At 41.4% G+C, this 144,179-nt stretch overlaps 2 protein-coding genes and 1 pseudogene across 3 annotated transcripts; 1 reads left to right on the top strand and 2 right to left on the bottom strand.

Moving 5' to 3' along the window:
* Positions 1 to 4,666: 4,666 nt before the first annotated feature.
* LCA5L (lebercilin LCA5 like) lies at positions 4,667 to 41,991 on the bottom strand. 2 transcript variants are annotated; one of them, XM_027094216.1, is made up of 8 exons: positions 41,807 to 41,991; positions 24,068 to 24,396; positions 17,936 to 18,450; positions 15,155 to 15,292; positions 11,076 to 11,160; positions 9,587 to 9,693; positions 9,303 to 9,420; positions 4,667 to 5,418 (listed from the first exon to the last, which is right to left on the bottom strand). In XM_027094216.1, exons 2-8 carry the CDS (start codon positions 24,384 to 24,386, stop codon positions 4,688 to 4,690), a joined length of 2,013 nt encoding a protein of 670 aa, XP_026950017.1. In that variant the 5' UTR covers positions 24,387 to 24,396; positions 41,807 to 41,991; the 3' UTR covers positions 4,667 to 4,687. The 2 variants fall into 2 exon arrangements, with proteins under 2 accessions (XP_026950017.1, XP_026949944.1); XM_027094143.1 differs by lacking the exon at positions 41,807 to 41,991 and adding an exon at positions 39,770 to 39,956.
* Positions 41,992 to 52,584: 10,593 nt separating this feature from the next.
* SH3BGR (SH3 domain binding glutamate rich protein) lies at positions 52,585 to 116,983 on the top strand. Its single transcript, XM_027094439.1, has 8 exons — positions 52,585 to 52,888; positions 60,569 to 60,754; positions 75,588 to 75,668; positions 95,099 to 95,173; positions 95,672 to 95,764; positions 104,032 to 104,061; positions 112,331 to 112,501; positions 116,559 to 116,983. The coding sequence occupies exons 1-7, from the start codon at positions 52,844 to 52,846 to the stop codon at positions 112,466 to 112,468; spliced, it is 648 nt and encodes a 215-aa protein (XP_026950240.1). The 5' UTR covers positions 52,585 to 52,843; the 3' UTR covers positions 112,469 to 112,501; positions 116,559 to 116,983.
* Positions 107,275 to 108,684, bottom strand: LOC113613516 (dihydrolipoyllysine-residue succinyltransferase component of 2-oxoglutarate dehydrogenase complex, mitochondrial pseudogene; annotated as a pseudogene).
* Positions 116,984 to 144,179: the final 27,196 nt, after the last annotated feature.

Genomic DNA, 144,179 nt, shown 5'->3' with positions numbered 1-144,179 from the left:
AGCTGGGTGTCCAACAGTTTAACTCAGTTCTGATACTCTTTTACCTGGAGATGGCATCAGATCCCACAGGTTGAGGGCTCAGTCCCACAAGACTGCCCTCCTCCCCCTTCCCCTGCCCCCCCACTTCAGATGCCAGCCCCAAGTCCAGGTTGTCACCTGTGCTTCTGAACGACCAGCTAGAACTCAGAGGTTCCCATGACCCCCTCCTCAGCTTCGATTAATTTGCTAGAGCAGCTCACAGAACTCAGGAAAACCATTTACTTACTGTTTACCAGTTCATGATAAAGGATGGGATAAAGGACACAGATGCACATCCAGAGGAAGAGAAGCACAGGGCAAGGTATGTGGGGAGGGGCGGGAGATTCCGTGCCCTCTGGGCACACCGGTCTCCCCAGATCTTCATGGGGTCACCAACCCGGAAGCTCCCCAACCCTGTACTTTTGGGATTTTATGGAGGCTGCATTACGTAGGCATGTTCGATCATTAACTCCATTTTCAGCCTCTCCCCCTCTCTAGACAGTGGGGTGCGGAGCTACAGTCTAAGCTTCTAACCAAGACCAGCCCCCATCCAGGAGCCATTCAGGAGCCCGCCAAGAGTCGCGTTCTTAGGACAAAAGACACTCCTATCACCCAGGAAATGACAAGGGTTTTAGGAGCTCCGTGTCAGGAACTGGGGTCAAGGATGAAATACTAGAACCAAAGATGCACCTGGTGGTCTCATCACTCAGTTACCAGGTTTCAGGAGCCCTGTGCCGAGAACTGGGGGCAGAGACCAATACATACACTCTGTTATCTCACAATTACCTTTTGTTTTTCACGTCCCTCTCGCCCATACGTGTTGAAGTTATTTGACTTTTGCTATAGTGCTTATACTAGAAAATTTATCAGTGCTTAAAGTTAATATTCTTCTCTCCTCATCAGCAGTGTAAGACTCACGACAGTTTAGCTCCAGTCTTTCCCTCCCGACGTATTTGCTACTCTTGTCATAAACCTATGTGATAGATACCTGATACTCTGGCTATATCTTACTTTTTTGTAACGCCACGAGTTGTATAAAATGGTAGTGTTCTCTTAGAATTACCAGTCTCTTGCATACGAGACCTTTTATCTCAAATCACTTTCCTCCTGCTTGAAGTTTATCTGTTAGAACAGGGTTAACAAACCACTATTTGCAAAATCAGGGAGCAGCTGGACTTGGCCTATAGGCTCGAGTGTGTTGATTTTATTGGAACTCAGCCATATCCTGAGGTGTCCGGGCTTACTGAAATTATTCCTTTGATATGCATCTTTCCTGTCTAGGGCCTGTGTCCTGTTTTTCTCCATCATGAATCCCCTCAGCAGTCAGGGGCAGCTGCAGTGGCTGATGGTTTTCTGGCCACAGCATCCTTCGTTTAGTGAAATGGCAGGCGGCATTCTCTGTCCACAGTAATAACGCTGATATGTGAAGTTTTCGTAGATCTGACCCAGATATCTGTTGTTCCTGTTGGTTCTCATAGCACCTTGTTTTCTTGTGTCTTTCTCTGACCTCTCTAGGGGAATTTCTTGAGGCCTGGATTAAAGGTAGTTTCTTCCAGAGAGGGTTTGCATCTCCACTGCCCTGGGGGTACTACCAGCCTAAATCGCTTTAAACTTTAAATTACAGAGACCGGGTAACCCAATTTCAGGCTCTCCAATAGGATGAGGGCTGATTAATGTCAACAGAGTTTAAGTTTGGTAGCTCACTCAGGTTGGATGTCCCAGTTTGTGAGAGGGACCTCTTCCTAGGCCCCTACTTAGGCTGGTTTTGTCCCCTGGGTTTTGTCCTGGAGGCTTTTTGGGTGCTCAGCAAATGCCCTGTGAACTAAAAATGTCTCCTGCCGTATCAGTAAACAAAGAATGTTGCAGCCATCATAATACAGCCTCCCTGAAGGTGAGCCCTGAGGGAACTCAGGATGGAAACAGGATGCCCGCCATCAAGCTGTCAGCCACGGCAGCTACACACCCACCCCACCCCCACCCCCACCCCCAAGGGTGCACCCTGAGGAGACTCAGGATGGGAAAACACAGGCTCCTGGCCCCAGACAGAACAGGTGCACATCAAAGGAATGATTTCAGTGAGCCCAGACTTGCATCTTCCCATATACAGAAAAGCACTAAATTCCTTAACTTGAGATGTCTGGTTTTCTTTAATAGTAATCTTTTGATGTTCCTATTACCTGGTCTTTGCTGCAAAAACTCCTGTATATCCTGGCCCCCGCTTTGCCTCTTCAGAGCAGTCCCTCAGAGCCATCTGAGATGCTGTTGTCCTGGGCTTAGGTCTTCAATTTTGTCCGCCGAATAAAACACAACTCTCAATTTTTAGTTTGTTCATTTTTTTTTTTTTTTCAGTTGACAGCCCATTAGGTGAGCTGACTTCAGAGCTCTGTTTACCTGCCTCCCTGATGCCCACCACTTTCCTGAGTGTTTACCAGCTGAACAACTGATTAAAAAACATGTTTGTATAGTTAATATGGCATTTTTAGCTTTTTTACAGCAGGAGTGCCAGAGTACCTTCTCTACCAGACTACAGGAAATGGATCTCTTGTTTTTATTTTGAAACCTTTTTTCCTCCTGATTACAAGGTCATGTTCATTATAGAAAATCATAGTAAAAAAAAAATTACCAAGAATAAATTTAAAAATTGGCCACAATCTCATTCCTCAGATATAAAAAGTGAACATTTTAATTTATTACCCCGCAACTTCCTATGCATATAATTTTTTAAACAAGATGACCAGAAGGTAACAGGCTTAGATTATATTTCAATAGTTATTCTGTACAAAAGCACTTCTAATTTTTTATTTTAAGTTTTAATGTTTTTTGGCCGTGCCCCTCACGGCTTGTGGGATCTTAGTTCCCTGACCAGGGATTGAACCCCGGGCCTTCTGTCAGTGATAAGTGTGGAGTCATAACCACTATACTGCCAGGGAATTCCCCAGAAGCACTTTTAGACTGCGCTGATTTAATGTTATCATTTGTGCTTTTGTTGTGAGTAGGCATAAGAAAAGACCCCTTGAAAAATCCTCCATCTGCTATAAAGCAGGAGTAGGCATTGCAATATTATAATATTACTCTGTACACCATTTCTAAATCCTTTTAGTACATTTCTCTAGAATTTTGAGCTTGGTAGTTGTGTCATTTCATGTGTATTTGTGTATCTCCCCATGTTACGCCTCTGAGAATTCTAACTCTCCTCCCTCCCTCTCTCCCCTTCTTTCCTTCTCTCTCTTTTTTTTTTTCCACTGTGATTTTCATAAAGATCAAAGCTTATGCCAATTGTAGTATTTATCTCATCTTTGGTTTTAAATACAGTTTTTTTCCCACCATGACTTTCATTCCCTTTTGAAAGTTTACTATTCTCAATTTTCAAAAGTGTGTTGATATTAATGAAATAAAATTCACATTTTATGGCAAGACTTTAAACATAAAAATTTTCTCTGCCCATTTGGGCCTTCTCTCTCCACTTTAGTATGCGTTGTGCATCTGCATTAACCAGACCTCCTTGGGAGATAACATTCCTTCTTAATCTTAGGAAGGGTCACAACTGTTTAGGAGATAACCTTCCTTCTTAGTCTTATAAGGGGTCATGATGATGCACACTACTCGCTTCATACTGTAGATCTGGGTTGTGTAAACTGTCAATAATACATCACTTGATATATAGCCCTCTGCCTCAAAAACTTATATAACCGCACTTTGACTTCTAACGGGTGGAACAGTTCTCAGAACTTCCTGAAGGACTGCCAGGTTATAACCCTTAGGTTGGCTTGAATAAAATTTTCCATTTCTTTCTTAGATCAACTATTGATTAATTTTTTTCATTGCCAGTATTACACACCAACCCATAAACATGTTTGGAAATAGTATGGTCTACATTGCAAATAGGTTGCCCTTATAAATAAATGAAAGTAAGTTAATTGATTAACATTGGGAGTACAGCCTCCTTTGTATAGTCCTAATATAAAATAATCTAAGTATAATGAATATATTCATTAGGACTGAGCAGCTAACTTGCATGGACCCTGATTATACCAATGTGCTCTTTTTAAAGAGCAAGATTAACAGAAAAAGGGTTAGGGTACAGGGTATGCAACAGATAAAAAATACTGAATCTTGGGTGTATATGAGGAAAGTGTCACCCACAAGGGCAGGATATTAGATGCCCAGTTTAGCTGAATAAGAGAATGCTCAAAAGTAATTTTCATAAAACCAAGTTTGGTAATTGCTGTGCTTTTTTTTTTTTTTTTAAATAGAGGCTTCTTATATTGTTTCCTTTCAGAGCTGCTTCCGTGTTTTTAAGCTACAATGTAATTTGATTCCTGATAAGGTTCTTACATGCATGACATGTGTATGTCTTAGGTTGACTACCTTACACTTAACTAGCTATGGAATCCCATAGTATATTGAAGCCATGTAGTAAATCAGTCTTCCAAAAGATAATGGACATGTGTCAGTTGTAGAAGAAAAAAGATGTAATTTTGTGTTTGTTGTCATTGGCTAATATACAATGAACTTCTAAAAATTAGATTAGCAATAAAACAAAGCCTTAATTATTCAAAGTCAATTTAAGTACTGGAAACACACACACACACACATATTAAAACTACGAGATTAAAGGCACATAAGACCAGAATATCAAACCAGAGTGGATTAGGATATTGGAATATATTTAAATAATTATTTTTCTTTTTCCTTCTGTAGGTGAAGATGACTTAATAGAACTTACCACAGTTACTTTAGAGTCTCCGAAAGCATTGCTGGCAGAGGCCTGACTAGCGGGTAGATGGTGCATCTTCTTACTCTGCAAAGTCTCCTCAGGCCCCTTCATGACAGCAGTGCTTGTTTGGTTCTGTTTTAAGACACAGCCTGATCCAAAGAGTTCTTCCATTAGACTGCTTTTCTTCTCTCTGAAAGCTGTGTCATTTGCTTTTGTTCTGGAAGATGTACCAAAAGAGGGTTCATAGGTGACAGTAGGGTGCTCCAGCCTCACTTCTCCCCTGTGGCTGTGGTGCTTGCCTGTGCTATGAGTGCACCTCGTGCTGCCTGCATTGGCCAGCCCGCTGGAGGCAGGAAGCCCATGATGCAAGTTTTCGATCGCTTCTGTGAATGAATAATGCTTTCTTTGTCTGAAGGGTATTTTGATATTTGGAGCAGGATTTTTATCTGGCATTTCACCCATTTCACTTATTTCTGGACTTCTTTTAGACTTTTCATTTACTGTATCGTCTTCCTGACCACTTTCCCCTTCGGGATGGATTACTTGAATTCTTTCTGGTGGTAGTTCCTGTTCTTCTTTTACTAAAGTGGTTTTCTTTTCTTGATCTTCTGTTCTCTCTCTCTGTTGTCCAATATTCTCTAGAGATGGCTGTGCTTCTATATGTTCCTCTTCCTTTGATAAATCTGTAGTAGAAAAATAGTTAATTTACTGACGTTTAAAATGAATGGATTTCTATTTCAAGATGGCATGTTGAACACAGTTATTTACACCTACTGACAAGCACGTTACAATGACAAAAAGGAAAGCAAATACAGGGAAAGGTGGTATTAACAAGCTTGAAATGTTATACTTTCCTAGAACATACCAGATAAATGAGAATTATGAAACCAAAAGAAAATGATATTCATAAACTTTGCCAATATGTTATTAATAGGTGTTCAACACCACCAGCTAGAAGTAGTGCCCGTTAAAACAAGAGAATATTTTTTACTCATCCAATTGGCAGATAATTTCCAGAGTTGGCCAGAATATGGGGACATTGGAACTTTGGTTCCCCATTGGTGGCTTTGTAAGCTGGTGTGCAGTTTGGATGGCAGGTTGGTAGTATCTATCAAAACTTTAAGGGAACATGCTCTTAGACCCAACAACTTCACTCGTAGAACCAAACCCTACAAAGATACACAAAGATGCGTCTAAGGATGTTCACTGCAGCCTGTTTGTGTTTTTTTTTCCCGCAATAAATTTATTTATTTAATTTTTGACTGCATTGGGTCTTTGTTGCTGTGCATGGGCTTTCTCTAGTTGTGGCGAGCGTGGGCTACTCTTTGTTGGGGTGCGCGGGCTTCTCACTGCGGTGGCTTTTCTTGTTGTGGAGCATGGGTTCTAGGCATGCGGGCTTCAGTAGTTGCAGCACACAGGCTCAGTAGTTGTGGCTCGCAGGCTCAGTAGTGGTGGCACACCGGCTTAGTTGCTCCACAGCATGTGGGATCTTCCTGGACCAGGGCTCAAACCCGTGTCCCCCGCATTGGCAGGCAGATTCTTAACCACTGCACCACCAGGGAAGTCCTGTAGCCTGGTTTAGTAAGAGTGAAACATCCTGAACATCTGTTCAAGGATTCCTGGTTAAAAGAATTAGAGCGCGTGGGATTGTGGAAAATGAGTTACTGAATGAGGAGGTGAGCATGCACTGCCAGGAGGAGATGATCGCAGAATACTGTTGTATGGAAAGATGTCCCTTCCTCTGCAGATCCTTCCCCAGGCACCGAGGAAGCCCTGTGTGCAGCTCTCCCCTCCTCAGAGGACCAGACCCTCGCGGGTTCTGAGCAAACAGCATCGCTAACGGCGAACAGCTCAGTGAGGCCATCGTTTGTGAGGGAGGATGGGGACAATATCGGGTGTGCAAAGAGTTGGAACATTTCCTCATGTGACTACATTCTGGAATAAAATTATTCACTTATACTCTAGGAGAATGAAAATAATAACTAGCAGGAGAAAGAAGTATGTTTCAAGAATGGTGTACTCCAATATAAAATAAAAAGTTAAAAAAAAGTAGATTTAAAAAAAAAGAATTAATGCTGAGCCTGGAAGCCAGTCAAACGTACAATTAACTCTAAATAGCTGTTAATATTATGCCCTATGATACCTGATGAGAATGTTAACATTTGAGAACATGGGGAAAGTACTTATTTTCCACGATCTCCCCAGCCCCGCCTGGCCTCCCCGCTGCCGCCCAGTAGCGGGTCTGGTCCCTCCTCCGCACCAGCTCCTTCCCGGCTCCACGGTCCTCATCGTGGCCGAAGCGCCCTGCCCACCGCCCCCTCCGACACACCACCTCCTACTTCCTCGCCCCCTGTGCGACCCCTCCTCTGGGCCCAGCGTCCGTGGGACCATCTCTTCTCGGGGTTCCACGTGGATCACTTCCTTCTAGTCTCCTGAGCTGCCGTCAGCTCACCCTCAGCCCCTTCCCTGTCCCCTTCTCGGTGGGGACCTTCTTTCCAGCACCCACCGCCCTCTCGCAGCCCCACAGGTCTTCTCCAAGGGCACAGGCTCCGAGGGCAGGGCATCTTGTCCCCAGGGCCCGGAGCAGTGCCTGACACAGCATATGCGCAGAAAATATTTGTCAAGTGAATGAGGAAACTTTCTAGGACAGTAAGAATTACCAAAATGGGGCTTCCCTGGTGGCGCAGTGGTTAAGAATCCACCTGCCAATGCAGGGGACACGGGTTCGAGCCCTGGTCCGGGAAGATCCCACATGCCGCGGAGCAACTAAGCCCGTGCGCCACAACTACTGAGCCCGCGCACCTAGAGCCCATGAGCCACAACTACTGAAGCCGGTGCACCGAGAGCCGGTGCTCTGCCACGGCAATGAGAAGCCTGCGCACCACAACAATGAGTAGCCCCCACCCGCCGCAACTAGAGAAAGCCCGCGTGCAGCAATGAAGACCCAATGCAGCCAAAAATAAATAAGTTTATTTAAAAAAAAATTACGAAAATGGACTAAAATATAGGTGGAAAACGTAAACTGACCAGTGACCACAGAAGGAACCGCATGGGAGCCAGTGGCTTTCCAGGGGTTCTGCCCACCCTCGGTGTTATTTAAACCTCGTTCTAAAGCCAGTCTGGCCTCACTGCTAAGAGGTGGCCCCTCCCGGCACGGCCCTGGGCCCCTCGGGGGCTGTTCCCGCGGCTGCTCTTTCCAGGGAGGTTGTGCTTGCCCAGCCCGGTGGGGTGTCGCCCAGATGTCCCTTTAGCAATAACTTAACATGGAAACAATGGGGCAGTGTCATCAACGTTCTGAGGGAAGATGATCTCCAGCCTAGAATTTTCTTTCCAGTCAATTATTAATCAAGTCTAAGTAGAAACATGACATCTCCAGAGGAAATGCACACAGATTTGCCTTCCACGCAAGTGTTCTCAAGAAGCCAGTAGAGGTTGTACTCGTAGGACATGATGGCGTTTACCAGGAAAGGGAAGGACACAGGGTAGGAAAGAGATCTGGTGGCGAAGGGGTGACAGGAACCAGCAGGAAGGGTGAAGGGAGGCCCCAGGACCGCAGAGGGCACCAAGGCAAGGGCTTAAGCATTACGGGCTTGCACCACCAAGCCCCTGCCCTGCTAACCCCCCAGCCTCCAGTGTCCTTGGTCTGACCTGACCACGCGGGGCCTGGCCAAGCTGTCGCCCTCACTATGGTGCCTGCAGCCTGGGTGGGCTGAGGACCCTCATTTCACCACACAGAGCCCTCTGCTCTCTCTCGGGGGTCCAGCACACGGGGCCTCTCCCCACACCCCATGTGCAGAGCAGCCCTGCCGCTGCCTGTCTCCGATGGGTCCCCAGCTCCCAGGACCCGGCATGACGTTGGCCCTGGCTGGGCCCCAGTGCCTTCAGGGAAGCTGCGGCCAGCCTGCCTGCTGTGGAATCTTCTTTAGGGGCAGTGCTGCCCTTTACTCAGCTGGGTTTGAGATTGAGACTCAGTTTTTTAAAACTGAACATGTTGTCTAAGAATACACATGGGATCGGGAGTTGTGCGGAAAAGCTGGCATAAAATGGAAGATCGTGGTTGTTTGTGGTGGGCGGCGGGAGGGTTATGGTTATGAAGGGCCCGCAGGGTGTCCCAAGGGACAGTAATGTTCCACGTCTTAAGCAGGTAGTGGAGTTCGTTTTATAACAGTTCTTTAAATTGAATATATCTGTTTTATATATACTTTTATACACACACTGAGTAATTCACAAGTTAAAAAAAATAAAGTAAGAGTAAAGGAGAGGGGCTTCCCTGGTGGCGCAGTGGTTAGGAATCTGCCTGCCAACGCAGGGGACACGGGTTCGAGCCCTGGTCCAGGAAGATCCCACATGCCGTGGAGCAACTAAGCCCACAAGCCACAACTACTGAAGCCCCTGCGCCTAGACCCCGTGCTCCGCAACAAGAGACGCCACTGCTATGAGAAGACAGCGCACTGCAACGAAGAGTAACCCGCTTGCCGCAGCTAGAGAAAAGCCCGCATGCAGCAATGAAGACCCAACACAGCCAAAAAAAAAAGTAAAGGAGACTTTTGAAAGTTGTTAAAATTACCTTCATATTTTCTCTTGGAATCCTCTTGGTTTGGTAGTTTACTGATACAGTGAGAACTTGCATGGATTATTTCAATCGATTTTTCTTTATGACCAATGTTTCCTCTTGTCTTTTTACCCTATAATTTAGAAAAGTGGCAAAAACATATTTTTGGCAGTAGAGGTAATTTTAAATTGTGTTTTATTTAATGAATACAAATACTTTTTGTATAGAACAAGTGATTAAAGCTTATTTTTGTAAAGATATGTTTAATTAGACACTGCAAGAATTCAAATTTGCTGTACCTTAGTTGTCAAAGATGGAACATCTTCCGATATTTGGGTTTCCTGGTGTCGCATACTTGTAAGTGAAACACTTTTCCTTTCTGCTTGTACTGACTTGGTTGAAGAAACTACAGAACAGGTGTATTATATGTAAGAAACATATTTTACATTTGGAAGCAATACTGACTTTAAATGTAAAATAACAACTGAAGTTTGTAATGTAATTATAAAACAAAGTATAGTAGATGTTTTCTAAAGATTTTCAGTAAATGTATAACATTTGCCAGTTTCACTTTTTGCCCTAGCATCTCGCCTGTTTTGTCTTATTTTGGGCCCCAGAGGTTATGGCGATCACAGTGGTAAAGTACCAAAGAAGCAGGTGTTAGGATGGGTCGGCATTGCCATTGGAGGACACGGCTGTCCCTGCTGGCAGAAGGGATTCAGAACCGTAGCTGTGCAGAGAGGGTGCGCCATCGTGTCTCCTGTGTCAGAGCTCTTGGTTGTCGATGGTTGGATTGCCCACACTAAAGTGCACGAACGCTAAACCTAGTAGTCACTTTCCTTGAAGTGTTATCCCATTTAAATGACCCCACCTTTGATTTTATCATCTGCTCTGCCGGCTGTTGTTCTGGATTACAAACCAAAAGCAAACAAAGGCAGGCAAGGAAATCTGAGGTTGTTGCCTTGAAAAGTAAACATAGTTACTTGTAGCAAAATGAGAGGCAAGTGTTCCTATTGTGCCTCTTCTGAGCAGAATCTTACGCTGGGAGACCTTGAGGGGGAGGGAATAAGTACATCCTGTCTTGAAGGAAAAGATACTACTCAGCAATAAAAAGGTACAAACTAGTGATAGTAGCACAGCACAGATGCGTCTCAAAAACATGCTGGCCAAGAGAAGCCAGACAGCAAAGAGGACCTGCTGTACAATCCCACTCATGAAATTCTACAACAGGCAAACTGAGCTATTGTGACCGAGGAAATCCGAGGTTGTCTTGGGCTGGGGCTGGGGGACCCCTGACTGCCAGGGGCATGAGGGGGCACCTCCTGAGGAGATGGGTGGGTGTTCTAAATCTTGAGGGAGGTGGTGGTTACATGGGTATAAGCACTTGTCAAAACCCATGGAATTGCACGCTTAAGACGGGTGCATCGTATTGGGGTAAACTGTACCTAAATGAAGTTAACCTTAAGAATCCACACAGTGGCTAACAGATCTACCTAGAAAGTCCAGTATTTGGCAGACGTTTTGCATCACGTTGAAAGTTACCGTCTCATTCACCCGAGTAAGGACATAAAAGACTGAGTGGAGGATGGGAACACGGGAAAGGCTCTCTAGTCTCTTCTAGCTGTTTCAACCATGTCACAGTTTTGTTATTCTAGAATCACAAAATGTGTCTCAATGCTTAACAAAACGAGTTTTTAAAATGTCTGTTATCTTGGTGATATAAGTGAGAAAATCTGACTAGATACTTCAAAATAGATTTCGAGCAAAAATAATTAAAACATACTTTACCTTTTGGATAATCTTCTTTGTCACGTAAATTTCTAAGTATCTGGTTAGTATAGATGTTTCTAATTTCCAGCTCTCGACCCTTCTCCTAAAGAGAACCACAATACCAATATTTCTATAATTGTTTGCTTTTATCAACCTTGATTTCTTGTAAAAAAAACAATTTAAAGTGAGCTCAGTGTTCTTTGGATAAAATCTATAGGTTCCAGCAGAAACAGAAATGGGCCATATCATTATATATCATTCCCGACATCAAAAAGCACTAGCTTTAAAAAAAAAAACAAAAACAAAAACACTAGCTTTTTAGCAGAGTAACAAACCATTGTGAGTGGACAATATATATTTTTTAAATTAATTAATTAATTAATTTTTGGCTGCATTGGGTCTTCGTTGCTGCGCACGGGCTTTCTCTAGTTGCAGCGAGCGGAGGCTACTCTTTGTTGTGGTGCGCGGGCTTCTCACCGCGGTGGCTTCTCTTGTTGCGGAGTGTGGGCTCTAGGCACGTGGGCTTCAGTAGTTGTGGCTCGCGGGCTCTAGAGCGCAGGCTCAGTAGTTGTGGCACACGGGCTTAGCTGCTCTGCGGCATGTGGGATCTTCCCGAACCAGGGCTCGAACCCATGTCCCCTGCATTGGCAGGTGAATTCTTAACCACTGAGCCACCAGGGAAGCCCCATTTTTGAATTGGGTTATCTGTTTTTTGGTTGTTGAGTTTTTCCTCACAGTCTCTTTTATTCTATAAGTTCCCACCCTCATCTCTTTTATTTGTTTCACATTGATATTTATTTGTTGTGGAAACAGGGTAGTTTGTGCTGTAGAGTTTGCCACAGTCTGAGGTTGCTGATCGCATCCCTGAGGCGTTGCTTATCATGTTCCCCTGCTACCATATTTCTCTTAAATTGGTTGTTAGAGCTAAATGTTTAATCATATCTAGGTATGTTTTTTCTGGCAATAGTACTCCTTAGGTGGAGGTGTGTACGTCTGTCAGGAAGTGCATAGCATCGGATGGTTTCCCTTTGTGGCGATCATTGCTCAGATCCACTATTTCATTAGAAGTTCCAAAATAGTGATATTCTCATCCTTTCATTCCTTCTTCATTATTGATGGAAATGCCTTTACAAGGAAGGTCTTCCCTTCTCACAAGTTATTTGGTTACTCTGAGTATAGGAAAAGTAAAAGTAATTGTTTCTTTTCCTTTATTTACCAGTTTTTGAAATAGTGTGCTGGTTCCCTAGCATCCTCTAAAGGTGACTGAGTAATCACTGAGGTGTTTTGTTTTGTAAATATCCTTATGAACTTTCTGATTTCTGTATATTTGCTAAGTTTCAATCCACATAGTTATCTTTACTGATCCTAAATTGCCCCATCTTTGGCCAGTAAGAACCATCTTTGGCTCCTGAATCTCTTTGACATTACCCTAATGGTTCTTTGTAGTTTCCTTGCTTCTCTATATGTCCCAGGCTCACGTAGTATAGTTCATGCTCCAGACCTAGAATTTTTTTAAGGTGCCTTAGTTCTTTTTAGTGGGTTATGGATTTTGAAGATGATAGTATGTCATTAGGGGTATTCATTGTTAGTGAGTGGGTCACATTAGGAAATATGTATTTATTTTTAAAGATAAAAATGTATCATAAAATCATACCTTCACTTCAATTCACAATCAGGACTACAGGATTTTTATTTGACCTTATCTTACTTCTGTATTTTCTTTCTTCCATCTCCCAAATCCCAGTTCTCAATGACACCAACATAGTTCATTATGTGCTTTATCCCATAAGATACATACAACAGTCTCAAAATAACCGTACCAACTCTGTCATCAAGAGTGTATTTCACTAGGCATATGCAGTGAAATTGACGTGTTTTAAGTCTCTTGGAATGGTGTCTCTCTGTGACATTATGCCTACACCGGAATACACAGTGGGCTCTTTTTTTTTTTCATTTTACTCTGGATTTTTAGGGAACGTTTTTTGATTTTTTTTTTACATTTCATCCTGCTTCATAATTACACAAAATATTTACATATTTCCAAAGTCAAATCTACCAAAAAGATATTCAAGGAAATCTAGGTTCTATAGCTGTCCCTTCTACTCTATTTTTTCCCCATTTCCACTATTATCCTACTATGCTTTTTTCAAAATAGAAGCAAATTTGTAGATATATTTGTATTGTCTCCTTTCCTTACATGATGGCATACTACACACTTCCCTCTGCCTTCCTTTTTTCACTTATCAATATATCCTGGCAATTACTCCATATTACAACATAAAGAACCCTCATGCCATTTTACAGATGCACAGAAATCCATTGTGTATATTTACTTTTCTTTTTAAAATAAATTTGGATGTTACTGAATATAGAATTTTGTATCTTTCTTTTCATTAAGCATTTCATTAATTATTAAGCTTTTCTCCTGTCAAAATTGTTTTTTAATGACTGTACAGTATATATGTGCACATGGCTGCATATGAAAGCACAAATTTTATTTTAAAATTCCCTGATTGTGTCTCCATATGTGTGTATGTTTGCTTTGACCAGTGGATCTTGAAGCCTCTTCTGTTAGACTTCTAAGGTAGTTCCTATAGCCACGCCCATTTTCTGGCATATTCTTCTCTCTGAAGTTTCCTGAGGCTCCAGAGAAGAATGAAACAGAACTCTTTTCCCTGCTTTACAAAGGGAGAGTTTACATCCAACTTTCTTCCCTGTCTCTGAGTGCTCTCAAGGCTCCTGGGAAACCTGTATTTCCTATTTGACATAAAAGTTAAAGATTCTTGTCTTAAAGAATCATGCTTAAGATTTACTAACTGAGGCTTGAACGACCTATATTTCTTAAGTATTTTATCTAGCTTTTCCAACTTGTTGCACATTTTAGAAATCTTGAAGGCAGAAAGAACAAAAGTCTGAAAAGTACATTTTTTTAAATTTTTTTTTTTTTTCTTTTGGCTGCACTGCACAGCTTGTGGGATCTTAGTTCCCCAACCAGGGATGGAACCTGGGCCTCGGCAGTGAAAGTACTGAGTCTTAACCACTGGACCGCCAGGGAACTCCCCAAAGAAAATATTTTTAATTCTCACTTTTAGGGCAGATTTTTAAAAAATTGAAGTATAGTTGCTGTACAATATTATGTTACAGGTGTATGGTATAGTGATTCACAATTTTTAAGGGTTAAACTCCATTTATAGTTATTATAAAATATTGGCTATATTCCCTGTGTTGTACAATACATGCTTGTAGCTTATTTTATACCTAATAATTTGGACCTCTTACTCCTCTACCCCTATATTGCCCCTCCCCCTTCCCTCTCCCCACTGGTAACCACTAGTTTGTTCTATCTGTGAGTCTGCTTCTTTTTTGTTATATTCACTAGTTTGTTGTATTTTTTAGATTCCACAAATAAGTGATGTCATACAATATTTGTCTTTCTCTGTCTGACTTTTCACTTAGCATAATACTCTCCAAGTGAGGGCACATTTTAAAAGACAGTTTTGTAAGCATATTTGCAAGTGAGGCCTTAAAATGATTTATGTATATATAAAGTAGATAAGCAACAAGGATTTATTGTACAACACAGAGAACAATATTCAATATCTTGTAATAAACGATAACAGAAAATAACCTGAAAAAAATATAACTGCATCACTTTGCTGTACACCCGAAACTAACACAATATTGTAAATCAACTATACTTCAATAGAAAAAATGAAAAAATGAATTTATGGGCTACAAAAATTACTCTAAATATTTTAATGTTATAAGTGAATTTTTTAAATAGAAAAACTTATTTTGGGTTCCACTAAAATGTTAACGAAGTACAATATTACTTCATGTGATGAGATAAAAATGATAATAAGTCTTATGAATGAATAGACAAGAGTTTTAATTTTTCTAATTACATATTCACCAGGCTGTTAACTGATTCTCATAATTTCAGATCCTCTGTTCATATGGTTGTAGGGAAAAATGTTAATTTGAGAAAGCTGTACTTGAAGTTAAGTAATTCAAAGATATATTAGACATAAATAGCTCTGATAGTTTGGGAAGCAGCATTTCACAAATTTTGTTACATTTTGCTTTAAAAGAAGTACCTTAAGTTTTTGTTGAAGGTGTTTTATTTCCATTTGCAGAGTCTTTGTAGCTGCTTGAGCTGCTAAGGTCTTCTGGTTCTCAAAGGCCAACTGCCGAGTAAAGGCTTTATTGTTCAGCCTCAGTTGTTTCTCCAAGCTCTGAAAATAGTATATATTTCAACTCTCTGGAACCAGTGTAGTATTATAAAATACTTTGACTGTAATGGAACTAATTACATTTATGAAAAGTGCAAAATTTTAATACAATTTTAGTGGATGGTTTGTCTAGAGGACACATATTAGAACTAAATATTACCACACACACAAAAAGCCAAAAAATTCCAGATCCCAACTCTAGGGAATAAATATCATGTTTCCAGCCTAATGTTTTTTTACACTCTGGAATTTGGTAAAAAAATTTTTTGGAACAGATCCTGAAAAATCAATAAGTAAAATCAACGTTATACTTTACAACTAAACCTAAGCAGTTCTGTTGAAATGAAGTATACCACTAACTTAGCATGGTGCACTCCGTGAAAACCTTTCAAATCTCTCTTGCCAAAGGGTTGACCAGCGTCAGTGCAGACCATCACGCTCGGACTGTGATTCTCAGATAACTGAGACGGGAAGTTACGATGGGGTCTCACAGAGCCACACCACGTGGATGAATTATAAGCCAATGAAACGACTGACTTAGCACAGTAACCATCTATAAATATGAAGGGCTCACTGTTGCATATTTGCCTTCTCTGTGGAATGAGAACTGTTTTACTGGAGAACTGTTTGAGCGGGTCTTTGACAGGAACTTGGCCAAAAGGCCTTTTCTTTCCTTCTTTTCCATAAAGTGTGGTTTCCCTCGTTACAACATTAATACTTTCTCATTAAAGTGGAAAATATGGTAAGCTAATAGGGCGAAATAATCGCTAAAAATCCCATTTCCTAACATATTAACATTAAAAAAAATACCGACATGTTTTGGCCCACAAACTTTTTCTCCCACCAAATGCCCTACAACCAAATGAAATTTCCCATACAACCAAGTGCCTCCGATAAGAAAATAGCTAATTAGTTCTCAAATTCTTTTTGGTTTTGGTTGTAGTATAAAAACATGAGCTACTTGAACATGTTTGTGTAAAAAATATGTAGATGAGATACAAATACATTTACTTTCACATGACAGACAGATGCTAAGATGGATCCAATCCTACCCGAAAGGCCAAACTTTAGAAGTTTGGTACAGTATTTACATGAATGAAAAATGAGGTGGCTCATTATTTCCTGTATCTTCCATATCCATTTTATGTGAAAAAATTCTCTTTGAAAATAGAGGAGGGTTTCACCAAAAAAGAAATAACAGAAAAAACAGTGGCTGAAATGAACTTGATATCTTATTATTCAAGATCATTGAAAATACTTTTCTGTCACCTTTAGGGAATTAAACAGTAAATCACTTCCATTTGTGTTTATGTCCATAGAGACCAAAACTACCTAATGTAAAATAGGCAGAATTCTCAATATGATCAGAGTGTTCTCCCAAATCATCCCTTGTAATGTAATCCCCAGGCTTTTGACCACCATGTACCCTTGAGGATTATCTATCTATTCATTTCTAAAATTATTTAAATTCCCTTTCCCTATCTGTCCCCAGGAATATTACCTGGGGAAATTTTCTATTTCTAGGACATTAGAAATGTCTCGACAGACTGATGAGGGAGAGAACAAGGAGGGGGGTGGCGAGGAGATGCACTCAGGGTTTAGGGAAGTAGCCTTTTAAGAAGGCAGTTTGGAGTAGAGGCTTGCTTTCTAGGAGAGGTTTCCCACAACACAGCACAGCACAACCCCCTTCAGCGTGTGAACAAACTCCCTTGACCTCAGCAGCTGGACTGCCTGAGAGAATGGTCATTTCCAGATAAATGAGCCCAGCTGTAGCTGAGCAGAACTGCATGGGGCCTTCCCAGGACAGAACCCCTCACCCCATCCCCTGCAGTGTCCTCCACCTGCCTCTGGTCTGTAGAAAAGCTTTATCCTCTTAGGCCTTTCCTGAGTTCCAAAGAGTAAATTTAATCAGAGAAATGAGAAAATGAAGAAAGAAAGGAAAATAGTCAAGAAAGACAAAGTAATAACAGTTTAGCCATTAAACAAAGTAAAGGAACTTTAGTCCCTCCTCAGGGCCTACAGTTAATATTCTGAGCCATGTCCTGTGAGCTGTTCTGTAGATACTGAAACCCTATCAGGTAGAAGAAGTTAACTGCATGCTGCCCACCAGCATGGAGACTGCAGTCGGGTTGGAACCAGAAGGTCGATGATACTGACTCCCGATTACCTCACCACCAACCAATCAGAAGAATGTCCACGAGGTGATCACACAGCCCACGTCCCCCCTCCCTCACCCTGTCTTTAAAAACCTTTCCCTGAAAGCCATCAGGGAGTTTGGGCCTTTTGAGCACTAGCTGCCTGGACTCCTTGCTTGGTGCTCTGCAGTAAACACCTTCCTTCACTACAGCCCAGTGTCAGTAGATTGGCTTTACTGTGCACGGGCGAGCGGACCCGAGTTAGGTTGGGTAACATAGCCACAGGACCTCTCGCTCAGTGCACAACAGAAGGAGCTGTTTCTCTCTCTCCTGTGCCCCTCCCCTTCCCCTTCCCCTTCCCCACCCCCTCCCCATCAGACACCACCATCCGTGTGCTCTTGCTCAGCACAGCAGCTGGTAGTGCTTCATTCCACAGGCATATATGATGAACGCGCACCCTCTCTCTATGAACTTTGGAAACTTAACGTTTCTAGACCTCTGAAATACAGACCTGTATTTGTCTGTCATTCCCCTCCATTTTTGTTGCAAGAACAGACAGTCTTTGAGTAAGCTCATCCCTCTCTGCAAGATGTTTGTCTTCAGAAAGTTTCCGCAGTGCCTGCAAGGCATCTTTAGTCTTCAACAGCTCGCTGTCTGTTTCTCTAAGTTTCCCAGACACGGCTCTTTCCTTTCCCTGGGATTTCCTGAGTAGCTGCCTTAAAGTTTTTACTTCGTTCTGATGTTTAACCACAATTTGAGGTAGATTATTTTGTGAATTCTCATATTTTCCTATAGCTTTCAAGTGCTTAAGCTGGAGTTGTTTCAGAAATTGGTTTTCTGCGACGGTGGCCTCCAGCTTGCGGTGTAGATCAGCTAATTCATTTTTCAGTTCTTTAATTTTGTGAAGCCTTGCTGAGAGTATGCGGTGAGTTATGGCATCTCGTCTCTGGGCAGCCACATTGATCTGAGAATGTAAAAATGGTGCATTCCAGTTGTGCTTTTTCTCCACCGAGATCTCCTTCTGGCCTGTGTAAGCAGATAATCCAGTTTGTTACTAGTAATGTGTATATAGATATGGAGATATGGAAATATACAGGCATGTGTAATGCCCCCCGCCCCCTGCCCTCACACATATGCATACACACATGCCAACTAGAAGGGGAAGGAACTAACACTGAATGAACACCCATGCTTTAGGCTGGGTACTTTATGTTTAGGTATCCCATTTAATACAATCCTTTAACGTCAGTAGTAGTCTGTTTTAGAGATGGAGATTATAAGTCATTTTTCAAAGGTTACATAACCACAAAGTGACATAAAATGAACTGAAAACCAGGTCTTCTCTGACTCTAAAACCCGTACTTATTTCTATCATAAAAGGTATACTGAAAATCATAATACTCGATAACATTTACTAAGGGTTTACCATATGTGAAGCATTGAATTAAATGCTTTATGTAGATTATCTGACGTAATTCTTCCAACAAAACGTTACAAGGCAATCAGAGTGTAACATTAGAGCCTAATGTTATATATATGATGATCTCATATATTTAAAAAGAACCTTAAAAAGCCATTAAACTGCTTAGAGTATTCATATAAGGATTCCATCTCTCAATAAACCCAACACAACCAGTTTTTCCGGTTACTTTTGGGTGAGCACTAAATTAACCAGTTAGATGGTTTGCATTTGGGAGTCTATTTTGAATAAAAAGCATCTAAACGATATTACACGAAGCTTATGTAACCGAATTCGAGTATTTCAAAGGTATGTGTAACCTCATTGTATTATTATCCCATTTTAAAGATGAAAAAACTGTGCTGAGTGATGTCATTTATCAATGGGCACACAGCTGGTAAGTGGTGAGACAGACTCACGTCTATGTACCTTTGTCACTGCCCCATATGTATTGTATGTGCATCTGTATGATATTCATATGTGCATCTGTGTATGTAAATATATGTGTGTGTGCATGTGCACCTATTAGTATATCTATACTCTGAGAAAGAAAGAGATTGAAACTGGATTCTAGAATCTGAAAAAAATACTGTCCTCATTGTGGAGAGAGAAAGGCTCTTAGTGGCCAGTGTCATTGGAGTCCTAACCCTAAGCTATTGGCCAAGTGTGGACACATCATCTGAGACATGGCTTAGCATGTTTGGTCTAGGCGGTGGGAAAGGCAGTGCTGCCTGTGATGGAAACAATGAGTCAACAGAAACAGAAGATGCTTTCTGAGGATAAAGCATGTGAATCTTGAGCATGACAGACCACACAGATTTCACAATGATCACAGGATCAGTATCAAATCAATAACCAATGGACTGTCTTTACAACTATGCCTCCAGAGGTTTTTATTTTCCCACTGGGAACAATGTAGTAGGGGCTATGGTTGAATACTTGAGTATCTTGGAATAGACTTTTGAGCACACTGAAAACTGGGAAGCAGAGGTCAGACTCTTAAGACACCTACTAGAAGGCCAGAGAAGAGGTGTCTGTGGTTGTATCAGGCCGGATATTCTAATACCTTGGGCACTGGCTGGGGGAGTTCTAGACCCAGGCAGTGTGGATCAGGCTGGATGAAAACAGGGGTGGCTGAGGGCTCTCAGGCTCCACACCATGTCCAGCATGATTGAACTTGACCCCAACTTGTAATGCCTTCCAGCTCTTGGGTGGTGTGACCGTGGAGGAGAAAGAGATTCTCCTGAGCCTGGAGGGATGAGGGGTGGTGGGTTCCGTGGGCACTGGAGGCTTGTGTCCCCACCTCATGCTGGACTCGAGTGATGGGAAGGCAGAGTCAGCATGAGTGGGGACTAAACCCCACGGGCATGGGGCACTGGCCAAGGCCCCAGGTCGAGATGTGCACCGAGGGCCTGGGTGCTTCGAAAACAGGAGGTGTCAGCCTTTTGAAGATCACATGGGCCTGGACAAGAAACAGACGTGATGAAAATGGAAGGGCCAGAGACCCTTCCCCAAACGTCCTTGTCTGTGTAAGGCCCCCCATACGCCCTTCATTCCCCGAACATGACTGAGATTCAGTGTCTTATCTACCCTAGTGGGTGCGTGTGAGAGAATGAACCAGACTGTTTTGCTTCAGAAAGGTAAATATCCCACTTGCATTGGAGTGATGTAGATAAATTCCTACTATATATGTCATGCATACTTGTATAATAATAAAGGTTAGGAAACTTGAAATAGGGTGTAATCCTTAAAGATTTATATCTCATTATCCTAACCTATACATAAGAATGGTAAAGCTTACAATGTCTGTCCCATTTCACACAATAAGGCAGATTTAGCTGAATGATTTAGCTATTCTTAAGATAACTAATTGTTAAACCACTAAGCTAAAACACTTAATTCACCAAAAACATGTACATTTAAGTCCATGTTAGCCAAAAAGGGACTCTTCTCATTGCTTAAGAGTAGGCATGCTTCCCACTACAAAGAGTGAACTGTGCTCTTTTGAATAGACCTAAGGACAGCCGCGCACTCGCCTCTTCACCGGCTCCAGCCCGTCCATTTCCCCAGGTGCATATCCTCATCCTCAGCCCCGCCTTTTTTTTTTTTTTTTTGTGCGGTACGCGGGCCTCTCACTGCTGCGGCCTCTCCCGTTGCGGAGCACAGGCTCCGGACTCGCAGGCTCAGCGGCCATGGCTCATGGGCCCAGCCGCTCCGCGGCATGTGGGATCTTCCCGGACCGGGGCACGAACCCGTGTCCCCTGCATCGGCAGGCGGACTCTCAACCACTGCGCCACCAGGGAAGCCCCTGCCCCTCCTTTTAAAAGCACGATTGTCCTCCTGTCTCACTGCTGTACCCATGCTGTCTCTTCACCCGTCTTCCCTGGCCCCGTCGTAGCCCCGTCTCCTGGTCACTTTCCTCTTTGGTCTCTCGGTCCCATTCTGTTCGCGAAGTCGTCCACACCCTCAGTCTGGTTCTGGTCCTTAGCCTGAGCCACGTCCCTGCTGGCGCTGGCTCTGTCCTCTGCCGGGTTCTCTCTCTCTTCCAGGTCACCTTAAAAGACGTAGCTCACTTCCTTCAAGGACCAGGGTAAGAAGAGGTTCAAAGGCAGGCCTTTCCCTTTCCTGTGCTCCAGAGCCCTGGCATTAGTGTTGGAGAGGGCATCCCCTCAACCCCACCGCAGGGCTTCCACTTTCCCCCGACTAAAGACAACAGGGCAAAAGCTGTCCAGAGCAACTGAATGTAGTAGAATAACTGTTTTTTGTATACCAGTTTTGGAATGACTATCACATAGTTTAGCACTGTATTGGCAAAACACATCAAGGAGGGATATATAATTGAAGGAATTCTGAAAGTACATTTTTCTACAAAAGGAAGAAAAATCAAATTATAGGAATATATTGTTCGCTATTTACATTGATTTAAGTAAATCTCCAATATCTGACCAGAGCAAATATCCTATCATACTGAAGTCCTCTTTTTATCCCTATAATTTTTCTCTATGAAATGTTTTTCTGCTATAAAATTTGCTTTTCTAAGATGGGAATTGAAAATAATCTCTGATGTTACTATTCTTGAGTGAATTCTGGGTCTGTAGTGGTGGTTCCTGATCCAGTGTTACCAGCCCCTGAGGGTCAGAGGTCTACTTTTATATATAAGAAAGCTGAACAGAAATTGAACCTTCACTGGAGAATGGACTGCACCGGCTAAAACGTAACGCCTTTTTGCTTAGAATTACATTAACCCAGCATTAATTCATCAATTACTTGCTGATTAAATTTTTTTGGCAAACACTTGCAAAACATGAGCTGGGAGAGAATAAAAGAATAAACCAAGAGACACTTTTATCATTCTGTGACAAAGCTTGATGTTACAATGAGTGTTTTAAGGTCATCATACACCGGTACGAGGATCCTCAGGGACATATAATTTGGGTTAATGATGCAGCCAAGATTTGCTTAAAATAATTTCAGAGTATTTATACACGAAAGCGTACCCAAGGGAGAGCAAGCCCTCACTCGGATCATGGAATTTAGGTTCTAGTCCCCTGTGAAGTGACAGTTCATTTAGGCTGCTCCCAATTTATGAACAGGTATCTTGCATAAAGGACACAATAAATATTTGTGGAATAAATAAATGAGGAATCAGTTTTTAAAAGTCAAATTATAAGGTGCTTAGAACTCAAAATACAGTTCGTTTCTTGTAGAAATGGTTTTATAAATGCTAACTGCATTCTCACGCAGTCCCACAAAAGCCCAGACTCCATGTAAGATGTAGTATATCGTTTGAGGATTTCTTGTCATAAACCCCTGGGGCCAAACTGTTTCTGAATTTTGGGGGGTTTATTCTTCGTGATGCATATATAGTATTTTCCAAAGTACGCCCAGTAGGGCTGGGGACATCACACTTTGTTTTTGTAATGAGTATTTTTGTAGTGAAATTTATATGATTATATTTTGCACAAAGTGAAATAAATAAAGATGAATCTCATGTCAGTTCAAATCAGGTTTTTGTTGCCAAATCAGTGTTGGTGCCAAAGATATAAAAAACGTTTGGTTTTCAGAGTTCCGTAAATTTCAAATGTGGCTGAGGGAGTATGACTGTAGAGCCTGTCCATGATGTATGTGCTGTTGTGATTATATCTACAAATGCCCGAACAGACTTCCCATGACAGAGTCTTCTGCCCTGGGCCTTGCCATGATGTGCGGGACTCCCACCTCTCCAGAGAAAGGGCTGTAAACCTTCCGAGAATCTGGATGAAAACTATGGGTCCTTCTCCCTAGAAAGTTCACAAATGCAAATAAATACACAGAAAAATGCAAAGGATTCCCTGGGGTTTGCAGATGTGGGTCTTAGACGAAGAATCCCTGCTCTACAGCTGGGAAGAAGGGCAACTGAAGATTCTAGATCTTCACTGGGGGTCCTAGGCACAGCTGGTCATGGCAGGCTGGGGATGGGAGGCAGGTACTGGGTAAATGTGACACTACATGCGCTCCAGTTAGAGTAGGCTCTTAATTATTTTCCAGCTACTGACTGGGCAGTTCTGATGGTCACTGGAAAAAGAGTTCCAGCTATTTCTACATAGGGAATATTTATAAGCCTAGGATTGCCTGTCTGGGAATAATAACTGCCTGGGCAGGGGGCGGGGAGTGAAGAGGTCTAGGATGTTGCAAAGCTAATCCCAATTCGGATAGCTAGGAGCTGATGGAGTCCTTTTAAAATCCACAGGGAAATGATATTATTAACAGCCTCTTGAACCATCCTTGTTTTTAAAGAGCATCTTTGCCAATATGCCTCACCGGATGTGAAGACCATCTTCCTGGGGTGCTGAGACAGATATTTACATTTCATTGGTGATTGAAACCTTGATTCTTCAGCTGAGATGAAAGGCAAGAGGCCAGTGAATTCCAAGTACTGTGGTATTCTGTAACAAGTCCACCTGTTAACTAAAAACCGCAAGAGGGCTAGGCTTTATGTTTTAAGCCTAACTTTCTGTTATTTTGTAATTATCCTTAATTTCTCTATTTCCCATTCCTTCTATAAAAATTCACTTATAATGTGTATGATTTACAATCTGGAAAAACAATAAAACTGAATATGGACCACTTCAGATAGTAGTGCATTAAATAATAATGTCATTATAACCAGAAATTTGGTCTTGGTTGGGAAGTTTTGCTTCTTACCTTTAGGTTGGGAGATTTTAGAAACATTATACTTTTTCTTCTCCTTTTTTGCTTTCACTACAGGCTTCTCTAAATAATTCTTTTTAGCCGCGGTTTCTGAGTATTCAGAGAGAAAGTCTTCTGAATAATCGTAGTGAGAACTTGAACTTCTGCAGGAACACTGAGATCTGCTGTAATCAACACTCTTGTCGGAATCGTTGCTGTTCCTGGGAAAACCTGGGCGGCTGCTCTGGCATTTTGCAGACCTCCTGCCGTTTTCTAAGGCCACACTGGGGAAATGTCCATCTAGATTCCTTTCTGTTAGATCAGCCAATGACATAGTAAACAACCTAACAGAAGAAAAGTATTTTTAGATTTATAGCTATTGACATTGAAATGAACCTGTGCTTTAATATATTTAACTACAAATGAATAATTAGGAATACAAAACAACACATTATTTTGAAGTATTTTCTGGAAAAATTTTCAGTTTGGTTTTTATATTTTTTTCTACCTAAAATGTAAGACTCCTGAGACTGGACTTTGGGGAGATTATATTCACAGGAAATATAAAGTTCACATCAGGTGACAACAATGACAACAATTTAAAAGTTAGTGAATTACAGTCTCATTCTCTAAGGCTGGCTGTTTTGTTTTTTTTTTAATTGAAGTATAGTTGACTTACAATGTTGTGTTAGTTTCAGTTGTACAGAAAAGTGATTCAGTCATATGTATACATATATATATATATATATATATATATATATATATGTATATATATACATGCTAGAACAAAAAAAGAATGCTCTAAGTCCCCAAACCAGTTCTATTCCCGAATCTTTCTGTAAGAACCACTTTGAGCTTCCTTAGACTCAGTCTGAACTGTGTTTGGCTTTGGGAAAGGGTGATCAGGCACTGTCTGGAAGATACCAAGGCCTCTCCACTGGTTATCAAGAGGCAGAAGTAGCACCTCACTGTTGTCTACCGGATGCTGAGGGTCACCTAACTGCAGACATTCATTCAGCTGGGAAAACAACCGGGTGATTCCCCCATGTGTAGTCAGTCACTTTTCCTTCCGCAGAGAGTGATAAAGAAGGGAGTTACCACGTACCTTTCTGAGGCTGTCTTTGGAACGCACACAGCGTGGGGGGCAGCTTCTAAGGGCCTCCGCTGACTCCCACTTCCTGGTACAATCCCGTCCCCTCCAGTGTGACTCAGGTATCGCTTCCAAGGTAAGGTAACTAAAGGATTCTGACTTCCTTCTTAATCACCCTCGTTTTTTCTCTCATTTGCTCACATTGATGGAAGCCAATTGCCGTATTGTAAGCTGACCCACGGGGAAGCACACATGGCAGAAAACTGAAGCCTCAGGCCCACAGCCAGGGAGGACCTGAGGCCCTCCGTCGATCAGGCTGCAGGAGCGGAATCCTACCACCAGCCATTCGGGTGAGCTTGGAACTTCTCCCCGAGTCTGGAGGTAACTGCAGCCCCAGCCGACATGCTGAAGCAGCCTTGCGGGACATCCTGAGCCAAAGGACCCAGCTGTGCCCGGATTCCTGACCCACCAGATAAAAAACGTTCGTTGTTGTTTTTCCAGCCAGTAGGTGTTCATTTGAGAACGGGAGACAGACTTATAAAACAGCAAACTTCCGTGTGAATCGATCCCAGGAGGTTATGAAACCACAGTGATCTTGCAGAAAAATGGAAGAACGGGATTTTATGCTAAACAACTTAGTTTATTTAGGTTAATAGATGCTTTCTAGAATGTGTATTTACTTAATTTTGAAAAAATCTATATAATACCATATTTTCTCTATCTCTAATCCATTAATTTTAATAAAATCATGATCTTATCAAAGTAGTTTTTTGGAGTGGTGGCCGAACACACTGTTGTTTTCAGCTGTTAAGTTTTGGGGTGATTTGTTACACAGGTGTAGGTCACTCATACACTCAGATGTATCTTCCCAGGGTGGTTCAGTTTCCAAAAGAGTTACTTGGGCTTAACACAAATTATACCTACCAGAGAGAGAGAACATTTTTATTTATTTTTTAATTTATTTGGCTGTGTCAGATCTTAGTTGCGGCTCACAGGCTTAGTTGCCCTGAGGCATGTGGGATCTTAGTTCCCAGGCCAGGGATCAAACCTGCGTCCCATGCATTGAAAGGCGGATTCTTAACCACTGGACCACCAGGGAAGTCCCCCAAGAGAGAACATTTTTAGAATTCTGAAAATCCCAGGACCCAGAACTGTTCTAAAATTTCTACTTATATAATCGGAATATGGGTTTGTTTGGGTTCACCTGTGAGAATTCCATTCTAATTCATGAAACTGAATCTAAGAGTCATCAGCAAGGTAAAACCAAGTTTGATTTTTTTTGTTTTTTTGCGGTACGCGGGCTTCTCACTGCTGTGGCCTCTCCCGTTGCGGAGCACAGGCTCCGGACGCGCAGGCTCAGCGGCCATGGCTCACGGGTCCAGCCGCTCCGCGGCATGTGGGATCTTCCCAGACCGGGGCACGAACCTGCGTCCCCTGCATCGGCAGGTGGACTCTCAACCACTGCGCCACCAGGGAAGCCCCCCAATTTTGATTTTTGGCTATTCCTAGTCAGCATGTACCTTGAAAGCACATATTAAGCAGCTCTCTGGAATATTCAGTCTGTTAAATGGTAGTTTTCTCATTGATCTGTTAAAAATTGATAGAGGGCTAGTATCAGGCCTATAACTACCTTTAAGTTGATTAAATTGTTTTAGAGTATATTTGTATTAATGTAAGTAGGGCTACACCACATTGTTATCAATAAAAAAATGTAAGCAGTCTCCACATATATGGATTTCTGATTATGTGGTGTATTATTTAAAAATCTAGGCTTTAAGCAAACCATCTAATGTTCCTTTTTTTTTTTTGGAACTAAAGAGCCGGGAGAAAGATGACTATTTATTTACTTTTTTTTTTTTTTTACATCTTTATTGGAGTATAATTGCTTTACAATGGTGTGTTAGTTTCTGCTTTATAACAAAGTGAATCAGTTATACATGTACATATGTTCCCATATCTCTTCCCTCTTGAGTCTCCCTCCCTCCCACCCTCCATATCCCACCCCTCTAGGTGGTTACAAAGCACCGAACTGATCTCCCTGTGCTATGCGGCTGCTTCCCACTAGCTATCTTCTTTACGTTTGGTAGTGTATATATGTCCATGCCTCTCTCTCGCTTTGTCACAGCTTACCCTTCCCCCTCCCCATATCCTCAAGTCTATTCTCTAGTGGTCTGTGTCTTTATTCCCATCTTGCCCCTAGGTTCTTCATGACATTTTTTTCCCCTTAGATTCCATATATATGTGTTAGCTCTACGGTATTTGTCTTTCTCTTTCTGACTTACTTCACTCTGTATGACAGACTCTAGGTCCATCCACCTCACTACAAATAACTCAATTTCGTTTCTTTTTATGGCTGAGTAATATTCCATTGTATATACGTGCCACATCTTCTTTATCCATTCATTCGATGATGGACACTTAGGTTGCTTCCATCTCCTGGCTATTGTAAATAGAGCTGCAATGAACATTTTGGTACATGACTCTTTTTGAATTATGGTTTTCTCAGGGTATATGCCCATAGTGGGATTGCTGGGTCATATGGTAGTTCTATTTGTAGTTTTTTAAGGAACCTCCATACTGTTCTCCATAGTGGCTGTACCAATTCACATTCCCACCAGCAGGGCAAGAGTGTTCCCTTTTCTCCACACCCTCTCCAGCATTTATTGTTTCTAGATTTTTTGATGATGGCCATTTTGACTGGTGTGAGATGATATCTCACTGCAGTTTTGATTTGCATTTCTCTAATGATTAATGATGTTGAGCATTCTTTCATGTGTTCGTTGGCACTCTGTATATCTTTGGAGAAATGTCTATTTAGGTCTCCTGCCCATGTTTAATTTGGATTGTTTGTTTTTTTGATATTGAACTGCATGAGCTGCTTGTAAATTTTGGAGATTAATCCTTTGTCAGTTGCTTCATTTGCAAATATTTTCTCCCATTCTGAGGGTTGTCTTTTGGTCTTGTTTATGGTTTACTTTGCTGTGTAAAAGCTTTTAAATTTCATTAGGTCCCATTTGTTTATTTTTGTTTTTATTTCCATTTCTCTGGGAGGTGGGTCAAAAAGGATCTTCCTGTGATTTATGTCATAGAGTGTTTTGCTTATGTTTTCCTCTAAGAGTTTGATAGTTTCTGGCCTTACATTTAGGTCTTTAATCCATTTTGAGCTTATTTTTGTGTATGGTGTTAGGGAGTGTTCTAATCTCATACTTTTACATGTACCTGTCCAGTTTTCCCAGCACCACTTATTGAAGAGGCTGTCCTTTCTCCACTGTACATTCCTGCCTCCTTTATCAAAGATAAGGTGACCATATGTGCGTGGGTTTATCTCTGGGCTTTCTATCCTGTTCCATTGATCTATCTTTCTGTTTTTGTGCCAGTACCATACTGTCTTGATTACTGTAGCTTTGTAGTATAGTCTGAAGTCAGGGAGCCTGATTCCCCCAGCTCCGTTTTTCATTCTCAAGATTGCTTTGGCTATTCGGGGTCTTTTGTGTTTCCATACAAATTGTGAAATTTTTTGTTCTTGTTCTGTGAAAAATGCCAGTGGTAGTTTGATAGGGATTGCATTGAATCTGTAGATTTCTTTGGGTAGTAGAGTCATTTTCACAATGTTGATTCTTCCAATCCAAGAACATGGTATATCTCTCCATCTATATGTATCATCTTTAATTTCTTTCATCAGTGTCTTATAATTTTCTGCATACAAGTCTTTTTTCTCCTTAGGTAGGTTTATTCCTAGATATTTTATTCTTTTTGTTGCAGTGGTAAATGGGAGTATTTTCTTAATTTCACTTTCAGATTTTTCATCACTAGTGTATAGGAAGGCCAGAGATTTCTGTGCATTAATTTTGTATCCTGCTAGTTTACCAAATTCATTGATTAGCTCTAGTAGTTTTCTGGTAGCATCTTCAGGTTTCTCTATATATAGTATCATATCATCTGCAAACAGTGACAGCTTTACTTCTTCTTTTCCGATTTGGATTATTTTTATTTCCTTAATGTTCCTTTTAATTAATTGATTAATTAATTAATTTAAAATGTTCAGTCAAATGTCATTTATTTAGTGTCTGCCAGGCACTGGGGTTAGGAAAAAGGCAAACTCTGCCTTCAAGGATTTGAAAATAAAGTTAGTAATTATGTAATTAATGCTCACTATATAGTTAGCATACCAGTTTTTGATATCAAATTTATGATAGTGTATAGTTCAAATTTTTGGCACCATATTTTAAACAATTAGTGTTTACAGTATAACAGTGCCCATTTTATTGCACTTGAAACATAATTTCACTATATTGCTATCATTATAGAGTTTATAGTAGTTTCTTTGCTGTTGTGTATGACTCAGGAATACAACCCACAATTAAAAACCTAATGGAAAAATGTGACCCTGTTGATGATATGTTTTTTCTGGAATGCACAGTGGTGAAAGGGGGTGGCTGCTTATAAATACAGTAAGTTTGTATATCACATTCATTTAATTATAGAATGAGAAATGAGAATGTTCAAGATTGAGATATACATCTGAATAATTCTGAATACTACAGTCTTGTGTAGTTGCCTTCAATTCTACTTTTACAACAAGGCGGACCAAAAACTAAACACATGCAAAAATGTTTTAAAATGAATTAATGCGTATCTGCCGTTCTTTACCAAATGTTCCTAAGATGTATGAGAAATCAACTTTGTGTCCTGAGCGGAGGGTTCTTCACACTGTAATATTTATGAAGTTTCCAGGGTAGCGTTTTCTGACATTCTTTGGTCTATTTCTAAGAAAATAATATATTTCAGGGACGTCCCTGGTGGCTCAGTGGGTTAAGAATCCGCCTGCCAACGCAGGGGACTCGGGTTCAAGCCCTCATCTGGGAAGATCCCACATGCCTTGGAGCAACTAAGCCCAGTGTGCCACAACTACTGAGCCTGCGCTCTAGAGCCTGCGAGCCATAACTACTTAGCCTGCGAGCCACAGCTACCGAAGCCCACGTGCCTAGAGCCCGTGCTCCACAACAAGAGAAGCCACTGCAATGGGAAGCCCGCACACCGCAACGAAGAGTAGCCCCCGCTCGCCGCAACTAGAGAAAGCCCGCGTGCAGCAACAAAAACTCAATGCAGCCAAAATTAAACAGATAAATACATTTATATTAAAAAAAGAAACTAATACATTTCAAAAAACCTAGAATGATATTACAAAAGGCAAATGTTAAGAGCTCATCAATAAACATTTATATAATTGGAAATTAAAAGTTTTGAACCAGTATTAATTTATATATATTCATTTGCATATGGATTGCTTTATACTTCACACACTATAAGGCTTTCTCTCTATCAAAGTGAATCAGTTATTGGCAGTTGATTGGGAAATTCTTGGTTGTAGTTATCAAACAGTCCTGCTGAAATAAGATTTGAAGGGGCCACAGCAGAGCAGTGCATCTCAAAATTTGGGGCACAAAACAAAAGATCGTGTGGCCCACCTGCCTGTTCTTCCTTTCTAATAAAAATTTGAACATGAATAATGAAAGTTTTTGGATTATGTGTTACTTGCCTGAAAGCAGCAGGTACTACTGGTGGGCACTGGATCTTATCTTAGAAGCACTGATATTGATAGACTTTAGTATTATGTACTGAAATGTAACCTTCTGACTCAACAATCTATCTCACAAATTGTCAGATTCTTGGCTTTTATTACAACCAGAAAATCCTAATTCTTAAAGGTAAATATTCTGTAGTGAAGTTATAATTAATTTATAGGGACCATTTAGTTTTCAAAAAGTGGTTACGGCTATGTTTACCAACCCAAATTATTGTGTGGGTAGGTAACTGTATTCTTAACTGTATTCTCAGTCCTGCTTCGTGGGAAACGGTAGTTTGACTTACAAGTTTTCCCTTTTCTCACCCATTCTCAACACTTCCTATTCTCTTTCCCACTATATTTCCTCTTAGAACATATCACTAGTCTAATTTCATACATATTTTACTTATTCATCTGATTTGTTGCCCGACTTCTCAATTAAATTGTATGCTTCATAATGGCAGTATTTTTGACTGTTTTGTCTACTGCTGTATCCCCTGTGCCTAGAGGAGTTCCTGGGAAATAATGTGTTCAATAAAGATTGACTAAATAAATGAATGTTCAGGGTGCCTCTATGCTTCTTAAGTCCTTTCTCCATATCCATTACTCCTGAAAAACTTCTCACTAGTGCTGACCCAACTCAAGATGCCCTAAATGAATGCTTTCCCAATATGATAAAGAAATATTAATACATATCTCAAACTAAAAACTAATCTCATGCTTAACAGTGAACCATTAATTTACATTGCTGTAAGGATTTAGATAAAGATGTCAACGATCACTTCTGCTAATTAATAATGCTCTGGAGGTACTAGCCAATGAAATTAGACATGAGAAAGAAATAACATGTATAAATATTGGAAAAGAAACAGCAAATCATTTATTATGTGCAGGTAACATGATTTTAAACTTATAAAACCCCATACAACAGTATAAAATAAAGGGAATTCAATAAAACTATTGGCTATTAAATGGATATAAAAGTCAATCTTTTCTATATGTTAACTGAAATGACTTGGAAAATAGATAAAAAGATCCCACTTACTATATATCAGCTAAAAATTTAGAACATCTGATACAGGTTTAATACAAATAATATGAAAAAAACTTTTAAACTACTGAAAGAAATAAAAGAAGATTTATGTAATTGGAAAGACATATAGTGTTCTTATATAAGAAGGACCAAGGTGATAAAGATGTAAATTCTCCCTAATTTAATGTACATAATCACAGTATTCCTAGTAAAAATGTCAAGAGTAATTTTTTTTGGAAATGTGACAAGATCATACTAAATTCATATAATTATGAATATGAAAAATGCATAAGAACAAAAGGATTTTTAAAAAATGATGAGAAGGGACTACCTCTATCAGATATTGTGATATAAAGCTATAGTCATTAAAAGAGTCTGATAATAGTGCTTGAATAGACAGAGCAATATAATGTAATAAAGAGTTCAGAAACAGAAACAAATACATATGGAAACCTAGTATAAGATAAAGGTGGAGAAAAGCAGACTTCCAAGAAATGATGGTGTGGGGCAACAGGCTAGACATCTGTCTGGAAATCAGAACAAAAGTGAATTCTTATTACATTTCTTACACTTAAATATTAGATGAATTAAAAATGTAAATGTTGAAAGAAAACATGGAGTGTAAGAAATAAAGCTCACAAACCACAAAGGAAACAATTAGTAAAAATGGCTGCATAAAATTTTTTAAAAGCTTTTTTATTCAGATATACTTGATTTACAATATTATATGTTTCATGTGTACAACATAGTGATTCTCACAATTTTTAAAGGTTATACTCCATTTACAGTTATTATAAATTTTTGGCTATATTCCCTGTGCTGTACAATATAGCCTTGTAGGTTATTTATTTTATACATGATAATTTGTACTTATCACCTACCCTTCTCCACTCCCTATCCTCACTCATAACCACTAGTTTGTTCTCTATATCTGTGAGTCTATTTCTTTTTTGTTACATTTACTAGTTTATTTTATTTTTTAGATTCCACATATAAGTGATACCATACAATATTTGTCTTTCTCTATTTTTACTTAGCATAAAAACCTCCAAGTCCATCCATGTTGTTGCAAATGGCAATATTTCATTCTTTTTTATGACTAAGTAGTATTCCATGTATATGTATATGTATGTGTGTGTGTGTGTATACACACACATATATACCACATCTTCTTTATCCATTCATTTGGTAATGGACACTTAAGTTGCATCCAAATCTTGGCTATTGTACATAATGCTGCTATGAACATTGTGGTGCATATATGTTTTTGAATCGATGTTTTCATTCTCTTCAGATATATACCCAGGAGTAGAATTGCTGGGTCATGTGGTAGTTCTATTTTTTGTTTTTTGAGGAAATTCCATACTGCTTTCCACAGTGGCTGCACCAACCTGCATTTTTATCAGCCGTGCACAAGGGCTCCCTTTCCTCCACATCCTCCCCAACACTTGTTATTTATGGTCTTTTTGATCATAGTCATTCTAACAGGCTTCAGGTGATATCTCATTTTGGTTTCGATTTACATTTCTCAGATGATTAATGATGTTGAGCATCTTTCATGTGCCTTTTGGCCATTTGTATATCTCCTTTGAAGAAATGTCTATTCAGATCTTTTGCCCATTTTTTAATGGGGTTGTTTGTTTTTCTGACATTGAGTTGTATGAGCTGTTTATATATTTTTGGATATTAACCCCTTATAGGTTATATCATTTGCATACATTTTCTCCCAGTCCATAGGTTGTCTTCTTGTTTTGTCAGTGGCTTCCCTGGCTGTGCATAAGCTTTTAAGTTTAATTAGGTCCTGCTTGTTTATTCTTGTTTTTGTTTCCTTTGCCTTAGGAGACAGATCAAAAAAAATATTGCTACAATTTATGTCAGAGTGTCCCACCTGGACTTCTTGGTGGTCCAGTAGTTAAGACTCCGCACTTCCTACAGGGGGGCATAGATTCGATCCCTGGTCCAGGAACTAAGATCTCACATGCTGCATGGTGCGGTCAAAAAAAGAAAAGCATCCCACCTATGTTTTCTTCTAGGAGTTTTATGGTTTCCAGTCTTGCATTTAGGTCTTTAATCCATTTTGAGTTTATTTTTATTATTTATTAAAAGATTTATTTGTTATTTATTTATTTATTTGGCTGTGTTGGGTCTTAGTTTTGGCACATGGGATCTTTGTCGAGGCGTGCAGGATCTTTCGTTGCAGCATACAGGCTTCTCTCTAGGTGTGGCATGCGGGTTTTCTCTTCTATAGTTGTGGCATGCAGGCTCGAGAGCATGTGGGCTCTGTAGTTTGTGGCACGCAGTTTCTCTAGTTGAGTTGTGTGGGCTCAGTAGTTGTGGTGCCTGGGCTTAGTTGCCCCGTGGCATGTGGGATCTTAGTTCCCTAACCAGGGATCAAACCCACGTCTCCTGCATTGGAAGGCAGGTTCTTTACCACTGGACCACCAGGGAAGTTCCTTGAGTTTATTTATTTATTTTAAAAATTTTATTTATTTTTTTATACAGCAGGTTATTATTACTTATCTGTTTTATACATATTAGTGTATCCTTGAGTTTATTCTTGTATATGGTGTTAGAATATGCTCTAATTTCATTCTTCTACATGGAGCAGTCCAGTTTTCCCAGCACTACTTATTGAAGAGGCTGTCTTTTCTCCATGGTATGTTCTTGCCTCCTCTGTGTTAGATTAGTTGACCGTAAGTGCATGGTTTTGTTTCTGGGCTCTCTATTCTGTTTCATTGATCTATGTGGCTGTTTTTGTGCCAGTACCATACTGTTTTGATTAATGTAGCTTTGTAGTATAGTCTGAAGTCAGGGAGTGTGATACCACCAGCTCTGTTCTTTTTCAAGATTGTTTTGGGTATTTGGGGTCTTTTGTGCCTCCATACAAATTTTAAAATTATTTGTTCTAGTTCTGTGAAAAGTGTCCTTGGTATTTTGCTAGGGATTGCATTGAATCTGTAGATTGCCTTTGGTAGGATGGTTATTTTGACAATACTAATTCTTCCAATCCATGAACACAGTATATCTTTCCATCTGTTTGTGTCATCTTCAGTATATTTAATTGGTGTCTTATAGTTTTCCAAGTACAGGTCTTCTACATCCTTAGGTAGGTTTATTCCTAGGTATTTTATTCTTTTTAATGTGATGGTAAATGGGACTGTTTCCTTAATTTCTCTTTCTGATAGCTTGTTGTTAGTATATAGAAATGCAACAGATTTCTCTATATTAATTTTGTAACCTTCAACTTTATTGATTGATGAGTTCCAGGAGTTTTTTGGTGGCGTCTTAAGGATTTTCTATGTATAGTATCATGTCATCTGCAAACAGTGACAGTTTTACTGCTTCCTTTCCAATTTGGATTCCTTTTATTTCTTTTTCTTGTCCGATTGCTGTGGTTAGGACTTCCAACACTATGTTGAATAAAAGTGGTGAGAGTGGGCATCCTTGTCTGGTTCCTGATCTTAGGGGAAACGCTTTCAGCTTTTCATCACTGAGTATGATGTTAGCTGTGAACTGTATATATATATATATATATATATATATATATATATATATATATATATAATATATATATATAGCATTTATTATGCCGTATATAGCATTTATTATGTTGGGTCTCTATACTCTCTGGAGGGTTTTTTTTTTTTGTAATCATAAATTGATGTTAGCTTTTGTCAAAAGCTTTTTCTGCATCTACTGAGATGGTCATATGGTATTTATTCTTCAATTTGTTAATGTGGTGTATCACATTGATTGATTGATTTGCAGATATTGAATCATCCTTGCATCCCTGGGATAAATCCTGCTTGATAATGGTGTATGACTCTTTTAATGTATTGTTGGATTTGGTTTGCTAATATTTTGTTGAGCATTTTTGCATCTATGTTCATCAGTGATATTGGCCTATAATTTTTTTTTTTTTGGTGATATCTTTGTCTGGTTTTGGTATCAGGGTGATGCTGGCCTTGTAAAATGAGTTCAGAAACATTCCTTCCTCTGCAATTTTTTTGGAATAGTTTGAGAAGGATAGGTGTTAACTCTTCTCTAATGTTTGGTAGAATTCACCTGTGAAGCCATCTGGTCCTGGACTTTAGTTTGTTGAAACTTTTAAAAAAATTATTATTTCTGATTCAATTTCATTACTAATGAAATTGTAATTGGTCTGTTCATATTTTCTATTTCTTCCTGGTTCAGTCTTGGGAAACTGTACATTTCTAGGAATTTGTCCATTTCTTCTAGGTTGTACATTTTATTGGAATATAGTTGGTCGTAGTAATCTTTTATGATCCTTTGTTTTTCTGTGGTGTCAGTTGTAACTTCTTTTTCATTTCTGATTTTATTGATTCGGGCCTCTTTTTTTTTTTTTTTGATGAGTCTGGCTAAAGTTTTATCAATTTTGTGTATCTTTTCAGAGAACCAGCTCTTAGTTTCATTGATCTTTTCTATTGTTTCTTAGTCTCTATTTATTTCTGCTCTGATCTTAATGATTTCTTTCCTTCTACTAACTTTGGGTCTTGTTTGTTCTTCTTTCTCTAGTTCCTTTAGATGTAAGGTTAGGTTGTTTATATGAGATTTTTTGTTTCCTGAGGTAAGCTTGTACTGCTATAAGCTTCCCTCTTACAAATGCTTTTGCTGCATCCCATGGATTTTGGATCCTTGTGTTCTTGCTTTCATTTGTCTCCAGGTATTTTTTTAATATCTGATTTGATTTCTTCAGTGATCCATTGGTTGTTTAGTAGCATATTATTTAGCCTCCATGTGCTTGTTTTTTTTGCTGTCTTTTTTTTTCTCCTTGCAGTTGATTTCTAGTCTCATAGCATTGCAGTCAGAAAAGATGCTTGATATATTTCAATATTCTTAAATTTACCGAGACTTGTTTTGTAGCCTAGTATGTAATCTGTCCTGAAGAATGTCCCATGTGCACGTAAAAAGAATGTGTATTCTGCTGCTTTTGGATGGAAAAAGCACCCCCCCAAAAAAAATCTATCTATCTATATATATATGTGTTCTAATATGTCATTTAAAGCCAGAACTTCCTTATTGATTTTCTGTCTGGATGATCTGTCCATCAATGTAAGTGGAGTGTTAACGTCCCCTATTATTATTGTGCTGCTGTGAATTTCTCCCTTTTTTTCTGTTATGTATTTAAGTGCTCCTATTTTGGATGCATATATAAAAATTTAAAACTTCTCTATAACAAAAAAAAAATCATAATGTTAAAAGGCACTTCAGAAACTGAGAAAACTATTTTCAACACATATGACAAAGAGCTAACTCCTTAACTTACAAAGAACTCTTATGATACTCCATAAGTAAAATGGGCAAAGGGTATGAACACATTACAGAACAAGCACATTACAGCAACACAGACAACCAAAAATATATATAAAATGTTTTTCAAACTTGCTCTTAATTAATGAAATGCCAATCAAAAGAATTAGATTCCAGTTTCACCTATCAGAATGGCAAAAATTTAAAAATTGGATGAAACGTTGTTATTGTACCCATGATTAATAGTAATGCTGATACTGCATGGTTGTTAAAAAAATAAAAGACTGGGGCTTCCCTGGTGGTGCAGTGGTTGAGAGTCCGCCTGCCGATGCAGGGGACACGGGTTCGTGCCCTGGTCCGGGAAGATCCCACATGCTGCGGAGCGGCTGGGCCCGTGAGCCATGGCAGCTGAGCCTGCGCGTCCGGAGCCTGTGCTCCACAATGGGAGAGGCCACAGCAGTGAGAGGCCCGCGTACCGCAAAAAAAAAAAAATAAAATAAAAGACTGAAATATATCTTTGTATGTGTGGATATGCAAAGATCTCCAAGTCATGTTCCTAATCATTGTCTACATGTTGCTCATCACCTGCCATAAAGAAAGGAGTTAAAATCCTAGTTTTAAGATTTAGGCCACATTTGGTACTGTGTTAGGCTGAATACTGTCCCCTGCCCCGAAGGATGTCCACATCTTAATCCCTAGAAACTGTGAATCCCCAGGACCTGTGAACACAATGTGATAACTGCATAGAGCAAAAGGAACTTTGCAGATGACCACTTGAAGGATATTGATTGAGGTGGGGAGATTATCCTGAATTATCCTGGTTTATCCATGTGGGCCTGATACAATTACAAAAACCTTTATAAGAGGTACACAGGGGGAGTCAGTCAGAAGATAGCAGTGGGATGAGGGAGGAAGAGGCAGAGACAGATGTTTTCCTGCTGGCTTTGAGGGTGTTGGAAGGGGGTCACAGGCCAAATACTGGCTGTTCTAGAAGCTGTTAAGAGGCAAGGGAATGGATTCTCCCCTGGAATCCCTGGAAGGGACCAACCCTGCTGATATCTTAATTTTTAGCCTTATGAGACTCACTTCAGACTTCTGACCTCCAGAACTATAAGAGAATAAATCTGTGTTGTTTTAAGCAAGAGTTTATGGTATTTGTTAGAACAGCAACAGGAGACTAATAGAAGTTATCATGAAAAACATCATAAATCAAAATGAGACTAAAAGCAGGCTATTAAAATGTAAATGAAACATACTATTATCAACTTCAAGAAGTCAATGAAGAGGATGACTTCACGTGCTTTGGGGAAATAACTTAACGCTCTCAAAACCATCTTGCTATACCTTGTCTGGACTACACCTAGGAGAAAGATCACCAACTCTGGGGAGCTGGTGGGATGGTTTCAGAAAAACTAGCTGGGGAAATGAGCAAACTCCCTTATCAAGCACTCAGGACGGGGATTTTAAAGAGCAAGAAGGCTGGCCCTTGTGCAGGGGCTTCGGTGGAGGCATGCCCGGAGGCTGAGAGGGCTGGGTGGGGAGGAGAAGTGTGGGGGTGTGTGACAAAAGGTGACAGGTAGTGGCAAGATCAGGAAATTAATTACACAGAGCAAACAAGATAATTGAGGAAATAAATAAATATATTTAGAATCATAGAAGACAAGTTTATTTCTGCCTGAAAGGGTTTTACTTACATAGAAAGGGGGACGTCTAGAAATAACTCTGAGGTGTGCGATTAGAATAGGGAATATTGGGTTAATATATATATACACACATATTTTATATATATTATATATATATATATATATATACACACACACGAGGATAGCTAGTTACCAATCTATGTGCGTATATGTGCATATGTGCGTGCCTGTGTGTGTGTGTGTGCGCGCGTGTGTGTGGGGGGGTAATTTTCCTAACTCTGCTGAAGGCCTAGAAGCAATGACACCCCGGTAACAATAAGCACACTCAGCATCATTCTCCACTAAGTACCATTCTCTACTAAAGGGAATTAGGGTTCCTCAGAGAAATGGACGATTCCAGGCTTGGGGCAGGCAAAGTACAAGATAAGGCTGGTATGTGGAAAAGGACACAGAAGCCAACTTGAAGTTCTCACTGATCAAATCTAGGACAATTTGAGCATCAAAATAAATAAGGATGAAATAAGATGACAACCTATTAAATAAGATAGGAACCCATGAGTCCATACTAATACAAATGAATAAATAAACAGAGAAAGGAAGAGAAAGCTCTTCCTTATGGTAGAATGACAGCTAATAAACGTACAAGGAATGGCTGAAAGGGTCAATGACTGTTTGATGGCTATCAGAGAGGTAGTTGAAGCAGGCAGGACTTGTCAGTGGATGCTAAAGGCCAGTGAACAGAAGTCCGATAAAGAACGGGATCTGGGATAACACTAATCAAATACAAAAGGAAAGAGGGTGGCTTTGTGGAGAAACCTGGCAGACACCTTGACCATCACCAGGTCAGCAAGGCCCGCACCACCAGTGGGACAGGGGGACCTCATGTGCCTCCCGGAAACTGAGAAGAGCACAGGGTCATCCCTGTGGTCTCCCTGCCAGGATCAGGCCCGAGTCAGGTCGGGGGAGACACCGACCAGACCCAGGTTGAGGGTCTTCCTACAAAACAAAAGGCCTGAACTCTTTGACTTAAAGTTCAGCAGAATGTTAAATACTAGAAAAGCTCTTCCCTTAGCTTATAAAAATAGTTATAAAAATAGGCAAGATGATCACATACCTCAAGGCTTTCAAGAACACGATTTCTAACACTGTGTCCACTTTTAAGATGATGTGTCCCAATTTTTGGCTTCAGAAATGTGGTTGCTCTAATATTGAAGAAAGGAAGTTTAAGAATGAACACTGGCGGACATCCCTGGTGGCACAGCGGTTAAGAATCTGCCTGCCAATGCAGGGAACATGGGTTCGATCCCTGGTCTGGGAAGATCCCACATGCCATGGAGCAGCTAAGCCCGTGCACCATAACTACTGAGCCTGTGCTCTAGAGCCTGCGAGCCACAAGTACTGAAGCCCATGAGCCACAAGTACTGAAGCCCGCGTGCCTAAAGCACGTGCTCTGCAACGAGAGAAGCCACCGCAATGAGAAGCCCACGCACCGCAACAAAGAGTAGCCCCTGCTCTTCACAACTAGGGAAAACCCACGCACAGCAACAAAGACCCAACGCAGCCGAAAAAAGAAAGGAATGAACACTGGAATTAAGAAGAGAGGAAATATGCTACAGAAGGAAAAAGGCTTGTGTGGCGAGATGTCTGAGTCCTAGTTCCAGCTCTGCCACTACTAGCTAGCTGCCTGGCCTCAATGGTTTAATGTACGAAATTTGCTGTTTTCAATGACGTTTAAGGTTTAGTCCGGCATGAAAGTCCATCAATTAAATATACCTATATACATCAGAAATCTCAGGCTTTATTGGATTACATGGAATTGTGCCATTCAAGCTTTGGATGGTTATAGACAAGTTATGTAGGTTTTGGTTATTTAACAATTTTATATATTTAATTGATTTTTGACAAAGAGCTCAAATTCATCCCCAGACTCAGCTTCCCAAGGCAGCGCCTTCAGGGTTAGAAGCTGTGCCTCTCTGCTCCCACCGGGTGGCGGCAAATGCAGCTCCTGCATGGGCTACAGGAAGAGCCCACACTCTAGGGCTACATGCACAGACGCGTGAACTTTTAGCGCCCCCTCCCGGCCACTGCCACATTTCTTTTTAATTTACAGTGTTGACCTGATTCCTTTTTACTAGAATTTTCACTCTGTCTATTTTAATAAAATTCTACGAAAATATCCCACATTTGATGTTACACATTCGAATGTCCGTTTCATTCATTCTTTCAACACACATTTGAGTGTGTACCATGTGCCAGGAGCTGTGTGAGGTGTGGAGGGTATAATGAACACAGAAATGTGTCTGTTTTCATGGAGCTAACACGTCGGTAATAAAATAATCACAACAGTGACTGTTCTAAGTGTTTTAAAGGAAAGAGCTACAACTCTGTGAGGATATATGGCAAAGAAGCCTGATCTAGACAGTGACCTGGGAGTTTCCCTAGAGCGGTGCATTCTAAGTTGAGATATGCAGGGTCAGTGGGAATTGACTGGGCAAAGAGGAATGGAGGGTGGGAAGGAAGAACAGCACAGAGAAGGCAGTGCCAGGGCTGGCGCGTAGAGGAGGCCCCTGTGGCTGGGCCCCGTGACAAGGGCCAGCGGTTCCAGATGGGGCTCCAGAGGTCAGGGGGGTGAACAGCTGCAGGGTCACTGGAAGGCATGTTTATGGTCTGGATCTTTCATCCAAGAGGAACAGCCAGCTAGCAGTAAGCAAAAGAGAGAGAGGCTGGGGAAGGGATGATGTGCGCTGCCTCCCGAAGAGGTGACTCTGGCTGCAGCGGGGGAGAACAGAAGAGGGAAGAGTCAGAGAGCAGCGGATGCAGGAGGCGGGACGAAGGAAGGCGGGAGCTTGGACCAAGGCGCCCGTGATGATGTGAAAGATGCACAGGGGACAATGTCACCAGGGCTTGGTGACCCACTGGATGCTGGGGTGAGGGAAAAGGTCAAGGGGTCCCAGTGGGTGGGGTGGTGGGAGACTGCCAGGCCTCGCGCGTGTTGAGTTGCAGGGGTCTGAGAGGTATGAAGAGGCACTGCTGCCCAGCAGCTGGACCTATGGGAGCCGGAGGATCAGAAGGCTGGGCGTGGCTGAGGGTGCAGAAGCCCAGGGAAGACAGTGCTTCGCGAGTGGGAGGGGAGCAGCAGTGTCAAACTTACGTGCTGCTGAGAGACTGAACAAGACGTGGCCGGGAACGTCTGATGAGCGGTGTTAGTGCAGGGCAGACTGGAGTGGGTCGAGGAATGAGAGGCAGGGAATGCACACACTGAATATGGCAATTCTTTACCAAAGTTTGCCTGTCAAGGGGGATGAGAAATTGAGCAATAACTGGAAAATGAAAGAGAACTGAGGTCAAGGGAGTTTGTTTCTGTTTCTTTTGTGATGGGAGGTCTTGAGCATGTTTTTTTTTGCGGTACGCGGGCCTCTCACTGTTGTGGCCTCTCCCGTTGCGGGGCACAGGCTCCGGACGCGCAGGCTCAGCGGCCACGGCTCACGGGCCCAGCCGCTCCGCGGCATGTGGGATCCTCCTGGACTGAGGCACGAACCTGCGTCCCCTGCATCGGCAGGCGGACTCCCAACCACTGCGCCACCAGGGAAGCCCTTGAGCATGTTTAAAAGCCCAGGGAAAGCGCCAGTCAAGATGGAAGAGGTGATGACACAGGTGAGAGAATGGACAGCCGAGAGTGACAGCAAGTGGGAGTGGGTGAGATCCAAACCACAGGGGGGTTGCAGTTGTGGCAGCTGAAGATGGAGGAGATTCCCCTCAGGTGGCTTTAAGAGCCTCTATGAAGTGACAGGACAAGGGGAGGCTGGAGGGCGGAACATCCTATAGACCCTCTGCAAGTTGCAGCTGCCCTACCATTATACTTTGGTCCGTCAGGGTTTCACTAGATGGAAAAAGAGACAACGGAGGCTGGGGGTTTGCAACTGGCAAGGGGACAGGTGTCTGGGGCAATTAGCTCCCTGAGGGCAGGGACCTGTCATATCAATCACTGCCTCACTCTGTGCCTGACTGGAGTATCAGCGCCCAGGTACTTACTATCAAAGTGATCAGCGTAGGAATGCTCACTTGTCTTCATTTCAATTTGCCTCTTTTGGTGCTTCTCTAAAAAACCAAAGAAGAAAGAATACAGAACAGACAGAGCGTAAATTCCTACGTGACTTTTTTTCTCACTTGGAAGAATTCTTTCATTCTTCCGTAAAGTCAGTTTTAAAGTTCTTGCCATAGATCTATCCAGAGACACTGTCATATATCTCAGAAAGCTAAAGGGCATCTTTCAATTTTTAGCTTAATCGTAAGGTGCTTACGTAGCTTCGTCTACTTTGTTTAAAAGTCGCAAAAATGCATACTAAAAATGTTGTATTTTTATCTGTGGAAACTATAAAATTCATATACTTCAAAAAAAAACGTACATGAAATAACACAGAAAAAGAAAACAGCATAAGGCTGTCTATACTCAAGGCAGGGAGACCAATTAGGAGGCTACTGAAATAATCCAGGCCTGGACCAGGGTGCTGACAGTGGGCGTTGGATACGTTCTGAAGGATGTGTTGACAGACTGAATGTGGGGAGGGAGAGAAACAGGAGTCAAGGAGGACACTAATGCCCAGACAACTTGGGAGAATGGCTTCCAGTAACTGGGGTGGGTAAAAGCAAGGGAGGAGCAGGTTTGCGGGAATGTTCTCGACTTGCTGTGCTGGAGATGCCTTAGACATCTAAGCAGAGATATGGGCAGGCAGACATGCGTCTGAAGTTCAGAGGAGGGTCAGGACTGCAGATACACATGTGGGGTTCACTCGCATTTAGATGGGTTTTGAGCCTATGAGACTGGATGAATTCACCTAGGAAGTGAGGGTAGATTAAAAAAAAAAAAGTTCGAGGTCATGGGTGGCAGTGAAAAACTGGCCTGAAAACTTAACCGCTGGCACACGTGTGGCAAGGAAATGTTAAAGCACCACCGGGAAATTGTGGACAGAGGGCTCCAAGGCTGAGTTGAGCGGGTGAGGGACAAAAACACAGAAGACACTGCAAAGGATTCAGATTTCCCAGGGATGGGGATTAGCGAAATGTCAGCGCTAAGGTTAGAAGGAAAAAACAAAGCGAAAGCAAGCAGGCAAAATTTAAGGTAACAGATTCAGATATAAAAGAAAAATGTCGGCGAAAGCCTGCAAGTTGGTGAAGGGGTGAAATCGGCCCCAGCGTGGCGGGGCAGGAAGAAGGCGTGGCCGGGAGGAGGGGTAAGGTGACTGGCCGGGCCCCTCCCCCGGGCCATACCCGGGCCAGCTCGGCACCGCCCCCTGCCCGAAAGCCTTCAGCGGCCAGTCCACGTGCGGGCGGGTCCGCGGGTCCCCGTGCCAGCGTGGGCTTGTGAGTGTGTTGCGTGGGCGCAGTCACAGTGTCTGAACTGGGAAGAAGGACGCCGAGGGCCGCTCTTCACCAGGCTGCGCTTTGCAGGAGGAAGCGGCCTCACGGCCTGCCTACGTTACCAACTGCAGAGCCAAGCAGCGAGGCCCGAGCTGGGCAGGGGCCAGGACTGAGGAACCGGGCGACACCGGAAGACTCGGAAAGTTTAGCAGCAGGCTCGGCTGGGGCAGGGCGGAGACTTTCGGCTGTGGGGCGCGGCGGCAGCGGGTCTGTTACCTGCTCCGCGCGGCTGCCGCTGCAGCGCCAACCTCGCGGCCTCCTGGCTCTGACGCGTCGCCCTGGAAACCGGCGCGCGGGGCTTTCTGGGACTGGCCGAGCAGGAGGGGAGGAACGAGAGGCGGGGCCGCGAGGCCTGCGCGCACGCGCACCCGGGTCCGCGCCTCTGTCCCGGGCCAGGTGTCCAGGGTCGGGTTGTGAGGCCTGCCTCACCTGACTCTTCCGTGAGGGTGAACTTAGCTGGCTGCATAGACTTTCGCAAACAAGCCTCCAGCCACCCCTCCTCGGCGCCCAGGATCCCGCCTACGCCCTGGCCGCGCTCGGGCCGAGCGAGCTGACCCCGCGGTTCCTTCCCGCGCCCGGTAGCTCTCGCCCGCGCACCGGGTGTTTTGAATCTGAGTCCGATGCACATGTCCGGTTCCCAGCCTGGGAGGGCCGTGGACTAAGCGCAGAGCGCTTCTGTTAACCTTTATAAAGATGGATTTCTTGGTGGAAGAAAATCTGATCACAAAGCAATGCATGTTTGGTGTAGAGAAGTTACCATGTACAGGAAAGTACCAAGAAAAAGTAAAAATCACCTATAAAAATTATAGGTGATTTTGTAAAAAAAAAAAAATTATTTATGGCCGTGTTGCGTCTTCGTTTCTGTGCGAGGGCTTTCTCTAGTTGCGGCGAGCGGGGGCCACTCTTCATCGCGGTGCGCGGGCCTCTCAATACCGCGGCCTCTCGTTGCGGAGCACAGGCTCCGGACGCGCCATGGCTCACGGGCCCAGTTGCTCCGCGGCACGCGGGATCTTCCCAGATCAGGGCTTGAACCCGTCCCCTGCATCGGCAGTCAGACTCCCAACCACTGCGCCACCAGGGAAGCCCTATAGGTTATTCTTAGTGATTGCATAGGAGTTTTCAGTGATGCGTAGGCATAATTAACGAACAATAACATTATTTCTTTTTTTCCTCTTCCCTCCTCCTCACCCTCCCATTGTATCAATGCCCTGTTGAATGTCCTTGTAGATGAATCCTAGGGGTCACCCCGACTGTTTTTTTAGGATAAATTCCTACATGTGAAGTTGAAGGATCAAAGGATAGACCCACTTTGAGGCTTTCTGAAGGTATACGAAAGTTTGCCTTCCAGGCAAATGTCTCCAATCCTTAATCCACATTTGCGGATAATCTTATTTCTTTTAAAAATGGATGTCCATGTAGGGGCTTCCCTGGTGGCGCAGTGGTTGAGAGTCCGCCTGCCGATGCAGGGGACACGGATTTAAGCCCTGGTCCGGGAAGATCCCACATGCCACGTAGCACCTAAGCCCGTGTGCCACAACTACTGAGCCCATGTGCCACAGCTACACACACCTAGAGCCCATGCTCCACAACAAGAGAAGCCACCGCAATGAGAAGCCCACGCAGTGCAACAGAGTAGCCCCCGCTCGCCACAACTAGAGAAAGCCTGTGTGCAGCAATGAAGACCCAATGCAGCCAAAAATAAATAAATAAAATTTAAAAATTAAAAAAAAGTATGCCCATGTTATTGTCAAAAAGTGACACCTTACTTTGAGTTTTTCACAACTTCGATTACTAGGAAGGATAGGCATTTTTGTCGTACTTTCAGTGACCATTTGTACTTATTTTGTGATTTGCCTTTTGCCCACTTTTTCAGTTGGCGTTAATCTTTGTAAAAATTGATTTGTTAGAACTTTTGACATTCTGTAAAACTCGGACTATGGTATATGCTGCAGATATTTCCTTCAGTTTGTCAATTACCTTTGAATTTTGTTTATACTGTATCTTGTATTTGTGTAGCTCAAATTTATCACATTTCCCTTTATGGTTTTTTCATTTTGTTTTTATGTAATAGGGGGCAGTGGGCATCTCCAAGCAGACCCTGTTTTTTCTTTTTTTTTTTAAATTTTATTGAAGTATAGTTGATTTACAATGTTGTGTTAATTTCTTCTGTACAGCAAAATGACTCAGTTATATATATATATATATATATATATACACACACACACACACATATATATATATTCCTCTTCATATTCTTTTCCATTATGGCTTATCAAAGTATATTGAACATAGTTCCCTGTGCTATACAGTAAGACCTTGTTGTTTTTCCATTCTGTATATAATAGTTTGCATCTGCTAATCCCAAACTCCCATTCCTTCCTTCCCCTACACCCCTCCCACTTGGCAACCACAAGTCTGTTCTCTATATCTGTGAGTCTGTTTTTGTTTCCTAGGTATGTTGATTTGTATCTTATTTTAGATTCCACATATAAGTGATAGCATATGGTATTGGACTCCTCTGTCTGACTTACTTCACTTAGTATGGTAATCTCTAGGTCCATCCATGTTGCTGCAAATGACATTATTTCATTCTTTTTCATGGCTGAGTAATATTCCATTGTGTATATGTACCGCATCTTCTTTATCCATTCATCTGTCGATAGACATTTAGGTTGCTTCCATGTCTTGTAAACAGTGCTGCTATGAACGTAGGGGTGTATGTATCTTTTCCAATTATAGTTTTGTCTGGGCATATGCCCAGAAGTGGGATTCAAGCCAACCCCATTTAATTCTGGCTTTTTAGGGGTTGGTGCCAGACAAGGCTTTCCTGTCCCATCACCACCTGCTCCTCCCTATCCACTCTTTTTTTTTTTTTTTTTTTTGGGGTACGCAGGCCTCTCACTGTCGTGGCCTCTCTGTTGCAGAGCACAGGCTCTGGACGCGCAGGCTTAGCAGCCATGGCTCACGGGCCCAGCCGCTCCACGGCATGTGGGATCCTCCCTGACCGGGGCACAAACCCGTGTCCCCTGCATCGGCAGGTGGACTCTCAACCACTGCGCCACCAGGGAAGCCCTAGAGTGCCCACTCTTAATTTTGCTGCGTTATGTGTTTCTACAACCTTGGGTGGTGAGTTATTCATATAAGCTGGGTAGTGGTTTTTGTTGTGGGTGAGCTGGGCACCATCTCCAAGTAGACATACATTAGACAAGTGTTGCCCTAGACTTGTCATTCATGGAAAGATGGCTGGTTCATTGCTGCTGGTGCTCCCAAGACAGTAACAAAAGTGGCTGTTTATTATTATGATTATTTTTAACAAATTTATTATTTATTTTTGGCTGCGTTGGGTCTTCGTTGCATGCAGGCTTTCTCTAGTTGAAGCAAGCAGGGGCTACTCTTCGTTGCAGTGTGCGGGCTTCTCATAGCGGTGGCTTCTCTTGTTGCGGAGCACAGGCTCTAGGCGCGTGTGCTTCAGTAGTTGTAGCGTGAGGGCTCAGTAGTTGTGGCACATGGGCTTAGTTGCTCCGCGGCATGTGGGATCTTCCCGGACCAGGGCTTGAACCTGTGTCCCCTGCATCGGCAGGCGGATTCTTAACCACTGCACCACCAGGGAAGTCCAAAAGTGGCTGTTTATTATTAAGAGAACATCCCAACCCTGGTTCTCAGGACTGGAGGAACCTGAAAGATGGAGGCTCCTCAGAACGTCCTTTCCCATCTGAATGGTCTCTCCCTCTCTTTTTTTCTAGCTCTTTCCAGTCTATCACCTTTGTTTCTGCCTTGGAAAGAAGTACTTCTTTCCTGTCTGTGTGTTATGAAAGGGGGAGAGGCCCTTACTGTACGAAGCTGAAGAACTGCCTTTTAGTAATTATGGTGGTCACCTCCATCATGCTACATATTAACGTAGGCCTTTATAGCTCTGTATGAGTTTCCTAAGGCTGCTGTAACAAATTACCACAGAACTGATGGCTTAAGACAGCAGAAATTTATTCTTTCATGGGTCTGGAGACCGAAGTCCAAAATCAAGGTGTCAGCATGGCTGTGTTCCCTCTGAAGTCTCCTGGGGAGGATCCTTCCTGCCTCTTCCATCTCCGGTGGCTCCTGGTGTTCCTTGGCTTGTGGCCACATCACTCCAATCTCTGCCTCTGTCTTCACATAGTGTTTTTCTCTGTGTCTCTCTGTGTGTTTTCTCCCCTTCTTATGAGGATATCAGTTATTGGATTTAGGGCCCACCTGAAATCCAGGATGATTTCATTTCAAGATCCTTAATCGATTTCATCTGCAAAGACCCTGTTTCCAAATAAGATCACATTCTGAGGTTTGGGGGGAACATGAATTTTGGCGGGACAATATTCTACCCACTACTGCTACTATGGTGGTCACCACTGTTATAATAGTAAAAATATAAATAAATAATATAAATAAGGAAAATAAAAAATATAAATAAATAATAAAAATTAAAAAAAAATCAGCCTTTATTTCTCATTTTATTTTACCTGTAAAATTATATAAATAAACCAAACATAGCATCTGGTATCATTTATTATAAGATCCCTCGAGAATCTCTGCGAAGTTTGGAGCCAGTACCTCATACTTTTATCACTAAAATTATGTCAAATCGTCCTTTCACAATGTATACACATATCAAATCATCACAATGTACACTTTAAATATCTTACAATTTATTTGTGAACTGTACCTCAATAAAGTTTAAAAAAAAAGTAAATTCTGTTAAAAATTAGGTCAGATCTAAAAGTACTGTTATTTGACTTTAACATCAAGGATTAGAGATCTGAAATAATTAGCCTCTTGCATCTTCATTCGATTAGACAACTTATTTCTTTCTTTCTTTTTTTTTTTTTGCGGTACACGGGCCTCTCACTGTTGTGGCCTCTCCTGTTGCAGAGCACAGGCTCCGCACGTGCAGGCTTAGCGGCCATGGCTCACGGGCCCAGCCGCTCCGCGGCATGTGGGATCTTCCCGGACCGGGACATGAACCCGTGTCCTCTGCATTGGCAGGCGGACTCTCAACCACTGCACCACCATGGAAGCTGTAGACAACTTATTTCTGAATTGAATTTTCAAAGTCGGAGATTCATTGAGCTTTCTTTTAAGACTCATTTGGAATGTTTTGTATTCCTTTTAATTATCTTGAAGCTCACTGATGTCGCTGTAACAAAAGATGTGTCAGCTGGAGTTTTCAAATTTCTGATTTGTACATTTTCATGGTCATTATTAAAAGGATAAGCTTCTAAAAGTAATTCATAGTGAAATAAAGGAGCACTGGGAATTTGAGGGTAGGAAATCAGGAGTTTTTCTTGTGTGGTGTGGACATAAATGGGGTTGGGTTCAAATCCTGGATACACCGTTACCTTTCCTATCATCTCCCATTCTTCTTTTTTTTTTTTTTTGCCATACCTCGAGGCTTGTGGGATCTTAGTTCCCTGACCAGGGATCGAACCCGGGCCCTCGGCAGTGAAAGTGCCGAACCTTAACCACTGGACTGCCAGGGAATTCCCTCATCTCCCATTCTAAGTCCTCACCGATGAGGATGGATAGTAATAGGACCCAGTTTTAGGGCTGTTGTGTGGTTTAAGGGAGTGGTTTATGCAAAGCCCTTAGAGCAGGTCTGGCTTGCTCAAAATTGTTAGCTATTAGTTCAAGTAGGAAATTTGTTTCTCCCTAGGGCAGGCAGCTGGAGGGGGTGTCAAGATTGAGGTAGGTTTTGCCCTGTTGTAACCAATATTGGGTCCTCTGGCCTTGTGTGCGGTAAAGCCAATCTACTGACAATCTACTGGGTTGTGGTATGCAGGTGTGAAGGAATGTGCAGGACTTATTGTAGGCACCAAACAAGGAGTGTGGGCAACTGATGGTCAAAAACCCAGAACTTCCTGATGGGTTTCAGGAAAGTGTTTTGAAGGGTAAAGTGAGGGAGGGGGGTGCTGTAGGGTGGGTGGTCAGCTTGTGCACAAGTATCTGATTGGTTGATGGTGAGGGAACCAGTCATCAGGATGGTGTCATAGGAGTTAACATCATCAATCCTCAGGCTCCAGTTGCTCTGGGGGCTACGTGCTCACCATCATCATGCAGTTAGCTTCTTCCATTTGGGGGAGGCTTTAGTATCTGTAAAACAGCTCAGGAATGTGCATCAAATACTTTTATCTATGTCCTTCAGGGAGGAACTAAAGGTTCTGTGACTGCCACATGGCTGATTTACTGTTTAAATTGTTACCAGTTCTCCTGGCCCAACTGATACTTTTGTCACTACATGTTCACATCCTTTCAATCATTAATTCTTGAGCCAGGCTTTTGTGACTCAGGGGAGGCCTGAGATAACTATAGGTTTTCTACAGACCAGAGGCAGGCAGAGCATATGGGGGGAGGGGTCTGTCCAGGGAGGCCCCATAGGGTCTTCCTCAGTTATACTATATGATCAGCAGATGTATATTCTCTAGGGCACATGAGCCACAGTTTATGTCACTAACTTACAAAGGCATTAAGAAATACACAGAGCTTATTACTTTCTTAAATAATATTTGCAGCAAAATAGTATGCTCATGTGGTGGATTTAAGACTAAGGTGTTTGAAAAAATATTTCGTATGACAAAAATAGTATATACTCACTGTAGAAATTTTGGAAAATACAGCAAAGAAGAAAAGCAAAAATGATGGTGGGCTTTAAAATAAAATTTTGGTGGGCTTTAAAATAAAATTTACTGGGACGAAGTGAGAGAGTGGCATGGACATATACACACTACCAAATGTAAAATAGATAGCTAGTGGGAAGCAGCTGCATGGCATGGGGAGATCAGCTCCGTGCTTTGTGACCACTCAGAGGGGTTGGATAGGGAGGGTGGGAGGGAGAGGCAAGAGGGAGGGGATAGGGGGATATATGTATATATATAGCTGATTCACTTTGTTATAAAGCAGAAATTAACACACCATTGCAAAGCAATTATACTCCAATAAAGATGTTAAAAAATAAATAAAATTTATAATGCTTGTTACTTAAATTTGGGGAACCATGAGTCATCTTCACCTAATTTGGGGAGTAAACTTTGCATGCCCTAAGTTAAATTGTTGCGGGGTCATCTCAACCATTCATCCTGATCTAAATGAAGCTGAGCTATATTCTAGGGTCAGGGTGACCTTTCGTGGAGGGCACCTACCTGAGGGGAAGGGGAGCAGGCCTCCAGACCTTCTGGGCTCTGGTGAGGGGGCTGGAGGTCAAAACCCAAAAGATCCCTCCCCGGTCCCAGGATCTTACAGCCACGACCTTCATGAGCAGTCAGGGACTTAAACTAAGAGAGAGTCAGCCATCTTAAGAAGACTAAATATACCCTCCTGCCTTTGCCCCTAAAGACCTTGATCTTGACTTTGAAACCCACCAGGAGAGTGGGGTGGCTACCATCTGGGCTTCTTAGTAGATTTTTAATGTCTCTAACGTTTAACACAATTCAAATTATCTATACAAATAAGACACAGAGAGAGAGCCTGTTACAAACAGATCATTCATTTCTTCCCCCCAAAGTCTCTAAAACAGTGGAAGCAATTTGCTTGAAAGCCAGCCCTCCCTGCTGGGTTGGGGATGTCAGCGAAACCTGACAGGGTCCTCAGCTTGTCAGCCTCTGTTCTTCAGGAGAAACAGGTGGTAAAGGGGGAAAACTGGGAACAGGCCACTCCTAAAGGAATCTACTGTATGACAGTTCATTGAATTTTTTTTTTTTCAATGCAAAACAATGATTCTTTTTACTTCTTAATTCTATCCATAGGAATTGTGTTTGAAGGTTTCACTAAGTTTCCAGGTATTCCTCAGAGTAGACTTGAATGTGGTAAAAGGTGAGTGTTCATAAATGATAGTGACAATTATTAAGTATTGTTTAATTAGCATGCCGCCTTCTCTGATTAAAATACACGCTTTGTACATTAGGTGCCATTGCCGAGCGGTGTAAGAATAAAAATCATGCACCCTTTAAAAACACTCTTTAGTAACAGACCCTTATTCTGATCCAGATGGCCTATCATTTGTATTAATGACAAACTTAATTTCTTGAGTAAATTTTCACCCACTGTGCTCCTTTGATTTTTCTTGCTCAGTGAAATTTATCTGAAGCAAAATATAATAAAGCATGACATATGCATCACAGAATTAAAGTGGAGATTAATTAAAGCTGACTCCAGTTGAAGGCATTGAGTTTTTTTGAATCTGCCAGAAAATTTTAAAGTAAGGAAGCCGCTCTTTATTTAGGTAAAGGCTTCTGTGGCTGTTCTGACCCGTGCTGTGTGCCTGCCAAAAACCCTGTAAACAAGTCCCCCTCCGGCACCGAGCTGGTGTTGTTCGGGCTTTTCCAGCTCCGGGGCGCGCCTCCCTCCTCTTCTCTCCTCCTCCGCTACCCGGGGCTCCACCTCCCGCTGCCCGAGGCATCTCCCCGCAGGTCTCTGATTGGTGCGGAGCGCAGCCTTGCCTTTTAGGGACTGTTGTCGGGCTTTCAAAGGGATTAGGGAAAGGGTCCAGCGGCTGCTTATATCAACCAATCAACTGTTCTCCTGACAGATCCCCAAATATTCCCTGGCCAATGGCGGGGAGAGCCCGAGGTGCCTGGGCCGCTCGTGGGAGAGGCAGGGCTTCAGTGGAGCTGAGAGGCGTGAGCTCGGACAGCCTTGGGCCCCTCGCCAGTCCCCACCTGGCACTTGTCTGTGTCACTGTCAGGATTTGTCTGACTCCGCGTTCCCTCGCAGGGGTGTGTTGGGGGGAGTCCTCTTTGCAACCCTCAAAATGGTTATCAAAGTGTTTGTTGCCACATCATCTGGGTCCATAGCGGTAGGTGTCTGATGGAATTTGGGGGGCTTTCTTCCTGTCCTATTTTCTGAATAACTCAGACTTGGAAGTAGAAGGAGGGGGTATGGCCCAGTGCTGGCTTTACATGTCTTTTTGGGGCGTGTGTAAGTAAGCCTGTGAGCCCTTTGCTTTCTGCCTTGGTTTGAATGGTGTTGAAGAAGTGTGTGTGATCTGGGACAGCTGTGTGTGGAAGGGGATTCAAGGCAGTGGGTGTGTTTGATACTAGAACTTTTTTTTTTTTTTTTTATGGCCACGTTGGGTCTTCGTTTCTGCACGTGGGTCTAGTTACGGCGAGCGGGGGCTACTCTTCGTTGCGGTGCGTGGGCTTCTCGTTGCGGTGGCTTCTCTTGTTGAGGAGCACGGGCTCTAGGTGCGTGGGCTTCAGTAGTTGCAGCACATGGGCTCAGTAGTTGTGGCGCACAGGCTCCAGAGCGCGGGCTCAGTAGTTGTGGCGCATGGGCTTAGCTGCTCCACGGCATGTGGGATCTTCCCGGACCAGGGCTCGAACTCGTGTCCCCTGCACCGGCAGGCAGACTCCTAACCACTGCGCCACCAGAGAAGTTCCCGATACTAGAACTTTTAACATGTGATTTGTGTCATGTTGTGTCTCATATATGATAGAATGGGAGGCTTTTTTTTTTGGTGGAATGTTTCTGCCATTCCTTCTGCAAGACAGACTAATTTAAAATTGCAAATAAATGACACTTTGTGTAACAATATTCGGAGCGTATGATGGGCCAGATTACTAAAATGACTCCTGGGTGTAATAACTTGTGTATGCAATGTAATCCTAATGAAAGTGTCAAGTTAGCATGTGTAATGCTATTATTTGAGGATAATAATGTCACAGTGACAAGAGCAAACATCTCTAAGGCTAAAGGTTTAAATTCTCTAGGAATCCAGACAGACCAAAAACAGGTACTAAAAGCCGACCTCCAAAGCATTGCTTTGTCTGATTTCCTTGGGACCAGGCTGGGAACCACACGTCGATCTCTCTTAAGTCCAGCTTTCATTCTGTGCCTTAAGAAATAGGAGTAAGGGAGGGACTCGTTTATCCTTGGAAATGATTCAGGCTTTGATTTTAGGCTTGAACCTGCAGTGTCTATCTGGGACCGACATTTCGACCAGCATTTTATCATCTAGGAGGCTGTGGAGAGAAACAGAGTTTTATTAATCCTGAGAGTTGAAGACCAGCAAAGGGGCTGTTTCCTTTTATATCTGATTCCTGGAACTTCTCGGGTTGCAGCTTGGGTTTCAGTGGTCTCTCAGCCAGGATGATACCCTAGACAAATGGTTGGCCCAGGGAACTGTCCTAATGGCAGCTCCTGAATGCCACCCGCGTTGCCCCCGCCTCGCCCCCTCCAGCCCTGAAAGTTCACGCGGTTTCCAGAGAGGACGAGAGGAAAACACGAGAAAAGAGCCTGGTCACTCCTTCTTGAGCACAACTGGTGGGCAACTGTTTAGTGATCTCTCGAACATCTTTTAACAGAAAACGATGAGGAACAATTCCAAATGCAAAACTGCAAAATCTTTTGTGGCTGTTGATGACCTCAGAAACTTTTAGTTGATCTACAAAAAGTACATTTTTGGATTGTTTAGATTAAAAAAAATTTTTTTTTTTTGTAGAAAATGGCTTTTGTGGGCTTCAAATATGCTGTTGACACACTCATTGCTGGAAAATTTTACCACTAACCTGCCAATCTTCTACATGTTCCATAGATCAGGTCTGAGTGGCCCCATGCATCCTTCCGGAGACGGCGAACAAACTGATGGATTTCTTAGGATTATCTGATGTCCTACATTCTTGAAGTTTGGGAACATGATTTAGTTAGCCTGGGGGGATCTGGAGGGGTACTGTTTATTCCAGGATCTTAGAAAATCCAAGTTCATTCTGCTGCCGGAAGCAAATGTTTTGGTGCCACTTGGGACTGTGTGACCTTGGGAAAGTTATTGCCCCTTGCTAAGCCTCAGTTTCCTTATCTGTAAAATGAGGGTAAGAATAGTACTCATCTCATAGTGTTGTCATGAGGACTTAGGAAATAAGCAAAGGGTGCCCAGCAGGGTGTCAAGTGCTTAATAAATATTATCATTATTAGTTTTTTAAAATTTATTTATTTATTTATGGCTGCGTTGGGTCTTCGTTGCTGCGCACGGGCTTTTCTCTAGTTGTGGCGAGCGGGGACGTCTCTTCGTTGCGGTGCACGGGCTTCCCATTGCGGTGGCTTCTCTTTTTGCAGGGCACCGGCTCTAGGTGCACGGGCTTCAGTAGTTGTGGCCCACGGGCTCTAGAGCACAGGCTCAGTAGTTGTGGTGCACGGGCCTAGTTGCTCCGCCGCATGTGGGATCTTCCTGGACCAGGGCTCGAACCTGTGTCCCCTGCATTGAGAGGCAGACTCTGAACCACTGCGCCACCAGGGAAGTCCTATTATTATTAGTTAATGTTATAGTTATCAGCTATGGTTAGTTAGTATTATAATTATTATAACTATTGGTTATTAGTTAATGTTAGTTAATATTAATCAATATTTTTGTAGTTATATTTATTAGTTAATATTAGAAGATCTGCATCTGTGACGATGTTTCAGAAGAACTGTCTCAAGCCACATAAATGGAAGTATTTCTGTCTTATCCTAAAGAATGAGAACTGATTTTTCCCACGGTGTCAGTGCTAATGATTTTTCCCGGCTGGGGAATCTCACCCAGAAGCTTCTTTGCAGGACGACCCCAGAGCAGCTGCCAGTACTTACGCTGTGTGGCAGTTGGTCTTTGCTACTTACTTCTTCAGTCTGTATACTTTAAAAACAGGTTCTTGCCTGTGACCTCATCAAAGAGGGCATTATGACTTCTGTTGGATGAATGAAATAAATGAAAAAGGAAAAAGCCAATTGTAATCTCTTGATGAGGTTTAGGCATGCAGCTGTGTATCACATCTCTATTTTAACAGCTGATGCCAAAGCGTGGTTCCATGTTTTACCACTTTACACACAGATTTGGGTGAAGAGACCCTGGGAGTAGGGGAGGAAGTTGTTGTACCTTCGTGGATGACCCTCCTCTCCTCCTGAAGGCCATCGCCAGAGGGGTTGGGGGACAAAGGGAGAGAGGACGGTCCTCCCTGTTTTCATGATGCACAGCCCCTGGACCACCATCTTTAAGGACAGACCCTAATGGTGGCCCCCGGATTTCGCAATCCTTTTTCCAGTCTTGATTGACTGTAAATATAGAGGGAAAAACATGGCTCTTGAATTAGATGGATGTGGATGTGAACCTTGGAAAATTCTTTAATTCACTGGCACCTCAGCTTTGTTATCTTAAAATGGTGATCAGGGGCTTCCCTGGCGGCGCAGTGGTTGGGGGTCCGCCTGCCGATGCAGGGGATGCGGGTTCGTGCCCCGGTCCGGGAGGATCCCACGTGCCGCGGAGCGGCTGGGCCCGTGAGCCGTGGCCGCTGAGCCTGCGCGTCCGGAGTCTGTGCTCCGCAGCGGGAGAGGCCACAACAGCGAGAGGCCCGCATACCGCAAAAAAAAAAGAAAAAGAAAAAAGAAAAAAATGGTGATCAGAATTCTTGCCTGGCATGGCAGTCAGGACGCGTCAGGCCAGGGTGCCCGACTGCACAGCTTCTCGACTTGTGGTGCAAAATGCTTTTCCACGCTTTCTTAATTCTCACCAGCACCCAGGATGAAGGCGGCGTTCTATCCATTTTGCAGATGAGGCAATGGACGGGCAGAACTTGTGCTCTGATAGCAACCTTCCCGGCCAGAATGGAAATGCAGGTCACCTCTCACTCAAATGCACCGTGCTTATTACTACAATACGGTGAGCTTGTTCGGAAAGGTTCCTCACTGTACAAGACAATAAACGGAACATGCCAAGCGAGAGACCCAAAGATCACTCTTATGCAGCACAGTCACCAACAGTGGCTGGTGACTTCAGGACAGAGAAGGATTTTTTTTTTATTGTTTTATTGAGGTATAGTTGATTTACAGTGTTGTGTTAACTTCTGCTGTACAGCAAAGTGATTCAGTTTTCAGATTCTTTTCCATGATGGTTTATCACAGGATACTGAATATAGTTCCCCGTGCTCTACAGGAGGACTTTGTTGATCCATTCTCTATGTAACAGTTTGCGTCTGCTGATCCCAAGCTCCCAGTCCGCCCCTCCCCCACCCCCTCCCCCTGGGCCACCACAGGTCTGTTCTCTAGGAGAACTGGCACATTCTTGTGAGTCCACGTAACAGGATAGGAAGTGAAAGCACGGGGTCCTAAGCACTGGTTCGCCAGGGAATTCCCAATGTAACAGGATAAGAAAACAGAACTCTCTCAGCCTCCACTGAGGTCCCAAAGCCTCCAAGTGACACACACCCCAAGGACCCTGGATCCTCCAGAGGGGCTGCCCAGAAGGACGGTGCAGCCTGTGGGACCAGCAATGGCCATGGCGCCCTGGAGAGGGGAGAGTGGGTGAGAGGTGCAGGGGGGAGTGTATCTGTGGTGAGGGCTACTGGGGTGCTGTGCACACCCCTACCCTTGAAACCATAAAGGGGGGTGACCTTTGGGGACTGATGCTGTGTCCCTAGGGTCAGCTCAGGAGGCCACACGGAGAAAGGCTGTACTTTGTGGTGGGAGCGGCATCTAGTAGGGACCCTTGAACAATGACCACGGGGGGGGGGGTCCGGGGGTTGCGCCCTGCTCACGTGGGCATCAGAGTGCGGGCAAAGGCCACGTGCCAGCCAGGTGAGCTCGTGCACTCCCTGCTCCCCCTCTCCCTCCTCTGGGTTCATCCTAAGACACTTCTCCAGACCCAGGCAGAAGCCAAGAGCTCCAAACAGCCAGGAGAGCCATACTCTTGACTGAGTTTAAGCTGCTGGTGTTTGGAGAGTACGGAGGGGCAGATTTTATTTTCCTTTTCTTTATTTGGGGGCAGTGCTGAGAAATAAAATGTAGCACAATACCATGCAGCCAACACTCAGTCAATTTCCTATAGACGTAATTGCTTTTCTTGAGAGAAATCATCATAAACAGATTCTTTTTTTTTTACATCTTTATTGGAGTATAATTGCTCTACAATGTTGTGTTAGTTTCTGCTGTATAATAAAGTGAATCAGCTATACGTATACATATGTCCCCATATCTCTTCCCTCTGGCGTCTCCCTCCCACCCTCCCTATCCCACCCCTCTAGGTAGTCACAAAGCACCGAGCTGATCTCCCTGTGCTATGAGGCTGCTTCCCACTAGCTATCTATCTTACGTTTGGTAAGCAAACATAATAATGAGAGGAGGAATAATTTCACAAATCCCAATCTTATAAGGCAAAATGTATGGAGTAAAAGTGTCTGGAGTCCTGAAATTTAAGAATACTTATTCACTGTAACTGTTACTTTCAATGAAATGGTCAAAGAGTGGAAAACTTCTTTTGTAGAGACTGGTAGCATAGAAATTCTGGAATATATTCTGTTTATCAAAGCATCCCAGTTAGCTCTGAGCTGCCCCATTTTTATATTTCTAATTCTAAAAAGATATTATAGGAAAACATTTAGCAATTGAATTAACTGATGCATATAAATTAAACATTTGTTGGACCGCAAACTTTGGTAGTGTATATATGTCCCTGCCACTCTCTCACTTCGTCCCAGCTTACCCTTCCCCCTCCCCGTGTCCTCAAGTCCATTCTCTAGTAGGTCTGCATCTTTATTCCCGTCTTGCCCCTAGGTTCTTCATGACCATTTTCTTTTTTTTTTTTTAGATTCCATATATATGTCTTAGCATCTGGTATTTGTTTTTCTCTTTCTGACTTACTTCACTCTGTATGACAGACTCTAGGTCCATCCACCTCACTACAAATAACTCAATTTCATTTCTTTTTATGGCTGAGTAATATTCCATTGTATATATGTGACACATCTTCTTTATCCATTCATCTGTCGATGGACACTTTGGATGCTTCCATGTCCTGGCTATTGTAAATAGTGCTGCAATGAACATTGTGGTACATGACTCTTTTTGAAGAGTTTATGGTTTTCTCAGGGTATATGCCCAGTAGTGGGATTGCTGGGTCGTATGGTAGTTCTATTTTTACATAATAAACAGATATTCCTCTCCTGTTTTCTCCATCTTTCTTTGACTTTCCAGCAGAAGAAACGTAAGTCAAGACTTTGGGAAATGTTCATCTGTGTAGAAACTGTGGAACAAAATGAAATCCTTTTCCAACCCACCTCGGGTCCTGAGGCATGATTTTCTTTTAAAATTCTTTTTTTAAATTGAAGTATAGTTAATTTACAATGTTGTGTTAGTTTCAAGTGTACAGCACAGTGATTCAGTTAAGTCCTGAGACATGATTAATAGAGATGGAAATAACGCTGGTGAGGGAGTGGACCTCAGCCAGGCTGAGGCTCCCGGGAGGGTATTTGAGGGGGAAGGAAGACAGGGGTTTGGACAGAATAAAGGATATTGCCTTCTGAATATTTAATTAAAAGTAAATCTGCCTGAGTGATTCAGAATCCGCCTGCCAATGCACGGGACACGGGTTTGAGCCCTGGTCCGGGAAGATCTCACATGCTGTGGAGCAACTAAGCCCGTGTGCCACAACTACTGAGCCTGCCCTCAAGAGCCCGCAAGCCACAACTACTGAGCCCACGTGCCACAACTACTGAGCCCATGTGGCTAGAGCCCGTGCTCTGCAACAAGAGAAGCCACCGCAATAAGAAGCCCGTGCACCGCAATGAAGAGTAGCCCCCTTCACTGCAACTAGAGAAAGCCCATGCACAGCAATGAAGACCCAACACAGCCAAAAATAAATAAATAAAAAGATAAATTTATAAAAAAAATAAAAGAGGGCATCATTCATTCTGGGAGTGAATTCTTTGAAGCGAGAAAACTGTAATTGTTTCTGGGGAAGGAGTTCTAAGCCTTCAAGATGGCCACATTCACAAAGAAATGGCATTTGGTAGATACAGTCCTTGTACGTGAACCAAGGGTAGAGAAAAGGGCCCTAGGATGTTCTCTCTTAGGTGTGGCTGGCACTCTGCTCTCAGGTGAAGAGCTGGGTGTGAGTGCGAAAGGAGAACAGGGTTATTTTACTGCATTTCTCTTCAATATTCTGGGAGAAATATCCACCAGCTTTTCTAGCTTTTTTTCTCTCTTTCTCTTCTAATAATCTCCATGTGGGCTTTTCAGTTTCCTGTATTATTTCTAAAACTGCTTTTGTTCAATGTGACTTGTTCCTATTTTCATAACTGTGAGTAAAGTGCCTTTTAATGTGGGTATACTTGGTATTTGAGTTTCATAGTAAATTGTCTTTTTTTCCTTCTCTCTATCATCTTTTTCTTTGTAAACAATTCTTACTTATTTTTTGGCATTAAAACTTAGCAGAGAATTAAAAGTATTTTGAAGGCTTCAAATAAAAGCTATGATGAGAGCATTGCCATTTTTATTACGTCAATTATACGTCAATGATTTAAACATTGATGAGATTAAGATTTCAGAATTTAAATGATGACCCTGTTGATCCTATGGAATGAAGAGCTATGATTTTATGGATTTCCTTGTTTAAATATTTAGCGATATTATTTGTGTTGTATGGTACAGTTGAAGGAAGGGCTTAAGTTATGTAAATATAAATAAAATGGTTTTTTACAAACTGTCTAATAGTAATCTCTCTACTCTTGACCAGATTAGGAAGAAACAGCAAGAAGTAGTGGGCTTTTTGGAAGCTAATAAAATCGATTTTAAGGAGTTCGATATTGCTGGAGATGAAGACAATCGGAGGTGGATGAGAGAGAACGTTCCTGGAGAGAAGAAACCTCAAAATGGGATTCCTCTGCCCCCACAGATATTCAACGAAGAGCAGTACTGTGGGGTGAGGTTTGGTTTTTTGGAAAAGTCTTCTGCATGTGTGTTTATCAGAAGTCATTTAAAGCAGATCGATTTCGAGGCAGCATTTGAATTTTTTGACATTTTTCAGGTCATGATCTATTTCTACCATTCAGTACCTGGATGGTAGATCCATGATGAAGGATCAATAATAGTTAAGACTTCCAAAATGATGGAAACAATAAAATAATGATTCAGAAGTTCTTGGGATTCTTTTAGCTTCCTTATTTTGTTTTGAAGAATTGAGGTCACTTGTTCAAGCAAAATACACATTTAGTTGGAAAGAAATTCTGGTCAACCTTGCAGGGTACACATACATGCTCCCACAGGGACACTGGGTATGTTTTCAATTTTGTAAAGAATAATTTGCAAAAGTAGAGTTTGGTGTAAGTGTATCTAAACAGTTTAAAAACTGGTCTGGACACCCTTCCTCCTTGTGAGGACACAGCAAGAAGATGGCCATTTATCAACCAAGAAGGGGGCTCACCAGACACTGAATCTGCTGCTGCCTTGATCTTGGACTTCCAGAACTCTGAGAAATAAATAGCTGTTGTTCATAAACCACCCAAACACAAAAAACAAAATCTGTTCTGGACATTTCATTATAATAACAATTTTATTTTATACATTTAGTAGTCCATTTTACCATAAAATCACTTTTTCCTCAGAGTTTATAGATTCTGCTTAGTAAATCAAATTGTTGAAAGGAAACATTTAAAAACTCAAAGGGCTTTGGAGCGTGAAACTGGAGTTACCTTAGGGGTCCTCTAAATCTTCTAGGCCGTTTTTCAGACGCAGCAATCAGGGTTCTGGAAGGCAGAGGGAATCAATGGCCCAGAGAGGACTACTTCTTTTTTTTCTAATTAATTAATTAATTTTTGGCTGCATTGGGTCTTCATTGCTGCGCGTGGGCTTTCTCTAGTTGTGGTGAGCGCGGGCTACTCTTAGTTGCTGTGCATGGGCTTCTCATTGCGGTGGCTTCTCTTGTTGCAGAGCACGGGCTCTAGGTGCTCAGGCTTCAGCAGTTGTGGCTCGCGGGCTCTAGAGGGCAGGCTCAGTAGTTGTGGTGCATGGGCTTAGTTGTTCCGTGGCGTGTGGGATCTTCCCGGACCAGGGCTCAAACCCATGTCCCCTGCATTGGCGGGTGGATTCTTAACCACTGTGCCATCAGGGAAGTCCCAGAGCTGACTACTTCTGAAGGCTAGAGCCTGGTGTAGGAATCTTCACTCACCTCTTCTCTTCTTGCTGCACAAAACTGTTGGTCCTTTAGCTTAGCTTCTCTTTACTGTTACGTTTCTCACCTAAAGCAGGTGTCATCAAACTCTAGCCAGAGGGCCAAGGCCTGCAGCTGCCTGTTTTGGTAAAATTTTATTGGCCGCCTCTGCACTAATTCACTTACCCAGTGCCTATAGCTAAGTTTGCATGATGGCAGAGCTGAGCAGTTGCAACAGAGACCATATGACCCACAAAGCCAGAACTATTTATGATCTGCCCATTTACAGAAAAGCTTTCGGGCCTTTTATTTGAATCATGAATTGTTTCGTTGTTGGGGGTTTGCATTAGTTTCCTAGGGCTGATGTAACAAAACACCACAAACCTGGTGGTTCTTATGGACTGTGTGTTTGTGTCCCCCCCCCCCCAATTCATATGTTGAAGTCCTAATGCCCAATGTGATGGTGTTTGGAGATGGGGCCTTTGGGAGGTGATTAGGGTTAGATGAGGTGCTGAGGATGGGGTCCCCATGATGGGATTAGTGCCCTTACAGGAAGAGGAAGAGAGAGAGAGAACGGTTTCTCTTCACCATGTGAACAAACAGCCAGAGGCAACTCTCTGTAAGCCAGGAAGAGAGCAGAACCCAACTATGCTGCACCCAGGATGCATTTCTGATATTTAAGCCACCCAGTCTATGGTATTTTGTTATGGCAGCCTGAGATATTACAGTGTCTTAAAATAACAAAAATTTATTCTCTCACAGTTCTGGAGGCCAAAGTTTGAAATCAAGGTGTCAATAGTGTTGGTTTCTTCTGTAGGCTCTGAGGGAAAATCTGTTCCCTGCCTTTCTCCTGGCTTCTGGTGGCTGACAACAATCTCTGGCATCCTTTGGCTTGTTGACATATTATGCCCATCTCTGCCTCTATCTTTACATGGTCTTCTTGCAGGTCTCTTTGTGTCTTCACATGGCCTTCTTTTTTTAAAATAAATAAATAAATAAATAATTTATTTTTGGCTGTGTTGGGTCTTCATTGCTATGCATGGGCTTTCTCAAGTTGCAGCGAGTGGGGGCTATTCTTTGTGGCAGGGCTTCTCATTGTGGTGGCTTCTCTTCTTGCAGAGCACAGGCTGTAGGTGTGTGGGTTTCAGTAGTTGTGGCACATGGGTTCAGTAGTTGTGGCTCACAGGTTCTAGAGTGCAGGCTCAGTAGTTGTGGCACAGGGGCTTAGTTGCTCTGCAGCATGTGAGATCTTCCCAGACCAGGGCTCAAACCCGTGTCCCCTGCACTGGCAGGTGGATTCTTAACCACTGCGCCATCAGGGAAGTCCCCACATGGCCTTCTTATAAGGACAAAAATTCATTGGAATAGGGTCCATCCTAGTACAACACGGCCTCATCATAACTAACTACCTCTGTAAATACCTTTATCTCCAAATGAGGTCACTTTCTGAGGTCCTGGGTGGACATGGCTTTATAGGGAACAGTACAGGCTGTGTGAATTTACATGGCTGTGTTAGGATTCCTCAGAGGCTTAGCTCAAAGTCCTGTGAATGTGGGAGTGTCTTCAAACAGTCTTAATGTGGCAAGCAGTTATTTAGTGGAACATATGGTCCAGTCCGGCTCTCCTGGGATTGAAGTTGGAGCTTCCCAGAGTGTAGAGAGCACTTGCTCTGTGAGGAAAAGTCCCTCCCCTGCACCCCACACTCCTCTCCCCACCCAGTCCAGACCTCCTGGCCTCCAGACGTCCCTCAACCCTGAGCTGAATTTTTTTTTTTTTTTTACGGTACACAGGCCTCTCACTGTGTGGCCTCTCACGTTGCAGAACACAGGCTCCGGACGCGCAGGCTCAGCAGCCATGGCTCACGGGCCTAGCTGCTCCGTGGCATGTGGGATCTTCCCGGACCGGGGCATGATCCCGTGTCCCCTGCATCGGCAGGCGGACTCTCAACCACTGTGTCACCAGGGAAGCCCTGAATTTTTTTTTTTTGAATTTGACCTTATGTTTGTTTGTTTATTTATTTATTTATTTATTTATTTATATTTTTGGCTGCATTGGGTCCCTGTTGCTGCACGTGGGCTTTCTCTAGTTGTGGTGAGCCAGGGCTACTCTTGGTTGTGGTGGGCGGGCTTCTCATTGCGGTAGCTTCTCTTGTTGTGGAGCGCGGGTTCTAGGCGCAGGGGCTTCAGTAGTTGTGGCATGCAGGGTTCAGTAGTTGTGGCTCATGGGCTCTAGAGCGCAGGCTCGGTAGTTGTGGTGCACGGGCTTAGTTGCTCTGTGGCATGTGGGATCTTCCCGGACCAGGGCTCTAACCTGTGTCCCCTGCATTGGCAGGCAGATTCTTAACCAGTGCACCACCAGGGAAATCCCTGAGCTGAATTTTTAAGAACTGCAACTCTTCTTGGATAAAGAAAGGGAGAATAAGTTTTTTCGGGGGAGGTAGTGGTGATGAGCAATTTTTATTTTTCATAAAATTTTTTAACAATTGTAAAATTGATAGATGTGCACATGGAAAAATTAAAATGCTTCGAAAGTTGCCTGCAGTGAAGATTCTTCTCCCTCCCATTTCATCCCCCTCTAGTTCCTTCCTCTCAGGTGGGCCAGCTTCATGGATCTGCCATCTGGGAAGTCACACCAGACCCCGCTCAAGAGAGCTCTCAGCTTGGTTTCACGCTCTACTGGTGCTGTCTTGAAATTCACAATGATTTTTGAACAAGGGAAACACTGTTTTTATTTTGCACCGGGGCCTGCAAATTATGTAGCCGGTCCTGCTCTGAACCAACCAATGCTGGCAATTTATTGTTTGGCCTTCCAGGAATTTTCTATGTGCCTTAACAATTGCATATCACTTAAAAGAGGGGGTGTACTCTATACACTCTGTTCTTTTCACTTAATAACCATATCTCAGAGATCATTGCATAGCTGCACATACTCTTTTTTTTGAAAACAGTTTCATTTTATATTGTAGTATAGTTGATTAACAATGTTGTGTTAGTTTCAGGTGTACAGCAAAGTGATTCAGTTATACATATACATGTATCTATTCTTTTTCAAATTCTTTTCCCGTTTAGGTTACTGCAGAATATTGAGCAGAGTTCCCTGTGCTCTACAGTAGGTCCCTGTTGGTTATCCGTTTTTGTTTTTTTTAAATTAATTAATTTTTTGGCTGCGTTGGGTCTTCATTGCTGCAGGCTTTCTCTAGTTGCGGCGAGCGGGGGCTACTCTTGGTTGCGGTGTGTGGGCTTCTCATTGCGATGGCTTCTCTTGTTGTGGAGTGCGGGCTCTAGGCGTGTGGGCTTCAGTAGTTGTGGCACGCGGGCTTCAGTAGTTGTGGCTCGTGGGCTCTAGAGCGCAGGCTCAGTAGCTGTGGCGCACGGGCTTAGTTGCTCCGCGGCATGTGGGATCTTCCCGGACCAGGGCTCGAACCGTTGTCCCTTGCATTGGCAGGTGGATTCTTAACCACTGAGCCACCAGGGAAGTCCCTGGTTATCCGTTTTAAATATAGCAGCGTGTACATGTCAACCCCAAACTCTCAATCTATCCCTCTCCCCTATCCTTCCCACCTGGTAACCATAAGTTCATTCTCTAGGGCTGTGAGTTTGTTTCTATTTTGTCAATAAGTTCATTTGTATCAGTTTTTAAGATTCCAAATATAAGTGATAGCATATGATATTTGTCTTTCTCTGTCTGACTTACTTCACTTAGTATGATAATCTCCAGGTCTATCCATGTTGCTGCAAATGGCACTATTTCTTTTTTTTTTTTTAATCCCTTCCTCCCTGTCCCCTTTGGTAACCATAAGTTTGTTTTTTATGTCTTTGAGTCTATTTCTGTTTATAAATAAGTTCATTTATATCATTTTAAATTTTTTAATTTTATTATTTATTGATTGATCGATTCAGTATTTGTCATTTTTCAAATGGCATTATTTCATTCTTTTTAATGGCTGAGTAATATTCCATTGTATATGTGTACCACATCTTCTTTATCTATTCATCTGTCAGTGGACATTTAGGTTGCTTCCATGTCTTGGCTACTGTAAACTGTGCTGCAATGAACATTGGGGTGCATGTATCTTTTTAAGCCATGTGTTTCTCCAGATATATGCCCAGGAATGGGATTGCTGGATCATATACTGTTTATTTTAATGGCTGCACAACATTCCATTGGATGTGACATAATTTATTGGCACAGTCCTCTAACGGGGAACATTCAGGTTGTTTCCAGTCTTTCTCAGCTACAAACGATGCTGCAGGAAACCTCTTTATGGGTACAGTGCTTTGTATTCAGTCTGAGTATATGTATAGGATAAATTCCTAGAAGGTGTGCTGACTTACAGCATATACGCTTCTCACCCTTCAATAGATATTAAACCTGGACTGTAGTTGCACCAATTTACGTTTTCAAATGTAATTTGAGTGTGGCTGTTTCCCTGTGACTTTGACAACACTCTATATGCACACTTTTGGATCTTTGCCAATCTAAGTGAAAAATGTGTTCTCATTGCTTTTACTTGGATTTCTGTCTTAATGGGTGAGGCTGAACATCTTTTTCTCTGTTTATAAGCTCTCTGTGTTTTTTTCTATGACTTACTATTTTTCTATTTGGTTCCAGGTAACGTTTACTGGTTTGTAAGAGTCTTTACTTTTGAAGGAAAGTAGCCCTGTCACTACCATGTTGCAAATATTTTCCCATGTTTCTTATTTGTCTCTTGACTTTTTAAAGTGATTTTTTTGGAATGCAGGACTTAAATTTTTTTTGTGCAGACAGATCTATTAACCTTTTTTTAAAAAAATGGTTCCTGTCTCGTTTAGAAAATTGTTCTGCACTCTAAAATCATCAAAGGAATCATCTCATGTTTTCTTCTAGTACTTTTCCAGTGAAAGTAGGATTTAAAACCTCTTACTTTTGCTTATTTTACCTGTCCTTTTCAATCAAGGCAAGTTACGGTAGAAACAATATTGAAGCATTTTCTTTCAATCTATGTTAACTTCCAGGGTAAAAGTTCTGCAGTTATTTTCTGCTATAAAAATAAAACCTCAAAGGCATTTTTTATTCTGTTTTGCTGTGACCTAGCAATGCTTTTCATTTTAATTGTGGAAGAAGAAGAAAAGAATTCCCAAGTAAGAAAAAAGGCTTCTATTTTTAAGATGTATTTTCCTATTACAAGTATGGCTCTAATGAGTAAGCATACAAATTATTTTATGTTTAACTGTTTTTAATTCTTTTCAGTTCTGCCTTCAGAGAGGTATTAGACGTTTTTCTTACTAGCAACTTTGCTAAATTTGCTTTTCTGCAGTCTGTGGATATTCTTAACAAAAGTTCATTAATGAGGCAAAGGACTTTGTTTTCAGAAAGTAGGTAAAAATGACTATTTGTATTGTAGGTTCTGATTTTGAAAGGAGACTCAAAGGTTATGAAGGATATGTCAGGTTTAAAATGGTATAAATCTACTCAATATTCTGTAATAAACTATATGGGAAAAGAATCTGAAAAAGAATGGATAGATGTGTATGTATAACTGAATCACTTTGCTGCACACCTGAAACTAACACAACATTGTAAATCAACTATATTCCAATATAAAATAAAAATTAAATAAAAAAAGAAAGTGATAAACCTGCTTTAAAAAAATAAAATGGCATAAATCTGGATGGTCAATGTGTCTTTCCACACGATTGAAATGTGGACGGTCAGAATAATGCTACCATTTAAGTTGAATCACTGGACTCTGGATTCTTGAATGGTCACCTATATGCCGTACCTGATGACAGCAGCAGGGAGAGGGGACCTCAAGGGCAAGCAGTGGCTTTCTCTGCACCAGGGCAGTGAGAGGGCTGGATGTCACAGGTAGTTCTGAGTACCATTGTGTCCCTGCCAGCCTGAACCCCTGTTGCTCTGGGCAGAATAGATGAAGATGTTATCGTGAGGGCATGGCAGACAACTGTTGCCTACAGAAAGGGCACACCACCGGGAAGCAGCACAGTGGAGGCCGGGTCACCTGCCTGGCAGAAAAACACCAACAGGAAGTAGCCAACTTGTCTGTTGATGCCAAGTCGGAGTCTATGCATTTTTGCCTAGGTGAGGGCTGGGGTGCCTGCCTGGGCCTGGACGCAGCAGCCAAAGGGGACCTTGACCATTCAGCTGAGAGGCAAGTATCTGTGGGGACTCAGGACTGCAAGGGAGGACAGGATGCCCGTCCAATTAGGGCAGGGGGAGGGCGTTCTCAACACACTGATGTTACTGAACAGGGTATTTTATTTTATTTTTTAATTAAAATTTCTTTTTCAGTATGATCACAATTTTATTATATCTCTCCCTCTCCCTTTTTTTTTTGCGGTACGCAGGCCTCTCACTGTTGTGGCCTCTCCCATTGCAGAGCACAGGCTCCGGACGAGCAGGCTCAGTGGCCATGGCTCACGGGCCCAGCCGCTCCACGGCATGTGGGATCTTCCTGGACCGGGGCACAAACCCGTGTCCCCTGCATCGGCAGGCAGACTCTCAACCACTGCACCACCAGGGAAGTCCATATATATATATATATATATAAAATTATATCTGTCTTATATATAACTTTGACAGTACATATACCAACACGTTAATAAAAGTTACTTTTTGTTTTGCCATTATGGGCAATTTTTCCTTGCCTTTTTTTTTTTTTTTTTTTTGCGGTACGCGGGCCTCTCACTGTTGTGGCCTCTCCCGTTGCGGAGCACAGGCTCCGGACGCGCAGGCTCAGCGGCTATGGCTCACGCGCCCAGCCGCTCCGCGGCATGTGGGATCTTCCCAGATCGGGCATGAACCCGTGTCCCCTGCATCGGCAGGCGGACTCTCAACCACTGCACCACCAGGGAAGCCTTCCTTGCCTTTAAAAAAAAAATTTATTGAAGTATAACTTATTTACAATGTTGTGTTAATTTCTGCTATACAGCAAAGTGACTCAGTTATACATATATATTCTTTTCATATTCTTTTCCATTATAGTTTATCACAGGATATTGAATCTAGTTCCCTGTGCTCTACAGTAGGCCCTTGTCGTTTATCCATCCTCTGTATAATCGTTTGCATCTGCTAATCCCAACCTCCCAGTCCTTCCCTCCCCCACCCCCTCCTCCTTGGCAACCACAAGTCTTGAACAAGCTATTTTATGTTATTAAAATTTTATTATGAAATGTGCCATAGATGATAAAAAATATGTAGTTTCAAGAGGGATAATAAAAATGAACAACCATGTGCACACCATCGGTTTGAGTAGAGTGATATCTCCAGAAATTTAAAAGCACACTGCGTGCTTCTCCCTGATCGTGTCCAGCTCCTTTTGCACAAGAGGGAGCCAGGGTAGTGAATTTTGTGTTTACCGTTCCTTTCCTTTTCTCCCATCTCCCATGTATACACATCCAAGGAATACATTGTTTTGTTTTGCCTATTTTTGAGCTTTATGTAAATGGACTCATACTATCTGTATTTTTTGAGTTGCTTCTTTCACCAACATATTTCCAAGATACAACCATGTTGATTGTTGTTGTTCCTAGTTTATTCATTTTCATTGCTTTAGAGTAGACACTGGTGTATGTCTTTGTCTGAGCTGCTATAACAAAATGTCACAGACTTAGTGGCTTATGAACAAGAGAAATTTATTTCTCATAGTTCTGGAGGCTGGGGAATCCAAGATCAAGGTGTCAGCGTGGTTGAGTTCTGATAAGGGCCACCTGTTTCACAGCTGGTGCCTTCTTGCTTTGTCCTCATGTGATGGAAGGGGTGAGGGAGCTCTGGGGGATCTCCTCATAAAGGGCACTAATTCCATTCACGAGGGCTCCACCTTCATGACCTAGGTCATCACTCTCAGTATGTTTAGCTCTAACAGACAATACAAAGAGTTTTTTAAAGCTGAGCTGAGGGATGGTCACACTTTGAAACTAATGATGGCAGTGATTCCAGGAGAGGGGAGACAGATTCATGGATGTTTGAAGCACTGGTGAGATCGCCCCCACATTTCCAGTCACTCTGAGAAGGTTTTTGTTGTTGTTTTGATCTGACCTTCCCTCTAGGTCCTGGGAGTCAGGACTGGGGTCAAGTGGAGTAGAACCTTTGCGAGTTGCACATTTTTACCACTTTTTTTTTGGTAAAATATATTTTTCAATTTTATGAAAAAAGATGGTGACAGTGGCTGACAATTTAAAAATATTTTCCTCCTTAACAAAATAATCCATCAACTCTATTTCAACCCCTCTCCCATTTAAAAAATGTTCTAAACCATCTGCTCTGGCTCCCTGTGGCAGCTCAGGGTAGGCCCCACAGGAGGCATCTTTAACTGTGGCTGTTAGTAAAGAGATTGCGTAGCTCTTCATGTTTGTGTGTCCTCTTCTGTATATACTTACAACATTTTTCTATTGAGTTTTTGCCTTTTCCTTATATGGAAAAAGGACAAGCATTATATATATATATATGTATATATATATATATATATACACACACACACATAATTAAGAAGAGCATAAAAAATGTGAAGTCCCTCCAAAAGAATCTAACAAGAGATGTCTGGAGAAAATTTAAATGTTACGGAAGACTTAAATAAATGATGCTATAGAACGTATCCTTGGGTTGACCATCTCTATAAAAAGGTAGTATCTTAAAGATCCTAATTCTTCCCAAATTGATCTATAGATCCAATACTTTTTCAATCAAAATCCCAGAAAGAATTTTTATAGAACCAAGCAAGATAATTTACCTAAAATGAACAAGGAAAGGTCTAAGAATAGCAAGAAGAAGCAGAAAATAAGCAAGTCTCATTATAAAGCTCTGATCATGAAGACAGTGTGATATTGAAGGATAAATAGACAGGTAGACCTAATGTCCGGAAATAGAGTCCCACACAATACACAACTGGTTAAGACAGTGCTGGCATGGCAGATAGATGGGGAAAGAATGGACTTTTTAATAAATGTGGATGAAACAATTGGATGAAATAACTGGTGATTTAAAAAAATTAAAATAATTATTAAAAAATTTACCCTTATTTCTTTTTTAAAAATTGAGATGTAATTGACATATAACATTATATTAGTTTTAGGTGTGCAACACAATGATTTGATATATGTATATACTGCAAAATGATTACCACAATACATTTCATTAACATCTATCACTTCATATAGTTACCATTTTTTCCTTGTGATGAGAACTTATATGATCTAGTCTCTTAGCAACTTTCAATTTTTTTTCAATTTTTTTTGTCTTATTGATTCTTACTGATCTCTATCTATATACATCTCTATCTATATATAATTTTTTTCCTAGTTGCTAAATCTCTGCTCATCTTTATTTTTTCCTTCCATACTCTTTGGTTTCTTTTTTCCCCCAATTTTAATGCTTGACTCACTACTTTTAAAGCTTTTTTCTTTTCTAATGTAGGTATTTAAGGCTATAAATTGCCCTCTGTGTACTTCTTTAGCTCATTCCATGTATTTTGATATGCAATATTTTCATTGTTGTTTCTAAAACATTTGTAGTCCATAATATGATTTCTTTTTTGACCCATGCATTGAGATTTGGATATATTTGGAGTAACTTCTATTATTTTGTTATGTACTTTTTATTTTTCCAACTTTTGCAGTTTCTTTCTTTTTTTACCTTTTCTTGACTTTATTTTGACTAAAGTCTTTTTTCCTAATTATATTTCTCCGTTTACTTAATATAAGCTATCTGTTCTCTTAGTGGTTACTTTAGTTATTTTAACAACCATACTTAATTTAAATTAGGTAAGACTGTATCTTTACTTTAACCCTAATCACCCTTTCCCTATTTACATGTGTTTGGGTATTTTAGTATTCTAATTTGTTGGCCATTATACCACCTCACAACATTTCTACTTGTTGTTTTTATAGTCAAATCTAAATCTAGATTTAGATTTGCTCACATATTTATTAATATCTTTGCTCATTATTTCTTCTTGCATCTTAGATAATCCACCTGGAATCATTTTCCTTCTGCCTAAATGCGTCCTATAAGAGTTTCTTTAAGTGAGGGTCTGTTGGTGGTAAATCCTCTAAATTTTTTTTTGTTTAAAAAAGACATTTTTCCAGACAAGTGTCTTTATTTCACTCATGTATGAAAAATAGTTTCACTAAGTCTAGAATTCTGAGTCGAGGGTTATTTTTTTTGTAAGCATGTTGAAATTATTTTACTTTCTTCTGACTTCTGCATTGCTATTGAGAAGCCAGTTGTCAATCTAATGCCATACTTTGCAGGGGAAACGTTTTCCTTTTCCCCTCCCTTCTACCCCTCCCTCCATGGGCTGCATTATAATCTTTCTCTAGGATGTGTCTAGATTTAGAGGTTTTTTGTTTTTTTTTTTGCCACATGGCAGTGAAAGCGCCAAGTCCTAACCACTGGACCACCAGGGAATTCCCTAGAGTTCTTCTTATTTATCCAGTTTAGGATTATTTTTGGGCTTCCTGAGTCTAAGGATTGGTATCTTCAGCAAATCTAGAAGATTATTAGCCATATATGTTTGAGTATGGCTTTCCCCCATTGTCTCTGTTAGCTTCTCCTATAAGATGTGTGTTAGACCTTCTCATTCTGTCTTCCTAGAATAATATTTCTTCCATATTTTTCATCCTTTTTCCCCCCTCTCCAGATAATGTCTTTGGTTGTATCTCCCAGTTAGCTAAATTGTTTTCTTCTGATGTGGTCTAATTAGCTATTTAATCCACATTTTCATTGTTAGGAGGACTTTCTTGTTCTTTCCAAATTTGCTTAATTGTTCTTTCTAGTTTATTTCTTGTGTTTTCAAGCTTTTCTTTCATTTCTTTATGTATATTAAATATAGATATTTGATATTTTCTGCCTGATAATTCCAGTGTCTGATTCTGCTTTCCATTATTTCTGCTGGCTTTCACACATGGTATATTTTTATTTCCTTATTTATTTTGTGATTTTTGACTCTGAATTGCTCATTAAAAAAATACTATTTTCAGATACTCTTTGAGGCTGGAATTTGTTTCTGCTAGTTTCCTGGGAGATCTATAAAAGTTAGAACCCTTTTAACTTGGTTTCCTTTGAAGATTTTCTGGACAACACATGTCGTGGGAATTTGGATCAAAAACTCTCATGAATTTTGGCTTGTAGTAATAAATTCTCAGAGAATGTTTTCTCTTTCACTGAGCACCAAAGTTGAATCAGGGAAGTTTTCTTCCATTCTATTTTTCATGGCAAAGTTTTTTCTCATTTATATTTACATTGAGGGTAGAGCCCTCAGTGGGGTTCTGGTGTGTGTGTCTGTGTATATATGTGCATGTATGTGTGTATCTATGTATATGTGTGTATGCATGTGCATATGTATGTGTATATATATGTGTGTGTATCTATACATCTATGTATATACATGTATGTATGTGTTTATATGTGCACATGTATATGTATGTGTCTATATGTGCAAATGTATATCTCTGTGTGTGTATGTATGTGTGTGTATCTTTATGTGTGTGTGTTTTATAGAACTCCCCACCTTAAGGAGGCCCAGGCTTTATCCACTTGCCTCTTTTCTCTCTGTGGCATCAGAGTGGAAGATAAAGATTTCCTGGTTTTGTAAGAAACTCTCAGCATGGATGGTGGCCTTGTTGTGTGCTTATTCTTAGGATTCTTGATCTCACTTGGCTATACTTTTTTTTTTTTTTTCCGGTACCAGCTTAGCAATGAATTTATACTTTTTTTCTTAATCTGGCTTAAAAATTTCTTTTTTGAGATGTTGTTTTAGGGCATCTAATCTGCCACACTAACGTAACTGGAAGTTGAAAAACCATTTCATACTCATTATTTTCTATATCTATTTGTTAACATCAAGTAAAAAATATGAACACACTGTTCTTCAGTCCTCTGAAATTCTGAAGAAGCTATATGGACATAAGTTGAAGCAAAACACAATCTGTTCAATTATAAGAAAACTTATCTTGACTTGAAAGCTTCTAGAGTTGACAACTAGAGATCGTCAGATATTTATCTATGGAATTTTAAGAAACTGGCATAAATTTACTTTATTACCTTTTACCTACTTACTAGTGCTATACTACTAATGAATTCTATCATGTAATCTTTAACAACCACCTAGTAAGTATGTGCTCTGGGAATTAGTGAGAATTTCTGATACCAAAGAATCGCTTACCATGCTATATTTCCCTCAGCTAAGATTTGAGGCAGTTTACAAAAACACCTTCAGTACGAAAGAAGAAAATTAATCACTGAGAGAATCAGGGCTACAGGTAGGAAAATAAATCTTAGGCTAAGATAAATACATGAGAAGTACATAACATTTTCTTCCCAATATAGGTGGCCTGTCTTTGGTTTTATGCTCTTAACACATGTAAGAGGAGGGTAGGTAATAACATGACCACGTTGGTTTGAGTGTCCTGTTCAGTTCAGGCCAGACTAACCCTGTACCTTCTGAGCCTTTTGGCAACACAGTTGAAATTACATCACAGCCCCAATGACAAAGATTGGCAGTAAGAAAGTGGCCAGGGAGTATCTTTTATGTTTAATGCTAAAAAGTGAAACTCTTCCGAGTTATTGACAACTACACTACTGGAGAGTTGGTTTAGGGCTGGACCCACCTGGTGAAGCACTGGCCTGGATGTGGTCTGACATAGGGGTGGAGTTTCACTGACCTTCCGGTTCCTGTCAGCTACCAGGTTTCAGATCGCTGTGCAGTTTTTCCCATTTTGGCAAAACAAGCACCTTTCTAAACCCTCTGTAATCTTGTGGCTCCTGATATCAGAAGGGCCTGAGACAGGTCTGGGCCCTTAGAAGCTACTATAATAACAGCAGAGAAATCCTGTGTTGGTTTAATTGTTTTAGTCCTGTGTTGTTTGGACCCTGATTAGGGTCCAAATCCATAGGGTCAAATTATAAGGAAACAGCTAAAGATGTGAAACTTTTAGAGAAGCCTTCCACTATGTATGTTTCTTTTTCACATCTTTATTGGAGTATAATTGCTTTACAATGGTGTGTTAATTTCTGCTTTATAGCAAAGTGAATCAGCTATATATATACGTATATCCCCATATCTCCTCCTTGTTGCGTCTCCCTCTCACCTTCCCTATCCCACCCCTCTAGGTGGTCACAAAGCACCGAGCTGATCTCCCTGTGCTATACGGCTGTTTCCCACTAGCTATCTATTTTACATTTGGTAGTGTATATATGTCCATGCCACTCTCTCACTTCGTCCCAGCTTACCCTTCCCCGTCCCCGTGTCCTCAAGTCCATTCTCAACGTCTGCTTTATTCCTGTCCTGCCCCTAGGTTCTTCCTCAGTATGTATGTTTGCGTGTTGTCAGCAATTCCTGAGCAGGAACAATTTGTGTGTGTGTGTGTGTGTGTGTGTGTGTGTGTGTTCTCACTGTACTGTAATAGGCACAATGAAGGTGTGTAAAAACAAGTGTAAACTTCATGCTTCAATTTCCTAAATTTGGGCTTGATCATTTTGGTAAAGCAAATGGGGATAACATTTTGTGTTAGCTCCTCACTTAATGACTAATAAATAAAAAATATTAACTTAGGTCAATATACTGGCTCACAAGTGTGCACTGGGTTTAATCATTCTTTTTCTTTGCTTCAAGGATTTTGACTCTTTCTTCTCTGCAAAAGAAGAGAATATTATTTATTCCTTCCTTGGCTTGGCTCCCCCTCCAGGCTCAAAGGTAAGCTTGAACACCCCCTTGGGGTCCAATATAGGTCATAAGAAGTGAGGATAAAATCAGCACCAACACTGTTTAATAAGTGATGATCTTTAAATTAACATGATTTTAATACACTTCTTATTCTGATGAAGTCTTATGCATAGAGATAATGCATGGTTTCTACTAAAGCATGTTTCAAAACTATGCTTTTATTATTTTTGCTCTGTTTACACCTTGTTATAGTAAGCTTTACAATACCTAAGAAATATCATTGCATTCAATAATCTTAAGTGTGTTAATTAAATATGTAAAAGTATAAATTCTCAGGTGGTGTCTATGAAATTATTTTGTTATGAATTTCTCATGACAGCTTATGTTAGTTAATTTTATAATGATATGTACTCCTATATTAATTATTTCTATTGGAAATGAATTGAATTTTCCTTTTTTTTTCTGATGAGGAGGGAAAAAGTAAGATCTAGACTCAAGAACAAGATAAATTTCATCAGGTTTCTTTTCCCCTCTGGTGTTGTTTCATCTTTCATTATGTATAATTATATCAATTAAATAAAGAATTATGCTAATAAAGCAAATACCATGAATTTGAATGTCTGGTGGAGATCACCTGTTTTTTTTCTGTTTTTTTTTTTGCGGTACGGGGGCCTCTCACTGTTGTGGCCTCTCCCGTTGTGGAGCACAGGCTCTGGATGCGCAGGCCCAGCGGCCATGGCTCACGGGCCCAGCCGCTCCGCAGCATGTGGGATCTTCCTGGACTGGGGCACGAACCCGTGTCCCCTGCATCAGCAGGCGGACTCTCTACCACTGCGCCACCAGGGAAGCCCCAGAGATCACCTGGTTTTATTCCTTACCTTCACTGCATTCCTCACCTCTACCAAGCATCTCATACATGACTCTCCATAGATACAAGACAAGCACACATTTGTCTAATTCATTTATTTCTTAACTAATCTGTTTATGCCCAGCTTCATTTCAAAAGAGATTTGTGATGACTGAGTCCCAATTAATTCTCACCATAGGAGACACAACTAAAAATCCTACCTTATAGAGATGGGTGTGTCTCAGAGGCATGTGGATGTGCTGTCTTCCATGTGTCCACATTCTTCAGGTAATGACACCTGAGGTCTCTTAGTGCTTAGGTTAACACATGCAGGTGTAACACGAATTCCTTCTCCAAATGGTAACATGTAGATTTTACAGTTGGTTAATGTTCTATAAGGGGATAATGGTTCTATACAGAGAAATAAAGATATTTCCCTTTTAATGAAATACCTTTCTGGCTTTGGTCAACTTAAATGCAACATATCTCATACACGTTATTAACCATTTAAAAAAGTGCTAAAAGCTGTTATATGCAATTTGATATTTTTTATTTGGTATAGGAGTTTGTTAACTGGGTCACGTTAGTTTAGCTATTATGTTTAAGAGATGGTACCTTACTGTTAAGGTATATTTCTTGGTGGGGACACTCAGGTCACTTGGGTCTTGAAGAAGGACAGGAAGGGTGGAGGGAAGAGTGTTCCAGGCAAAGGTAAGAGCAAATGCAAAGGCCCTGAGGCAGGAAAGGGCTTGGAGACTCCTAAGACCTGCCATGACTGCGCTGAGTCCTGAGTTGCCGAAGTGAAGAGGGAAGGGGCACCATGGGAGGTGGGAGCAGCAGGTGGGCAGCCCATGGGCCACAGCAGTGCTCTGGAGTCTAGGGCCGTTAAGACATTGTAAGGGTTTTAAGCAGAGGAGTAATTTTATTTCCTTGTCTAGAACTCTTTTTGGCTACAATGGGATGAATGGATTGAAGTGGTACAAATTACTGTAGTAAAACGGATGAGATGTCATGGTGGCGTGGACTAGGGTGGTGGGGATAGAACAGTACAGAAGTGGATGATTTTAGTATCTGTTTTGGAGGAAGAATTGGTAAGAATTGCTGATGGATTGAATCAGCAATGAGACGGTTTAACCTCCTTGATTTTAGGACCATCAGATTCTATTTTACAATTTGGTTTCTGGTTCTGTTGTGCTCTGAAGAGGGACTGTACCGTGAGGAGTTTTTATCTTAAGTGGATCTTTGTACCCCAATGCATATCTTCATTTCTCTTGAAAAGACTGTTTTTTGAATATTAAAATTTAATTTTTATCCAATTAATATGTGTATAATTTTGAAAACGTCAAGGGTTATTACAAGTGTTATTACAGAAAATGGTAGGTCCTGCCTTCACCCCTCATGGATGACTTTTCTGTGTGCTGAGGTGCAGAGCTCCAGGCCAGACATCACTTCTGCTCAGGACTGGAAAGCTGCGGGTCCATATTCTTAGTAGTTTCCAGGGCTGTTGTTGAGAAACCTGGTGCCAGTCTGTCTACTGACCCTGTATTTGTGTCTGTTTTTGTTTTTCTCATTCCTGGGAGACTTTAGGTTCCTCTCTTTTGCTTTGAAGGTGTATGATGAGCTGCTTGGAATGGTCTTTTCTTCCTTGTTTATGCTGGGCACTTGCTGGGCCTTTTTTCAATCTGGAAAGTCATGTCGTTCAGTTCTGGAAGATGTTGGAGGTACTCTTTCTGTGGTCATTCTTTTCCCATTAGTTTCCATTTTCTTTTCTTTGCTCTTTTTGAAATTCCTCTTATTTGACTGCTGGGCCTCCTGGACTAATCATACAATATTTTGTTCTTTGCTTCTGGTTCTTTCACTTAGCATAATGCTGTCAAGATTCATCTATGTAGTAGTATGTGTCAGTACTTCTTTTCTTTTTATGGCAGAATGATATTCCATTGTATGAATAGACCATATTTTATTTATTGATTCATCAGTTGACGGACATTTGGGTTGTTTCCACTTTGGGACTATTATGAATAATGCTGTTATGACCATTTGTATCTTTTGTTTAATTTTATCTTAAATATTAGTATTGTATTATAGGCTGCTCTGCAGAAGAATCACTTGGACAGTTTTTAAAAAATTAAGATGCTTGAGTTCTGCTTCAGACCTACTGACCCTGAATTATAAGGGGAGAGGGTCAGGGACCTTCTTTTTTTTTTTTTTTTTTTTTTTTAGCGGTACGCGGGCCTCTCACTGTTGTGGCCTCTCCCGTTGTGGAGCACAGGCTCCGGACGCGCAGGCTCAGCAGCCATGGCTCACGGGCCCAGCCGCTCCGCGGCACGTGGGATCTTCCCGGACCGGGGCACGAATCCGTGTCCCCCGCATCGGCAGGCGGACTCTCAACCACTGCGCCACCAGGGAAGCCCGACCTTCATTTTTAAAAAGCTCTTTGGTTGATTCTGATGCACACTCCTGTTTAACAACCACTAAGTTAAGGACTCATTTAGCAAATATTCATAGATATGCCTCGCCAAAGTGAAGGTGATATCATATTTGTTTTAGTTAAAGAACTCACACATTACAGAGAAACAATGAGCTCACTTTGTTTCTCTCCCCATCCTTGTTTCCCTCGCTCCTTAGGGGCCACTAACATCATGGGTATTTTAAGACTATATATAAAACTATGTATTCATCTCCACAAGCAGTACATGTGTTGTTTTGTATTTTTAATGCTTAATTAGTATCATGTTTTTTTGGAATTTTCTGCAAATTGCTTTTCTCATTACGTTTTAGACACAGCCACCCTAATATATGTAATTCTATCTCACCCTCTGCTCTGCGTCATCTTGTCCCATTAAAAATATTACCTAATCTCAGATTTTAGATCTCACCCTGGTTTGTGTTTAGGTTTTGTCCTATTGCGTGAAATTCTTTTTGGCTAAGTAGAAGAAAGGGACGGCCATGGAATTATAGAGCTCAGCCTAGAGGGACTTAACATCCAGTTCAGAGCCTTCTCTTCACAAAGGAGGAACTCGAAGCCCGAGAAGTTTAGGTGATTTGCACAAAGATACTCCACTAATTAGCAGCACAGTCCATGCTAGAACCTTTGGTGCTGTCAGCATTGCTCGGGTTTATAGGGGTTGGTGTGTACTTGGGGCAAAGTCCTTCAAGTATCCTTTGGGAAGACAGACACTTGATGATTTATGGAAGCGGTATTATTTGTCAAGTATCGTTTTGTAGCAAACAATATGGTGGAGAAGTGTCAGCAAGGAAATCAATCTTGTTCAAGCTAAAAATAGATACTCTTGACTATTATGGAGAAAATGTATGCTTATAAAATGATATTAAGCATTACAAGCAGCATTATTGCTTGTAGAACAGTTTTCTTAGGCAGGCTGTACCAGGCCAAGTACCAGGTCAGTTCTCCCAAGAGAGCTTTGTAAGTAAGCATTGCCTCCATAAAATCAACCTCAGTTCTTCACAGGCATCTGGTCATATCTGCTTCAATGAGCATCATTATTTTATTTTGTTTTTCTTATTGAAGTATAGCTGATTTACAGTGTGGTGGCAATCTCTGCTGTACAGCAAAGTGACTCAGTTATACACATATAGACATTCTTTTTTTATATTCTTTTCCATTACGGTTTATCCCCAGATATTGGATATAGTTCCCTGTGCTATCCATTCTAAATATAATAGTTTGCATCTGCTAATCCGAAACTCTCAGGGATAGAAAAGACAAAAGAGCAAAGAACATAAAATTGTGAAAGGATAGACTCTTCGTTAAATGTTATTGGGACAATTGGACAGTAAGGTGTAAAAAAATTGAAATCAGACAACCATCTCACACCATACACCAAAGTTAACTTAAAATGGATTAGAGACTTGAATGTAAGACCTGAAACCGTGAAACTTCTGGAAGAAAACGTAGGTAGTACACTGTTTGACATTGGTCTAGCAGTATTTTTTTGGATCTTTCTCCTCAGGCAAGGGAAACAAAAGCAAAAATAAACAAACTGAATGACATCAAACTAAAAAGCTTTTGCACAGCAAAGGAAGAGATCAACAAAACAAAAAGTCTACTTCTTCTCCCACCTACTGAATGGGAGAAGATATTTGCAAACAATGTATCTGACAAGGGATTAATATCCAAAATATACAAAGAACTCATATAATTTGACATCAGAAAAACAATAAACCCAATTAAAAGTGGGCAGAGAACCTGAATAGACATTTTTCCAAAGAAGACATACAGATGGCCAACAGTTGCGTGAAAAGATGCTCAACATCACTAATCATCAGGGAAATGTGAATCAAAACCACAAGGAGATATCACTTCGCACCTGTCAGTAGGGCTGTCAACAAAAAGACAACAAGTAAAAAGTGTTGAGGAGGATTTGGAGAAAAGGGAACCCTTATACACTTGGTGGGAATGTAAGTTGGTGAAGCCACTATGGAAGACAGTATGGCGATTCCTCAAAAAGGAATTCAAATTCTAAAAGATATATGCACCTTGATGTTTATTGTGGCATTATTTACAATAGCTTAGATATGGAAGCAACCTAGGTGCCCATCAAGAGATGAATGGATAAAGAAGATGTGATACACACACACACACACACACACACACACATGCACTCACACACTGGAATACTATTCAGCCATAAAAAGACGAAATCTTGCCATTTGTGACAACGTGGATGGACCTTGAAGGTATTATGAGAAGTGAAATAAATTAGATGGAAAAAGACAAATACTGTATGATTTCACTCAATATGCGCAACATAAAAATCTAATGAACAAATAAACAAACAAACAAAATAAATGAACAAACAGAACCAAACACATAGATACAGAGAACAGAGTAGTGGTCACCAGAGGGGGTGGGTGAGGGAGAGGGCGATACGGGTAAAGGTGATCAACTGTATAGTGATGGATGGAAACTAAATTTTTGGTGGTGAGCACGTTGTAGGATATACAGAAGTAGAAATATAATGTATACACGAAACTTATACAATGTTATAAATCAATGTTACCTCAAAAAGTACTTAGTGATAGGTTAAAAAATTATAGGTTGTGGGCTTCCCTGGTGGCGCAGTGGTTGAGAGTCCGCCTGCCGATGCAGGGGACACAGGTTCGTGCCCCGGTCCGGGAAGATCCCACATGCTGCGGAGCGGCTGGGCCCATGAGCCATGGCCGCTGAGCCTGAGCTCCGCAATGGGAAAGGCCACAACAGTGAGAGGCCCGCTTACCGCAAAAAAAAAAAAAAAAAAAAAAAAAAATTATAGGCTGTTTCTGTGGCATGCAAAATGAAGTAATAAAGTCACTCCAAAAAAGTTTTAGGCAAAATATAAATGTAATCACTAAGTCTATTTTCAAAGACAACAGCAATCATTCTATCTTGTCTATAAAAATGGATGAATAGAGGAAAAATCTTGATACAACAAAATTATCCAGAGAACTATACTGTGAATATACCAAGCATATGTACCATGCAATATGCTATGAATGACAAGCATATTCTTACCATATATGGTAGGAATATATCAAGAATATCAAGTAATGAGATTCAGTCGGTCTGGAGTAGATCCTGAACAACTATATATTAGTAAAACTACATGAGTATATTGTTGTAGTTTATCTTACGACAGGACTGAAAGTAAGCTCATCACACGCGATGAATTGTGCCGAAGCACAGCAGTAGAGGGCTGCCGCTCGCTCGGGCAAAACAGCGCCGTCTGTCCTGCTGTGGTAGCTTCTATTAAAGCATTATCTAGGTTTACATTTTAAGACTTGTTTTCTTAACATTTCAGAAGTGCCAAAGCAGCGACCTATGTTTTTATTAATTATACAAGCGATAATTGGCTTTCGTGAGCACCTGCCGTGCTTCGTCCTTGAGCGCAAAAGCAGCACAAAGTTCCCACCATTATTCTGATTATACTGAAGTAGCACAAGGACACTTCCTTGCGTTCCCACCACTCTGATTATACTGAGGACATCTCATGGATCAGTGCCCAAAGCACTCAATGCTTCTTCGCAGGACCCCGGTTTGCCGGGGGGGGCGCTCAAAGCAATCAGGACTGTTTGCAGTTCTGGCTTATTCGCCAGCCCCCAGTTTGCTGGGGCGGGGAGGGGCTCATGGGTCACGTCTCCTTTCCACGTCCTCAGTTATTCCACTACAGTATATGATGGGAATCTCTAATTGAAAATTACTACCCTGGATCATGCTAAATGGAAATTAAAGAAGTAAAAGATGATCGAGTTAACATTTAAAGCAAATAACTAAAGTTAGGATTGATAACCTATACCATCATTGTCAAATATCATGGAAGGAACCACTAGGACCAACGTCTTCTATATGTTATTTTAGTCAGGGGAATATTATTAAGACACCAATGGAAAATATCCAGTTATATATATGTATATATGTAAATAGATTTTCCCGTAACTGGTAGAGGTACGTACAGTCATCACAATGACAAAGCATCACGTTTACAGAATGCTGTCAGGGTGTGACTATTCAGTATCAGAATCTGAACATCCCAGTGGGGACCGTCGTCACAGCAGCCACCCCAGGATGTTCTGACATTTCCCACAGTGACACTGACATTGCTCAAGAGGGTTCCAATCGTCTGATGGGGTCATGGTCCCATCCTCTAGCAGAAGATGGATTCTCTCTTAGGATGCATCCAAGTCTGGTGACGAAGGTGCAGATACTATGTCTGGATAATGTAATTTGGGGCCCCAAATGACCTGTGATTAAAAGTTTTGATCCTCATTTTCTGGTGTGACTAGTGAGCTTCCGTTGAAAGCAATTTTGAGTCACGGCAAAAATATTTCAATAAGTGCAGGGTTTCCCAGTAACCTGAAGGAGGAAGACCAGACTGAACAGAGGATCCAGGTGCCTTCAAAGGAAGGAGCGTGAAAGGAAGAAGGAGAGGGAGACAGAAACATTTGGTGAGGACTGTACAAGACATGAATTTGGAGCAGAAACAGACATTCTGAAATTTCCTAATTTAAAACTGCAAGATGAGCGGTGGAGTGGATGCCATTGAGACCCACGTGTGGTTCAAGATCAACAGGAGGAAATACCTCCAACACAAAATAAAATGCAAAGAAATAGAAATCGTTTGGGAAAGCCAGAGCCTGGAAGTCAGCCACAGGAGACCTAGGACATGAACAAGAGTAGTTCCAGAAAGAGCGAAGATTATCATACTAGGTGAAGTTAAGTAAGACAGAGAAAGACAAATGTCGTATGCTATTGCTTATATGTGGAATCTAAAAAAAAATGATACAATTGAACTTATTTACAAAATAGAAAGAAACTCACAGACTTAGAGAATGAACTTATGGTTACTGGGGAGAATTGTCGGGGGGAGGGATAGATTGGGAGTTTGGGATTGACATGTACACACTACTGTATTTAAAATGGATAACCGTCCATCAACAGAGGAATGGAATGGATAAAGAAGATGTGGTACATATATACAATGGAATATTACTCAGCCATAAAAAGGAATGAAATTGTGCCATTTGCAGAGACGTGGATGGACTTAGAGACTGTCATACAGAGCGAAGTAAGTCAGGAAGAGAAAAACAAATATCGTGTATTAACACATATATGTGGAATTTAGAAAAATGGTACAGATGAACCTATTTGCAAAGCAGAAATAGAGACACAGATGTAGAGAACTAACGTATGGACACCAAGTGGGGGAGGTGGGATGGATTGGGAGATTGGGATTGACGTATGTACACTCCTATGTATGAAGTAGATGGCTGGTGAGGGCCTACTGAATAGCACAGGGGCAAAAAAGGAAAGTACAATCTGTTTGCCGGAAATATATTAAAATGTAATATATGTGTTCAAATGCGTTCCAGTATACATTAGGTGCAGACAAATACTGTTTGATTCCACTTATACGAGGTACCTAGAATAGTCAAATTCATAGTCAGAAAGTACATCGGTAGATGCCAGGGGCAGGGGGAGGGGGGGGGGGGGAGAGGGAACGGGAATTAGTGTTTAATGGGGACAGAGTTTCCGTTTAGGAAGGTGAAACATTTGGGAGATGGTTGATGGTGAGAGTTGCACAACAATGTGAAGTACTTAGTGCCACTGAAATGTACAGTTAAATATGGTTAAAATAGTATGTTTTAGATTATGTGACTTTTAGCACAGTAAAAAAAAATTAAAAAAAAATAAAATGGATAACCAACAAGGCCCTACTGCAAAAATAAATAAATAAAAAGCGTGAGGAGAAAAAAAAAGCGTGACGAGCAGGAGAAGAGAACTCATGACTAAGAGAGAGCAGAGGGCTCTCCACTTGAAGGTGATGCTGCAGCCTCCCCTCCAGCCCCTCGTCTCCTGACTGGGCAGGAAAACCAGAGGGTGCTGTCTGAGGACCAGAAACTAGGCAAGAGTCCCTGGAAGATGGAAAGCAGAAAGGGCTGCTTTGAAGGAGGAACCGAGCCCTGGTGTTGGCCAAGGTGGGCTCAGCTCTCAGGGCCCTGCAGGCCCAGATGGGGCATTCGCACTGCAGGAGGGGCCCTGGGCAGTGATTTGGAGCAGCCTGGCAGCTGAACCCCTCTCACCCCACCTCCATCCTGCCCTTAGTCCCGGCGGTGGCCCACAGAGGGGTCTTCCCTGGGAGAAGCGGTGAGTGTGAGCTGGGTTGGGGGCGGGGCAGGCCCCCGAGAAACCTGGAGCAGGCTGACCCTGGCAGTCGGCCTCAGCCCTAGATGCACAGCAGAAGCACCAGGGGAGCTGTTAGTACCAGGAGATGCCAGGGCCGTAGCCAAGATGGGCTGAATGGAAATCTCTGGGCGGGGAGGCCCCAGGGGACTTTAATGTGCTCCTAAAGCTGAGAACCACTTCTGTAAAGGAAAACCTTGTCAAAATAGTGACGTCAGGAATTTTAAACAACCTCAGAAATAGCCAGGAGTTGTGGAAGGCCATATGGGAACAATGACGTATGTGAGAATATCCATTCTGGTTTGGGGATATGGAGAAAAGCAGGGAAATACCAATGTTCTGAAGGTCTGGGCTCAGTGGGGGGCAGGGGAGGTAAATCATTTTGTTGGGGATCGTTCATATTATGTAACTGTGATTTATTAAGAGAGAACTGTGAGTTTTATGAACAGAAAGGTAAGCAATAGTGAAATAGAAAAGCATTTCAGAACATCTAGATTAGCAGAACGGGGGCAGAGCTGAGGAAAACAGAATGGAGACAAACTTAAGTCAGCAAAATGAAGGGAAGGAAAAACATGAGAGAAGACAGACGAGCTCTAGTGAATTAATATGGTAGAAAGAATCAAACCAACTCTATCAGTTGTTCTAAAAAATTTGGAGAGCCTGAAATTTCCTAGCCTGGATTCTTGAATAGTTGCTGTACAGTTGATGAGAAAGAGGTGTTAGATCTCCAGTTATGTGAATTGTCTGTTCTGCCCTTTAATCTGGCTAATTTATGCTTCATACGTTTTAAAAGCACAATCATATTTATGATTATGACTTTCTAATGAATTGACCCTTTTATTATTATCAAATATCTTTTTAAAATCCCTGGTAATACTCTTTGTCTTTTTATCTGTATATAATGATTAAAAAAAAAAGCTGTTTTAAAAAGATGTTCCAGACTTCTTATGCTTACTGTTTGCATGGTATATCTTTTTCCATCCATTTACTTTCAACTTACCCATGTAGACAACATAGAATTGGATCTTGTGCATTTTTTATTCATTCTGACAATCTCTGTTGTCAACTGGACCATTTAGTTTATTAATATTTAAGTAATCGTTGAATTAATTGTGTTTAGATTTATCATTTTACTACTTGTTTTTTATTTGTCCCCTCTCCTTTTATTCCTCTATTTTATGTGCTCTTGCTTTGTTTTGGGTTATTTGGATGTACTTTAGAATTCCCTTTTAATTTATTTTTTGGCTTTTTAGCGATACTTCTTCCATTTTTTTTGTAATGCAAAACTATTTTTGGTTGCTCTAGTGATTGTAGTGTACATTCTTAATATTTCATGGTCTATAGTTAATCTTATAACACTTTATACTATGAACAAACATTGCAATCATATATATCCATTTACCATCCCCCATCCTTTGTGCTGTATGTATCATGTATATTACATTTTTGTATATCATCACCTCAACTATACAGTATTATAATTTTTGCATTGAACAATCCTATGTATTTTTTTTAAAAGAGTAAATCTAACCTTTTACATTTACTTAGACAATTTTTTGACACTTTAAATATGTTGTTTCTTTCTGTCTTCTGGTCTTCATTGTTTCTAATGAGACATGAAGATTACTTGAATCCTTGTTCCCTGTATATAATATGTCATTTTTCTGTGGTAGCTTTCAAGATTTTCTCTTCATCTTTGGTTTTCAGCTGTTTGATTATGGTGTACCTGGGCATAGTTTTCTTTCTGTTTATCCTTATTGGGATTTGCTGAGATTCTGGAATCTGTAAGTATATATGTCTTTTACCACATTTAGGAAGTTTTCAGCCATTATATTTTTAGATATTATTTCTGCCCCATTTTTTTCATCTCCCCTTCTGACACTCTAATTACATATGATAAGTCTTTTGTCATTATCCCATATTTCCCTGAAGCTTTTTTTATTTTTTAAAAATCTTGTTTCTCTCTGGTCTTCAAATTGGATAATTTCTGTTGACCTACCTTTAAGTTCACTTATTTTTTCTTCTGTCATCTTCATTCTGCATCCAGTCTAGTGAGTTTTAAATTTCAGATATTGTATTTTTTCTGTTATAGAATGTCCCACTTGTTTGATTTTTATAGTTTTTATTTCTCTGCTGAGATTTCTAATTGTTTCAGCATCGTATGCATATTTTCCTTTACATCTTTGAGCACAGTTATAATAGCTGCTTTAAAGTTTTGTCTGCTAATTCCAACATCTGGGTTCTTTCTGGATTGGTCTCTATTTATTGTTTTTTCTTTTGAGGATGGGTCACATTTTCCTGTTCTTTATACTTCAAGTGTTTTGGATACTTGGAGATAGTGAAGGTTGTGTTGTGCAGACTGTATTTTGTTACATTCCTCTGAAAAATGTTGATTTTTTGTTTGTTTGTTTCAGTAGGCATTTACTTTGTCCTACTCAAACTGCAAACTCTATGTTTCTAGTAGCAGCTTAAATCTGAGTTGAGCTCTTTTTTCTTTAGCTGAAACCAGTCCCATACACACATTGTTCTGGGCTCAGCTGGAGATTTTGACAGAGTTTATAAACAGAATTTGGGGCTCCCTCCATCTGCCTCTCACCTGTCCAGGATTCTATCCTCATTTTCTAGGGGCTGTGGGTGCCCTGAATTCTGTTTTTTTGGATTTTTCAGGCAAAAAACCTGTGGGTTTACTGTTGTGGTTTTATGTCTCTCACAAGATTTGCTTTTTCTCAGGCTTAAGCTCTGAGAACAGCAACTCACCCAGTGCCATTCTCACTTTTTTTTAAACCATTTTTCAAAAACCTTACTGTTCAGTAGTGTTAAGTATATTTACATTGTTGTGCAAAAGATCTCCAGAACTTTTTCATTTTGTAAAACTGAAACTCTATACTCGTACAACTCCTCATTTCTCCCTATTTCCAGTCCCTGGTAACCACTATTTTACTTTCTGTTTCTATGAATTTTTCGATTTTTGATTCCTCATATAAGTGAAATCAAACAGTATTGTATTTTTGTGACTGGCTTCTTTCACTTAGCATAATGTACTCAGGGTTCATCTATGTTGTAGCATGTGTCAGGATTTCCTTTCCTTCTTTTTTAAGGCTGAATAGTATTCCATTGTATGTATGCTCATCCATTCATCCACTGATGATATTTGAATTGTTTCCACCTCTTGGCTGTTGTGAATAATGCAGCTGTGAACCTGAGTGTGCAAGTCATTCTCATCTTTTAAGTCAACTTCCTCTTGAATCTTCTTACTTTGGTTCATTTTCCTCTTGTTTTTCCTTTTCTTCTGTTTTAAAGAAAATTTATTTAAAAAAATTCACCCAGAGTTTATAGTCATTATTTGTTAGAGAGTTTATAGGATATTACTTGCCTACACTGGAATTGGAGTTGTCAGTGGTATTAGATTTTAACATAGATTGAGACATATGTTATTTATAACAATAAAACAATAATTCAAAGAAAACTGGAAATGAAGGGCATAAACAAACAAAAAGAAAGCTGGAGTGACATTAATAATATTAGATATAGAGGAATTCAAGACCAAAAGCATTAACTAGGTAAAAGAGATATTATGAGAAATTGTAAAAATCTATAAAGAAAATATAGTAGTCATGGATCTTTATGGATCATACTACATGGCAGTCAAATTCATAAATCAGAAACTCCTAGACGTACAATGAAAACTTGTTAAAAACATACCTTTCCATTAATATATTTTACTTATTACATATCAGGCACAATTTACAGCAAAAAAACCAAATGTAATCAGCCAATTTAATTTTTAAAAGTTTAAAAATTAAAAATTTTTCTTCTAGCTTTATTGAGATATAACTGCAGCACTGTATATATACAGCGCTGCAGTTTAAGGTATACAGCATAATGATTTGACTTACATATATCATGAAATGAAGTTTAGTGACCATCCATCATCCTGTACAGACACAAAATGAAAGAATTAGAAAAAAAATTTTTTTCTTTGTGTGAGAACTCTTAGGATTTGCTCTCTTGACAGCTTTCATATATAACACAGAGCAGTGATAATTATATTTATCATGTTGTACAGTACATCCCTGGTACTTATTTATCTTGTAACTGGAAATTTGTACCTTTTGTCTACCTCATCCAATTCCCCTCTCCCCACACGCTGCCTCTGGTAACCACAGACTTTTTTCTATGCGTTTGTTTGTTTTTGAAGTATAACTGACCAACAACACTATGTTAGTTCCCGGTATACAACATAATGATTTAATATTTCTGTACATTTCAAAATGGCCACCATAAGTCTAGTTACCATCTGTCACCATACAAAGATATTACAGAATTATTGACTGTATTCCCCATATTGTACATTTCATAACAGTGACATTTATTTTGTAACTGAAAGTTCGTATCTCTTAATCTCCCTCACCTATTTCTTTCCTCCCTCCATCTCCTTCCACTCTGGCAACCACTCTGTATTTATGACTCTGTTTCTGTTTGGTTATGTTTGTTCATTTGCTTTGTTTAGATTCCACATTTAAGCGAAATCGTACAGTATTTGTCTTTCTCTTTCTGACTTATTTCACTTAGCATAATACCCTCTAGGTCCATCCATGTTGTTGCAAATTCCATTCTTTTATAAGGCTGTGTAATATTCCATATATATATATATGCCACATCTTCTTTATCCACTCATCTATTGATGGGCACTGAGGTGGCTACCATACCTTGGCTATTGTAAATAATGTTGCGATGAACATTGGGGCATATATTTTTTCAGATTAGTGTTTTCATTTTCTTCAGATAAATACCCAGGAGTGCAGTAGATGGATTGTGTGGCAGTTCTACCTTTAATTTTTTGAGGAATCTCCATAATGTCTCCTCTAGTAGTTGCACCAATCTACATTTTTATCAATCAGTGCATGAGGATTCTCTTTTCTCCATATCCTCACCAATGCTTGTTATTTGTTGTCTTTTTGATAATAGCCATTCTGACACGTAAGAGGTGATATCTCATTGTGGTTTTGATTTTCATTTCCATGATGATTAGTGATGTTGAACATCTTTTTATGTGCCTGTTGCCCATCTGTATGTCTTCTTTGGAAAAATGTCTATTCAGGTCCTCTGCCCATTTAACATTTTTTTATGTTGAGTTATATATTTTTTTAACTTTTTAAAGAAATAAATTTATTTTATTTAATTTATTTTATTTTTGGCTGTGTCGGGTCTTCGTTGCTGCATGTGAGCTTTTCCCTGGTTGTGTCAAGCGGGGGCTACTCTTCATTGTGGTGTGTGGGCTTCTCATTGTGGTGTTCTCTTGTTGTGGAGCACAGGCTCTAGGTGTGTGGGCTTCAGTAGTTGTGGCATATGGGCTCAGTAGTTGTGACACACGGGCTTCATTGCTCTGCGGCATGTGGGATCTTCCCAGACCAGGGCTCGAACCCATGTCCCCTGCATTGGCAGGCAGATTCTTAACCACTGAGCCACCAGGGAAGCCCATGGGTTTTTTTAATTTTTATTTTTTGGCCATGCCATGTGGATTGTGGGATCTTATCAATAGTTCCCCGACCAGAGATCGAACCCATGCCCCCTGCAGTGGAAGAGTGGAGTCCTAACCACTGAATTCCCTATATGAGTTCTTTGTATATTTGGATATTAATCCCTTATCAGATGTAGTATTTGCAATATCTTCTTTAATTCGGTAGGCAGCCTTTTTGTTTTGTTGATAGTTTCCTTTGCTGTGCAAAAGTCTTTTAGTTTGATGTAGTTCAGTTTATTTATTTTACTTTTGTTTCCCTTGTCTGAGGAGACAGATCCAAAAAAATATTGCTAAGACTGATGTCAAAGAGCATACCGCTTATGTTTTCTTCTAGAAGTTTTATGGTTTCAGGTCTTACATTTAAGTCTTTAATCTATTTTGAGTTTATTTTATTTATTTATTTATTTTTTGCGGTATGCTGGCCTCTCACTGTTGTGGCCTCTCCTGTTGTGGAGCACAGGCTCCGGACATGCAGGCTCAGCAGCCATGGCTCACGGGCCTAGCTGCTCCGCGGCATGTGGGATCTTCCTAGACCGGGGCACGAACCTGTGTCCCCTGCATCAGCAGGCAGACTCTCAACCACTGTGCCACCAGGGAAGCCCTGAGTTTATTTTTGTATATGGTATGAGAAAGTAGTCCAGTTTGATTCTTTTCCATGTAGCTTTCCAGTTTTCCCAACACCATTTATTGAAGACACTTTTTTTTTCCTTATTGTGTATTCTTGCCTCCTTTGTCATAGGTTAAGTGACCCTAAATGTGTGGGTTTATTTTCAGTGTCCCTATTCTGTTCTATCAAACTGTATGTCTGTTTTTGTGCCAGTACCATACAGTTTTGATTTTGTAGCTTTGTAGTATAGTTTGAAACTAGGGAGCATAATACTTCCAGTTTTGTCTTTCCTTCTTAAGATTATTTTGATTACTTGGGGTCTTCTGTGACAGCAAACAATTTAATAGATATGTATAGATATATGTATACACACAAGAATAAGAATATATTAGATAGATATTAATAGAATGTATTCTTCTCTTACACTTATTAAACAATTTCCAAATCTATTACGTTCTTGGTCACAAAGGAAACTTTCATAAATTTCAAAAAGGGATGATTTTACAGGATACATTTTTATCCCAAGTATAGAATTACAATCTGGAAGAGAAATATCATAAAAACTTAAGAAATAAATATATGCCATTTCAAATAACTCCATATCCAAGGGAAAACAAAACTGATATTACAAGTCATCAAATAATAAGCAAAAGATATTATTTCATGCACAAACCCCAATATACAGCCAAATCTCTATACAGAGGAAAATTGTTAACTTTAAATATTCTTATAATTAAAGGAGAAGGGTAAAAACTTAGTAAAATAAATATTCAACTTATAAAATTAGGAAAATAGAAAAAAAAGAGTAGGTAGTGAATCAATAAAAAGAAAAAACAAGATTAATTTAATACAAAAGAGAAAGTGTGTGTCTGTGTGCCTCTGTGTGCATATATGAATACAATTTATATATAATTTGAATATATACAACTTGAATACATTTATATGTAATTTGACTATATATAACTTGAACAGACATATGAAATAGATGAAATCCCTGACCAGTTGATATATTACTTAGAAAACTTTCAGTTATACCTAGATCAATTTCTGTTACGAATTCAGATGGGAAGTCTAAATAATATATTAGCAAACTGTATCCAGCAATGAATTAAAGGTAATACACCAAATTAGAGCAGAATTTTTTCTATCAAAGTAGTTCATTACATGAACTTATTGATGGAGAAAAACTGTAAGATTGTGTCCATAAATACCAAGAAGATATTTGATATAATTCATCAGACACTCCTAGTTAAAATAAACATGGATTAAAATATAAGTAGAAGGAAACTGAGTAAATATTATAAAAACCAATTATCAAAAGAAAACTGTATCCTAATGAACCATGAAATACTGAAGCATTAAAATCAGAAGAAAGATAGGCATGCCTGTCATCACCATATTATTAAACATTGTTTTAGAAGCTGCAGTTATTACAAAAAAGTAAGAAAATGAAATATCTTATATATATTTAGCATATATGAAATATAAAAATTATCTTTATTTGTGTATGATGTAATTGTATGCCTAGAAATCTCAACAAACTCCAATAAAATCCATTAGAATTAGTATTATAGTTTATTAAGTTTCTGGATTAAAAAAATGCAAAAATTAGTAGCTTTTATTTATATCAACTATAATGGATAGGAAGTTAAAATGTAAAAAACATATCTCACTCACAATGGTGATAAAAATCTCTAAAATGTTTAGGAATAGATTTATCTGAAAGACACCAACAAATATTAAAGCAATGGAGAGACCTATGATGCCCTGAGTAGGATGACCTAACAATAAGGAGTGATAATTCCTAAACTAATAAATACATTTAGTGCTATTTCAATGAAAAGCCTATTTAATATTTTTGACACTAGGAAAAATGATCTTAAAATGAATTGGAATAATACATGTCTGAGAAGAGCCAAGAAAATCTTGAAAAAGGAGATTTTGTGTAGCAAAGTCTTGCCTTTCTGAATATTGAAATTTATGTTAAAAACTACAGTGATAAAAGCTGTATATTGGCATGGGAACTGATAAATACATCCATGGATATGTTTATATATTTATATATAGACTAGTGTGTTAACAGATCCAAATGCATACATAGAACTTTATAAATGACAAAAATAACATCTCAATTCAAGGGAAAAATAATGGTACGGGCATAATTTGTCATCTATCTGAAAGAAAACAGAGCCCTACTTTATAGCATATACAAAATTAGATTCCAGGTGGATTAAGTCTCTAGATGTTAATAATTAATACGAAATAATAGAAATACATTTCAGAGAATAAAACTTAGATAAATTTGTGTACATAAAGGGCGACAAAACAAAACAAAAAAACCCAACAAAATTTGTAAAAAGTTATAGACTGGAGAAAAAACCTTGTAACCTGACAAAGGGCTAATATTTCTATTGTATAAAGAACCTATAAAAATTGATAATAAAACACAAACAACTCGTAAAAATGGGCAAAACATATGAAGGCATTTATCTGAATAGCAAATGTAAGTGGCTAAAACTCATGAAAAATATGCCTTTCCTTTCCAGTAATGAGGAAAATGTAAATTAAAACAAAAATGAGGACTTCCCTGGTGGCGCAGTGGTTGAGAGTCCACCTGCCGATGCAGGGGACGCGGGTTCGTGCCCCGGTCTGGGAAGATCCCACATGCCGCGGAGCGGCTGGGCCTGTGAGCCATGGCCGCTGAGCCTGCGCGTCTGGAGCCTGTGCTCCGCGACCGGAGAGGCCACAACAGTGAGAGGCCCGTGTACCGCAAACAAAACAAAACAAACAAACAAAAATGAAATTCCATTTTCTCCCAACAGGTTGGCAAAGATTAAAAAGTGCAATCATCTTCATTGCTCATGGAGATAAGGAAAAGGGGCCAGGCACATATTACGATGGGAATGTAAATCGCTACAATTTCTTTTTTTAGAAAGAAATTAATCCTCCCCACCATTTTATTCATTTTAATATAGCATTGTTTGTACAGGCACAAACGTGTGAACTTTCTGAAAAACCATAAACTGGGAAATATTTGAATAAGTTGTTATATATTTAATATTAAGCAGATGTTAATAACAGTGAGTTACAACCATATGAATTAATCTGGACAAATGTACATGATGTACTAAGCTAAAAAATCAAACTGTGCATAGTATGTTCCCATATCTGTTTAAAAAAACCACAAAAATGAAACAAAAATAGCCTCTATGTATGTATTAAGGTAGAGTTAGGTACATATAAAATTTTTAATATTGAGTATCATAGAAGCTTGGAACTGGAAATTGTGTATATGGCTTAATTTTTTCCCGTGAGCTTGAAGTGCCTTTGTAATAAAAATCACCAGATCCTACCCCCACCCCATTTTTACTGATATAATTGAAATATAACATTGTATGAGTTTAAGGGGTACAAGATAATGATTTAATATATGTAAGTGGTGTGAAATGATCTCCACAATAAGTTAACATCCATCACCTCACATAGTTACAATTTTTTTCCTTCTGATGAGAAAAATAACCTAATATTTTAAGAGACTGGGAACCACTGGTTAAGTCAAGAGAACATAAAGTAGAAGGTGTATTCTAGCCCTGCCCCTAACTTGCAATGTGACATATTTTGCCTTTATTTTCTTGCCTCTAAGCTGTGAGTGATGGTGACTGACCTATGGAATAAGGTTACAGTGTCGTAGTGAAGATAAAATGAAGGATGAAGACAAACATAATTTGGATAGTTAAATGGTATTGAAATGCAAGCTATTTCTCCTCAAGAAAATTCTCAGACATTCTCAATTTCTATGATGCAGGTGACAAAATCGCCCAAGGAAGCATCTTCCCTTCCCAATGGTGATGTGGCAGGAGAAGCACAGAGCAACACAGAGGTAAGAGCTGGTATCTTGAACCATCTCCTGGAGACCCGTTTACTCAGAATGTCTACTCAGTTCTAGTCTTTTCATATCTGTTTGTCTGTCTGTCTACCTCATCTATCTATCTATCTATCATCTATCTTTCTTTTTTAATCTCTAAAATTATAAAGCTTCTTTCCACAAAAGCAATAGAAAATAAATATTCCCTAAATATGGAATCCTTTGGAGTTCTCTTCACAAGACTTAAATGGGTGAATTAACTCCTATTAGGGTCTTTATTACTCTACCATGCACATGAGTCGGGTCTATGGACTTACACCGACAGATCCAATCAGCAATGTCGAGGGTTGGTGATCCCATACCCTAGGGGTTAAGTGACTAATACACAGACATCCACGTTTGCTTTGTTTATGTATTGTGTATCTAAATAAGGAAACCACAGCACGTGTGGTCTGGTGTCACCTTAGAAGCTTATCCAAGGTTAGTGATACCATGGGTTTCCTTTATGACCAGGGAACAGAGAAGGCTGAAGAAAGTGGACAACACGAGGCACAAAAAGAAGGCAGTGAAGATGCGGGCGACCTCACGGAATCCCCAGAGAAGAATGTGAGTGTTTGCTGTTTTCACTGTAGTTTCACTGGATTCAGTTCTGTTCAACAAGCATTTATTTAGCTCTGCCAGGTGCCAGGACTCTTTCTGGGCGCACGAGAGTGGGCGTGAAAGTAAGGAACTGAGGGTTTAGCCAGGAGGCAGCAGGTAGTTTTCACTTAATGTGTTAACTGCTGTGCTCAAGGTGAGTAGAGGGCTGAAAGGAAGCCAGAGGAAGGACCCTGAACCCAGGCCTGGAGTGACAGGCTACGCAAGGCCTTAATGCTTTGTCTTTGTGTTGTTACGGTTAGGTTGGGTTCATGTTCTTTCTAAGGCAAGGGACCTTATGCCTTGGTCATGCGTAGTGATGGACTCTTATCACACTTGTCGACTTAAAAAAAATGTACAACGTTAACGTTGTGAGTTAAGTTTTGTTTGGGGCAGAATGAGGACTATAGCCCGGGAGATAGCACCTCAGAGAGCTCTGAGAAACTGCTCCTAAGAGGTAGCGGGAAACGTCAGTACATATGTGACTTTGATAAAAGGGAGTCCATGCCATCAAGAGCATATTTTTTGCAGAAGGTTCTGCTCGTCTCGTGAAGGTTACTGCTTGTCACGAGGAGCAGACGTCACCATGAAGGATTTTAGTGCTTTTCTAGATACAAGGAGATGCAAGAATTGGGCTCATAAAATCTTCTCCTGGAAGCATCTAACTATCTGAAGACCTGTTCTGCGAGTTTTTCCCAGAGCACAGAGTGCCTCGTTCCTGATCTCTACCCTGAACTCCTTTCAAGGGGTGTTGAAGGTCAGCAACTGCAACAGCTCATGATTTAATCCTTGTAGAGGCAGATGGCAAGTGCCCGTTTGTAGTTGGCAATTCCACCAAGAAGATTTGTGGGAAGCCAATGGGAGCAGAGGATAATAGGGTCCCTGGGGGAGGGAAACTGACACCAATTCAAAGCCAATCAGGGGACTCTCAGGGCCCCACTGATGCAAGGTCTGTGAGCTAATTCTAATGCGTTCCAATGCAGGGGCCGCAGGGTAAAGGGCCGAGGGGAGACTGTGGTTCTGGAAGCACCAAGCTAAGATAATGGTGGATCAGATGGGCTACTTATTCAAGGAATTCTGAAAATGTGGTTGGGAAGCCAGGCAAAGGGGAAACCCTGGAGCCACCGAGGGAGCCTGAATGGGCTGAGCCTCCTCTTGGGAGAATTTCAGTGGGCTTCTGCCTTGGGCCAATTGTAGCAAAGACTATTTACCAAACCCCGATGGTTTGCATTTGTACCTATTTATTGATTCCAGGAGAGATGTGGACAGCTTTTAAGATCACTGGATTCTTGTTCCCAGCAGATGGAATGTGACTAGGAAAGGGGCCAAGACTGACAACCATGTTGTGGAAAATGGGGGTGGCATCAGCTTGTCTTTATCATAAGGAATTTAAATTTGGGAGGAACCGAGGCAGTAAATTCCCTTGTGTTTGAATACTGCTATTTCAAAATGTTGATGATTTAAGACCCTTTGACGTTTCTGTTTTGAAGAAAGATGAAATCGTCTGTCTTGATCTAGAAGTTAGGTGGGCTTTCATGGCAGCCTGTATAATTCAGAAACAATCAATTTAAGGTGAAATAGAGTGACAATTTAATTATCCTGTAATTTATAAACATCTTTAAAAACATTTTATAATTTGAACTTGTCATGGATTGCCTAATGCACTGGTACAGCATTATTGATTTGCATGTTGAAATTCAGTTTGCTCCTTTTAAGACAGAGAGACAAAGGTAAAAACATTACACCCCAATCCCTTTCTCCCACGAGACCAAGAGGAAGACAGCATTTTTAAAATCAGACCCTGACTTCTACAGCAGGGGCAGGGTTGGCTTCAGTGTCTCAGCCTCTGGGCTGGTTAGTTCAGTGAAGTGATGAGCCATCCAGCTTGGGGATTCTCTTTGCTAATATTTTTAAAAATTGTGAGCCCTTTACAAAGTAAATTATAGTCTTGTGAATCCTAACAGGAATTAAAAACATCGCTGTGTTATGTTTGCTTGGGCTGCGATGGAGAAATGACTACATAGAAGACATTTTTATTTTAGATGAATATAGTATTGACATTAATGATCAACTCTTTAATAATATTTATTCTACATAAAGAGAGATTTTGACTTTTTCCCGTTTGACAAGTGGTACGTGCTCTTTGACTTGCTGTAATTCAGTTAAGTAAGGAAAAAACTATGATTGGTCAGTGAACATTAAAAATGACATAACGTGATTAGCTTTGGGACTGAATATATAGGAAACTCGATTGACATTTAAGAAAGAGACAAAAACTATCTGATATTTGGGATGCTTGGATTTTGTGCTTCAAGAACCTTCTGTCTTTTTCTGGTTTTGGGGTTGTTTTTCAAGGTTAAGATGGGAAGGCCGTCTTGGCTACTTGACATCACATCTTTCCTGGCTGTGCACCCAGGCTTACATGGGCTTATTTGTGATGATCGGAAAGGCCAATTAGATCATGTGTTTTACCTCTTTAACATGATTTTTTATTTTATTTTATTTTTAAAATTTTATTGAAGTATAGTTGATTCACAATGTTGTATTTAATTTCTGCCGTATAGCACAGTGATTCAGTTATACATATTATATAGATATCCTTTTTCATATTCTTTTCCATTATGGTTTATCACAGGATATTGGACACAGTTTCCTATGCTGTATAGTAGGACCTTCTTATTCATCCATTCTCTATATAATAGCTGGCATGTGCTAACCCCACATTCCCAATCCTTCCCTCCTCCACCACCCCTTCCCTTTGGCAACCACAAGTCTGTTCTCTATACTTGTGAGTCTGTTTTTGATTGTAGATAAGTTCGTTTGTGTTGTATTTTAAATTCCACATATAAGTGATATCATATGGTATTTGTCTTTCTCGTTCTGACTTACTTCACTTAGTAGGATTATCCCTAGGTCCATCCATGTTGCTGCAAATGGCATTATTTCATTCTTCTTTATGGCCGAGTAGTATTCCATTGTATGTATGTACCACATCGTCTTTATCCATTCATCTGTCGATGGACATTTAGGTTGTTTCCATGTGTTGGCTATTGTACTAGGTTGGCCAAAAGGTTCCTTTGGGTTTTTCCCTAAGATGTTATGGGAAAAAGCCGGACGAACTTTCTGGCCAACCCAATAAATTGTTAAAGTGAATTTTTAAAGTACCAGTCACATCCAGTAGATTCTTCTCAGATAAATCCAAGGCTTTTAGATAAAATCTCTGGCTCTGTTGAAACCATCTTGGGGAAATCTCATGGAATTGTACCTTTTGCTCCTCCAGCCCATTGTATCTAAACAGCAGCTCCCTGTGCTTCCTTCTCTAATCAACATTCCGTGAGGGATATAAATAACATAATCTTTGCGGGTTCAGATCTGGTTCATAACACTTCTGGCCGTGGACCGTCAGCATCACCAATTTCTCTAGACACCATAATATCTGCTTTATGCCCCCACCTCCTGGCTGGCAGGAGATTCAATCTGGGTGAAGCGTTTGGAGACTCACTCCTTCTTGGGGACTTAGAGTCATCATGGGGTCTTCAGTGGTGACTGGAGGGGAGAGGGCCCTGGTTCTTTGTGGTGGTGGCTTTCTGACATGGGTTTCCTGCTGCCTATTGGAAGCTGTTGACGCTGGTCCCTCAGCTTGGTTCAGGTCCTCTGCCCTGGCTGGAAGTGGCCATGCCTCTCACAGTGACCAGTTGTATGCCTCCTCGTACATCGTGCCCAGGTGCTTCCCAGATGCCTCAGTGGTCCCTGGTTCAGCGTCTACATTAAGCAGGGCCTGGGTAGCACCTCCTGGAACACCCACCTCCGTCTGCCCCCTTCTGTCTTCAATCTGCTTCATCTCCTCAGCTCCAAGCCCTAAGCTCCAAGCTCGTTTTTCCAGGGATTATCTAGCTTCCTCACCTCTTTCAGCCCAGGATTTTGATAAGCAAGGCTTATAACTTCTTCCCTAGAGGCGGAGAACCAGAACAAGTGTGTGGCTGTCTTCTTGGAGTGTGGGGAATGACAGTAACTCTAATTTTGGGTAGTAGGGAGAACAAAATGAGAATTCTTATTCTGGTATATACAGCCATACTATTCATGACAAGGAACACAAATGTATTTTAACCTCTTGTTCTGAAATGATTACAGACTCACAGGGACGTAGTACAGAGTCCTGTGTGCCCTTTGCCGGGCTTCCGCTAATGATGACATCTCAGATGGCTGCAGTAGGAGATGGAAACCAGGAGTATGACATTGGTGTATCTCTGTTAAGTAGACTTGCAGACCTTATTCAGGGTTGGCCATTTTTTTCAAACCTCTCATTTGTGTGTTAAAAGTCATTCCTCTGTGTGTTAAGAACCATTTTCAAGTGTACAGTGGTAACAGCTCCCTCCAGCAGCTGGCAGTGTTAAAACGAGTGACAGACCAGCTAAGTGAGTGTCTGAGTTGTGTTCATCTGATCTCAACTATTGCACATGTTTACTCAGTACACACTTGCAAATGTTCAAAGGATGCCATTTTAATGGGGAAAATATTTACCGAAGAATATCACGTTGATTTGATAAAAAGAGATCAGGACAGAAACTGTTATCTCCTTTAGCGAGATGGGCTTCCCCTGACCACCAGCCCAAGCCTCTGGGGTTCTTACACACAAGATGCCGAGGTGTATATTTCCTACTTGCTGACAGGTTGGGGCAGCGTTTGGGAGGCAAGATGGTGCACACTGAAAAGATCATTCATTCCTGCCTAAGAAGATGTCACCTGTAGCTTCAGTCCCCCTGTAGAGAGGAGACTTCATGGTCCCCTTCCCTGCTGACCCAGGGAGGGATGAGGGGATAAAGAGGAGAGGGGAGGCTTGTGAACAGTACCAGAGGAGTAAAGGAGGAAAGCAGACCCCCTCAGCTTCTGGGCACACTGAGAAGAGGACTACAGACTGGGGGTGTCATGAGAACATTATGAAACCCTGGAAATGGAGAAGACGCAGCTTGTGTATCTTGGTGTTTGGTTTCCATCGAGGTCAAAGTATTTTACATGGTATTCTCTGCTAACTCAATGGTCCTCTCCAAAATCTTCTAAGACCTTGGCTTGACTGACTACATGATTATGGTCTATAAATCTTCCCCACTTTGCTTCCTCCAAAATCTATCTTGAGGATAGCTGCTCAACCAAGGGGTGGGCATTGGTTTAGGTCCTCCACAAGCTTGTGAGTCTAAGGCTGTGTCCCTGTACTGTCTGCAGATGGAGAGAACCCTGCTCTTGCCCCTGACCTTCAGCTGCTCTGAGGCTGGCTGCCCTCCTCAGGTCCCTCTGGACTGGCCCCCACCCTCCTTCCACACCAGCCACTTGTCCTAACCAGCCACTGCCTGACACTCACCGTGGCTGACAGCTGTCCTTAGTCCTGGCCACGTGCCGCATCAGCAGCCTGCCTCCCTGGCCAGGTTCCCAACAGAAATAACTGTTGGTGAGGTTCTAAGACTTTGAAGGCTTCCTCTGATTAGCTTTCTTAGAAGAGCAACAAGGTAAAATGATTTTAAGTTGTAGCTTCGTCAAGTGAATGATTCATACCCTATCCTAAGATCCTGCAGAATCTCAACTTAATTGACCATGTGATTATAATTATCTTAAAAATAACCTTTTGCCAATACAATTATTTGCCAACCATAAAAATCAATTCAAGCGTTGTATATAGATGACTTTTAAGGATCTACCTAATTCTGACACTTTATAATTCTGTGAGCTAAGGATGGATGTTTAAGTTTATTTTATTAATATATCCCACCTCCTCCTAAGAAAGATTTGAGGCATGAGTGGCATACATAAATACCTTCATTCAACATTTTATTGACAGACTGAATGCTGCCATATGCGAGGCAGTCCAGGGACTGAAAATGAGCTTCTATTCTGGTGGAGCTGGTGATGGTCATAGCCAAGGTTCTTCAAAGCTTACCTGACCTTTTGAGGCTAAGTATTTCTATAAATTCTCTGAGCAGTTACTTTCTCTATTTAATGTCTCTTTCAAGAAATTAAGGTCAATTCAGATACTGATAAAGCCCTAGGTCCCTCGGTAATTGCTGCTAGCTAACCTGTAAAAGTTGAGATTAGCACTTATTCCTGTAAGAACCCCTACTGCTCTCCAGCCTAGCTCTAAGGATAATCCCATTTTTAATAGTGTGTTTTTTGTTAATTCATTTGTTTCAGCTGTACACAATTAATAAAAATAATTGGATTTAGAGAAGTGTAAAACTCTACATAGCTAACAATTCTGTGTTGCATATAGTGAATTTTAATTTGATCTCATGTGGATAAGAAGAAAATGAATGTTCTTTGAGATCTAAAGAGTTAATAAGAGACTTTATAGGTTCATTTATCTAGTCACTTAACACATTTATTGAGCTTATACCTTGGTTCCAGACAGTGGCTGGGTCCCGGAGATCCAAAAATGAATAAAGACACAAGTTGTGCCCCAAGGAGTACACAGACTAGTTAGGGAGACAGAAAAATAAATGATGATTATGGTAGCAAATAAGGGAGTCCCCTAACTCAGGCTTATGGGTCAGGAAAGTCTTCCTTGAAAAGATTGTTTTAAGCAGTGTCCTGGAAGGTGTCGCTGATGTGAGAAAGTTGTATGTGACTGTTAGCTGAAATAAAGAATCATGAGGCTAGAGGGGTGAGCAGGGGTCGGATCATGGTGGCCTTATCAACCGTTCTAAGGATTATGGATTTATCTTGAAAAGATGGAAAGTTTTCAACACGAGGGCAGCATGGTAAGGTGGGTTGTCTTCTAGAGTGGTATCTCTGGCTACTGTGTGGAGAACAGGTTGGAGATAAGGAAGACTAGAGGTGATGTAACCCTGGTGAGAGAAGATGGCGGTCCTGGCAAAGGAAGGACAAGGCATGGGCAGAATGAGACAATATTAAAGAGGTGCAATCAACACATCACCAAAAAACCAACACCTGGATTTTGCAACAAGTGAAGGACTCTCTTTTCCTGGACTTTATTTTAGCTTTAAAACTTGCTATGTTGCCAGAATTGATTTGGAGATTCCCAGTGCTGGGGAACGTCTTGGGCTGACTCAGTCTTGGCTGGCTAGATCAGGTTTTCACATTTTGTATTTTCTTTGCCGGTCTCAGAAATCTGAGAGTATTGTTCTGGAACTGGCCAAAAACGTGAGGCTGGGCCAGAGAAGGTGGCAGTGTGGTAGCTCCTCCACCACTTGCCTTCCACGAGAATCTTGAGAGGCAGCGTGGTAGAGTAGGAAAGAGACTAAATTAGGAACCAGGAATCTTGAAGTGAGTCCTGATCATGTTACTTACTTGTGCTCTGATTCTGGGCAAATTACTTAACTCTATGGTCTCGGTGTCCTCATCTGTCCATAGAAGGGCCTGGGTAAGAGGATATAAGCAAATATGAGATTGCTTTCAACTCCCTCAGTCCAAAATTCCATGAGCTCAGGGATGGGAAGGTTCTTATTTCTTTGCAATTTTAGGAGATATCGCCTGGTTCTCCCACTTTGATCAGGGGGAAATAGAAATTCCAGTGGGTTGGCAGAGTGGAGACCTGTTTGAGCCCAGGATGGCCTCACCCTTTCTTACTTCAAAGTTTCTTTCTTTAACCAGAAATCCGTGCTTAAATATTACATCGTTCAGAAATGTTATCATTTTGTTCTGATGGTGAAAAAGGTTTTGATCTGTTTTTATTAATTGGTTCAAAACTTAATTAAAGGCATGGTTATAAGGACATAAAAGCCAAAAAGCCATAATTTTGTTCAAATTTTCTAATTGCTTACGTATATGGTTTGAATTTTCCCTGATAGCTCTATAGGTCTGCAATATGCTTTGGATATAGATACAGGATCAAACATATAATTAAGCAGTATTACTAATTAGTTATATTTTCTCAGGAGTAAGAGTGATGAAAATATGTCTTTAATTTCATAATATTGAAATCTAATGCATGAACTACGTAGGCATTGCTCAGTTATCATATCTTTGCTATTGATATGTTTTCTCAATAAATAGATGTCTTTCGTTTCGATAAACATGCATTTTATTATAGTTTGCTTAATTTCCATTTATTTTTTAAATTAAAAAATTTTTATGTGCTTTAATTTTTTTATTTTTATACAGTTTTTAAAGGTTACTTTTCATTTACAGTATTACAAAATATTGGCTATACAGTTTGCTTAATTTTTAGATTCAACTTAAAAACTTATGCGAATTTATGTTTTTCTTTCATTTCTGTTTGTGGACTTAAGGAAGAAGAGGGAGAGACAGCAACAGAAGAGGTACAGTAGCATATTTCACAACCGTGTTGTGCTTAACAAAAGCATCTTTCAGGTGAGAGAGTTGCAGCTTTAGCCGCATGGAGAATGACATGATGCAACCCACACTCCCAGAAAGTCCTCCTTTAGCCTGCCAAGAAGAGAAATAAAATAAGATGGAGATACATTTATCAAAGGGAGATTGATGGGGAAACAGGGTGTGGCTTTCTGAGCCTCCTGTGGTGAAGGTGTCGTCAGTGAAGTCTGGCCGGGCTGGGCCAAGTCCTTCAGTGGAGTTTTCTTCTCCATTTTTTCTTCTCACCCCCTTGAGTAGCACACACTTTATGCAGCTTGCATGGTGCTTACTGGTGTTGTTTGATTGCCTCCTATTCACTTTGTTGGTGAGGGAGGGATTCTCTCCCTCTGGTTACAGGAATGGCACAACACCTGCCACTGGACAGGTGAGATGGACAGTGGCTTATTAGTCACACGTTCTCCAAGCCCAAGGGATGAGGCTATCCATGCATGCAGGGCCCCACTGGGGGGGGTCACGTGGGACCAGAGTGAACAATTGGGGGCAGTGGGAGGCAGGCTTTGTAGTATCAAGAGGGTGGGGTGTCCCCTGGTCCACATGGAGGATGTGATTGGCCTGTTTGCATAGTTTTGGGGGATAAGGAGGCACTGTGTCTGGTCCCTTGATAAGGAGGGCTGCTCGGGTGGGAGACCCAGTCTGTGGGAGCAGAAGGCGAGGTGAACCAGTGGTCAGGCCATTTTAAGTCTTCCCGATTTTACCAGATGTTAAGGCAGCAGATAGTATTGAGTCTTAATTTTAGGTCTTGCACCACAGGTGTGTACCTTAGACACCATGAGGTTTAAACATGCAGCTCATTGCTTAGCATCTGGAAGATATTTGACATTAGGTAACCACATGGTTCCAGAATTTCTAGTGGGGATCTACCCAGGGGGAGCATTATTATTTGTATGTGTGTATGGGGGGCTTTTTTTTTTTTTTTGAAGTAGAGTTGATTTACAATGTTGTGTTAGTTTCAGGTGTACAACAAAGTGATATATACATATATATATATGTATTCTCTATATATCCATATATATTCTATACATAGAATATATATGTCCATATATACATTCTATATATTCTATACATAGAATATATATATCCATATATTCTATATATTCTATATATAGAATATATATATCCATATATATTCTACACATAGAATATATATATTCTACATATTCTATATATAGAATATATATCCATATATATCCTATGTATTCTGTACATAGAATATATATATGCATATATATATTCTATGTATTCCAGACATAGAATATATATATCTATATATATATATTCTATGTATTCTATACATAGAATATATATATCCATATATATTCTATATATTCTATACATAGAATATATATATCCATATCTATATTCTATATGTTCTATATATAGAAAAATATATATCCATATCTATATTCTACATATTCTATATATATAATATATATATCCATATTTATATTCAATATATTCTATATATAGAATATATATATATCTCTCCATATTTATATTCAATATATTCTATATATAGAATATATATATATATATATTTTCAGATTCTTTTCCCTTTTAGGTTATTATGAACTATTGAGTATAGTTTCCTTGCTATACAGTAGGTCCTTGATGGTTATCTGGTTTTTACCTAGTAGTGTGTATATGTCGATCCTGAGCTCCTAATTCATCTCTTCCCACAAGGGGAGCAGTAGCGACTTGAGAAGAATTCTTTTTTTTTTAACCCTGTTTGGGAACATTTGCCCTTTAATTTGCATTTAAAATCAGCTTCCTTAAATATTTTAGTTACAAATTCTGAATATGAAGACATAGGAGATGCTGCAGGCAATCAGTACTGGCTCCCACCCCTTCCCCCTACCCCAACCCCCAAGCCTTGCTTCTTTGCTCAAAATGCATATGGACACCCTGCACTAAATAAATGGCTCCCCGTGTCAAGTGTCAGCAGCCTCAGGACTGGATGCAGTTGGATACGAAGCGATGAAGCCCAGTAGCTTTCATGACAGGATGTGTGCATTTAACCATGCTCCGAAGAACGCCAATGATTGTGCCCAGACCCAAGGCAGTACCTCAGAGTTGACATCGGCCGGTTCCCCACTGTGTACTGGCATCTTGGGCTGGTTTCCACCGCAGTCCATCCTCTCCCAGACCTGTGTTCTGTGGCGGAAGAGCTAAGGCTCTGCCCGCTAAGGGCCATGATACAGGAAGGAACAGAACTGCTTCTTCAGCTCACAGGCTTAAACCAATGGAATTTAAAAGCTCAAGACAATGTGAGCCAGTCCACAGGAAGCCTCCTTCACTCCAATCTCTGCCAGGCGCCATCCAGCCCTTGGTTGGGACGCACTGTCTCCCTGCCACGATGTGCTAGGACCTGCTCTAGTTGAGAACAATGTGGCAGAAGGGTCCCAGCAGTCTGGAAAGGTCGGCACCACAACGGCTGGGCGTGCTTGTGCCAAAATGGGTCTTCCTGGTACAGGGCTATGACGGAGAGTGTGAGGGCAGGCCTGGGCTCTGCTCCAGTCTCATTGATAACCTCTGACCTCAGAATCTGTCCTCCCCCTCAACACTGCCTACCCATCCCCTGCCCCTCCAGATCCCCCAGCCTGTGCTTCCTGGAAAAGGTAGAAGAGGCAGCTTGAAGTCAATGACAGCTGAGAATGAAGATGCCATTTAAGAAGCAAAGCAGCACCTCCTGGCCTCTGGTCAATACCTCCACACGGGTGGAACCGAGTAAGGACGTGCACAGCCAGGACAGAGGCTGCTCCGAGCTTGGGAGGCACAGCACCCTCCTAGGCGTCTCTGGAGAACAGACTTTCAAGAGATAGAAACTTAACCACGTGGTCCCCGGCAGTTTCCCTGTGGTATACTGGATGGGGGAGAAGCAAAATTATCTCTGCGGAGGGCTAATGGAGGAAAGGCAGGAATATTAATGAGCATTCATTAAGGCTCTCTCTCTCCCTCAAGCCTAAGGAAATCAGATATTCGAATGTAAGAGAAGGGTGCAGAGAGGGAGAGAGCCTGGCAGGAACACCAAGGAGAGAGCTGTGACTGCTGGATACCTAGTGCCCTGGTTTCCTTGCTTCAGAACAACAGCATATGCCTGTCTGTCACCAGGCTAACCCGGGACCCGTGAGGGGACAGGGAGAAGGCTGGTTTTCAGTTCCTGCATGGTTGATGTGTAGGGCACATGGCTTCCTCCTACAGGTCCAATAGGAGGTCTCTGGGATCCTCTACCGCTGCCTTGATTTTGCGGAGGAAGGTCACGGCCTCTCTGCCATCCATCAGCCGGTGATCATACGTCAGGGTCACGTACATTATGGGCTGCATCTCCAACTTGCCTCCCACGACCACTGGCCTATCAAAGATGGCGTGCATGCCCAGGATGGCAGACTGAGGGAGGTTGATGATGGGCGTTCCGAAGAGCGAGCCAAAACGCCTCCGTTGCTGACGGTGAAGGTACCACCATCCATATCTTCAGTGGCAAGTTCATTCTTCCGGGCCTTCTCTCCCAGTTCACTGATGGTTCGCTCAATATCGGCATAATCCCTAGTTTCCACATTCCTGATGACGGGAAACACCAGACCCCGAGGGGTGACCACCGCAACGCTGATGTCAATATAATCCCTATACACCACCTCTTCGGTTGTATCGTCAATCGCTGCATTTACAACAGGCTGCTGCTTCCAGGCACAGGCCTTCACGAGTGCCGACATGAAGCCTAGTGTGAGGTTATGTTTCTTCAGAAAAGCATCTTTGTGCCGAGCCCTCATCTCCTGGGTGTTACTCCTGTCAATCTCACTGAAAGTGGTAAGCGCTGCTCAGGTGTTCTGAGCCTCCTTTAGATGCTGAGCAATGCGCTGCCGCATCCTGTTCATTTTCTCCCGATGTTCTGGACGCAGACCTGTGCCAGCTCCTGGCTCAGCTACTGCAGGGGCAGCCGTGGGTTTTACGGCAGACACTGGTTTGCTAGTGAGAGGTTGTGAGGGCGAGGGCACTGGTGGCATCTGAGTGGGTGGCATCTGACCTGATGCTGCAGGGGGAGGAGGAACTGCCGACGCTGCAGGTTCTGCTTTTCGGGCTGTGGCAGCAGGAGCTTCGGCTGGCTTGGCCTTAGCAGGAGCAGTGCCAGTTTTCCTGAGTGTGAAAAGAGGAGTGCCTCCTTCTGCTTCTTCCCCATCAGGTACCAAAAGAGCTTCAATCGTGCCATTTGCTGGTGATGGAACCTGAACAGATGTCTTGTCAGTTTCAACCTCACAAACCACTTCACCTTCTGCAAGGTGAAGCTTTCTCCCACCTGACATCCCCTTCCGCGACAGATCCTGCAAGTACATCGTCCTCGCACACAGCTGTAGCTCCGAAAAAGCGAGCCCTGAAGACACTACTGCTGTAAATGACAATCTTCCTGCTGTCAGAGTAACCTGGTCCCTGACATAAGGAGATCCCAGGCAGGGAACGTCTCCCTAGAGGGCAGTTCCCCTTCTGGAAGGCGGAGAGCGAGCCGCTGAACGCCCGGGACAGGCAGCGGGACCGGGACAGCATTGCGGCGGCAGCAGCGGCGGCGATGGCAGAGCCTTGAGAAGAATTTTTAACCTGCCTCCCCAACTTGAGGTTATAGTAGAACAGTGGTTCTCATCTGGTGGTGGTGTGTGTTAGAATCACCCGTGGTGTGTTGGAACCTTCAGAAGCCTGCCTCTGTCAGCCAATGGATAAGACCCTCCAGGGCTGAGCATGCCTTCAGCTTGCCTGTAGAGCTGAGGTGGAGAATCTTCATTGTGGGGAGCCAGGATCGAAGGGGAGGACAGAGCGCATGGAGACAAACAGAGAGATAATAAGAGCCTCCGCCTGTTTGGGACAGAGCCTTCCTCTTTGCTGTCCTTCCTATGCCCAGCAACAACAAGAAAGAAAAAGATTATAAAAAGAATTAAAATTAGGAATGTAAAAGAAACATATACAGTTTAAGATAAAGAATTTAAGAAAGACATGTCTTAATGAATAAAGGTAGAATAAGAGGAACTGAAATATCAGGGAATCAAGTTTCACAAAGATAAAAGATTAAGAATTGCACAAAATAAGAAGTATTAAAAAATTGAGTACTGAGGATATAAGATTTAAAAGTACATTTAAAACATTAAAAGAAAAATTAGAAAACAGTATTAGTGTTATTAAGGATAAAATTTAAAGGGATAAAATTTATCCTCTGTAACATGCAATTTAAACTATGTGGGGGCTGGCTGACATGTTTGTTTATAGGGTCTATGCTTAAATGATAACGAACATTCCCAGGAAGACCTCATATCCCATGTTTGGAACTGGAGGCTAGTTGACCAGCTGAATAATTCAATTAAAGTCATATATCATAAAAATGTAGAGGCCTTAAACATTTATTTTAACTTGAAATATGTAAATGTATATTTACTGCCAATTTTTTGGATGTAGGACAAAGGTCTTTTCTTTAAATAATAGTCCCATGATTAGAACTACCCACTGTCTTTCTAACGAACATACTCATTGGTCTGTCTAGAAATTCCAGTTTTGATTTCTTTAAAAATAGAGCAGAAATTTAAAGGCACTCGCAAAGTACTCTAAATGCATAAAGCTCTTTGGATTTCAGATTCCCCCCTGCCACCCGAGCTTTATGACACATCATTTGATGACAAGTTTTTAAGGTGACTTACATATATGGGTCTTTTCAAAGTACTCCATTAATTTTACATAGGGAAAAAAGTTCTTTTCTTTTTCTTTTTTTTTTTTGCGGTACGCGGGCCTCTCACTGCTGTGGCCTCTTCTGTTGTGGAGCACAGGCTCCAGACGCGCAGGCTCAGCGGCTATGGCTCACGGGCCCAGCCGCTCCGCGGCATGTGGGATCTTCCCGGACCGGGGCACGAACCCGTGTCCCCTGCATCGGCAGGCGGGCTGTCAACCACTGTGCCACCAGGGAAGCCCCAGGGAAAAATGTTCTTTTCATGCTCATATTTCATTGACTTCCATGATACTTATTTAAATTGTGTAATTACAATAAGACTAACTTGGATACACCAGCATGGGAACAAACATAACCCACCCTGGTAAGTGAAGACTTTGGTGGGTGGTGATGCCAAACCTGCTAGTTGCCAGGGCTCACAGTGCCTTAATCAACCAGTGTGATTTAAGAGAAAGAATACAGACTGCAGCAGAGGTTCTCAAAGTGGGGTTCCCAGAGCAGCAGCAGCCTCACCTGGGAACCTCTACAAATACACATTTTCAGGGTTGGCCCCCAACTACTGAATCAGAAATCCTGAGGTGGAGCCCAGCAGCAGATTGCTTTGAGAAGCCCTTCAGGCGATTCTGATACTCCGTCAAGGCTGAGAACCACTGGATTAGAACATAGGTTCTAGGTGACCCATGTGTTGCCAAGTAGAGGTCAAGACAAGAACTCCTACTGTTCTGATGCTCATGATAAAAAGTCCGTCTGATCTCCAACACAATCATATTTATTTTACATTAGGAACTTGCAGTTGGTTGAAAGAAAAAGAGCTTTTAAGTTTCTTTTGGTGATGGAAATGAGTAATAGAAAATGAGCAAGGAGAAAGAGCAGGCTGCCAAGACCGAGGACAGTCTTTAACTCAATCTAAGTTTTCACAAATGAATCCTCTCCTTTCCCATTCTTTCCCTGCTTGTTGAAACACTCAAATTCTACTGGTTTTATTGTGAAAGCTTCAAAGAATGGTCTCTTTTTTGTTTGAGAAATTTTGTTTTGCTTCCTCACAGGCACTGGGGGAGGACTCCATGGTGAGGAACTTTATGACAATTTTCATTAATTGAGCATGGCAAGGTCAGCATGCTGTTTCCCCTTTTGCTGACAATGGGGAAGAGGTACTACATGTCACAGTGAAGCAGGACTGAGATTCTCACCTGCCACTTGCCTGTGGAATCTGCACTTTATTAGCTGGGTGTTGGGGAGTTTTCACTTTAACACCTAACAAGGATGGCATCATGTGAACGTGAGGATGAATCTTTTCCGAGGATGTTAGTGGATTCTGGGGGCAGGTCCAAAGTGACATTCTCGGATTCTCTCTACTTCTATTCCATCCTCTCATGTTAGCTAAATCTCAGTGACCTTTATTGTAATCAAGACTTTTAAGAATATTGTTTTTGAACATTTTTGGGTTAATCATTTAAAAATGCTAATCAGAGGGCTAAATTAAAAATGAAAACTCAAGGACAGAGAGAATATTTACCAAAGGTCACATGTATTGTCTAGGTATTTCAGTGGAAGATCATCAACATTAAATAAGGTCCCAAATGTCAAAAGAAACTCCTTCCCAAAACTTCTGTTGATTTTTGAAATTACAAAAAATTCATAATCTTTATAGAAAATTTAGAAAATACAGATAAAAACAGAAAATAAAAATATCTTATAACCCCGTTACCCAGAGACAACCACTAGCTACATACGCATACACATATTTATCAAACTTTGATGAATACGCTCTGTAATCTACTTTTGTTCATATAATTAATCTATATGTTTTTGGGGGGATGGTAAATATAGATCTGCTTCATTATTTTTAATATTATTTTATCAAACTAATCCCTATTCTTAGACCTAAAAGTTATTTTTAGCCTATTCCATACAGTGACTTTTCATTATCTATATATCTTTCCAATAATAATTTCTTTAGTTTCTCTCTTACTAGATAAGTGTCCATTATTTAAAATCCCATTTTTATATATAAAAATAAGACAAATGTATTATTAATTTGAAAGTAGTTTCAGATTATATATGTAGGTTGCTGATAACTTTGGCTTCAAGAAATTAGCTTGCTATAACAAATATAACCAGCGTATACATTTAAAACCTTCATCTTTTCTGACAAAATTCTATTTGCTGAGATTCTTTTTGTATTTTATTCTTCCAACTGCCTTCTGAATTTTTAAAGGCAACAAGATGAGAGCAGTCTGTTAATATGAGTAAAGACTATATGCTTAAGGGGAGTCATGAAACCTGTTAGAATGAATGCTTTGCCCTGCAGAACCATCCCAGCCTGTGGGGTCTGTGTTTAGGAAGATGACGTCTTTGCGTGCGTGTGTGTGTGTATGTGTGTGTGTGTGTGTGTCGGGTGGGGTGTGTAGGAGGCCCTCAACTCTAGTCTGATGTTTTGCACTCTTTTCCTTACTGTCTGTTGACCTTACACTTTTCAACAATAATGTAATTTTTGTTAGAATAAGACGGAAGAAATAACTGCGGAGGGAGCAGAAGGGGAAGCGGAGGAAGAGGAAGCTGAGAAAGGAGAAGAGGAGGGGCCAGGAGAAGAAGAAGAAGGAGAAGAGGAAGAAGGAGAAGAGGAAGAAGATTCTTAGGCCTTTTCATGCTTTATTCTTCCACTTGTCCAGGTAGCCACATCGCTCGGGGTTGAAAGTTTGTTTATTACAGTCTGCCATGTAGAGCGCATTTCACTTGGTGACAGAAGTGGATTTCAATTCTATCTATTTGTCTGTCTTCCCGAGGCCCTGGGCTGCCCCTTCCTGGAGCCGCAGGGCTGGTGAACTCTACCGGACCCGTTTCTTGGGCGCTAGGGCGAGAAAGGCCTGTGGTTGGTATGATTTCTAGGAAAAAGCATAACTTTGAGGTGAGGAAGAGTTTGTTTTGTACTTCCTCCCTCCTCTTCCTCTTTATTTAAGTGGAAGCACAGGACGTGTTGTGTTATCAGCGTTCTATCACATGGACTCCTTTACTGACCAACATACTTATGTATCCATAGGAGAGTTTACAATCAATGTTCATGACGATGGCAATAAATTACAACCTAAAAATACCACAGAGCTGGCTGCTCATGAAAAAAGATATTGCTACTAGAGATTCAAGGATAAGTGCTTGATATTACATTTATTCAATTATATTCATTGATTTATATCAAAATATTCGTTTATTCAATATTAGCCCAAACACTCATGTGGAAACACTTTGGAATATGGTGAAGTCACTTGAGGTAACTTTGACAGGTACACGTGCTGCCTTGTAATTTTTTTTTAACATCTTTATTGGAATATAATTGCTTTACAATGGTGTGTTAGTTTCTGCTTTATAACAAAGTGAATCAGCTATGCATATACATATATCCTCATATCTCCTCCCTCTTGCATCTCCCTCCCACCCTCCCTGTGCCACCCCTCCAGGTGGTCATAAAGAACCAAGCTGATCTCCCTGTGCTATGCGGCTGCTTCTTACTAGCTATCTATTTTACATTTGGTAATGTATATATGTCCATGCCTCTCTCTCACTTCGTCCCAGCTTACCCTTCCCCCTCCCTGTGTCCTCAAGTCCATTCTCTACATCTGCGTGTTTATTCCTGTCCTGCCCCTAGGTTCTTCATAACCTTTTTTTTTTTTTTTAGATTCCATATATATGTGTTAGCATACGGTATTTGTTTTTCTCTTTCTGACTTACTTCACTCTGTATGACAGACTCTAGATCCATCCACCTCACTACAAATAACTCAATTTCGTTTCTTTTATTGCTGAGTAATATTCCATTGTATATATGTGCCACACCTTCTTTATCCATTTATCAGTCGATGGACACTTGGGTTGCTTCCATGTCCTGGCTATTGTAAATAGAGCTGCAATGAACATTGTGGTACATGACTCTTTTTGAATTATGGTATTCTCAGGGTATATGCCCAGTAGTGGGATTGCTGGGTCGTATGGTAGTTCTATTTTTACTTTTTTAAGGAACCTCCATACTGTTCTCCATAGTGCTGCCTTGTAATTTTAAACTTATACTGACCATTAAAAAAGAATTATGTATTTCTTAATAGTCTGGTGAGTGCCACATAAATATATTAATAAGATAATGATAGTGGATATTGAGATCACAGGGGAAATGCTCAAATATTGTGGGCCATACAGATAAGACGGTAGGTATGAAAACATCAAAAGATCATGAAGAGCTATAAAAATATCTGGTTTAACAGACAGTTAGCAAATACCCATGTAAATGTTATGTTTTTATTGACCTTTTTTATTTTATTTTTTAATTTAATTTAATTTATTTATTTATTTTAGTTTTTATTGACCTTTTTTATTTGACCTTGCAACCAAGGCAGCTGTTTATTCTCTAGGGCAGTGAGGCTTACAGTTTGCTCTGGTGCCATAAGTGTTCTTGTTAATTTAAATTAAAAAAATTTTAGTCTCCTTTCTGTCCATTATTATGCCTCCGCTGAAACATGTAAGATAGATTTGGGGGCTGTTGATATCAGGGGAGCAGGAAGAAGAGGAGGATGATGGAGTGAGCGCTGGACACACAGCAGGTCTTCAGTTAAGGTCTGCGGTCACACTTGGAGCCTGCCTAGTGAAGGGCGGACAAAAGGCTTCCGCTGGATAAAGAAAAAGAAATCCCCAGTGCTTGTAAATATCGGCTAACAAACAGCTCTGCTCTATGTACCAAAGACCGATTTGAATATTAGAATCTCCCCTCTTAATTTACTTACACTTATACATAAAATACTACTATTAAAAATGACTATATTTTTAGGAAATCTTGGAGCTGGTGGGAGTAGCCATCACATTTTATTATCGGACCAGGAAAGTTTCATCACTCCTTTATTCAAATTACAAAGCAAATCCAGCCCATCCTTTGATGTTTTCCCAGGTGGTTTCTTTCACGTTGTGGACACATAGACATCTATTTTAGGGCCAATGATTGTCCTTTTGGAAGTGATCCCATTTCCTTTCTTTATTTTTTATTTTCTTCTAAATAAAAGAAAATAAAAAATTACTATTGAGCAGTCTGTTGTCAGTCTGATTAGTGTCCCTAATCCCATTTCTAAGGAATGAATAGGGGCTCAGTTTTGGCAAAAAAGAAAACTGGCGAGTTTTACTTTTAGAAATTTTATCTGAAGAATGATGGGAAAGGAAAATATGCCAATATTTATCATTATACCAACTCCCCCAACAGTAAAAGACTCATAAATACTGTTTAAATTCATTTCCATTCACTCCGTTTGTAAAGTTCTTTTAAAATTATTCAATTTTAATGTAATTATAAAAAAATGTTGAATGTGAAATGACACAGCTGAGAGGGAATCCTTCATGTAGCCAGATGGCTTGATAGGCTGATTATGGGGAAAAAAAAAGGCATATATCGCTGTGGCCAGCCCATTTTGACGGTTTCTCTGATGGCTTCTAGTTTGGAATTACCATATTTATCATGAGGTCAAAATGCCTGACACTGAAGGAGGGAATCAGACAGCTTCCTAAAACCCACTCCCGACCCCCGGAGAGATCCAATGTCCTTCTTGAAAATGCAACATGGCTGTGCAATAAGGCATTTCACTGGGCAGACCATTCAGTGTCTAAAGACAAACCCACCTCATAGCTCATGGATCTGCCAGGCATTTTATTTGAAAAGATGGTTCTAGGACTGTGGCAATGAATGGAACTATGAAACATTTCTCATTTCCTGTGTTTGAAATTGATGCTAAATTGATGCCCCAGGAGAAACAGTGTATAGTCTGAGACTGAGTTCTGTCTCCTTACAGGCTGCTGCTTAATACTGTCCTCCAGTCTAGCTGTGGACCGTTTCAATTTCCTCCCCCAGGACTAAGTTATAAATTCAGCCTCTCCATTTTCCATGAAAATGCGGTGGGGAAACTATAATTGAAGGTGTCAACTTCCTTCTTTTTTTTTTAATGTTGAAATCCAATTTATTTCCAAAGGCTCTTATGTCTTTATTTTTACATTCTTACATTTTCTTGCCTGAAGCAATGGTATTTTATGACTATTTAATTTCAAAATTATAAGAGAAATGGCCCACAGACATCCCTACCAGTATTAGGAGACAATGTCTACATCCCTTTTACGATAATATCTGCTTAGTATTTACTTAACACTTCCCTGTTCATCATTCTCAATTCCTTTTGCATTTAAAATTTTTTATCAATTTTTATTGGAGTATAGTTGCTTTACAATGTTGTGTTAGTTTCTGCTGTACAGCAAAGTGAATCAGCTATGCGTATACATATATCCACTCTTTTTTGGATTTCCTTCCCATTTAGGTCACCACAGGTCATTGAGTAGGGTTCCCTGTGCTATACCGTAGGTTCTCATTAGTTAACTATTTTATACATAGTGGTGTATATATGTCAATTCCAGTCTCCCAATTAGTCCCAGCCCCTCCTTCTCTCCTTGGTAACCATAAGTTTGTTCTCTACGTCTGTGGAAGATATCAACTTCCTTCTATGTTTGATAGTTTAGCACAGAGAAAGGATATGAACATCATTTGGTTTTCCATGAGAAAAAATTAATTTCCTTTCTTTGCACTTGATGAGTAGTGGTTTCTAGAATAAAAAGCAATACTTCCCTTGACTGCCTGTTGAAGAGTTCAGTTTTTGATAAACATTCTCTGTCTCTCGTTAACAGTCTTCTCCCTAATATTTTCCCTTTCTTTTAGGAAACCCAAGCCACGAAGCACCATTTCAACTCTCTTCCCACAAACCAAATTCAACAAAATGCTTTGGCCCGAAGCTAGCACACGTCTGTCAGTACATCCAGGGTTCACCGAGGAATTGTATGATCCGACACGGTTAGATCTCCATGCATATACCTGCTTAATCATATCAACATGAAATCAAATGTGAAGATAGCACATGCACACCTTCATGGGCCTGACATTTGTGGCCTTTGCTTAATTTTTTGCTCTGCATGAATAGACCTTCTAATACCCTGAAAAAATTTCAAAATATAGAACTTCTCTTTGTGATATGACAAAAGTATTTCTTTGTATGTGCCTTATGCTACTTTTCTCAGAATTAGCTTTGAAAATGAAGAGATTTATAGAGAGCAATCGTACTAATAAAGATGAATAGCAAATATCTTGTCCCAAGGAGGAGGTTTCTTCATTTCTAGTCTCTCTGTGTATAACCTGAACTCAATCTGTCTCTTGCAGAGCCTGAATGCTCAGCAGAACTTTTCTGTCTCCATTGGGATTGATCCTTTTTGTTGCACTGATTATTCGGTCCATGTTTTCAAATGTCATGTCTTGTTATGTCGTATTTATATTACACACCGCTGCATACACAGTCTCTGAAGCCTTGTTTAAATGTCACTGCCGTCCACATGTGTAGGGGTCAGGATGCAGACAAATAAATTCTCCACCCAGTGCCCTTTGCTCGTTTCTATGCTGGAGGGAGTGGCTGCTTCTGCTTCTCTCGCGTTGGCGTTGATTGATTTGCAGTCATGGCTGCTACGTGCAAAGCCCGTGACTGTAATTTTGCCTCTTGATGCTGAGTGTCTGTTCAGCAAGAGTGGGTCCGGCCCCATGACTTGTTCACCAGGTAGGTTTGAAGCGATTCTCTGCTCACCTGTCCCATCTCAGTGTCTGATAGCTATGTTTTTCTTTATGGTAAGAAGTTGCTGACATCTCTCCCCTACCTGTGAATGTGCTGCTCCGTGTCTTTTTCTTGCAGCCAATGTTGCTTCTGTACTCTCAGAAGGGCCCTTCCCCTGCTGTTTTCCTAATTAAGGACAATGATGGCCATCGAATTGGAGTGGCCATGAGCTTTTCCTCCTTCTGAATCTGCCTATTGATTTTGCAGCTAAGCCTGTTGGTGTCTTTGGGGAATGTAGTCTCTGGTGGTAGAAGTCGTGTGGCTCACAGGATCTCTGGCAAACAGCTCTTTTCTTGTTACCTTAGTAACAAAAAGAGGCATTTTGAGGAGAATGAAGATGATTTTATTCCAAATTGTTGAAGTAGACTACTTTGAAGACATTTCTCCCTAGTTAAAAATAAGGTGAGAGGGGCTTCCCTGGTGGCGCAGTGGTTGAGAGTCCGCCTGCCGATGCAGGGGACACGGGTTCATGCCCGGTCTGGGAAGATCCCACATGCCACAGAGCGGCTGGGCCCGTGAGCCATGGCTGCTGAGCCTGCGCGTCCGGAGCCTGTGCTCCACAACGGGAGAGGCCACAGCAGTGAGAGGCCCGCGTACTGAAAAAAAAAAAAAAAAAAAAAAAAATTAGGGTGAGAGACTGCAGTGGGATGGAAATTCATATAATTAAAAATTAGTTCCTATTTTGTACTTCGTTGCATTAAATTATGTCCCGTCTAAAAAGCATCACAATTTTATAGCACCTCCGCACCCATATAGGCTTTAAGTTTTTGCTGTTGCTTGGGCTGACTTTTAGCTCTTGTGGTAGAGTAGGATAGAGATAGATTTATTTAGCTAGGTGCCAGTTTCCCTCCTATTTCTCATATTTTTAAATGATGATAAATATTTGTGCTAATAATAAGCAGAGTAGACCACTTATTTAAATTGAATTAATTTTTTCTTATGTTGTCTTCCTGTAGTTAGGAAATTAGTATTCTCGTAAATATTCTTTAGTCACTCACATTTCATTTTCTATTAAATACTATTAAAATGCAAAAATCACTTAGGTCAATAATACCATGTAGCTAGTATCAGTTCTCTTTCAGATTTGGTTTCACCTATAACCTCCAGTGGCTAGTGGGTCCAGTGGCACAGTGACAAATAGGGGCTGTGTGATATCAAAATATAGTTTAAAAAAATCCACTTGCTTTATCAATATAGGAAGTTTCTAGAAACTAAACAGCATTATAAATATGCAAAAAAGAATAACTCAAAAGAAAAACCCAAGTGAATAAGCAAAATCCGTCTGCAAAAAAAGAGAAAAGACCAGAGACATGGAGCAATTCTATGATGATCTGAAGCTAATAGAGTTTCAAAGAGTTGATTAGTCTACAGAGGGCCTGAACATTCAAGGTAACTGTTTCTTTTTTATTCTTTAACTTGAAAAGCAAGTACACAAAAATTTGAGTGCATTTTTTAACCACTGAACAGTAAATACTTCCTTCTCCACTTTTCCTCTTTGGGGTTTCCTTGCATTTCTTTGGGCTGTAATCTTCCTTTGTTACAAGGATACAAGGTATGCAATAAGGAGGGTTTATCGTTGTCATCGACTTTTCTAGATTAAAATGTGAGAGGTGTAGAAAGGGAGTGGAATGTTTTGCCTGCAAAGTTCCTTGAGGAATATTTAGAAAAGTTTTCTTTAAAAAACAATGTAAGTGTCAAACCTGTGCAAGGGTGGTGAGGGTAAGGTGACCCTAGTGAGTTGTAATAGTAGAGAATGACCACTAGGTGGTGATAAAAGACAAGCTCCTTGATACAGCATTGCTGTCCCGGAGCGCCGCTGGCTACGTGTGCTGTTTAGGATACTGTTGACGTCAGAAGGTGGGCATACATCATTACACTTACAAATAATTTTATGACAAACGTCTCTGTATGTAAAGCATTTTATAATGGAGTATTTTCTTATAATACATGCCAAGGAATAAAGTTATTGGATTAAAGCAAAAACAAAACACAGCAAAACAAAAAAACCACACACACACAAACACACACACAAAAGAAGGTGGGCATAAAGTATTTGTCCACCAGACAGAAGAAAAACAAACAAAACGCCTCCAAACCCGTTGGTCAATTAATCAGTATATTGTTTATAATGTTTTTATCGAAGACAATTAATTTTGGGCAAAATGTTGTACATTCTTTTTTTTTTGCGGTACGCGGGCCTCTCACTGTTGCCTCTCCCGTTGCGGAGCACAGGTTCCGGACCCGCAGGCTCAGCGGCCATGACTCACGGGCCCAGCCGCTCCGCGGCATGTGGGATCCTCTCGGACCGGGGCACAAACCCGTGTCCCCTGCATCGGCAGGCGGACTCTCGACCACTGCACCACCAGAGAAGCCCGTTGTGCATTCTTAAAAGCCGTTAAAACCAGTCATTGATGTTTGAATTTCACACCCTTGTGTTACATAGGAGTCTAAAGTCGGTCAACAACTGATTGCCTACTGACAATTTTGATCAAGATACAGGATTGTCCTTTAGCCTGTAAATGGCTCTAGCTCCTCACTGAAGTGTAAACAGAGCCCCGATTAGCCAAATGGCTGATTGTCTTCTCCTGTTTGAAGCCTTTTAATCCTAATACAACATATTCCCAGATGTTTGGAAGTAGACTCATGATCCTTGCAAAAGCCTTCTTTTCACTGGTGCCTGAGATACTCGGCTTTTTGACTATTTGTTTTGGAAGGACTTTTCGTAAGTAGAAAAAAATGAGTTGTGAAATCTCTAAAACACATCAGTCGGTCAGACAGGTCTTCCAGAACCAGACATCTGGAGCTTGTTTACAGATGTAGTAATGCTCTCAGGGGTGGAAGCTTCAAGTCAGGGAAGGGCTGCGCCAGGTGGGTGTGAGTAGCGCGGAGGGCGCGGGGGTCAGGAAAGAACGCGGGGGGAACACGGTCAAGTCCAGCAGACGCATCTTGTCAGCTCAGGAGGGTGACGCCTTTCCTCACCGACTCACGGGAAGCAAACTCACCGCTTAGGATTAAAATTAGGCTTCTGGATATTGTGTTTCACAGTACTTTTGCTTGCTGACATTTATGGGGTGCCCGCTGTGAGTCGGGCTCTGTATCGAGGGCTCTACGTGATCCCTGCAGTAACCTGGTGAGGTGGACACGGTACCCATTTCACGGATGAGGAAGCTGAGGCACGGGGATGTCCAGTCCTCGTGTGAGGTTACACAGCCTGAAAATGGCCACGCTGGGATGGAGGTCTATGTGTGTTCTGATCCAAGGCCAGGGCCAGCCTCCCAACAAACACTTTCCTCTCTGCCCTTGACCACTGCCCTTGACCACCCCTGGGACAGTGCCTGGCTGGGCGGTGGGCAGTGGGACCTTGCCCACAGAGCACCTCCTTCCCCGGCCTCCTCTGGTCCACGTGTTCTGTCTTTAGACTCAGGGCCAGGCCCCAGAGTAAGGTGACTCGTACTTGTTGGCTGTGATCCACTGTGTGCTGGTTTCTTAGCTAAGCCATCAAAGAAATAAAATAAAATAAGATAAAATGGGAGCTCCCTAGTGGTCCAGTAGTTAGGACTCGGCACTTTCACGGCCGGGGCCGGCTTCGATCCCTGGTCGGGGAAATAAGATCCCGCAATCTGAGCGTCCGAACAAACAAACAAACAACCCCCCCCAAAAAACAAACAGAAAAGAAAAACATTAGAGGGTAATTCCATTCCCCTCATTCTCAAGTTCTTGGGCTGCTCACTGTGGCCACAAATGCCAGCCCCAGTTTTAGAGGGATTTGAACCACCGTCAGCTGACAATACTCTAGAAATTGACTGGTGGTGGCTTTAGACCCCAAGTCTTAGGTTGCAGAGAGAAAAACTAAAAATTGTCATCTGTCTTTTCCAGTCTGGTTGCCCTTGGGTACACTCCACTCACTGATGCTGAAGGAGTGCCCAGAAGTCCTCTGGGGCTGACCTGTCAACCACTGTCCAGTGATGCCCCCGTAGCGGCCAACCCCTCACGGTAGTTGTAGCTGAGGGGATGGTTCCTTCAGGCTCCTAGAATGACTTAATGAGGTAAAGTATACCTTCATCCCAGGACATGAATTTTAGTTTGCTTGTTTTGTAGCAGGTCACTTTTCTCTGTGGTCTGTTATAAAAAATGTTTGTCTTCTTGGTCTACCCCTGGAATGAAACAAAAAGTTATCTAGGGAGGAAAATAAAGCTCTTACTAGAAAACATCACACTCATAGAATAATTTCTCCTGAGCCTGCAAAAATAAAGCAGAGAAATGCAACCTGGCTTTATTTTTCTCTAAGGGCTACTCCTTAGATAGATATCTCTATAGATAACTTTCTCCAGCTTTTAACTACATTCAGAGAGATTTAAACCTTGAAATACTGGTAGGTCAAATCCGCTAAAAATGTACCTGATGGTGTTTCAGAGTGGTTACAGGAGGATTTCCATGGTATGTGGAGATTATCTGCAAAATATCTAGGTACGAAAATGGGAGTTGTGCGTGGTTTCTGAACACACCTGTTGGTGGTTATCCACCTGGATTGAATTCCTGGAATGTTTTTAGTACAATGATGGCATCTTCGACTCACTGTGAAGATTCTTGGTGGGGTCAGGCACCAAAGTATTTTTAGAAGCTCCTCAGATGTGAAGCTGGGTTTAAGAAATCCTGGCCAGGAGGCATTTAGATCCTGGGAAACACCCAATTCTTTCTCCCGCACCTGTATGGGACAATAAAGTTGATCACTCCTCGTGGACTTTTACAAAGGAACTAGTGGTTTTCAAATATATATATATATATATATATATATATATATATATATATATTTAAGCCATGGAACACTTTGTTTAAACGGATCTCCACATAAAAATCAGGTGGAAGGAGAGCTGCTCTGAATGTAATTACAGGGACCTTGACCCCCAAGGGGACTCAATTCAGAGTACAGTTTGAAAACACTTTGCTTGGTTGTAGAGTTTTCTTTTTAGATCAACTTCATTGAGGTTAATTTACACAATAATATGCACCTGTGCTGTTTTTCCAACACTAGCCAATGTTTCAATTTTCTGACACTAACTGGATATCTTCCAAATCAATTCCGACACTGTCTCTTGGGGTTAGCTCAGTCCCATAAGACTGCCCCAACTTCAGACACCAGCGGAAAATGGGGTCCTCAGGCTTTCTGCATTTCTGTCCGGTGGACTACAGATCCAGAGGCCCCTCCTCTCCACCCCACCCCCAGGTTTGACGATTTGCTAGAATAACTCATAAAACTCAGGGAACCACTATACGTATAATTATAATCCATTATGTAAGATACAAAGGAACAGCCAGATACACAGGTATGAAACCCAGCAGGACCCTGTGGGGCTCCTGTTCACAAAAGCCTTCTGTGTCCCCTGTTTCTTGTTTGTAGGAAATAGGTTTCATTCAGCCTCCTTGACCTTCCCTGAGTTCCAAAGGGTTAGATACAAACAGTTGCTAATCAGGGAAGGGAGGGGATGCAGAGACAAGGGAGGAGAAGTGAAGGAGCAATAGTGCAGCCTTGGGGCAGGGTCCTGGCTCCCCCTCAAGGGGTACAATATAAATAACAATATCTTTGAGTTCTTCTGTAGAACCAGAGCTCCCACCAGGGTGGAGGATGGTAACTTCAGGCCCAGGGTAAGATTCTTGGAGCACTGCCCTGTTACCTCACCAGCCAATCAGAAAACAGCCACACACCCTGCAGCCCTCACCCCAAATTTTGCCTAAAAAAACTTTCCCCCCCAAGCCATCAGGGGGTTCGGGGTTTTTTTGAGCATGCGTTCTCCTTGCTTGGCCCTGCAGTAAACTTTTTCTGCTCCAAACTCCGATGTTTCAGTTTATTTGGCCTCACTGTGTGTTGGGCACACGAACTTTATTCGGTAAATGGTACATAGGGCTAGGTCCAGAAGGGTCCTGAGTACGGGAGCTTCTGTCCCTAAGGAGTAGGGCAGCACCACTTCCAAGTACATCACCGTGTTCAGCAACCGAGAAGCTTCCCGAAACTTATCTGAGTTGTTGTTTTTGTTTTATCTTAACATACACACACTACTATATATAAGACAGAGAACCAACAAGGACCTACTGTACAGCACAGGGAACTCTGCTCAATATTCTGTGACAACCTATATGAGAAAAGAATCTGAAAAAGAATGGATATGTAGAGCTTCCCTGGTGGCGCAGTGGTTGAGAATCCGCCTGCCAATGCAGGGGACACGGGTTCGAGCCCTGGTCTGGGAAGATCCCACATGCCGCGGAGCAACTGGGCCCGTGAGCCACAACTACTGAGCCTGCGCGTCTGGAGCCTGTGCTCCACAACGAGAGAGGCCGCGACAGAGAGAGGCCCGCGCACCGCGATGAAGAGTGGCCCTCGCTCACCGCAACTGGAGAAAGCCCTTGCACAGAAACGAGGACCCAACACAGCCAAAAATAAATAAATAAATAAATAAAATTTAAAAGAAAAAAACTTTCCTAAAAAAAAAAAAAAGAATGTATATGTATAATGGAATCACTTTGCTGTACACCTGAAACACAACATTGTAAATCAACTATATTCCAATAAAATTAAAAATAAATAAATAAAATAAAAAAATTAAGGTTTCCTTATGTAGGCACAGTTGAGTAAACCATTGCCACTGGTGACTGAATTCAATCTCCATCTCCTCTCGCTTCCTGGGACGTAGGGTGGGAAGCGATGAACGTTCTAACCTTCTAATCATGTGGTTGGTTTTCTTGTCCATCAACTCCCATCCTGAAGCCATCTAGACCCCCCCCAACTCCTCAATGAGTCACCTCATGATTCAAAGGGGCTCTTTTGGATCCACTTTTATCACTAAAGAAATTCCAAGGGTTTTAGGAGCCTTGTGCCAGGAATTGGAGACAGAGACCAGAAATATTTCGTATTATACCACAGCACCCATTTTAAGGGTGCAGTTTGATGAGTTCTGACAAATGTGCATATCCATGTAACTAACACCCCTGTCAAGATACAGAACCTTTCTATCACCTGGTCGAATTCCCTTGTGCTCCTTCGTGGCTAATCCCTCCCTTCCACCCCATCCCCAGACAACCACGACACTGCTCTCTGACACTATAGATTTCCCTTTCTAGAACTTCATATCCATGAGTAAAACAACTCTTTACTCTCTTTTGTCTGGTTTCTTTCCCTCCTCAAAATGTTTCGGAGATTCATCCATGTTGGTGCTTGAATCAGTAGTTTAGAAACCGTGCAACCCAGACTGGGACTTGAACCCATGCTCTTTTCTTTTTTTATTTTACTTAATTAATTAATTTTTGGCTGCATTGGGTCTTCGTTGCTGCACGCGTGCTTTCTCTAGTTGCGGTGAACAGGGGCCACTCTTTGTTGTGGTGCGCAGGCTTCTCATTGCAGTGGCTTCTCTTTGTTGCAGAGCACGGGCTCTAGGCACAAGGGCTTCAGTAGTTGTGGCACACGGACTCAGTAGTTGTGGCTTGTGGGCTCTAGGGTGCAGTCTCAGTAGTAGTGGTGCACGGGCTTAGTTGCTCTGCGGCATGTGGGATCTTCCCGGACCAGGGATTGAACCCATGTGCCCTGCATTGCCTGGTGGATTCTTAACCACTGCACCACCAGGGAAGTCCCACCGTCTTTTAATTAAGATCACACACCTGGGCTTAGGACTTAATGAAGTTCAGGTTCTTGATGTCTTGTTGCAGAAAGAATTCAGTGAGAGACAATGTGATAGGTAAGAAGTGGATTTATTTAGAGAGAAACACCCTCTGCAGACAGAGGGTGGGCCATCTCAGAAGGCGAGAGGCCCTGAAATATGGGGTGATTATTATTTATGGGCTGGGTAACTTCATAGGCTAATGAGTGGGAGGAGTATTCCAGCTATTTTGGGGGAGGGGCAGAGATTTCCAGGAATTGGGCCACCGCCCACTTTTTGATCTATGATGGTTGGTCTCAGAACTGTCATGCTGCTGGTGGGTGTGTCATTTAGCTTATTTTAATGTATTACAGTGAGTGTATGAGGCTCAATGTCCCCTGCAAGTCAACACTTCTGCCATCTTGGACCTAGCTGGTTCTAACTAGTTTTTGTCATGTCCTATGGATGTCATCTTTTTTGTTTTTTGTTTTTGGCTGCGTTGGGTCTTCATTGCTGTGCATGGGCTTTCTCTAGTTGTGGCAACTCTTCGTTGCAGTGCACGGGCTTCTCATTGTGGTGGCTTCTCTTGCCACAGAGCATGGGCTCTAGGTGCATGGGCTTCAGTAGTTGTGGCACTTGGGCTCAGTAGTTGTGGCTTGCAGGCACTAGAGCGCAGGCTCAGTAGTTGTGGCGCACGGGCTTAGTTGCTCCGCGGTATGTCAGATCTTCCCAGACCAGGGATCGAACCTGTGTCCCCTGCATTGGCAGGCAGATTCTTAATCACTGCACCACCAGGGAAGTCCTTTTGTCATCCTTTTGATGGTTGTGCCCTGCCCCCTTGCCTCTCACTTCAGTTTGTACCCTTCTACTGCTGAATATGGGATTACCAGAGTTTGTTTATTTATACATCTGTTGATGGACATTTGAGTCTTTTCCAGTTTCTGGCTATTTTGAAGAGAGCCGCCATGAACATTTACAGACAAGTCTCTTTTGTACACAAATGTTTTTTATTTCTCTTGAGGAAACACCAAGTAAGGGAGTTTCGATGGTAGGTTTCGGTTGTAGATGCATTATAGAATGCACCTGTCATTCACATTTGTGACCCAGAGCACAGCGCCTTGAGCCCAAGTGTTATGTGAATTTCTTGGTCAGAAGAGAGAACTAATACCTAATGAATGTTTGCTAGGTGTCAGATACTCTTTAAAGGATTTTTCATTGATTGCCTTACTTAATCCTTCCAATGACTGTAAGACCTAAGTGTTATTTTTACAGAATTTTATTTCCAGCTGGGGAAATGGAGGCTCAGAAAAGTTAAGTGGTCAGCCCTGGAGCACACAGCTAGGAAGTTGTAGAACTAGGATTCAAACCCTCTTTGACTCCAAAGGGCAGGTGTATTTGTTCCTACTATTTTTGGTCCCTCCTCAAACAGCTAAGGCAGTTTAATTTGTGGGAAAATCTTTAAGCTCTCCAGAGAGCCTCTGTGGGATCAGTAGAGCCCCTCTGGCCACAGACGCAAGTCAGATCCTGCTGTGATGGCCTCTAAGGGTGAGCCCATAACCCTGGGATGCTGTATCATCTACTGTGGTAAATGATATACAGTTAAAAATAAGAGAATCATCAGGTGGGTTTAACATTTTTGCCTGCAGTGTCCATGTTATCAGTGTTTGGCTGTTCAACGAATTCTCCATCGCCACCTTGTGGACGTTTATCTGGCTCTTCACGTGTTGATTCACCATAGATAACGCTTCCACCATGTCATTGGCTGTTCTGTATTCTGGAGCCTTTTTCTTGAGCCGTGGGAATCTTTCGGGGGAAAAAACGAGATCTTTGTGGGATCCAGGGTTCAAGATTTTATATCCATCCATCTCCTTCAAGTGGGCGTGAAATATAGGAGGGCAGGTGCTACCAGAGTTCAGTGTGGCACACAGGGCCAGGATAAGGACAGGGGGGGCTGGAAGTGGGGCTGACCTTGCTGGGATGCACTGGTTTGCTCCTATCGATGAACAAGATGTTGAAACACTTCTGCGGCCGTAGGTAAATAGCATACTGCTCTGGCTCCCTTCCTGGGACACCCTCCTCTCCACTGCCCCCCAATCCAGCAACTAAAGGGTTAGCACCTGTCTCCACAGGGGGCCCCCAGGACCCTGTTCCAATGTCTTGGCCACTGTCCATTCCCACCGGTTGGCCCCATGACATGCAATTGTTAAGAAGTTAGAACATAACTCCTGGCTAAAAGTCATTTTCAAAACAGAAATGTACAGGCATTGGGTCAATCATATTTTTACCCCACTTTTCATTATTAAAAAAACCAGCTACCTGTTGTTTTATCCCTTCATGATGCATGCATGTGCTTTAGGCATAAACAATTAGCTAAAGTCTATTTCCAAGTTTTTCTGGCTGTGCCAAAGCGCAAGCAGACGTTATAACACAGCAGTACAAGCACTGATTTGGGGGTTAGATAGCTTCACTTTTGATTCTTTGTTCTGCTGCTTCCTAGCAGGTGTGATCTCTGGTGAGTTATGGAGAGTCACACAACTTCTCTATGTCTCAGTTTTCTCATCTGTAAAATGGTTATGGTAATATCTACCTCACAGTTGTTGTTAGGGAGAAATGAGTTAATGGGTGCAAAGACCTCACACCAGGTGTTCCCGAAGTGTTGGCCACTGTGTTTCCATTGAGTTCTTGTGGATTCGCTCAGTGAGCGCTCCTTTCAGACAGTTGAGTCTGCAGCTGTGGATTCCAAAAGAGCTTATGATTATGGCTTCAGACCAACTTTGTTGAAGTTGATTTTGCCTCCATGCTTTTCTGTCTTCATTTTTTGGTCAGAGAGTCTTTCGCTAAGGGTTAATTGGTTCAAAATAGTAGAAAGTAAAGAGAAAACAGGCTTTAAAAATGAAAGACAAACATAATGCTTGAGTTTTGCATTTTGGTCTTTACTCTTTTCGCCTATAGATTTGGAGGGAAGCAGGCAATCACTGTGGGCCTTGCATCTAAAATTAACTGAAAGCAAAGAAGTATATGGCTTCCTGGGCAGAAACCCTGCAAATTCCTTAGGGTTTTAATCTTTGATTTTAAATCATTCATGGCAGATATCGAGATTCCTATTCTTCCCAGCCATTCTTTTCCTTGGTAAGACCGTATTTCTGAATTGAAATGACAGGCACAGCTTTTAAAAAAATTTTTATTTTATTGAAGTATAGTTGATTTACAATGTTGTGCTAATTTCTGCTGTACAACAAAGTGACTCAGTTACACACACACACACACACAAACATATACATATATATACACATTTTTTTGTATTCTTTTCCATTATGGTTTATCACAGGATATTAAATGTAGTTCATTGTGCTATACCTTGTTGTTTATCCATTCTATGTATAATAGTTGGCATCTGCTAATCCCAAACTCCAATCCATCGCTCTCCCACCTCCCCTCCCCTTGGCAGCCACAAGTCTGTTCTCTATGTCCATGTGGCTTTTTCTGTTTTGTACATAAATTAATTTGTGTCAGATTTTAGATTCCACATATAAGTGATATTGTATGGTATTTGTCTTTCTCTTTCTGACTTACTTCACTTAGTATGGTAATCTCTAGTTGCATTCATGATGCTGTAAATGGCATTATTTCATTCTTTTTTATGGCTGAGTAGTATTTCACTATATAGATGTACCACATCTTCTTTATCCATTCATCTGTTTATGGACATTTAGGCTGTTTCCATATCTTGGCTATTGTGAATAGTGCTGCTATGAACATAGGGATGTATGTATTTTTTCGAATTAGAGTTTTCCTCTCTTCTGGATATATGCCCAGGAGTGGGATTGCTGGATCATATGGTAACTCTATTTTTAGTGTTTTAAGGAACCTCTATACTGTTCTCCATAGCAGCTGCAGCAATTTGCATTCAATTTACATACCAACAGTGCAAGAGGGTTCCCTTTACTCCACACCCTCTCCAGCATTTGTTATTTGTAGACTTTTTGATGTTGGCCATTCTGACCGGTGTGAGGTGGTACCTCACTGTAGTGTTGCTTTGCATTTCTCTGATGATTAGTGATGTTGAGCAGCTTTTCACGTGCCTGTTGGCCATCTTATGTGACAGGCACAGCTTTAAGGGCAAAAACTAGAGAGAAGCTTTTGTCCTAAAAGTGTCAAGAAATAAGATGGAAAGGTAGGCTTTGTGGGGTGTGTGTGTGTGTGTGTGTGTGTGTGTGTGTGTGTGTAGAAAAGAATAACACCAAAGAAATGGAAGCATGGAGCAAGAAACGGAGAGCAGGGACCTTCCAGCTCAAATGCACAGTCCTCATGATGGCAGTGCATGAAGCCACCGCTTCTTCCTTCATCCACACACAGACCCAAGGAGAAAGGGCTATAGATGGTAGATAAGGTTTTCTAAAAGATTATGACCATTTTCATATGAGTGCTTCCCTTGTGAACACCTATTCTTGGTTAAAAGTTCATTGGATGTATCTTGGGGAAGACAAAGGAAGAAACTAGAAATATACCTAAGAAAAGGAAAGATTTTTTTTGGTAAGTGATGATGATGGGAGATTATTTTCAAAGATGCAATTCCAGATAAAGTTTTCTTTGTTTTATGAAAAATAGTAATACAATGGAGGTCCCAGAGTCCTCTTTCCTTTTACCAGTATAATCTCGATGTCAGCTAAGAGTAGCTGTCCTTTAAGATCTACTTAAATTTGGCTCAAACCCCTGTTTCATTCATAGAAGAAAACCCATCCCCCATTGGGAAGTTTTCAAAGCAAAAGATTATCTTGATGACATGTTAGTTTAGTGGAGAGAAAAACTACAATGATTGTATGTTTCTGTATACATATAACATGCATATATACACATATCTGTTATAGTTGCTTTCACTCAATTAAAATAATTTTTAAGGTAAAAAGAAGGACTCAGCAAGGATAGGTAGGCAAACCAACCCTCTTAACATGGGTCTTTTTCAAAATAGTTACAGCGTTCATGTGGCTGAATTTGGACTGGTCTGATCTTGTCAGATTTGGCTCACTGGGGTGTATTTGTTGTGTCAGTGAGTATTTATGCTCTTCATATTAAGTAAAATTGGTGGCAGAGGTGGGATTCAAATCTGCATATTATGACATCCCAAAGTGGTACACTCAGTCAGTCCAAAGTCATGGAGAGAACTGTGAATTTTATCTAAGTGCCTTTCCTCTGGTCTTGCTCATGTTCAATCCATAACCATCAGCCACATCAAACCTTATCATGTCACTTCCCTCCTTGAAATCCTCCCTTTCCTGCCTGTTGCTTTTAGCATGAAGTCCAGACTCTTCTGTGTGTCTAAAAACGCTCTACAATGAGGCTGTGCTTTCCAGGGCTGGTCTTATCTCTGCCTTCCCCATCACACTTGAGCCATAGTTAATTGCTTTTTTAAAAGGGTCCTACTGAGCCACTGTCTGTGCTATTCTTTCTCCTCGAGTGCTTTGGCTCAATCCTAGAAAAACCTTTTTGTTCAGATCTTAGCCAAGACATCATTTCCTCAGTGCAGCATCACCTGCCCACAGCTCCCCTGCCCCCATCTCTTCTGTGTCCAGTGAGCCTCCCCTAGCCGTTCACACACTCCATTTGTTTAGAACTCTGATCACCCTATTAAATCATAACCCAAGGCTGTCCTGGGAAACTGGGTGATAGCCACAGAAATCAAGACTTCCAGGAGGAGTGAGTGGTTAAGCCCATCAGGTCACTCTTTAGTTCTCCTGTTTGACCAGCAAGAAGGAGAGGTGATCGAGGAACTGTAGTGACCACCGTTGCAGCCTGCTGGGGTCTGTGATCATGCAGCTGTTCCTGAACTTTCACTTGGTTTGCTTTGCCAGGGCTGGGAAATGGTGGGCACTACCAGAACTTGGTGATGGGCTTTCCAGTTCACTTTCTTTACCCAGCTGGGGCAGTGGTGTACCTGTCTATGCCACCCCCGAAGCCAGAGACACCTCTGTAACTGAGTCTTTGTTCTATAACCATTGTGCTCTTAACATTATGCATATTCCTTTATGAAACGTGTCAGGAGAACACAGAATCATGGATGACACTGGATGAAATGGGAATCAGTCAATCAAGGAAACTCTTGTGAATATATTGAGGCAAGAAATTCAGTTCATGAGGCTGGACTATGTGGCCCCATTTGCTCAAAAACGTATTAACAAGTTGTACTTAAATGTGATATTTCTAACTCAGTGGTTGGCCCTGTAGGTCAATGTGTGGTCTCCTTCTTGTTCTATCTCAGCCACGCAAGTGTACTTGGCTGTTGCTTGGACACATCACGTGTGCTCTTGCCTTCTCTCTTTCTGTTCTCTTCCTAGCATGTCCTCCCTCCGTCTCCATGTATGACTCACTTAGGTCACAATAACCACAAAGTGGAAACAGCCCAGATGTTCAATCCACTGACGAATAGATAAATAGATGGTGGTCTCTCCATACTGTGGAGTATTATTCACCCACAACAAGGAATGGAGGGCTGACACAGGCTCCAACACAGATAAGCCTTAAAGACATTACGTGATTGAAAGATGCCAGACACAGAAGGCCACATATTGTAGGACTCCATTTATATGAAATGTCCAGAGCAGGAAAATCCAGAGACAGGAAGGAGATCTGTGATTGCCAGGGTCTGGGGAGAGGGGGTAAAGGTGAGTGGCTGCTAATGGGTATGTTTTTTTTTTTTTTTTTGATGGGGAGACTGGGTATGAAAATGTCCTGAAAGTAGATTGTGGGTTTGGTTGCACAACTCTGTGAATACTCTAGAAACCACAGAACTGGGCAGTTTGAAAGGGTGAACTGTATCACAATAAAGCTGTTATTAAAAAAAAAAGTGAACTCCCTGTCCTTTTGATACTCATTGTCTCCCTTTCTTGATTTATTTTCCTGCTAATCTCAACTTACTATACCATTTATTCTGTGTACCGTCTGTCTTACATCCCTGGGTTATAAACTCCATGTGATTAGAGATTTTTGTCTGTGTTGTTCACTGTTGTATCCCATGAGCCTAGAATAGTGCATACAGTAGGTGCTCAATAAATATGTGTTGTCTAGTTGATTCAATAAGTGTGACTATAGTTGATCCTTGAACAATATCAACTGTGGGGTTTAGGGGCGATGACCCTTCATACAGTTGAAAATCTGACTATAACTTACAGCCGTCCTCTGTATCTGGGGTTCCATATCTACAGATTCAACCACCCTGGGTTGTGTAGTACTGTAGTATTTACTACTGAAAAACATCCATGTATCAGTGGACCCATGCAGTTCAAACCTATGTTGTTCAAGGGTCCACTGTCTATACGTTGAAACTGGCACAGATGTCCTTTCCAAAAGATGATAAAAAGATTGTTGCTTGGATGAGGAAAAGAGAGCAAACATGGAGACACTTTCGTGTTAGGTTACCGTAAGAAAATGACTTAGTGAAACTAGGTTTGGGTTGAGAACCTCAGTATAGACTTATGACTTTATAAGATGTAAGACTCTCTTCTCTCAGTGAGTAACTAAAGGCTCCTTTCTGGGGTCAGTTTGCCTACAACTGTGTGGGCCCAGCAACTAACGTTCAATCTTTTACTCTCTCATCCCCCCAGGAAAACTTATAGTGTATTAATAGAAAACCTGAGGTTCATTAAGGCCAACTGATCAGGAAATGATTGCCATTGAAATGATAGTTTGTTACTCACAGTTCCCAAAGGAGGGGGTGCTTCTGTGCCATGGTGGGGGGGCCACACGGGGAAGCACCAGGGTGGGTCAGAAAGCAAAGGAAGTGGGAGAAATATGGGCAAAAGGCTTGACTGTGGTTCTTGTGGAAAGGAACAGCCTAGGCAGGCAAGCAGGCTTAGGATGGGCTAGTTTGAATAATTCCAGTGGACTCTGGGGCCTAGGGACTGCCTACGTGTCTGGTACCTGGCCCTGATTAGGACAGGGGGATAGTAGCCCAGAATGTGAGAAGAAGTGGTCAGAGAGTGGGTTCTAGACATGTTGCTGTGCATTTGGAGAGCTCGTGAGTTGTTGACTATCTCTAGGAATTGGCTAGCCCTGGGAGGGGCAATCTTTCAAGGGTCAGCGAGATCCTGGATGCGAAAGCATCAGGACACAGAAAATGTCATGGTTAATACACCTGAAGGGTAAATAGCGCTAGATCTTAGATCTTGGAAACCAAGATAATCCTGAGGCGTCTTGTTTTGAGAATACAGAAGGGTTTGGGGGTCAAGTATATACTGGAATGTGATTGGAGGCCATCTATAAAGGGGTTTCCAACAGTTGGGGTGGCCAAGCATTGAGGAGTTGGGTCTGCAAAGCAATTATAACAGCCAGATGGAACAAGCCAAGTCTATGAGAACCTTAAGTCTATGAAGATGCTGAACAGATCCTGGAAGGTGCCAGGGACCTGTGTCCTAAAGTGGTTGTAATGTTCACAGGGGCTTATATGTTATCAGTTCCAGGCACACTGAAATAATTGAACTAAGTTAAGAGCTCTTCACTAAAATTTTGACCAACACACAGACATTATTACTCTATATAATGGAGATCTGTGATTGCCAGGGGTGCCTTAGACTTGTTCAAGTTGTTCTGTTGGAAGTTGAGAATGTATACCATACTTTATTACTCTGGCCAGCTTGTATTTTCATCAAAGTGTTTGTTGTGTGTGAAAACTGAGAGTTGATGTCTAACAATTTCTAACTGTTAATTGTATTTCAACTGCTTAGGTCACACACACACACTCACACACGCACACACTTTGCACGCATGCATGCACACACACAATTGGATCTGCCACTCCAAACTCCTAAAATGACACAGCTACCCTGCCCCTGGAATCAGGGAAATAACTCTGCTTCTTAGCTTGAAATATGCTGGGGAAACGTCTCAGCGAAAGATGAAAATCAGCACAGCATTGTTTCCCTAAGCCTTGTTTCTTTGGTAACCTTTACTCTCTGCCTCCCAGGCCCAGTTCTGAAGCCAACAAATGTTGCAAAAGGCAGCAGATGACCTCATCTAGTTCCTATTCCTTGAAGTCCGGTCAATACTTGATTTTACTGCTCCTTGTTGCTTGGTGGCACTTGGAGGGGCCAATTTTATGAGGACGGTGCTTAAGTGGGTCACAGCCCAGACTCTGAGGCTTCCCCCTTAGCTATGCTCTGGAGAATGGACATTGGGACAGAATGACTGTTCTGCAGAGAAAGTGGGTAGAACTGAGAGTTTCTTAAAACTGGATCCTTGTTCTATCCTCTAAATAATGTTCTTGTTAAAGTCGGGGGTGGTTGGGTGGATTCTTTCATTTAGTTAAACTATAAGCAGAAAAGTGAATCTGTATGGTCTGCAGGGAAGGCGAAACAAATAAAGATGTTTCCAGAGTCATGAATAGATACACATCAGAGTCAGGATTTGAACCCAGATCACTCCGTGTCTCAAGGCCATGACTCACCATCTCCATCCCTGTGTATACATGACAGACGTTGTAAACATTGTAAGCATTGTAAATACTCATTTTCTGAACCTTCTTCCTCTTTCTCGCTTCTTCCTCCCGCCCAGGGCTCCTCCTTCCACTGCCCCCTCCCCCCCCTCCTCCCGGCCTTCTTTCTTCTCATTATTATTATTATAGCCACCACTTATCAAATGTTTACTATGTTGTGTCTTGAGTATTGTATCAAGCATTTCACCTACAGTATCTCAATACATTTTCTCATACAACTGGTGTCATCATTCCCATTCTGCCACGAGGAAACTGACACTCAGAAACATTACGTGGTTCACCTAAGTTCTCAGGGCTAGCAGGGCTGGGATTTGACCCCAGATTTCCCTGACTTCATAGCTGGTACTCTTAAACTATCATGAAGCATAGTGCCTTGATATCCACTTATCTGTAAATCTTAATTGTGCAAAAAAAAGCACATAGCTTTCCCTCTTGGCATGGGTTCAGTGGTACTCAGGCCTTGTACGTTTTGTAAAATTCCAAGGTCAGGGACTTCCCTGGTGGCGCAGTTGTTAAGAATCTGCCTGCCAATGCAGGGGACACGGGTTCGAGCCCTGGTCTGGGAAGATCCCACATGCTGCGGAACAACTTAAGCCTGTGCGCCACAACTACTGACCCTATGCTGTGGAGCTTGTGAGCCACAACTACTGAAGCCCACAAGCCACAACTACTGAAGCCCACGAGCCACAACTACTGAAGCCCATGCTGTACAACAAGAGAAGCCACCGCGATGAGAAACCCGCGCACCGCAACGAAGACTAGCCCCCGCTCGCCGCAACTAGAGAAAGCCCGCGCACAGCAACGAAGACCCAACGCAGCCAAAAATAAAATAAATAAATTAAAAAAAAATTCCAAGGTCAGTAATAACGCCCCTGGTATTGTTTTATACTAGCGTTGATTGGGTTGACTTAACTTCATAATGACAGTCAGGACCTGGTGCCCATATGGGCATGTGCTGCCCTCACCTTGGCTGGTGTGTGTGGCAGCTTCCGGCAGGTTCTCTCTGAGAGAGCTCTCCTGGAGCTGCGGCTGCTGAAGTGATGCAGACAATGTCCCGGAGATCTTTGCTTTCCTCTAGGGCCCAGCATGGTCCATCCGTGCTTCACCTTAAGTAATTCTGACCACTGGGAAAGAACTTATGCCTGCAAGCCATAAACGATGGTTTTTAGCTGGTCACTGCAATTCTTACTTTATTATATCAGTAATACATGTTTGAAGAGGAGTGTTTTTCTTTTTGTTTCTTTTTCTTATTGAAGTAACTCATCACAGGATTCCCTGGCAGGAAACCCCACCAAGATGTGAAGTAGACATAATGTAAGGACGTTTACATAAAGGCATAAATTCCATTTGTCAAACCAAGCAATGTGCACCATGGTTGATAAAAACACATGAAGCTCACAGTGCTCTTGAGTACCGGAACCGAGATGGATTTTTCTTTGATGTCAGAAGGTCACGATGGTTTTTTCATCCAAGAATAAAACAGTGGAAACTGTGTGAATGGAGACCAAGAAGCCAGTTTGCTTTCAAGCAATATCTGTAATCTGGAAAGCACCCTAGGAGGGCCTGGTAACTGTGGCAACGGCATTGCCACATGAAATGGCTCTCAGAGCTCAAGGGGCTCAGGCTGGAAGGCTAATTCCTACAACAAAGTCTTTTCTGTGTTCAGGTGGACCCAGGAAAGGCGCAGGCTGTGACAGTGGCCATGACAGACCTTCAGCCCGAGGACCCGTGAGGGAAAAACGTGTCTTAATTGTTGCACCGTTAATTATTTTATGAAAAGATGAATGAAAAATGCCAGCAAACCCGACGAATGTGCCCATGTGATTCGGGCTCCTCTCCTAAAAGGTTATCTTTGCTTCATTTGACATGTTACCACATAAATGCATTTGATCGTCCACAGAGTCTGAATGTGTTCTTTAACTATTTTTCATTTTATGTACAAATTGCACAGTAGCCAAAGCTGTCTCGAATGTCTAGAAAAGCCTGTAAAAGCCATCGTCTCTCAGAGTTTGCTTTAAAATGACCTCCACTATTAGAATATTATGCTTCCATTAGGTGCTGCTTTAGTTGGTTTTGCCACTAGTTCCCCACTCAGAAATGAAGTGGGATTAAAAGTAACACCTTTTTCACTTTGCTGTACACCTGAAACTAACACAGCATTGTAAATCAACTATACTCCGATAAAAATTAAAAACAAAGTAGCACCTTTTTCATGATGTGTGATTCCCAAAGTTCTCTACTTCAGTCTCATTGTTTAGGGAGTTTATTGTCAACTAACAGATAATCAGTGTGTTACAAATTCAAGATAAAAATAGATCCCAAGTTAATAAAATGTTTGGGATGGGAAGTATTGAGCCTGAAAAAAGGTTTAATTTTGAATTTTAAAGAAAGAGAATTGTTAAGTTTGGAAGTTTTAGTGTCAGTGAAAATGTGTCTGAATTCCAGTTCATTTTGGTCAATGACAACAGCTATGTTGGAAGTTACAACGGTAAATCCTAGGCTTTGTGGTTTGATCTTGTTTTTTTAATCTTCTATGTGTAAGATTTTGGATTAATTACTTAACCTCTTTTTAGGTGATTTCTTTTTTAAAAAAATTGAGGCAAACTTGGTATATGACATTATTATCTTTCAGGTATACAACATTATAATTTGACATCTGTGTACACTACACAGTGATCAGCACAATAAGTCCAGCTGTCATCCGTCACCATACAACTGACACCCTTCACCCATTTCACCCACCTGCAATCTCCTTCCCCTTTGGTAACCACCAAACTGCTCTGTGTATCTATGAGTTTGTTTCTTTTTTGTTTTGTTTGTTCATTTTTTTTTTAGAGTAAAAAAAATATGAGTAAAATCATACGGTATCTGTCTTTCTCCGTCTGACTTATTTCACATAACGTAATACCCCCGAGGTCCTTTGTGACAATCTTCATTGTCACAAATAGCAAGATTTCATTCCTTTTTATGGCTGGATAGTTTTCCATTGTGTGTGTGTGTGTGTATATGTATATATATATCCCCCACATCCTCTTTATCCATTCATCCATCAATGGACCCTTAAGTTGTTTCCATACCTTGGCTATTGTACATAATGCTGCAATGAACATGGAGGTGCATACATCTTTTCAAATTAGTGTTTTTGTTCAATTCTTAATTTTTTGAGGAATCTCCATAATGGCTTCCACAGTGGCTGCACCAATGTATATTCCCACCAACAGTGCAGGTTTCCCTTTTCTCCACATCCTTGCCAACACTTATTTGTTGTCTTTTTTATGACAGCCATTTTGACTGGTGTGAGGTGATGCCTCACTGTGATTTTGATTTGCATTTCCCAACAATCAGTGATGTTGAGCATCTTTTCAAGTGCCTGTTGGCCATCTGTGTGTCTCCTTTGGAAAAATGTCTATTCAAGGATTTTTGGCCTTTTTTTTTTTTTTTTTTTTTTTTGCGGTACGCAGGCCTCTCACTGCTGTGGCCTCTCCCGTTGCGGACCACAGGCTCCGGACGCGCAGGCTCAGCGGCCATGACTCACGGGCCCAGCCGCTCCGCGGCATGTGGGATCTTCCCGGACCGGGGCACAAACCCGTGTCCCCTGCATCGGCAGGCGGACTCTCAACCACTGCGCCACCAGGGAAGCCCTTGGCCATTTTATAAATTGTGTTGTTTGTTTTTTTGTTGTTGAGTTGTATGAGCTCTTTATATGTTTCAGATTCTTGAGTTCTAAAATGGGGATAAAAATAACACTACCCTTCAGAATATTGTGAGCATTAAACGAGATAATCGATGTGATGTGCTTAGTTCTGTGACAGTAGGGGTTCAGCACTGCTTTCTAAAATTGGTACATGCTTAATGGACCAATTATGGGTACATTCATCAGATCATGTGTGCATTTCTTTGGCAACCATTATACAGTCGAGAATGTGGTGGTGGAAGGGTACAGTAAAGGTTAGCCGATCTCTTGCCTTGGCTTGGAAGTTATTCAAGACGTTAGCTTCAACTTCTGGACTTGACAGCTCACCATAGGATTCACTATGGGATTGGAAAACCATTCTGCTCCTTATGCAACATCCTGCCCTGGTAACAGGAAGGAGGTTCTTTCTCCAACAGGCAAGAGTTAGAAATGCACTGTGTTCCTTGGACAACTGCTGTCCTGGGGTCTAGAGCAAGGAAAAGGGAGCGCTAAGGGGAATTCTAAGGATAAAGAATCATAGACGAGGGTCCAGCCCATTTCCATCCCTGGAGGCTTGCATTGTGGGTACAAATCCCTGACAGCAGCGTATGCTGTGGATCTTAAATTCAAACATGAAAACAGTTGGAAGTCGGACTGTGTCTTCCAGTAGGTGTCTTGGGTTTTGGTTCCTCAATTCATAAGGTCCCAAGAATGGGATCTGCCAGGAGCCTGTGTGTGAGGTCATGAGTCTATGGCTCTGGAGGGGGGAAGGGCAGGCCTCCCGGCTCTTCTGTTTTGTGGCTGTGTGGCCTCGAGAAGCCTTGGTTCATCAGGAGAGCTGTGAAGAATACTAGAACCTAACCCACAGGGGTGATGTGTTGATCATATGCATATACTCCAAGTGTCCAGCATAACTCATGGTGCCTCCGAAGCCCTCAGCTCAAATTAGGCATAAGGGCTTCCTATTAGGTGTAGGGACTTCTAACTGCCTTAATGCAAGGGCTTCCCTGCAACTTCCCCCTGTAGCTCCAAATTAGGTGAGTTCCCTGTGGGGTTGGCATGGGGTGGGCAGGGACTTGTGGGACTCTGGGCTGTAGACACAAGCGTTCTGCCTGCCCCACCACCTTGGGCTGGAAAAATTCATGGAGTCCCCCTGGGCAACATGTTTGGGAAAAGTAACCAGCTTGCCAAAGGCTGTTGGCTCCTAGAGCCTTCAGAGATCTCTGTGGCAGGACCCAACACCTCTGCAAAGCTGGCTGGGAATAGAGAGGTAGTTCTCTCTGTCCCTGTCTCTGTCTCTGTCTCTGTCGCTCTCAGTAAGGCAGCAATAGAAGCTACAGGGCGGGGCAAACCCTACCACACTCCAGAAGACCAAATTAACTGTACACATGTAGAGTAACAACCCAAGGAAAGTCAAGAACTTTCTTGAAGGGGTAAAGGCTCCAAAGTGTGGGTATAAAATATGTTGGGATATCAATAAACAAGGACTTACAGGAACAAAACCTAGAAGTTTGCACCAAGTGCCCTTGACCTACAAGGCAAGCCCTCCACTATCCGGATCCCCTTCAACATTAGCGTCAGTTTAAAAAAATTATGAATAGAATACACGTTCATGGTAAAAAAAAAAAGTTCAAACAGAAGAGAAAGTCAAAATTCCCTTTGTCTTGCTGATCCTTTTCCCAGTCTTTAGAAGTAACCATTTAATAATGGCTAATATTAGTAATGTATTCATAATGAATAAAAACTATTAATATGGTTTTTGTATATTCTTCTGGAATTCAAATATATATTTTCTATAAGTGAAAAACCAAGTTGTAGAATGGTTAAGAAGACTATGTATAGTATATTAAATATAGTATATTATGGGATTTACATTCTTCTCTTTTTTCTTTCTACTTAAAATATTCTGGCAATCTTTCCGTATCAGCATATATAAATTTTTCTTATTTTTTTGAAAAACCATATAATATTACTACACTGACTTAACCAGACATACACTGTAGAATTTGGGGGTAGCTTCTACTTATTTGCTCTATCAAATAGTGCTATTACGAACATTTTTGAGCCATCATTTTATATATTTATGCAACTATCCATAGGCTAAATTCTCTTTTTTAATTTCTAAATTAAAAAAATTAATTGACATCTAGTTGATTTACAATGTTATGGTAGTTTCTGGTGTACAGCACAGTGATTCAGATATATATATATATATATATATATATATATATATATATATATATATACATACATATTCTTTTTCATTATGTTTTATTATGGGATATTGAATATAGTTCCCTGTGCTATACAGTAGGACCTTGTTGTTTATCTAATTTATATTATTTAAAAATTTTTATTGGCGTATAGTTGATTTACAATGTTGTGTTAGTTTCAGGTGTACAGCAAAATGAATCAGTTATACATATACATATATCCACTCTTTTTAAGATTCTTTTCCCATATAGGTCCTTATAAAGTATTGAGTAGAGTTCCCTGTGCTGTATAGTAGGTCCTTATTAGTTATCTATTTTGTATATAGTAGTGTGTGTATGTTGATCCCAATCTCCCAATTTATCCCTCCTCCCGCGCAGCCTTCTCCTCCGGTAACCATATGTTTGTTTTCTACATCTGTGACTCTATTTCTGTTTTGTAAATAAGTTCATTTGTACCATTTTTTTGTTCATTTGTATCCACATATAAGCGATAGCATATGATATTTGTCTTTCTCTGTCTGACTTACTTCACTCATATAACAGTCTCTAGGTCCATCCATGTTTCTGCAAAAGGCGTTACTTCATTCTTTTTGATGGCTGATATTCCGCTGTATATATGTGCCACATCTTCTTTATCTATTCCTCTGTCGATGGACATTTAGGTTACTTCCATGTCTTGGCTATTGTAAATAGTGCTGCAATGAACATTGGGGTGCATGTATCTTTTGGAATTATAGTTTTCTCTGGATATATGCCTAGGATTGAGATTGCTGGATCATATGGCAACTCTATTTTTAGTTTTTTAAGGAACCTTCATACTGCTTTCCATAGTGGCTGCACCAACTTACATTCCCACCAACAGTGTAGGAGGGGTCCCTTATCTCCACACTCTCTCCAGCATTTGTTATTTATAGACTTTTTAATGATGGCCATTCCGACTGGTGTGAGGTGGTACCTCATTGTAGTTTTGATTTGCATTTCTCTGATAATTAGTGATGCTGAGCATCTTTCCATGTACCCATTGGTCATCTGTATGTCTTCTTTGCATAAGCTAAATTCTTTTTTTTTTTTTTGCGGTACGCGGGCCTCTCACTGTAGTGGCCTCTCCCGTTGCGGAGCACAGCCTTCGGACGCGCAGGCTCAGCGGCCATGGCTCACGGGCCCAGCCGCTCCGCGGCATGTGGGATCTTCCCGGACCGGGGCATGAACCCGCCTGCATCAGAAGGCGGACTCTCAACCACTGCGCCACCAGGGAAGCCCACATAAGCTAAATTCTTAAAGAGTATTTTAAGAATCTAAACTGTGTTAGTTTGTACATTTTAAATACATATTGCCAAATTCCTCCCCAGATATTGTACTTACACTCCAGCCCATGCTGTATAAGAATGCTTGTTTCCCATACCTAACCTTTAAATTTTTGCCAACATTGAAAGGAAATCATTTTTATTATTTTTGTCTTAGTTTCTGTAATTATGTGCCAGTTTGAGACTATTTTCCTATACTTTTATGTGAACTACCTATTTAAATTCCATTTTTTCTGCTATTGGGTGGCTCTTTACTGATTTGTAAGACCTCTTTGGAAAGTGAAGGAACAGGCTCTTGTGTATATACACCATGCTTATTGAGAACAGCTTAATCATTTGTCATTTGTCTTGGTTAGGATTTTTTTTCTTTTTTCTTCACACAGAAGTTCAGAAGGGTTACGGAGTTAAATTACCATCATCTTTTATGGCTGCTGGGACCAGCAGTCTTTAACTAGCCAAGGAGGACCCTTTCTTGAGGTTGACCTTGTGCTAGAGCGGTGGCGGTGCTTTATTTATTGAAGGTCTTGAGGTTGGAGAAGCAGCTGAGTCATTGTAGAACAATGGCTGCTTTCCTTACTTTGTGACCCTGAGGAAATTTCAGGAAGTCTAACCAAAATATCTCCACCCTACTGCTCCCAGGAATGCTTCTGGGTCTGTGGTTAGCAGCCCACTGTGGGGGCACACCTCCGTAGATGTCTCCTATGGGAATGAGATCTTGCTCTGCCTGATTTACTGAATGTCATGGGATGTGGGCCTTTGGTCCCAGTTCATAGAGTAAGCTCTGCTTGGTCCAGCTCCTGAGTTTTCTGCTGAGACAGCTGCTTGGGTGAAAATCCCAAAGAATAGGTGCAGGGTATGTGGCAACCTAAATATCTTCCTTTTCCCTTGTAGACATTCCTTGGGTTTTCCAGGGAAAACCCAAGGGATGTCAATTGAGACAAATCCAGAGACATTAGTCCAGTTAGCGACTCGGTCAGACTCTCTCTTGCAGACATGGAATGATAGGTTAGCAAACCACAATCACCAAAGTTTTCCAATTTTGCATTATTTTTTATGATTCTTTCAGATTGTTTGCTTATGAAATATTTCCATGATTCAAATAAGGTTCATGTCTCCACATTTAATTTAACTGTATTAGTTTCCTAGGCAACAAGTTATCACTTGTTGGTGATAACTTGGTGATTTAAAGCAGCAAAAATGTATTCTCTCAATTCTCTCATAGATCTGGGGGCCAGAAGTCCAAAATCAAGGAGTCATTAGGGGCTCTAGGGAGCATTCTTCTTGGCTTCTTCCAGCTTCTGGTGGCTTCCAGTATTCTCTGGCTTGTGGCCGCATCACCTTAATCTTTGTCTGCATTTTCATGTAGTCACCCTACAACCCCCATGTCTCTGTGTCTCCCCTCCTCTGATAAGGAGACTAGCCATTGGATTTAGGATCCACTCTAAATCTAGAATCATCTCATCTTGAGATCTCTAACTTAATTATAGTTGCAAAGACTCTATTTCCATATAAAACAACATTCTGAAGATCCAGGTAGACATGAATTTTGGGGATTTAGTCCATTTGGTTCACTACATCACTATTTAGTCCATTATATTAATTGAGGCAAATAATCTTAAAACTTTAGGTAAATGTAGACTCATTTTCAATATGCTAATCATCTGAGAGCTCCAAGTAACTGGTACAGAACTGACAGTTGTTGACGGAAATTTGAAAGAGTATTACAAGCCGAGCCATTTTGAGAAGAAACTTATCTCCAGCAAAATTTTCCACAAAATGATAATGCAAAATCAGTAAAGATCTTGATCAAAGATTCTTGGTAACATCCCATAGATAAGTATAATCCTTATTGACTGGGTGATCTTGACAAGAGCCTTAGAGCCCTCACTAATAAAATGGATGACGATGTGCTTTATTTATTGGAGTTGTGTGAGTTAAAAAGGAAAAATGCATTTGGAGTGTTTAGGTGCTTAGTTGGAATATCATAAAGGTTCAATATAGGACAGCTTTAAAACTCTAAAGAACTGAGAAAAGACTCCAGCAAAGCATACACAATGAAAATGATTGGTGATATATGTGTTTCTTAAAAGCAAGTCATTAAATAAGCCCATGTGAGGGCCCAGGCCCTCAGTTACAGAGAGCTGGATCTTATCATAACGATAGGGTATCAATATCAGTCCGAGTCCCTGCAGGAAGTACATCACACAGGGCAAAGCCAAGAAGGGCTTAATAAAAGCACCAGGTACGAAGGTGTGGAGGCAGGGTATAGGGAAACCATTAGGGTGAGTGCAGTAGTAAGAGCAGGAGGAAGGTGTAATAGCTGTTGCTGCACTAGGACCAAAGAATGAGAAAGAGGAAGTGGTCCAAAGAATCAATAAGGGGAGA

This window comes from Aethalodelphis obliquidens, unplaced genomic scaffold (assembly GCF_003676395.1).
Source record: "Aethalodelphis obliquidens isolate GAN/ISIS:26980383/991018 unplaced genomic scaffold, ASM367639v1 scaffold1, whole genome shotgun sequence".
Classification (NCBI taxonomy): domain Eukaryota; kingdom Metazoa; phylum Chordata; class Mammalia; order Artiodactyla; family Delphinidae; genus Aethalodelphis; species Aethalodelphis obliquidens.
Note: the sequence above shows the minus strand (reverse complement) of the source record. Positions and strands in the feature narration are given on the sequence as shown.

What these genes read in the sequence shown, in the direction of transcription:
- LCA5L (XM_027094216.1), bottom strand. Translation starts at nt 24,386, where the DNA reads ATGTCATTGGCTGATCTAACAGAAAGGAATCTAGATGGACATTTCCCC. An exon ending in ACCTTCAACAAAAACTTAAG is followed by an intron (nt 11,161 to 15,154) that starts GTACTTCTTTTA and finishes GGTTCTCTTTAG; the next exon opens with GAGAAGGGTCGAGAGCTGGA. An exon ending in TTCCATCTTTGACAACTAAG is followed by an intron (nt 9,421 to 9,586) that starts GTACAGCAAATT and finishes TCTAAATTATAG; the next exon opens with GGTAAAAAGACAAGAGGAAA.
- SH3BGR (XM_027094439.1), top strand. Translation starts at nt 52,844, where the DNA reads ATGGTTATCAAAGTGTTTGTTGCCACATCATCTGGGTCCATAGCG. An exon ending in CATCATCTGGGTCCATAGCG is followed by an intron (nt 52,889 to 60,568) that starts GTAGGTGTCTGA and finishes ACTCTTGACCAG; the next exon opens with ATTAGGAAGAAACAGCAAGA. An exon ending in CTCCCCCTCCAGGCTCAAAG is followed by an intron (nt 75,669 to 95,098) that starts GTAAGCTTGAAC and finishes TCTATGATGCAG; the next exon opens with GTGACAAAATCGCCCAAGGA.